The 144,179-nt window shown below is 35.7% G+C and overlaps 1 pseudogene across 1 annotated transcript; it reads right to left on the bottom strand.

Annotated features, from left to right (window-relative positions):
- Window positions 1-42,040: 42,040 nt before the first annotated feature.
- On the bottom strand, window positions 42,041-44,958 carry LOC149851185 (homeobox-leucine zipper protein HAT22 pseudogene; annotated as a pseudogene). The gene is made up of 3 exons (XR_016432225.1): window positions 44,680-44,958; window positions 44,477-44,556; window positions 42,041-42,447 (listed from the first exon to the last, which is right to left on the bottom strand). The product of XR_016432225.1 is annotated as a homeobox-leucine zipper protein HAT22 pseudogene (transcript).
- Window positions 44,959-144,179: the final 99,221 nt, after the last annotated feature.

Genomic DNA, 144,179 nt, shown 5'->3' on the forward strand with positions numbered 1-144,179 from the left:
CTCAAGAATCAAAATCGATTTTCAGATATTTCAACGACGATATTCTCAGGATTTCAATTTCCTAAGTTTTGATTTCCCTTCCCCAAAGAGCTTTCCAATGAATTTCAATCGTTTTCCAAAGAAAATTTTTTAAAGTTAGAATTTTCCTGACAAATGCTTTCCTTTTCAAATGTTCATCTTTTCTCAAGAACTCTTTCCATTTTCTCAGGATTTTCATCCATTCATGAATTTTCTCAAACCTTTATAAATTTTCTTGAGATTTCAAATCCTTTTCATCAGAGTTTCTTGAGAGACTGATTTCGATCTTTTTCCTGAGAAATATTTTCCAACTCCAAAGCATTTTTTAAGCATACATCATATTTTCCCAACTTACATTTTACAAAATTTCATAGCACATGCCTGAATTCTTTGTGCATTTAGGATAGAACACGATTTTGATGATTTAACTAAGTCAAGCACACTTCTGGTCCTTGGTTCGATTACCCCTGTTAAAGGCGGCTGGAACGGTCGAACCTCGTACCGACAGGTCGAGCCCCATCCCATGGATTTTCCCGCTATTTTTAAAACAGAGGCGAGTATTTCAAAACAATTTTCAAAACTCTAGTCAAGTTTGACTTGCGGAATCGTCTCCCCTCTCTCCCGTAGGGAAGGGAAGATAAAATTTTGCGACGATAACAACGATTCACCTCATCTAGGATCCATCTTTTTCCTTAGCAACATCCATCATCTCGCATCACCTTCTTCCCTTTCTCTCCTTTTTTTGGTTCTACATGATTGATCGAAGCAAATCAGCTTCCAGCAACAATAGCATATCAAGAAAGCATCCTACTCCCTCTCGATCAACCTACGGTAAGTAAAGCTTCCCCCTCTACTCTCTGTTATTTTTTTCTTTTCTTTTCTTTTTCTTTCTATTTCTTTCATCGTCCTCATTCAAGCACCCCCTGTGGTATCGATTTTCCCATAGCAAATCGATCCATGACAGTGCAAAATTAATGGAGTCCCTGGCTCCCACATCTGATTTCTTGTTCTTTTGTTATTTACTTATCTTTTTTATGTTTCAATCCCGTTTTAAACGACATCAAAAGGGGACTTCATTCATTCTGGAGTTGTTGCATCTGTTCGTTTCTTTTATTTTATCACTTTCTTGTAATTGTCTTTCCCATAAATCCCATCTGGTTATGTCACGCTGTTGAGGCAGATGGGTATTGAATACCCATTTGCCGATGAATCGTGTGATGCAATCCGGAGAATTTATCAGAGAGCCTCACTTCGTTCTCCTTATGAAAATATGGATTGGTGCATTTGCCTTACAGATTCCAGTCCTTCGTATTTGCATTCTGTTTTACTTTTTCTTTTTCTTCATCTTTGTTTTCCTTTTCATCTGTTATGACATATTGCATCATTTACTTTTATCTTCTTTTGTTTTTATCGGCATTACCCCTTTGAAGTTTCTATTGTAAATTGTCTCTGCCATCAAGTGACTTTCACGATCATCGTTTGAGTTGCCTCTGTGTATGACTGGTGTGACCAACATCTTCATTGGTAAGCTGTTATAAAATTAACATCGATTTTCACCTACAGTAGTAGATCCAATCCCTTATAAAGTTCTGTTTGCTATAGAAAAAAAAAGGGGTTCTTTCTAATTTGCATATTACAGAGTATCTGCATATTGCTCCATTACATGACTGTCCTTCTTATACTTACATTTGAGCCAACAAGGCATCAGATCCCCCATTGAGCGATGACATTTCAAGCCTTAATGAAAGCTTGCCAGAAACTCAGGAAATTGGGGCTTTACCTGTGGCATGGATGCCGATCATAGGAGTTTCGACCTTCCAAAATCGAAATGTGGGTTATTGAATTCTAATTCTCATCCTGATAAAAAAAGAATAGCTATCATGTGGAAATATTTCCTAGTAAGTGTGTTTCTTGCATTCATTGGTTGTTCTGGTAATATCCCATTTTGGAGATGATATTAGTCATTGTCGTAAGATTTTTAGGAAACAAGCCATTCTTTTTGCAGTAATTCAATATAGCATTCAAGTTAGGAATGGCATGATGAAATGGGCACCTATTCCTTATCAGCATTAGTGGATATACCACTAAAACCTGGACCAACTTCCTCCTTGGATCAGAATTTTCTGGGTTCGATAGAACTACTTATTCTTGTGCACTTTATCATGGTTCCCATCGTTTAACAGATAGCTTATAGTTTACAGCTGCCTTATAGCTATAACTTTGATTTTCTTAAAATAGAAAATTTATCAGTCTTGCCCTTTGAAAGTTCTGGCCCTGGAAAAACCCAACTATCTATATGGGATTTTAGCATCATCGTCTAACTTTGAAATTTTTTTTTATTTGGAAGTCTCAAATTTGTGTGGCTATCCCAAAGTTTTCTTTTTTTTAAGGTGGAACAATAAAGGCTTGGTGGTAGACCTGCGTAAGGTTCAGCTCGCAGGTAAGGGTTCGTGCTTGATTCTTTTTTTTTTCTCTTTTTTTAGTCGGTTTTAGCATTTCATATATATTGTTTGTTTGCTATAGTTCGGGTAGTTGAAAATTATGTAACACATAGATGTTTAAAATTCATTCCGTGGCATTTGTAATCATTACTATTTATCTCTATATATCTTGTACCCCACTACATTTCTACTGGGTATTTTCCATACTCTCCATACAAAACCCCCAGCCGCCACCAGGATTTTCCTCATAAGCAATGCTCCAATCGCGCCATCACCTGAGGCCATCCAATGGAGTATTAATAACTGTCATAAGTTTTGCAGCAAAATCATTAGGTATATGACAAACATGTTGTGGATAAATGTTGTATAAGTTTCTTGCTATCCACGATTTTGATAATCTCATGGTTTTAAGGATTCATTCTGTTAATAGCCTACTCTTTTATTTATGCTTTAGATTTAACATTATAATAAAATCATGATGATATTGTTCATAATATTATCTGTTATGTGTTAGCAACCTCACTAATCACCACCCTGCACTGATCATCCATTACATTTTTAATACACCTATACATTCAACACTTGTATTTAGCAGTATGTGCGCACTCTATATCTTTGAACATTTTATCGCACACAACATTCCACTTACACTCACCATTGCATTCACACTTGTGGCCTTCATTCACTGCACCCTAATATTACATTCATCTCCCACAGTATGCAACAATATAAATTTCTGTCCATCAGTCATCCACTGTGCTTGTCTGCTGCAATGACTTGCACCTTTGCATATACCGTTGCAAGGCTTTCTTCATTTCCTTGATTGTTAAAGCTAGCTTTTGTTTCAGTTACAATGTTGATTTCTGATTTACTAATGGAGCTGAAGTTATTTTAACATTCATAGTGATGTAAAGTATGTATTATATGCTGAAAAGGTTTGATCCTACTTGCAGAATTTTGTAAGGAATGCTAAAGCTCCAGATTTAGGAAATTTAGATGCCTAGCTACAAGGTTTCTGGGCACTTTGCCATGGGCGCCCATGGCAGCCTGTGGTTTCTATCCCTCATGGTACTTTGCCATAGGTATTCATAGCAATCTGAGGCTGCTGTGATCTCATGCATTCATACCATTTCAGTCCCCCCACAAGTTGTAACCTCTGTATATCCTTATTAACCCAATGTATCTCATACACATTACCATATGCATGCAAATGGATATATTTTCAAATGCATTTCCAATAGGCACACGTGTGGCCCTAGGCAAATACATATAGATCTTCATTTAGCCTAAGGCATTGCATATGCCTTCTCACATACAGACTTTCATTTGCCTGAGGTATTTACCTATATATATATATATATACATTTTCTCATTTCTCATTAGGCATGAGTATAGCATCTTGCATCAAAATAGATATAATCATATGCATTTGTGCCTTCAATATGTTATTCTTTTCCATATGCTACATCTTGCCTTGTGCTAACCCTGTTTTGCAGGGAATATATGGAAAATGTCATTTCCTCTCTTAACTTAGGATTTGTAATTTCAATTTCAATTCCAATGTTGTAATAGCTATATATAATGAGAACTTTTTGCATTTCCAGCTTTTAGCTTAGAATGTATGAGCATATAAATATCATAAATTGCTTGTTTCAAATCATTTTGCCTTTATTTTTCGAAAATCCACAAATGGGAACACGAATGACACGTGCACCATTCTAATAGAAGGTGATTAAATCCTAAGTTAACGATTTGCATCAATGGCCATAGGAGGATGTAAACAAAACTTAGGATTTTCATCTTTTATGGAATAACATTGGATCCACACTGGATCCTTTTCAAAAATCATCATATTTTTTAAAAATATTTTCTTCTTTTATCAAAGTTTAACTTAAAATTAAATCAAAATATATATCAATGACCGTAGTTAGGATATATTGAGAGTTTATTTTATTTTAAACTCTATAAAAGCACCAAAATATGTTTTATTCTTCACCTGAATTCAAATATGATTATTATATAATACATTCAATGACCATAGTCAGGAATCTATTATATCTTCAATCTTATTTCAATTCATTTAAAGAATAAAATATGCTTTTTCAAAAACCCAATTTCAAATTCTTTAATTCATTCATCATTTAGGATAAAATTACATCATATTTTAAAAAAAAAATCTTTTTCAAAATCCAAGTGATTTTGAGATAATTCTTCAAATACCTTCTTTATTTCTTAAATCAATTCTTATTTATTCAAATTCATCTTCTCAATTCTATCTCATTTCAAAATTCAAAATTCAATTTCAAAGTCCAATTTGACTTTGACATTTCAAATTCATTTCTATATTTCAGATTTAAATTCCAAATTCAAAGTTCAATTTAATTTTTTAAAAATTCAGATTCATTTCCATTTTCAGGATTCGATTTTAAATTCAATTCAATATTCAAAATTTCAAAGTTCAATTCAACTTTGAAAATTTCAGATTCATCTCCTGATTTCAAAATTCAAGTTTTGAAAATCAAGTTTTATTCTCTATCCTTCTTCCCAAATTTTGAAGATTGATCTAGGATTTCTCAAAATCCAATTTCAAAGTTCTATCTGAGTTCCCAAAATCCAAATCCCATCTATATTTCCAAAGCCCAGACTGATTTTCGGATCTCATCTGGATTTCCAAAATCCAGATCCATCTTCTAATTCCATTCCAGACTTCGGATCCAACTCCATTTAGGATTCTAGATTCTGGATTCAACTCTATCTTGGATTCCAGACTTCGGATCCAAATTCCATTTAGGATTCCAGATTCTGGATTCAAACTCCATCTTGGATTCTAGACTTCAGATCCAATTTCATTTAGGATTCAGATTTTGGATCCAACTTCATCTTGGATTCCAGACTTCAAATCCAATTCCATTTAGGATTCCAGTTTTTGAATCCAACTTCATTTAGAATTCCAAACTTCGGATCCAATTCCATTTAGGATTCCAGATTTCGGATTCAACTCCATTTTGGATTCCATACTTTAAATCCAATTTCATTTAGGATTCCAGATTCCGGATTCAATCCCACTCCCAATTCTAGATTTCAAAAACCAATTCCATTTTCAGATCCCATCTAGACTTCTTAAATCCAATTCTATTTTTCAAATTCCATTTTGGATTTCTTAAATCCAAATTTCATTTTGATTTTAAACTTCAAAACTGGAATTCAATTCCATTTCAAAATCCAGATTCAAAATTCAAATTCAAAGTCCAATTTTGACTTTGAAACTTCATTTTTTTCTATCTCAGTTTCAAAATCCCCCTTTTCTCGTCATTCTTTTCAAATCAATATTTATTTTCCCAACTCTGATTATTTCAAAATTTAAAACTTCAAATATCTTTTCAGATCGATCTCAAGCTCTAAGTTAAGATTCAACTGTTCAAAAATCATTTCTTCACTCCATTATCACATTCATTTATTTCAGAATCACTTGAAAAATCCCAAATTTCCAAAAATATTTTCTTAAAAGCATACATTTCTGTATTTTGCATTGCATAAGCATAACTCTTTGTGCATTTTTTTTAGACTTAGGATAAATTTTTAGATGATATTTTAGTAAAACAAAAAGGCATAAATTCAATCCTTGGTTTGATTACCCTTGGTAAAGGCGTCAGGAACGGTCAAACCTCGTACCGACGAGCGAGCCCCGTCTCCCAATTTTTCCCGCAAATATTTAAAAAATGGAGGCGAGTAATCTTTTAAAATCTTTTCAAATTTAAGGTCAAGTGAGACCTTCGCAAAAGAGTTCCTCTCTTCTTCTCTTTGTTTTTCTCTTCTCTTTTCTTTTCTGTCTTTTATTCTTTTCCCTTTCAAAAGGGGGAAATAGAGGTTAGAAAGGAAAAGAGAAGGAATAAAGAGAAATACAAGAGGAAAAATTTTGTGATGATCACACAAACATAGGAGCATATCCTCTTTTTACAGTTTTGGCATTGGACCTACGGTTGCAAAGGACACACTAGGTTATCAAACCCCTAAATCTATCAAAGTTGTAAAAAGGAAATCAGCAGGTGAACTTTTAAAATCTAGAAAAAATAAAAATCTAAATCCTAAAATCCTGAAATTCTGGAAAATGACAGAGGATATCATGAGAAACTATTCCTCTTTTAACAGACAGAGTATCTGACTTATAGGTCAGAAAGCCACAGTCAATCTAGGTCAATCTAGACCCTGACAAACCTGTAACAGGTGTAATAGAATGGTCCATGAAAACCGATTTTTGAAAGCACATAATTTTTATCATAAAACTCTAGTAAACTCCAGTAAAATACTAGATTTCCCTGTGAATCCACTGTTTTTTGCAGATTGTGAATCGGATCTCCCATGAGGGAGATCTCGATTTAACAAATCTGCATCTGGGGTATCTAGTATTTTCATAGTGTTAAAAAACCGATTCGGTATTGGATTTTTAAAATGAGGATGTAGACATCAAAGGGATCTGTATTTTTTGCAGAGATTCAGTAACAAATAAACGCATACATGATAAAAATTTCAAGATTTAACATAAAGAATTCCTACATAAAATAAAGGATATACAGTGTGCCTAGATGGAATCCTATAGAATACTAACCTAATTCAATAAAATCAAAACAATACTTAAGCAAAACATAAATCTAACTAGCATGATGCCTAGGGTATGCAACTAATCATGGAAAACAATGAAAATAAAAAAAATAATCAAGGGGTATGAGCCATATTGCTTTTATATTACTGTGAAAGGAGGGATTTGATCTATCAATCGAATGGATCCCTCTACTTACAACATTCATATGGGATATACATATAAAGAAAAATAGCAATATAGGTGAGTTTATATAGGAAACATAATGAAAAAATTTTAGAAAAGAAAATAGGAAGATCTTACCTTAGGAGATGTTCTGCTGGGGTCGGCTAAAAGGGAATGGAAATGGATGCACCAATGGAGAAGGCTTGCAACCAAGGAAGGGCCTTGGGGGTTTGCTGCAATAGTTGGAGATGGCGCTGGAATAGCGGGATCAACTACTTGTGTGTGTGTGTGTGGGGGGGGGGGGGAGGATGCCAAGTGGAGACTGGAGGTAGCGCTGGAACCGTGGCTGGAGAGGTCGGCTACTTGGAGGAGGCTAGCACTTTGCTGTTGTAGTTGCAATGGAAGGCTGCTGGAGATGGCAGCTGCTACCAACACTTTGGAGATGGTTGTAGTTGTGTGTGTGAATGAGAGAGAGTATGGCCAAAGGAGAGAGAGAGAGAGATAGGGAAAGGGAGAGATACTAGAGTTGAGAGGGCTGCTCCAGGCATGAATGAGAATGAGAGAGAATAAGAAAAGAGAATGAGAGTTAGTAGGGAAAGAGAGATTAGGGTTAACCAAGAGAGGGGAGCGCTTCAGCCGTATGATGTGTTCTTAGGAATTGGAAAGGAGAGAGGGAGCTATAAGGTGGGCTGGACCAAGGAAGGAAAGGAAGAAAGGAGGGAAAGAAAGAGGGAAAGAAGAAAAGGAAAGAAGGAAAGGGGGCTGGCAACAAGGAGGGAGAGGGAAAGGGAGAAGGAAAGAAAGGGAAGAAAGAAGAAGAAGAAGGAAAGAAAAAAAGGAAAGAAGAAAGGGAAGAAGGAAAGAAAGGAGAAAGAGAAAATGAAGGGAAAAAGAGAGGGAAAAGGGAAGAAAGGAAAGAAAGAGAAGAGGGGGAAGAAAGGAAAGAAAAGTGGAGAGAGAGAGAGGGGGTTGACACCCTTGTGGGGTCCATTCCCTTCTCTAGGTGGAAATAAAATAATAAAAAAAAAAGAATAAAAGAAAAAGAGAATTTCTTTTTAGAAGAAAATTTTTGAATTTTTTTGAGTGGGGCACCACCTTGAAGGTGGGCCCACATATTATTTTGAAAATCAAAGGGGTAGAATGATTTCTCAATTTTTTTTGGATTAAATGAAATATTTTTGGCAATTTTGAAATAAAACTCAAAAATTGAAATTCTATACCCCTTTGCAGAGCATATCCAGTTTGAAATTTGAAAAATCAAGTTTGAAAGGAATTCAGATTGTTTTCTCGGAAAAATATTTCTAAATTTAGAGTCTTTGGGGAAAAAATATCAATTTGAAAACCTAGGGTTTGAAATTGATTTCGAAAAGCTTTAAAATTTGAATATGAATTGAAATTTTCAAAATTGGAGTTCTGGATCTTGAAAATGAAATGTAATGAAATGATATGAAATGATGAAGAATAATAAAAAATGATGAGAAATGACATGGAATGTCATGTGAAATGCAAACCCTGGATGAAAAATTTTAGGTATTGGACTTTGATCGACAGTTACACCAGTTTAAAAAAGTGATAAATTTGATAAAAACATGCAAAATGGTTCAAGAAATGATTTTTGTCTCTATAGAGCCATGGGTGACACTAAAAACTGTGGTTTTAACTGGTTTGAACTAGAATAAACTGAGTTCTAGGGTTTCAAAACTCAAATGTACTGACGAAACACTAGCTCAACTAAACTCCTAGATTGAATGGTCGAGAAATGGTGCCATTTTCAGAAAAAACGGTGAGAAATGATCACTGGAGTGAAGTGAGTTACGAGCAAGAATTGGGTTTGATCTGGAATAAAGATCAATAAAACTAAGATGAACTAAGACTGAAGCTTAAACACGAGCTCAACTGACTGGACTTAACTCGATTTCAGCTGAAATGAGCTAAAATGAACTCCTGAACACTGGAAAATGGATTTGAACTGAAACTAAAGCACTTGAACTCCTGGTGAGCTCAAGTTAGACTCAAAGGGATAGGATTGACTAGGGGTAAAATGATAATTTTTCTGGTGAAAAAGGGGTAAAATGACATTTAAACTGAAACAAACTTGGGGTTGGACTCCTATACTGACCTACCAGGGTTGGCCTCTACAATAGGGGGAATGTCTGAGAATGGATGAGGAAAATTTGGGGTGTTTACAATTACACATATGATTCACATAAACATCCCAATCAAATCTTCTCATATGGCTAGCTCAAAAATCTTGATGCAATATGACATAAACTCACTAATAATATGCAATACATGTTAGAAATATATCAAAAGCATAAGTTTCTAACACGTTGCTAATTAAAAACAAGTATAAGTTATTGAAACAAATTTGAATCGTTGGTAATTTGATTTTATAAAATCTGTCAAGAATAGCAAATCACTCATAAAATCATGGTATTTGGTTACATGTACCTGTCAAGAATATAACCCAATAAACAGTTTAGAAAACAAATAAATATATAAATAATTAAAAATCTTTTACGAAACCCTATTCTGATAAAGTTTTGATCTAGAATTTGTAATCTATAAGATTTTAATCAGATTAAAGTATTTCTTGAATTTTTTTCAGGACATTTTTGATAAAACCCTTTTTACACAGTCTAAAATTAGGTATTAATATTCACCCAAAATTTTTATAAATATTTGAAGTCATTTTTCATAGGCGTTTATAATGTTTATTAAAGATATGGCAAAATCATCCTGTAAACAAAGCCAAAAATTGAGGCTCTCTTAAAATAGACATATCTGCATCAATACATATCTAAAATGAGTGAAACAAGATTCTAAATTCAAGATTAAGATGTGTAGATGATCATAGTAATTTTATTTAGATTTTTTAGACTGGTATTCATAGAGTTATCGATTTTTTTCTGAAACTGGGTGGGAAAATCTATCAAACATCATAGCTTTAGGTTTCTCAGAAAACGAGTTTATAAAAACCCTTTTTAAGATTATAAAACCTTTAGAATCTAATTATTTTTTTATTTGATCTAACTTGATACATGTTAATACATGAATAATACCATAAAAAATCATAATATGATTAGATCTAATATGAAATAATAACCAAGCCCTAATTTCGCATGTTTCTCAAAATTATTTTTGGGAAAAATGCAATATTTGTATTTTTTGATTCAAGAAACGATTTCTTTCACCAAGAAAACATGTAGAATAGATCAAGAACAAATTAAAAGTTGTTGAAAATCAAAATACTTCAATCATACATGCTCCAAGAGTGTAAAAACATTGGCTATATAAATCTTACCTGTCTATGATCGATTTTCACGGTTATAACAAAGAAACGGAAGATCTAACTCCTATTCCACCACCACCCAACGACTAAGTGCAGGTCTAATGGATGCACAAGGGTTCTCCAAAGCTCCTATACATTTTGCAGAAGAGAGAAAACCCAAAACAAAAGAGAAACAAGAAAAGAGAAAGAAAGAGAGAGAACTAACATTTTTAATCCTTTTCATGAGGGCCTCTATTTATAGATGGGATTAGACAAGAGTCTCATTTTTAATATAAGAAGTTAATATTTACTAATTTCTTTTATTAATAAAATAAAAAAATAAATTATGAGACCTAATTAATTAAATTTCGAAACTACTTAAGCTATAAAAGAAAAGTAGAGACTTCTTACCCTGGCTTGGGCTCTAATGACATGGTAACCTTTCGAAAGGCCTACATAACCAAAGAGTCATCAAAATTGACCATTTAGATAGTTGATTTCATAGCCCTCAAAATGTAGATCATCATGGTGGTCTTAGATTTGTATACACATGGATTGACAACAAAATTTATTCGACGTCAAAAAATGTTAATTTTTAACTTATAATTAGGCATGAACTTCTGTCAATGATAAAACGCTCAAATCAAAACCAATTTAGGCATGTAGATAGTTGATTTTGGTGCCCTCAAAATGAGGAACATCAAGGTTGAATCTGATTTAATAGGTAAGCCACTGATCAGCTAAAAATTTTGTCGAAACAATAATGACATTGTTCGGAGCATCCGACGCTATGAGTTGAATCCAATAAGATTAGATATAAATCCAAAAATCATAATCTAAAAATATATAAATCATTTTACTTTCTTGTTTAGTCTACATATTTTAGCTTTTTCAATTATTCTTTAAATAATCTTCATAACTTGAGACAAAGTTTTATAATTAATCAAAATCAAGAAAATCAAGAATTTATAATTATAGTTATGAATACACCAATAATTTGGCATTTATTCATTTTAATTATCAAGGAAAAATCTCGGGTTTTATATATGATGTATTTTATACATAATCCAAACCATGATGCACATGTGTATAAAACCACTTCAAAACTGAGTTTTAAATATACATAATCAATATTTTAAAACTAGTTTTGAAACCTGATCAAAACTGCTTTCAAATTCAGAAATCTCTCTCTCTTAAGCATTTTACCAAACATTTAGCATGTGGCACAATTCCCAAGGCATAGACTGAATTTAAAAAATGTTTAACATGCTAAATAAAAATAAAATAAGTCATTTAAATAATTCTAATTACATGCTCATTACACTAATTAATTTGAATATAACATAATCATCTAATTTGACATATCAAAACCTAATTCTCTAACATGATACTACACTACATGCTTATACTAACTTAATGCTAAAACATGCTAGGTTGCGGTTGTTATCATCGCAAAGTTTCCCCCCCCTCCCTCTGCGGGAGAGAGAGAAACGATTATGTGAGTCATATTTGACCAAAGTTTTGAAAATTACTTGCCTCTGTTTTGAAAATTTATGGGAAAATTTCATGGAATGGGATTCACCTGTCGGTACGAGGTTCAACCGTTCTTGGCGCCTTTACTAAAGGTAATCGAACCAAGGATCAAATGTGTGTTTTGACTAAGTTAAATTATCTAAATCGTGCTCTATTTTTCTAGAATACACAAAGAATCAGGTATGTGCTATGAAATTTTGAAAAGATGCAAGTTTGAGAAATATGATGTTTGCTTTGGAAAATTGAGATGTACTTGGAAAATGACTGGAAAAGTGCTTGAAAATGGAATTCCTAGAAAAATCATTGAACTTCATTGGAAATCAGAAATTTGCATTGGAAAATGGATTCTCAGGAAAACTTGGACTTTGGGAAAATCGATTTTGAGATTTGGATTGCTTTTCTAAGGAAATGGATTTGAGAATCTTGAGAAAATTAGGAAATTCATTAGAAAATGATTTTTGAAATGAAAAATGGGTTCTCGAGAAAATCAGATCTTTAAGAGAATCAATTTTGGGATTTGAACATGAAATTCAGAATGTGAAAATCTTGGGAAATCATGATTTGAACTTGGAAAATACTTGGAATCTCATTTGAAAACCCAGAATTATGAGAAAATCAAATCCTGAGAAAGACTTGGAAATTCTTGGAAAATTTGATTTTTCTGAAATAGAATTGAAACATGATTTTGAAAATGATGCAAATTGAATGAATGAATATGAATTTGGAAGATAATTCTTCGAGGAATTGGGAAATCCTTTTGAAAATTTGAGAAATACAGTGCATTTTCGAAGTCAGCCTAAGAGTGTAGGCTGAATGTTGCTAATACGAAGATCACAAATCTTGGTTTTCTTCGTATTTTAACTATGGCCATAAATACGAATCCCACCAAATTTGTGAACTCTCTAAGAGCTCGTGCACGTGCCATTCGTGTCAACCATAGTGGATTTGCAAAGAATATGCATGAATGATACATCAGATATTAAAAATTTGCAGAAATTAAACTATATGCAATGCAATCCTATTCTATGCAGGAAATGTAACTCTTATTCCAAATTATTACAACTTGATATTACATTGAATTGAATGAAATAAGCAAATAAAAATGTTCTTCTTGAATGTTCCTGCAAAACTAGAAAACATGTTAGCACATAAATGTAGGTTTATCTGGATTTATCCGAAAATATTGGAAATTATCATATATTATTCAGATACAGACCCAAATTCATACCCCCTTTGATATAAACATGAGAAATAAGTAATAAAATTTGAAAATAAACTTGGGAATTTGAAATTGGAGTAAAAATGACCAAAATACCCCTGATGACCTTGAAATCAAAGTTTTTTGAAAGAATTTTTATAAATTTTGGAAGTTTAAAAATCAAATAAAATAAAATCAAGCATAATATGATGACATGCATGAAAATTTTAAAAATTGAAGTTTGGAATTTCGAAATTTAGGTCAAAATGACCAAAATGACCCTGATAGCAAGACTATGGCCTTGAAACTATGGTTTTCTAAAATAAATTTTGTAAAAATGGGAAACTGAAATGCAAATGAGGTTGAAATTGACCCTAATATGACATGACATGCTTATTTACATGATAGAAACCCTAAAATGACAAAAATATCATAAAATATCAAATTTGACTTGATTTTCGCCTGATTTTCGCTTCTGAATTTAAAAGTAAACTTACATACACAGCAAATGAACTTGGAATTGAGCCAAATTTGGCATGGACACCTAGACTAACCCTAAAAACAGAATGAATCTCGAAAATCTATTTTTTTGTTATTTATTTACTGTAGAAAATAGCTAAAAATACTAAAAATCAAGATTTTGCCTAAAATGCTAATTCTAAATTAGATTTCGATAGTAAACTTTCATAAAAATTTCCCAAATTTTATGGGGTGACATAGGAAAGTTAGGCAAAGATTTTTTCCTTTTACAGATTTTGGTTTTGACCTATGGTCGGAGCTGGATAGCTCCGACAAGTCGGATCGGAATCCGGCGACTCTAGGATCTAGGGAAGACAGACAGGTTTCAGGAAAAATTATGGGAAAAATAGAAGACAGATGAGAAAATGATTGAAATTCTGGGAAAATGTCTCTGACAAACAGAGGAAGGTTTCCTCTTTTCACAGTATTGGAATTCGGTATATGGCTTGGAAGAGAGCAGAGAGTAATCAGAGACCTGGATCTCAGAAATTCTCAGATATTGGAATCTGATAGACAGGGAAATCAATTTCGGGAAAAATACTTAGGTTGTTCTAAAAATTTCCAAATTTTGAGAAATGACAACGGGAAGGGTTAAAAATGACTTTTATGTTGGAAGTTTTGGCATTCAGCCCATGAGTTGAACGAACACAGTGGGTTAGGGTCGGTCTAGACCCTGACAAGGAAGAAGTGATATTTTCCTAGGGGCTTGGAAAAATCGATTTTTAGCAGCAATCAAAACTACTTGGAAAAAGCTTGGAAAATAATGGAAAACAATAGACTCTAATAGGGACTCACTTTATTTTTTTGAGGGAAATTTGAATCGTCCATCTAGGAGATCTTGAAAGTTCTTGTCTGCTAAAACAAAACCTGAAATTTTGAGAGATGTGAAAACAAGCTCCGGTATTTCATTTTTTTTATGGTGTTACAAATATTAAAATAACCTAGGTTTTTGACAGGACATCACATACCAACATAAGTATTCATGAATGATTTTTTTAAAAATTTTGAACGAAAATAAGTACATGAAATATCAATTGGACTGATGCTTAAAATAAGAACTTATGAACTAATTAACAAACATTAACAAAACTATATCATATGAATCATATGATCATGAAATGACAAAATAAACCTAAATGCAAGATCCAACATTAAAATATGATAGAAAAGAAGTTAGGGGGGGATATGATTCCATTTGATATGGCTTTCAAAAATAGGAGATTCGATCCAACCGGTGGATGAATTCTATAATCCATGTAGCCTAAAAAAAATGAATATTTTGTCACATTTACTTAATTTAAGAATCAAGAAAGAAGCATTTACATGATTGCAAATCAAATATCGATTTGATCCTCTGACACTTACACAAAACTGAAACCTAAGTCTCAAGTCCATGGGGCAGCAAAAGTGAACATCATAGGGCCTTACAAAAAATAAAAATGAAAGGTATGAAATAAAGGAGTGATCGAACTCACCTTAGATCGGTGGAAAGGGAAGCCTTGCTGTGGTATATAGATACTTGAGGAGATCAAGGAGGGTTGGACCTTGCTACCACAAAGGAGAATAGGATCTTGCTGGGCCCAAAAAAAGGAGTCTTTAGAGCTTGATGGAGGTTCGGCTAGAGCTCCTTCGGAGGTGGCTAGATGGTGCTGGAAATGGAGAGGTTGGAATGGATGCCAACTAGAAGGAAGCCGCCTTGGTAGTGACACCTTGCTGCAGTTGATGGTTACAGCAATGAAGATGGTGGAAGTCGTTGTTGTTGGTGATGGTGTTGAAGACTGAGGGTGCTGCTCCAAAGAAAGCTGAAGGAGGTAAATCGGTGGTTGCTAAAGGTAAGAGTGGAGTTGGGCGTCAAAGGCACTAAGAGAGAGAGAGGGAAGAGAGAGCTATAGGGCTGAGAGAATTTGGTTTTTGAGAGGGATGAGAGAGGGAGCTTAGGGTCTGAGAGAGGATTCCAAAAGGCTGGGCGTGAGATAATTCCTTGTTAAAAAAAAAAAGTGAAAACTTAGGTTTTTTTATGAATTGGGGCTAAGGTTGAGAGGGGTTAATGAGAAGGGGCTGAGAGAAGTTCACGTGTGGGAGTCCTAGAGAATGGTAAGAAGGGAAGGAGTAATAAGGTGGTTGGGCCATAGGGAAGGGAAAGAAAGAAGGAAAGAAAGGGAGGAAGGGAAAAAGGAAAGAAAGAAGAGAAAGGAGGAAGAAGAGAAGGGAGAGGAAGAGCTGGAATGATGTACGTGAATGGGAAAGAAGGAAGGAAAGAAGAAGAAAAGAGAAGAAAGAAAGAAGAAAAGGAAAGGAAGAAAGGAAAGAAAGAAAAGAAGAAAAAGGAAGAAAGAAGGAAAAGAAGAAAGAAGAAAGGAAAGAAGAAAGGAAAGAAAAGAAAGAAGGAAAAGGAAAGGAGAGGAAGAAAGCAAGGAAATAAGAGGAAGGGAGAGGGGGCTGGTCGACCCCTCTTGTGGGTCCCACCTCTAAAAAAAAATGATAAAATAAAGCAAAATAAATGTTTATTTTTTTAAAAAAAGAAAATACAAGTAGGTAAACCATCTCAGAGTGGGCTCACTTTCCAAATTTGAAATTCATTTCGAGGATCATAGGGTAGAATAGTCTTTTCAAGAAATTTTTAGATGAAATGAGCTATTTTTGGCCATTTTTGAAACGAGATCAAAATTTGAAGTTTCATACCCCGTTGCGAAGCAAATCCAATTTAGAATTTGAAAATTTGGGTTTGAAAGAAATCCAAATTATTTTTCTCGAGAAAATATTTCTAAATTTAAAATCCTAGGGGTAAAAATGTCAATTTTGGAAACCCAAGGTTTGAAATTGATTTCTGAAAACTTTTAAAACTCAATCTGGATTGGAATTTTCAAAACTGGAGTTATGGATCTCAAAAATGAAATAAAATGTGATGAAATGTTATGAAATGATATGAAATGATGAGAAATGAATGAAATGCTATGCGAAATGCAGACCCTGGATAAAGAATTTTGGATATTGGACTTTAATTGACACTTGTACCAGTTTAAAGAGTGTTAAAATTGATAAAATTTGCAAAATTGTTCAAGAAATGGTTTTTGAGCTCTACCGAGCCAGAGTGACACTGAAAATTGGGGTTTGAGCTGGATTGAACTGAAATGAACTAGATTGAGCTGGGTTCTAGGGTTTCAGAACTCAACTAGACTGACAAGACACTGACTCGACTGAACTCCCGGACTGAATTGTCAAAAAAAGCTGTCATTTTTAGAGAAATGGTTACTGGAGTGAAGCGAATTACAGACCAGAGCTGGGTTTGAGCTAGAACAAAATTCAGTAGTACTGAGATGAACTAAAATCAAAGCTCAAACACTAGCTTAACTGACTGAACTCAACTCAATTTCAGATGAAAGAGCTGAAACAGGCTAAAATGAGCTCCTAGAAACTTGGAAATGGTTTTGAACTAAAACTGGAGCACTTGAACTCCTGGTGAGCTCAAGCTAGACTTAGGTGACTACGATTGATTGGGAATGACTGACTCAGAGACAATTGGCTTGGATTTGAGTGAGAAATGAGCTCATTTCTGAAGAAATGATCCCATTTTGGCAGGAATGGTCAGAAATGGAAATGGTTTGTTCATTGTGAGCTCGGGTGAGCTAGAAATGACTGACATTATAACTGTTCTGTACTGACCAACGAGCTCTGTTGACTCCGACTAACCAGGGGTTCGGGATGACCTAGGGGTAAAATGGTAATTTTCCTAATGAAAGTGGGTAAAATAGTAGTTTTTTGACACGAACTTGGGGTTTGACTCCTATACTGACCTACCAGGGTTGGCACTGCACGAGGGGTGTGTTTGAGAATGGATGAGAAAATTTTGGGGTGTTTACAGCGGCACAACAAGCTAGATAAGCATTCTACATATTTAGTTCAGGGTTCCCACCTTGTAGATCTGATATATATGTGTGGCAAAACCCAAAATTCCAAGGAGTTTCGCAAACTCTGTAACGAATTGCCTATTTAGCAATTCATCAAACACTTGGTGTGCATGTGCAACACCAAGGGAAAACAACAAGGTCGGTTCAGTTAAGGCACTCCTCCACTGACGAAGAGTGCTATAACACAACATAGAATCTGCGGTGGTGTAGATAAGTGGCTTTGCACGCAAAACAACCCATATAGGAGATGAGATAGGGCAATTTCCCAGAAATCAACCTAAACGACCTCAAAGAAGGCAACGAAAATGCTGAACGACTGTGGCTGAGCATCCTCCATAGTTTGCACGCATTTCTGGGTTCTACAATGGCTGCTGCACATTTCTTGAGACACAATTCTCAAAGAAGAATTAATTTCTTTGGGGAAATTGATCCATAAAAGATGAAAACAAGGTGACGGTGATAGAGATGACACTAATGGCAGTGGTAGAGCGGGAGAAATAGCATAGATCTGTTGTGCACAATTTTCAATGTTGGTAATGAGGCACAAATCTCAAGAAAAACCTCTTTTAGGAAAATCAACAAGGTGAAAAATGATAAAAAAAGAAAGAATCAATGGAGAAGATGATGATGAAGAAGAAACGCTTACCTATACACGTCAATGGGGTTGTGCCAATCCCAACAAGAAGAGGCATAAATCCCAATGCAAGCAGGTCGGCTAGGGTGAAGGAGGACGAAAATAAATTTTCTTTTTAAAAACAAAAGAGAGCATGCGAGAAAAGATGGTGTCAACCTTGGGTTTGAGAATGAGAGTAGATGAGGGGAGGTCAGGTGCCCTAGTGGGCCCCACCTCGGTCACGTTAAGCCCTCTTATGCACCCTTTCCAAACCGGGTCCAAATCAGATCTGGTTTGGATCTATTTCACTCCAAAACCCTAAATCGGGCCATATAGCAAATCCTATACTAAAATAAAAATTGTAAAATCTTATCTCCATGTATATTATTTAAAAATTAACATAGAATAAGTGCAATTTCTCTTTAACTATTAAAACCTCATAAAAATCTCAATTTGAATCAACTAATTTCGGTCTAAATCCAGATGGACTTCATGTCCATAAAAAAATCTATTTCTTTTACTATACAAATTCTTAAATTTTTCAAAAACAAAATAAACTATTCTAACTCTAAATAATCTATTGTTTTGGCACTTCCTTAATTTATTTAATTAAAATATTCACTTTAATTCTTTTTTACTAAGATACCATTTTGATAAAATTTCTTTTATAAGCTATCAAAATACATCTAGTTAGGCTCATAACACTTTGAAAACATTTTGATAAGTTAAAGACACACTTAAATATATAATTTTAATTATAAATTGTCTATTTTTAATAGTTGACCATAAAAAATAATTCTAAAAATACCAATTATATCTTTATTGGCCAAAAATGAGTAAATGAACATGTAATATATCAATAATTGAAATTTGAAAGCCAGAAACACATTTCTAACTTGAAGATAAACATGTTCACTTTATTTATTTATAATTCTCAAAATTTATAGGTTTTACATCCTACCCCCCTAAAAAAATTGCCCTTGAATTTTTTTACTCACATGTAAACAACTGGGGGTATTTTTCTCACATACCTATTTTGAGTTCCCATGTGCACTCCTCGGTACCGTGGTGCTACCAAAACACTTTGATGAAGGGTATGGTTCTGGTTCATAGAACTTCTTATTTCCTTTCCATGATTCAAATCGGCCTCTCGATAACATAGAGGTCTTTCTGAATATCCACATCCTCGTACTGAATGATGTGAGAAGAGTCATAAACATACTTTCTCAACATGGATATGGGAAACACGTCATGAATTTCTGAGTACTGAGGTGGTAAATCTACATGATAAATTGTTTTACCAATCCTTTCCAAGATCTTAAAATGAGCAACATATCTCGACTAAGTTTACCCCTCTTGCCAAAACAAAATACACTTTTAATAGGAACAATCTTGATAAACACAAAGTCATCTAACTTAAAGGTAAGTTTTCTATGACGATAATCAACATAGCTCTTCTGATGACTCTCAGCTATATGCAACCGCTCACGAATAATCCGCAATTGATCTGTATAATGCTGAACTATTATAGGTGACTCTACACTGTGGATGCCAACATCATCCTAGTAAACAAGTGATCTACATGGTCTCCCATAGAGTGCCTCATATGGTGCCATGCCAATGCTTGCATGATAACTATTGTTATACACAAACTCTAGAGAATCAGATGACTATCCCAATCGCCTTTCTAATATAAGACGCAAGCTTAAATCATATTCTCAAGGGTGTGAATGGTCCTCTCAGATTGACCATCTTTCTGAGGGTGCAAAGTTATGCTAAACTTCAACTTCGTACCGAAGGCCTGCTAAAATTGGCCCCAAAACCGCAAAGTAAAGTGACTGTCATGATCTGATATGATTGAGGCAAGTATGTGATGCAAACAAACCACTTTTTTATATAAAGATCTAGAAGACTCTTAGGGGTTTGTGTAACCTAGATAGATAAGAAGTGTGCTAACTTGGACAATTTATCCACGATTACCTAGATGGCATTGTGCTGATAACGAGTCTTGGGTAGCCCCACAATAAAATCCATAGTGATCTTCCATTTCCATTGAGGAATCTTGATAGACTATAATAGACCACTGGGTCTTTGATGCTCGATCTTGACTTGCTAGCAAGTCAAACACTTAGAAACATAAACTACAAAATCTTTCTTCATGCCATTCCATCAATACCTTTGTTGAAGGTCTTTGAACATTTTGTTACTACTAGGGTGGATGGTATATCAACATTTGTGAGCCTTGTCCAAAAGCTTTTGCCTCAACCCGAGATCATTAAATACCCAGATATGGTCCTTTATATGAATACCTTCGTCCTCTCTAAGGTGAAAAGAGGTGTTACTCACTTGAGTAAGGGCCTTCAGCTTCTCAAAATAAAGGTCCTTTTGCTACACTGCAATGATCTTGACAAAGATATCGGGTTACATGACTAGGGTAGCTAGCTTCATTGTGCCTTGTTCTATTATAAAGGGCCTCTAAGCAATGAATTCCTCTAGCAGTTTTCATCCTCCACTAAGGCAACTGGATAAAACACCACTAGATTTCTGACTAAGTGAATCGACTATAACATTAGTGTTGCCTGAATGGTAAGATAAAGCAAAATCATAATCTTTAATGAATTTCAACCATCTACGTTGTCGCATATTCAGCTCTTTCAGGGAAAACAAATACTTTGAACACTTGTGATCCGTGAACACTTCAAACTGTTCACCATACAAATAATGTCATTATATCTTCAATGTGAAGACTATAATGGACAACTCAAGATTATAGGTTGGGTAGATGCGCTCGTGAACTTTCAATCAATTACCGTGATGCGTAAGCTATAACCTTATCATGCTGCATCAAAACGCACCCCAAACTCGTGCTTGAAGTGTCTAAATAGACCACAAAACCGCTACTGCCAGATGGCCAAGACAAAACTAGAGCTGGTGTGAGCTTCTACTTAACCATCTGGAATCTCTCCTCACACTTATTTGATCACTCAAACTTGACTCCTTCTCTCATAAGCTTCGTCATAGGTAAAACAATATGAGAGAAGTTCTGAATAAATCATCGATAATACCCGGCCAAACCCAGAAAGCACCTAATATCATGAATATTCTGGGGTTGCTTCTAATTCAAAACTGCCTTAATCTTGGTGGGATCTATAGCTATGCCATCTCTGATATAACATAGCAAAAAACAGAGACTTCCTTAAGCCAAAACTCGTAAACTGGTTTCATTTTTGCTCTAGACCCTAATTTTTCCCTTAAAAAAATTATCGAAAAAAAAACCTAACTTGAAGCGAGCAAACTCGTGGCTTATCAGATTCATGGAGGTAATGGAAGACCAAGTAATTCAACTTGATGGAAGTGATGGTGGCCATGGAAGAAGTGGCATCAAGACCAGCCTAAGCTCTCTATGTGGAAGCCACCACTCATTGGCCAAGATGATCGCAAGAGAAGTTGTTAGGTTTTTTCAAAAGAGAAGGCAAGAAGAGGAAGAAGGGGCATGCATCGCTTGAGATGGCAGGAGTTTTGCAAGAAATCCAATAAGTGGATAAAATCTTCATCGGGAGGGATTTTGAAAGTGGGACAAAGGGGGGAAGAGGAGGGGTGTCCGACAGTCTAGCAAAGGGCATCCTTCATTTTGGTGATTTGGGGTTTTCAAGAGGGAATGAAAAGAAGAAGGGAGGGAGCCCTACCACCAAAAGATTTTATAAAAAAATGTAACACCCCAAATTCTTAAATCCTGAAAATTATGATTTTTTGTTTTTTGAAATACTTTTAAATACTTTGGCAAAATGGTAGTGGAAAATTTTAATGGGATAAAACTTGGAACATTACTTCTCATTTACATTCATAACCATACAAGCATTTAATTCAAAAATCAAACATTTACAAATTGAATTAAAAGTCTATACATGTCCAAATTAATAATGGAAGTTTATTTAACAAATTAAATTAAATAATCAGAGTCTTGAGCAATTAAAATTGCTCTCAGTTTAAAACACTTGAAGAATAGGAAAGGCATGGCTCAGCCCCTGTCGCAATCTCCCGACATCGCATATGAGCTCACACACTTTCTGAAAAACATTAAAATCCATAGGGTCAGACAAAACTTATCTCAGTAGGGAGAACTATAAAGAACATGTAAATTATAATAAGTAGGAATTACTTCAAATTTTTAGGCGTTTAACAAAAGTAAATACAACAAATTTAAGCATGCATTTCTTATATCTCTTACGAGCATACATTTACGAAACTAACTTTAATCCATCATTCATTCAAGCACAAATAATTAAAAATGCATGCACTTACCATTGCAGAAGCCGATCTTATGCATGAACTAATTCTTATCTTTAATTAACTTTTCTTTCTTAAATGATGCATAACATGCCTATCTAATGCACAATCATTTAAGCTACAATTTTCAGATTCCTGTAGGTACAAACATAGGCAAAAGTCCTGGGTCAGGGCCACGATGCAGGAGGTGTTTTCAATTAAGGGGTGGCTTTATCCTGGCCGAGCACAATTCACCAGTGTCAGGTGAGGGACACAAAGAATAAGATAAGTTTTCATACTACCATCCCGATCCATTGGACTTTACTCATGAAATTCTATATCTTCATGTTACAGTCTAATGTGGAGGGTTCCCCTATCTTCGTGGTTGGAGAGGAGTAAACTTTTGTGCTCAAATCGATGCCCACGAAGCCAGACTAGTGTCACTCACCTTCTCTTAGTGAGTATCAATCTTTAAATGTTACATGTTTAATTTTTAATTATTTATTTTACATACAATATTCATTTAACAGTCTCATTCCATGAATTCGACCACTTCAGAGCCTAACGATACATTTTTGAAACCTTTAATTCAAGATTATAGCATATGCTTCATTCTTTTCAAAATCATGCGTGAATGCATAAACAAGGAAACAAAATTTCTTAAAAAATTGATGCATCCATTCATTCACATTATCATTATCATGTACATGACAGTTATATGCAAGAAATTACAGCATAATCAATTCATTAAAGCTTCACATTTAGCATTGGGCTCGGTAATGTTGCATAGGCTTAATTCATGTCAAAATTTAAGCCCATATGCACCAAAAAAATATGAAGCTTCTTGTATGGATAAATGCATTCAAACAATGCAAATTTTCCAGCATGTACATGCCACTATCATATTAGAAAAAATACATATAATTTTTCTTAACATTCAAATCAATAAGCATAACAGGCAAATTTGGTCCATTTATTTGATAGAGGCCATAAGGGCATGCTTGTGCCTTAGCACATTGGTCAGTTCATGACTCACAAGTGGACACTTACAGTCCCTACAGTAAACACATTTTAAACAGTCTGACATTCATTCTGAAAGGCACTCATACATATGCACAGGATTCACAAATATTTCGGTAGTCGGGTCCTAAACCAGTTTTAAACTTGCAAATACCTAACTTTGTTCGACTGTTACAGAGGCTAAAAAAAAGTTTTTTAGTCGATGGTCAGAACTGAATTTTTCACAGATTGGAAAATTTTGTTTCTGATGCTACAAATCATTCATAAAAATTCATCCATATGAGGAAGTTACCAATGTTTTGATGTAGACCTATACTTTTCGGTTCCGACTATCACGAAGCAGTGCTCACTCTATGAACAGAGCTCAAAATTTCACAGTAACTACAAAATTTTGTTACCTTTCCAACACAATAAATTGCTCATAAAAACTCCTCTGAATGAGGAAGATATGAGTGATTTACCAGTTGGGTGTCAAGTTAGAAATACATAATTCTGGAAAATATGCATTTGGGTGGGCCAAAACAAGCCACCTGAATTCATACTTTCGAATTTTTTCTACATGAATATACTTCAAAAATTCATATAAATAACATCTACATTAATTCTAACTATTCTACTATAGACAAGTCATGTTTTCACATCTGTTAGGCAGAAAAATAGACTCGTCTTCCTGAAGCCTATTTTCTCAAAAATAGATTGGGTAAATTTTACAATTAAGCATGTAAAACACAATTTTTTCGTGGAATAAAATAAAAAAATCATGCTATAATTCTAGAGTATTCACATAAAAATTCATTACAATATCTAACTAAAATTTGTACGAAAAAAATAGATATTACATGATTTTTACAAAACTTGTAGAATTTATTTATAAGAAAACTGATAATATAAAACATATATTTTTCTATGACAAAACCCACAAAAATCATTCTAATTTTTACAGTACATTCATATGAACATGGTCTACTGTTTCTAACCAAAATTTGTAGCAGAATAACTAAGAAATATATGTATTTTAAAAATTTTATGGATTTTATTTTTAACAAAATTTAGAGCATGCATATATCTTTCCTTTTTTATTTTTAACTCAAAATTCGACTACTTTTGGGGCTAAATCGATTTCTTCTAGGAAAAATTGAAATCACCCTCTTACTCTTAAGTCCAATATAGATTTTATCAAAATTTTACCTTTTATTTCTTTTATCAAAAAATCAATTTAAGTCCTCGTACCTAATTTTGAGGAAAATCAGTTTTTAGAGGGGTTTTCTTTCGAAAACCCCTTTCTAACTTATATTTTAGCAACCCTAAGCCAAACCCACATGTGGAGGAATAGTTTAGAGTTTGTTCTTACAAAAATTTAGAGGAATTCATGCCTATGAATTTCACTTTATGTGTAGAGTATAGGACCCCCTACCTTTTTGGCGAAATTGGCTCCTATGCTTGTGAATCGATCATCTAGCATGAACCAGCCATCCAGTACATGCAACAACCACACATACATAGAAGCACTCCTTGGTGAGCCAAGAAAGGATGCAACAAGGTTTTCATATGGGGGGAGAGAGACAGAAGAAGAGGAAAATTTGGGAGCAATGGGAGAGAAGGGAGAAAAGGGGATGAAATTCTCAAAAGGAGCAAATAAGGGGGGGGGGGGGGGGGGGGGCGTGATCCCTTCCCTTGTTTTTATAGTAGTTAGGGAAGGTCAAGGGCTAGAGTAAACCCCAACTCTTGATCTTAATCTAGGGTTAGTTTCTAAATTTCAAGGTTTCTACTTTCTCTTTTTTTTTTCTATTTCTTGTTTTATATATTTTTTCTAATCTTTTTTTTTGTTAGCTTAGGTTATAAGGTTTATTTTTTACATATTAGGTAGGGTATATATTATATAACATGTATTGAATAAGCTCCATGGGCTGGTCGACCCTCATAGGGTTGGCTTCTTTCCAAAATTGAAAGGGTCAACTTGCTTGCAGGAAGCAAGTTGACTTAGTCAATTTTTTTTCTTCCTTTCTTTCCTTCCTTTTTCCATTTTCATATTTGGTCCAGCTATTCCCCTTCCTAGAATTCTCTAGGAGGTGATGCCTCTCTCTAAAGAGAGCCAAAACTTGTTAAGAGGCAAGTTTTGACTTTAGTGCCTTATGGAATTTGGTAAGTTTGTTTTTAAAACTTGATTTTAAAGTTTTCATTTTATTTTTATTATTTAAAGCTTTAAATTGGAGTGCCACATAGGATGGGAGGGCCCACCTATGGACTCCTACAAGATTATAGATTCTAATTAATTTACAAGTTCCATTCTATTAAATAAATTTCAAATTAATTCACTTGAAATTCAAATTCAATTATTTAAAAATTTTAAATATGGAATTGCATGAAATGACATTAAATGAAATTTGAACTAGGATTAAATGTAATTACATGTCCTCTATTAAAATTCAAAAATACATATATTTAAATTATTTATTTAATGTACCCTTCTGAAGGATAATTTGGATTCTTCAGAAATAATTTTTGAAAAAAGACTTCAATAGAGTCGACGAGACCCTTGAGGCATGTGGTGTGTTTCTTATACTTAAAAAGATGTTTTTTCCAAGTCTCACAAACCTTATAGTGTATTGCTTAACCTAAATCATGAATTTTGATTTATCATACAATAAGCCAAATTACGAAAGTTCACAAAAAAATCCTCAAAAAATTATGGGTATTACAAAAAAGGTTCCTATAGCCAACATATGCATAAACTCAAAATCATACATGACATGCATAGACATTTATGCCAATATTCAATAAAATACTTAAGCACTTGAGAACCTCATTTAATGCATTATTACATTGTTACTCTTTCTTTATCATGTAAGGGTACATTCCTAGGTGTTATCATCGCAAAATTTTTCCCTCCCTCTGCGAGAGAGAGAGAGAGAAACGATTCTGCGAACCAAACTCAATCAAAGTTTTGAAAATGGTTTTTGAAAATTACTCGCCTCCATTTTGAAAATTTGCGAGAAAATTCTGTGGAATGGGATCCGCCTGTCGATACGAGGTTCGACCGTTCTGGGCACCTTTATCAAAGGTAATCGAACCAAGGATCAAACGTGTGCTTTGACTAAGTTCAATTTTCTAAATTATGCGCTATTTTCCTAAAATGCACAATGAATAGGCATATGCTATAGAATTTTGAAAAGATATAAGTTTGAGAAATATGATGTTTGCTTCTGATATTTGGAAAATGCTTGGAAAAGGGATTCTTGGGAAAATCATTGAATTTCATTGGGAAATGATCTTTGAAATGAAAAATGGATTCTCAGAAAAATTGCTACTTTGAAAAATCGATTTTTGAGATTTGGATTGCTTTTGAAACGAAAATCAATTTCCAAAAAAGTTTTGAGAATTCTGAGAAAACCAATTTCAGAAATAATTCAAGGATTTTGAGAAAATCGATTTTGGGATTTGAAAGTGAAATTGAGAATGTTAAAAAAACTTGGGAAATCATGATTTGAACTTGGGAAATGTTTGAAATATCATTGAAAAACTCAGAGTTTTTGAGAAAATCAATTTCTGAGAAAGACTTAGAAAAATATGAGAAAAACAATTCTTTCTTAATTGAAATTGAGAAATGAGTTTGAAAATTATGCAAATTGAATGAAATGAATGAATATGTATCTGAAAAACTTTTTCTAAGGAATTGAGGAAATCCTTTTGTATTTTTAAGAAATGTAGTGCATTTTTTAAGTTAGTCTAAGAGTGTAGGCTGAATGTGGCTAATACGAAGATCACAAATCTGAGGTTCATTCGTATTCTGACTATGGCCATAAATATGAATGTCACCGAGTTTGTCAACTCCCTAAGAGCTTATGCATGTGCCATTCATGTCAACCACAGTGGATTTGGAAAAATGCATAAATCATACATCATATATTAAAATTATACGAAAGCAAACTATATACAATGCATCCTATTATATGCAGGAAGTGTAAATTCTTATTCCAAATATTACATCTTGATATTACATTGAGTTGAAATAAAAGCAAATAAATGAAAAATCTTTCTTCTGAATATCCCTGCAAAACTAGAAATTAAGTTAGCATAGAAATGTAGGTTTATCTGGATTATCCGAAAATATTGTAAAATTATCGGATATTATCCAAATGTAAACCCAATTAATACCTCCCTGATATAAACATGAGAAAGATATGATGAAAATGAATTTAAAATATGAAAATATGACTTGAAAATTCGAAATTGGAGTGAAAATGACCAAAATGCCCCTGATAGCAAGACTATGGTCCTGAAATCAGGGTTTTCAGAAATAATTTTTGTAAAATGAGAGTTTTGAAATCTAAATGAAAATAAATCAATAACAAGATGATATGATATGATGAAAATACAAAAATCAAAGTTTTGAAATTCGAAATTGAGGTCAAAATGACCAAAATACCCCTGATAACAAGACTATGGCCTTGAAATTAGGGTTTTCTGAAATAATTTTTGTAAAAATGCAAATTTTGAAATTTGAATGAATGCAAATGATATGAAAATCAACTATAATATGATGTGAGATGATGATAAACATAATAAAACCTTAAAAATGTAAAAATATCAAAAAATATTGAATTTTTCCTGATTTTCTTCTCAGTTTCGCTTTTGATTTTAAGAATTAACTAACACAAAAGGCAGATGGGCTTGGAATTGGTTCAAATTTGTCATGAACACCTAGATTAACCCTAAGAGCAGAATGAAATCTAAAAATTAATATTTGTTGATATTTTTTCAATATGGAAATTCAAATAAAAACCCTAAATTACATGATTTTTGCCTAAAACCCTAGATTTGATCTAATGAAAACCAAATTTGAGGTACTAACCTACCATATAAATTCTCCAAATTTTATGAGGTGATAGAGGACAGTTAGGCAAAGATTTTTTCTATTTACAGATTTAGGATTTGACCTATGGTCGGAGCTTTACAGCTACGACAAGTTCTGTCAAAAATCTGATAACTCTAGAATTGAGGGCAGACTGATAAGTTTTTACAAACAATTGTAGGAAAAATGGTAAACAGAAGCCAAAACCTCTGAAATTTTAGGGAAAGGTCCCTGACACACAGAGAAACAATTCTTCTTTTGACAGTTTCTACATTAGACCTATGGATTGGAAGGACACAGAGGATTATCAGACCTCTAATTCTGATAAAATTGAATTAATAGGGATTTCAATAGTGAACTTGTAAAATCTATAAAAATAGGAATCCGAACCCTAAAAATCCTAAAATTATAGGAAATGATAAAGGACTTCATGAGGAACAACTCGTCTTTTGATGGTTTTGGCATTGGGCCTACCGACTGGAAAGACACATCAGATTAGGGTCGGTCTAGACCCTGACAAAGATATCACCAGATTTTCACAGAGGTCTGCAAGATCCGATTTTTGATAGAGACTAAATCATTGTAGAAAAACGTAGAAAAATACTGGAAGATAATAACTTGTACTAGGGATCTATAGTATTCTTTTGGGAATGATTTAGATCTCCCATAGAGGAGATCTCGGTTCTACAAGTCTGCTAAAGGGGAGTCTAGAATTTCCAGAGGGTTCAAAACTTGATTTAAGGTTTGATTTATTTAATGGGGTTCCAAAACCCAAATGGACTCAAATTTTTGGCAGGAAACTAGTAACATATAAACCTATTTACCATAAATTTTTTATGATTTATTGATGAAAACAATTACATGAAATAATGACTGTCATATATGCTAAAATCAACATCTAGAAATCTTAATGTAAGTCTTAACAACATTAAACAAGCTACCTACAAAACCATAAAATTAACTTAATAAAATGCCTAGAATGCATATCTAACATAAAGCGAAAATAAATGCATCAATGACAGAGAAATATGAACCACATTTATAGATTTTTTTTTGGCTATGAGAACAGAGGATTCGATCCATGGATCGGACGGATCCTCATCTCTCACATAGCAAAGTGTGAAATATATATAAAGAGAAATTAAAAAAAAAAACAATCAAATAACAAAAATTTTGAAAAGATGAAGGATCTTACTTTGGAAAGGGAGACCTTGTTAGATCCGAGGCTGGTTTGCTTTGAGGTGGAAGGAGGTTGTGGTCACCAAGGGGATCCAAAGATAGTTGGAGATGGTAGTGAACGGATGCAACTATGGAGTTGTTGTGGTACTACTTCAAGGTAGAGGAGCTGCTGCTGAAGGGGGTTTTTACTATCACCAATGGAGGGATGTAGTGTTGGAAGTGGTAGTACTGGTACCAAGGCTAGAGGTGGGCACCGGTTGTAATACTTGGAAGAGGTAGAGGAGATCACTACACCAAAGGAGGGACTGTTGCTACTTGGAGTGGAGTTGAGCCTTTAAGACCTTGCTGGGCGTGAAGGAGGTGTTGTAGGGGTTGAAGCAGAGTTGAAGGTAGGCTGCACCTTATGGTTGAAGGAAGAGGTTGATGGTGTGGTTGTTGCTGGAGATGATGACCGGAGTCATGGGCATGAAGGGGCTAGAAGCAATGGTGATTGTTGAAGATGGTGTTGTGGCTGCCAAGGTGAAGATGGTGGAGGTCTTGAAGGTAAGGAGGGTGAAAGAGGTGGCTGAAGCCAATGTCCAGGGAGGACTTATTCCTTAGGCGTTGAGTGAAAGAGAATGAGAGGCTCAAGGAGAGAGAGAGAGGGCTGCTAGGGTTGAGGGTGCATCCACCGTATGGTGTTGAGAATGAGAGAGGATGAGGGAGAATGAGAGCTCCTGTTATTCCAACCTTGTGAAAATTGGATTTCAGAAAAGAGATTTCAAGCCTAGAGGCACGTTCTTAAGATCGCTATCTTTAGAACTTCAATCGCCCCACTCCGGAAATTCCGAAGATGCGAAAAAGGGTTTTGTTACGACTGAGTTCCCAAGAAACAACTAGGCTTGAACCTCAAGAGAGTCACTGCTTCGCAAGAACAGATGACCTCTCCCACACATGAACTCTGCAAGCCAAACTGAGAAGAAAGAAATGAGAAAACTGGAGAGTCAGAAATTCTGATATCCAAAAGACGAAAAATAGAATATATTTATAACCTTTTAGAGAGGCCAAAACGTTTTGCGATAAATGAGATTAAAGGCCATAAATCTAACAGTTTGAAAATAGGACGAAAGGTACCTGAACGGTCACCCACCTTTGACTGTCAATCAAAGGCCTCCAAAACCGTCCAACAGTCACAAAGCGCCTTAAACTCAATATAAATGCTATTAAAACCTTTCAAACGGCCAGATGTCTCAAAACCGAAAAATCAAAATGGATATTTGCGCCTCATATGCACCTCGCACCGCTGCGAGCGTGCGCCATCAAAACGCCACATTGCGCCTCAAGCGCCCTTGCGCACGCACGCGCGCGCGCGCGTGTGCGCGAACGGCGCGTACGTTGCTGCACGATGCGCAGCAACGTCCGCAATCCACCTAAATACTCAAGGCTTACCAAAGTAAAGAATAGATTACAAACTCTCTATTTAAACCTCTTGAAAAACTTTTCTCTCTTAGATATGGGACTAAACTTTTTCAAAACACTTTTGGTAGTAACCATTAATAATTTAAAACTTTCCTAACAATCCCCCACTAGTTTTAAAATATATTTGGCTTGCATAGAAACTTATGCATTAGTGAGAGTGTCTGCATGACTTGAACCCCCACTATTTGAAAGAAAACCTAAATTAACCAAGGTGCTAAGTGGACTTACCTTGAACTTATCTCCTTATATTGTTAACAGAGTTTTCAATCATACATAGGTTTCCAAAAGTTCGATTGTGTGGATTTCATGTTGGCACATTTAGAGCCTTGTGCTTTCCTGGATTCATGAGTGCTCTAGAGAATTGCCAATTCTCATAAGAAACGGCTCACATTTCTACACTCATATAGGTGAGTTTGTCTAGGTGTACTGTAACACACACCTTAGCCTTAAAGCCTACAAACTCATTAAGAGCTATTAGCTCAACCCTCATATTAGTTACAGCTCATGAGCACACATCAGTAATGGGCTTACATAAATATGCTCAATATCTATCATTCACCAATTCGTTTCCCATTGAACCTATGCATGTGGGATCTCCAGCGCTCTAGGTTGGGTATCCTTAGGTGATGACTTAATTGGCTTAATTCCCATTCCCCTAGATGTTTTATTGATGACATCTCTCGAAAGGCCTTTCGTAAATGGATCTGCCAAATTTTGACATGACTTCACATATTTCAATGAAATAATATTGTCATCAATCATTTGTCTTATAAAACTGTGTCTTAGACTAATATGTCTAGACTTCCCATTGTATTTCATATTACCTGCTTTACATATAGCTGATTGGCTATCACAAAACATTGAAATAGCAGGTATAGGCTTATCACCTAGTGGAATATCCACCAGCATATTCTTAAGCCATTCAGCTTCTCTACAAGCAGATGCCGAAGCAATAAACTCAGATTCCATTGTAGAATGAGTTATACAGGTCTGTTTCTTAGACCCCCATGCAACTGCTCCTCCTCCAAGGGTAAATACCCAACCACTCGTAGACTTGTAATCTTCAAAGTCAGTATTCCAACTTGCATCATTATACCCTTCAATAACAGCAGAAAACTCGGTATAGTGAATTCCATAGTCTAAAGTATGCTTTAGATATCTAAGAATCCTGTTCACTGCATTCCAGTGTTGATGACCAGGATTATTAGTGTATCTACACACTTTACTCATTGCATAGGCAATGTCAGACCTTGTGCAGTTCATTGCATACATAAGGCTACCTACAACACTGGCATATTTTAATTGTTGAACACTAGCACCATCATTAGGAGTCAATTTCATATTTGGATCATATGGGGTGCATGCTGGTGAACTATTAAGATATCCATACTTTGTAAGAATTTTCTCAATATAATGTGATTGACATAATACAATGTCATTTTTATTTCTTATTATTTTGATTCCTAAAATAACATCTGCAACCCCCAAGTCTTTCATACAAAACAAGGAAGATAAAAATCTTTTTGTTTGATTTATGCATTCACTATTGTTACCCAAAATAAGCATATCATCAACATATAAACAAATAATAATAATTGAGCTACTATCTACTTTACTGTAGACACATTTGTCCGCATCATGAATTTTAAAACCATTATGCACCAGAGAACTATCAAATTTTTCATGCCATTGCTTAGGGGCTTGCTTTAATCCATATAAGGATTTCTCAAGTTTGCAAACTTTGCGCTCTTGCCCTAGCACTACAAAATCTTCAGGTTGCTCCATATATATCTCTTCATCTAATTCTCCATTCAAAAAGGCCGTTTTCACGTCCATTTGATGGATTTGAAGCTTATATAAGGCAACCATGGCAATCAGAATTCTAATAGTAGATATTCTGGTTACAGAAGCAAAAGTATCAAAATAATCAATACCTTCTTTTTGTTTAAAGCCTTTTGCAACCAAACGAGCTTTAAATTTATCTATTGTATCATCAACTTTTAATTTCTTTTTGAAAATCCATTTGCAGCCAATAGTTTTGCAACCAACTGGTAAATCCACTAATTTCCAAACATTATTAGACATAATTGATTCTATTTCATCATTAATAGCTTCTCTCCAAAAGGCAGCATCTTGAGAAGACATAGCCTCTTGAAAAGACACAGGATCATTCTCAATTAGATATGTATAAAAGTCAGAACCAAAATTAGTTGGTTTTCTAATGCGTTTACTGAGTCTAACTTCAGTTTCTGGTTCATCAACACATTCATTAGAATATTCAATCAAGTCATTTACAGGAAGTTCATCTACTATAATCCGGCTACCATCAAGAAGAGAATCAAATGCATTTTTATGTTCTATAAAAGATGCATCTCTAGATTCTACAATAACATCATTAACAATGTCCATAAATCTATATGCTTTACTATGTTCAGCATACCCAACAAATGCACATTTAAATGCTTTAGGTCCAACCTTCTTCCTTTTATTTTCTGGAATTTTAACATATGCTAAACAACCCCAAACACGAAAATAACTCAGATTAGGTTTCTTACCAAAACACAATTCATAAGGTGATTTATCAGATTTGGAATAAGGAACTCGATTAAGAATATAACAAGCAGAAAGTATAGCTTCTCCCCATAAGTTGGAATGCAAACCCGTATTAAGAAGCATAGCATTCATCATTTCTACAAGTGTTCTGTTTTTCCTTTCTGCTACTCCATTCTGTTCAGGAGTTCTAGGAGCTGACGTTTGATGGATAATACCATTATCTTCACAGAATTTATCAAATTCTCCACCTAAGTATTCACCTCCTCTATCTGTTCTTAAATGTACAATCTTTGTTTTAAACCTATTTTGTACTTCATCTAGATAAAGAAGAAATTTGGAAAATGCTTCAGATTTATGTTTCAACAAATAAACATAACAAAATTTTGAGTAATCATCTATAAAGGTAATAAAGTACCTATTGCCACCACGACTCAAAACATTATCCATCGTACACACATCAGAATGCACTAATTCAAGCAATTTATAATTCTTTTCTACACTAGGAAACGGGAGTCTAGTTAGCTTAGTTTGAATGCATGTCTCACACTTATGTTTATGTTCTATTTTCACATGACACGGAAGAAGACCAAAGTTATTCATATTATGAATGCAACGAGAATTTATATGTCCTAATCTTGAATGCCAAAGAAAATAAGAGTCAACCATATAAACAGAAGTAGTAGCTTCATTTATGCTCATCTTGAACATACCACCAGTGGCAAACCCTTTTCCTACAAAGATTTTCCCTTTGGTCACAGTTACAATCCCAGACTCAATAACAATCTTAAAACCATTTCGTGACAGGAGATCTGCAGAGATTAAATTTTTTCGAACTTCTGGAGCATAGTGGACATTCTCAAGTGTTAGGACTTTCCCCGAGGTGAACTTAATTTCCACACTCCCTTTTCTCAGCACTTTAGTTGAGGAAGAGTTTCCCATAAAGAGATTGCATCCCTCCCCCACTACTTCATACGACTTGAACAAGTTCCTGTCGTTTGCCACATGAACAGTGCTTCCAGTATTCAGGTACCAGTCTTTATTTGCAGCAACCATAAAGGTTTCAGAGATTACAACAACAAGCCTCTCCTCTGACTCATTTGGCTTAGGACCAGTCCTCTTCCGTTCTCTGCATTCTCTAGCAAAATGGCCAAACTTGCCACAAACATAACAACTAATTTTCTTTTTATCAGTTGGCTTTTTCCCTTTCACAAAATTCTTTTTGATTTTCTGGGTTTTCATGATTTTGCCACCCTTGTTACTAACAAAGTTCACTTTAGGATAACCTTCTTTAGGACTCGAATTCTTTTTGTCACGAAGACGAGTCTCTTCCTCAATTCGGATGTCCTTAAGAAGGCCATCTAAAGTGATTTTCTCATTTTTATGTTTTAGGTGATTCCTATATTCTTTCCAGGAATCTGGCAGCTTCCCAATAATGACAACAACTTGGAAGTCATCATCAAGATACATACCTTCTCCTTTGATCTTATAGGCCAGTATTTGCATCTCATGAATTTGAGCAAGTATAGGCTTATCATCAACAATAGAAAAATTAACATACTGATCTACGATAAACCTTTTGTTACCAGCATCTTCTGCATTGTACTTGATCTCGAGAGCATTCCACAACTCTCCAGCCGACTCCAATGGTGAATACAGGTCAAAGACTGAATCGGCTAAAGTGTTCAGGATATGCCCTTTGCATCTGTAGTTGTCAGTATGCCACTTCTCTCGCTCTTTCTTCTGTTCTTCTGTCTCAACTTCTCCAGCAACGACAGTGGGACATGGCTTTTTGAGGACATAGTCGATATGCAGCTCAGACAGCAAGAACGATACCTTTGATTGCCACCGCTTGAAGTTTGACCTATCAAATCGATCGAGTTTTTCAAGGTCACGGCTAAGCAAATTGATGGAGTTGGATGTCGAACCAGAGGCCATAATGAAGTTCTAAAATTGTTATTCCAACCTTGTGAAAATTGGATTTCAGAAAAGAGATTTCAAGCCTAGAGGCACGTTCTTAAGATCGCTATCTTTAGAACTTCAATCGCCCCACTCCGGAAATTCCGAAGATGCGAAAAAGGGTTTTGTTACGACTGAGTTCCCAGGAAACAACTAGGCTTGAACCTCAAGAGAGTCACTGCTTCGCAAGAACAGATGACCTCTCCCACACATGAATTCTGCAAGCCAAACTGAGAAGAAAGAAATGAGAAAACTGGAGAGTCAGAAATTCTGATATCCAAAAGACGAAAAATAGAAGATATTTATAACCTTTTAGAGAGGCCAAAACGTTTTGCGATAAATGAGATTAAAAGCCATAAATCTAACAGTTTGAAAATAGGACGAAAGGTACCTGAACGGTCACCCACCTTTGACTGTCAATCAAAGGCCTCCAAAACCGTCCAACAGTCACAAAGCGCCTTAAACTCAATATAAATGCTATTAAAACCTTTCAAACGGCCAGATGTCTCAAAACCGAAAAATCAAAATGGATATTTGCGCCTCATATGCACCTCGCACCGCTGCGAGCGTGCGAAGTGCAAAGTGCGCCATCAAAATGCCACATTGCGCCTCAAGCGCCCTTGCGCACGCGCACGCACGCGCGCGTGTGCGCGAACGGCGCGTCCGTTGCTGCACGATGCGCAGCAACATCCGCAATCCACCTAAATACTCAAGGCTTACCAAAGTAAAGAATAGATTACAAACTCTCTATTTTAACCTCTTGAAAAACTTTTCTCTCTTAGATATGGGACTAAACTTTTTCAAAACACTTTTGGTAGTAACCATTAATAATTTAAAACTTTCCTAACAGCTCCCAATCCCCAGCCGTGAGATGCTTCTTGAGGGAATTGGAAAGGATGAGAAGTGTTATAGTGTGGGCTGGACCAAAGAGGGAAAGGAAGGAGAGAAGGAAGAAGGAAAGAAAGGGAAAAGAAGAAAGGAAAGAGGGAAGAAAAGGGAAAAGGAAAGAAAGAAGGAAGAGAGGGAAGAAGGAAGAGGAGAAGAAAAGAGGAGGAAAGTGTATTGGTCGACCAAGGGGAGGAAGAAGGAAAGAAGGAAAAAAGAAAAAGAAAGAAAGAAAGAAGAAGAAGAAAAGGAAGAAAGAAAGAAAAGAAGAAAGAAGAAGAAAAGAAGAAGAGAAAGAAAAAGAGGAGGGAAAAAGGAGAAAGGAAAGAAAATGAGAAAAAGAAAAGGAAAGAGAGGAGAGGGCTGGTCGACCCCCTTGTGGGTCCCATCACCTCTCATTAGGTGGAAATAATAAAAAAATAAAAACAAAAAATAAAAAAGAGAAAATAAAGAAAAGAAAAGAGATTTTGTTTTTCTTTTTGAAAGCTCAAAGTGTGGCACCACCTTAAAAATGGGTCCACATTCGTTTTTTAAATTCATTTTGAAAGCCAAAGGGGTAGAATGGTCTCTTAGAAAATTTTTGGACGAAATGACCTATTTTTGGTAGTTTTTGAAATGAGCTCAGAATTTGAAGTTCTATACCCCGTTGCGAAGTAAATCCAGTTTAGAATTTGAAAAACTAAGTTTGAAAAGAATCTAGATTGTTTTCTCAAGAAAATATTTTCAAATTTAGAATCCTGGGGGTAAAAATGTCAATTTTGGAAACCCAAGGTTTGAAATTGATTTTTGAAAACTTTAAAACTCAAATCTGGATTGGAATTTTTAAAACTGGAGTTCTGGATCTTGAAAATGAAATGAAATGTGATGAAATGTTATGAAATGATGGAAAATGATGAGAAATGATATGAAATGTCATACAAAATGCTAACCCTAGATGAAGAATTTTGGATATTAAACCACGACTAACAGTTGTACCAGTTCAAAAAGTGATAAAATTGATAAAATTGGGAAAAATGGTTCAAGAAATGGTTGTCGAGCTCTACCGGGCCAGAGTGACACTGAAAATTTAGGTTTGAGCTGGATTGAACTGAAATGAACTAGATTGAGTTGGGTTTTAGAGTTTCAGAACTCAACTGGACTGACAAGACACTGACTCAACTAAATTTCCAGACTGAATTGTCAAGAAAATCTATAATTTTTAGAAAAATGGTGAGAAATGGTCACTGGAGTGAAGTGAATTACAGACCATAGCTGGGTTTGAGCTGGAACAAAGATTAATAATACTGAGATGAACTAAAATTGAAGCTCAAACACTAGCTCAACTGACTCGACTCAACTCAATTTCAGTTGAATGAGCTAAAATAGGCTCCTAGACACTTGAAAATAGATTTGAACTGAAACTAGAGTACTTGAACTCTTAGTGAGCTCAGGCTAGACTCAGAGAAATATGACTAACTGGGAATGACTGACTCAGAGACAAATGGCTTGGATTTGAGTGAGAAATGAACTCATTTCTGAAAAAATGATCCTATTTTAGCAGGAATGGTTAGAAATGAACATGGTCTACTCACTATGAGTTCAGGTGAACTAGAAATGACTGACATTCTAACTGTTCTAAGCTTACAGATAAACTCAGTTGATTCTGACTGACCAGGGGTCTGGGATGACCTAGGGGTAAAATGATAATTTTCCTAATGAAAGTGGGTAAAATGATAATTTTCTAAAACAAACTCGGGATTGGACTGCTACGCTGACCTACCAAGATTTACATCTGCAAAAAAGAGAGTGTCTGAGAATGGATGAGGAAAATTTATGGTGTTTACAGATGCCCCTCTTTGCTACTAAGCCGGTTTGGGGTCGAGCTTAGTGGCAAAAACACACACACCAAATTTGGGATATAAAAATGCCCCAGTTAGAAGGATCTGATTGGATATGAAGATTAGCCATGATGAAAATGGTAAGTATAAAATGGAGAATGAAGAAGAAAGATTTACTTCAAAGAAGTGAAGCTCAGGTTTTTGCCCTTAACCTGGATGAGACAGAAAATACCTCGTGTAGAAACGAGACTTAGGCTTGACTTTTAACCTGATCGGAAAATGAAATACCTCATCAGAATGAGGCTCAGGTTTATCCCTTAACCTGATCGGCAAATGAAATACCTCATCAAAATGAGGCTCAGGTTTATCCCTTAACCTGATCGGGAAACAAAAATGATGAAATCTTCGACTGAAGAATCCATGACGGGACCTTCGGACTTCTGCACAATGAATCCGATAGAGGTATTGCAAAAGGATGAAAATGGGGATTCCTAAAGCTTGAAAAGGGGTTTGATTTTGAGCATCTCATTGCTGAGATTAAATAACTTTTGAAATTGATGACCTTTTACGAGAAAATGATTGGTGGCTTAACCTCGAGCCGAAATTGGATTGTCTATGGTGGGACAGTGGGGACACAAAGAAGTGTGTGAATCTGAGAGCCCAGATGCTCAGATTATACAAAAGAAAGGAAGAAATCTTGAAAACTCCCGTTATCAAGTCCTACTAAGGGATGACAAATTGTGTCAAGATGTGTCAAAGCGGACATCAAACTCTCACTTCACGTCAGGATAGCTAGAAAATATTGTCAAAATGTTGAAAATTGTTGTTCAAAATAATTGAAAATAATGCAGATTGGTGTGAAAATATTCCTTCTTTTCTACCTGAAGTATTACCTCCAATCGGGATCAACTCCGTATAATCAAGATTCAAATTCAAATTGCTTGCAATTGACTTTCTTTCAATGAGGCTATCAATTTTCTTGATATAAACATAAAAGAGAGTATTCTTGAAATTGTGAAAGCAATTGGTGAAAGAATATTAATAAAAGAATTTCACAAAATTTAAAGAAGATTCTTGGCAGATTTGTTAGTTTGATATCCTAGATTTTTCTCATGATGACTTTTCTGCACTCTTTTATTTTTTTGACAGAATTTGAGCTCTCTTGGGTTTTTGAGGAGTTTATTACATCATCCTTCATTTTGAAGATGCCCTGACTTTTTTCTCTTTTTTTTTTGGAAGGGTACATCACAAACTCTTTCAACTTGAAGATATTCCGATCTTTCTTTGTTTGAGAAATTATATTGATGATATTGTCTCTTGGTTGAAAATCTCTTGATAATAACAGAAATCAAATATCTTTTAGGGTTTGTCGGGAGGTTCATCACATTCGCCTTCAACTTGGCAGTGATCTGAAGTTTTTCTGGAAGAATCCGTCACAAACTCCTTCATCTTGGAGATGATCCAAATCTTCTTTGGCTCCAGGGGTTTAACTCATCCACTACTCTTCAACTTGACGATGGGATCATGTCTATGTGTTTTCTAATTGGATATAGAAGTTAATATGAGTAACTTCAACCAGTAAACCTTTTTGAGGTTAGGCAGACCGCTACCAGTTATACAACCATACCATGGGGATTCCAACTTGCAACGTCCCAACACAAGGTGACGTGCACTAACTGCTCCTGCCGCCCGTTGGTCTACCTAATGCCTTGTATTAAAAAGGTCCCTGCCTTAGTCACCGTTGGCGCAAGTTGATCCTTTTGTCAGAAGTCTTTTACCCCATGGTTAGACATTGACCATGGTTAGATATTTATAAAAAAACACTATTATACCCTCATAGATTATAATCCTCAAACTCCACCCTAGCGTCTTCTACCAGTAACCCTCTCTCACCTAACATTAATTCTTTGGTGGCTTCTCGGCAACTCTCGATCACAGAGTGAGAAAGACTAACACCACTCTTCTCTCTCTCTCTCTCTCTCTCTCGTCAAAGAGGTATCGAATCCGTAAATGGATTATTATGTTACTGCTTTTGATTTTTCAATGGGATTCGGGTTTCTGAATTAGGGGTTATTAACATCTGCAATATGATGAGTTTCCGGAATACTCTGGGTGGAAAAGAAATCCTTTATTGTGGGGTCTTCTTATTCATGGCAATGATTCCCCATCACTAGGCTACTATTTTCCTTGATTAGTAGTTATAGACAACATGATGGAACGAAATATTTCTCCCACAGTTTGCCATGTTTGTGTGGAAATTTGGTCCATTGATTGGGTGAAGATTTGAGAGCTTTAAAACTCTCTTGAGATCTTGTTTGACAATGTTCAAATGAAGCTGGTGCATATTCTGCTGTAAAAATTAATTTATCACATTACTGTTCATTTTTTGGGTAATTAATTACATATACCGACTTTTCTCTTCTAATCCTTGAAGTTACAAGGATTTAAGACCTGAGAACCTTTGGAACGGTCATTTTACTGCCTTATACAGCCATTTTCAAGCGTTTTTACAAATTAGTTCTTGCTTTGTGTTTTTTTTCGTCCAATGAGGAAATAACTGTCATTTTATCGGTCCACAACAGTTATGATCAGGAACCATATGGCTGTTGACGTTAGTGATGTTTTTGCAACGGTTAACAAAAAGTCAGGGACGTCTTTGCCAAAACGTATAGGGGATGAACTTTTTTGCCAATAAGGCAGGGACCATTTTGCAAAAAAACCCTATTTTTAGATTAGATGTTGGAGTTTTTGCATGATATAGCCATTAATTTGAAAGGAGACGCCGGTCGTAGAGAAAGGATCTTTCCAAATCTCTTTTTTGGACTCCCTTGTTTCCTCCATGGTCCAACTCTGTTCAAAGCCCACCAATTATCATATTGCAAACAGAGATACAACTTTGAGCTTTAACCCTTTTGTTATATATTTATGGGGAACGCTCATGAGGCAAATATTCCAAATGTGTTCTAATTTTGCACCATCAACCCCTTCACTGATGTAGTAATCGTGTTGCAACTTTTACATGAGTGGATAATGAGAATATACAAACAAGATCTTAATTCATATTTTACTTATCATGACATAAGGAAACCAGTAAAGATCCTCCATTGTCTTCTTCTTTTGCTGCTTGGCTGAAGAAAATGCAAAACAATTTTAATCGTATTTCTGAATCCTTAATACATCTATCTTAATTGTACTTGCCCTCTATATTCAACCATGCTGATGGTAATGTGGTAGTTAATTTCATACATAAAACTTTCAGGGACATGGACACCAAATTCTAAATTTTCAATCATACAAGTTTCTTTTTACAAAGAACTCATGGGATATGTACTTTACAAATTATCCTTGCGATATTGGTAAGCATATTATAGACTCTCTCTCTCTCTCTCTCTCTCTCTATATATATATATATATATATATATATATATATATATATATATATATATCCTAGTCAAATCAGGTTAATCCTTGCTAGATAGACTCCAACTCAGTGGTCATCCAAAGATCTTTTTAAACAGGTATTGGCAAGGTCATTTTAATTAGCCTGTCTCTGGCTTCAAGGTTTGGCCCATCAAGACCATTTTCATTGTCCATATGTGATTTGATATTGGCATATCTTGGTCTAAGCCAAGACTTGGAAGTTGTCAGATTGACCTGTTCATGTGTTGACTAGGAAAAAAAACATCTATATCTCATCAAACTAACAAGAAATCAATCATTAGAAGTTAAGACCATAATCATATTTTTTAATTGATTTGTCCTGGCATAACTATTCTCATATCTATTTCATTTGGTTTAGTCTATATGTTGAAATTTACAAAAGACAAAGAAAAAATCACTAATATCCTGTGACAACTGTTTTCCTTTCTATTTCTTTTGGTTGAGCACGTGTGTTCATATTTACAAAAAAAGTGGAATGGAAGACTACATAGGAACAGAACATCTGGGTTAACAGTTGTGAATGGTCTTCTAAGACTTGAGGATTTCCATGTCTCTGGCTCCCATTTTCTGGCAGTAGGAGCAAAGGGTGAGAGTGGCTGCAGCAGGGAAATTATTGTAGAGTTGGGTTGGATTCATGCCCATCCTCAGGCCCCTCAATTCCTGCAACTCTTTCTTCAATCTCCTGTTCTCTTCTGAAAGCCTCTCACAGCAGTTCTTTAGGAGTTGACAGTTCAACTTTATCTGCTTTAGTTTCGTCCTGCATACGCATTGAATTGTAGCTTTCTTAACTAGCTTATCTAAAAGTCATAAATGAAAATAAAATCAACATAACTCTTGTTTCACTTATTGCCTACCGTTATTTTATGAGAACTGTTTCCAGTAATCTCATGCAAACGGATATCATAATTTTTTTCCCTTCTTTTTTTGCCGTTGTTGTTGTTGTTGTTGTTATGTTCTGTCACTTATTTCGTATTCATCATTTCCAAATGCTAGAGAAGTTTATAAATGCTAAACAGTAACTAAAGCATCGCAATACTAGCAGTAATAATAATAATAACTATGATGATGATAACCATAATAAAACGTTTTTAGTCGCATTCAAGTAATGTTTTTGAGAAGTATGAGTGCAAAAACAATAAAGCACTGCTGGAATTATGAAAATTAAGCACAACTTTTAATTGGTTTTACTGGAAATGATCAATAGAACTATGGACTGAATTTAGAAAGTTCGAACTTTTTCCCAAATAACTATGACATTAAGCAGACATTAATACAATGGCTATGTCATAGGGACACACAGTTTGGATTCTCATGTCCAGGGAACAAGATGACATGTTTTTATAATATTGTTAGTATATCTAAAAAATTAGTAGTTTCGATATTTTCACTATTAAAAAAGTATTTTGCACATTATATCGATAATAATTACATTTTTCTTATATTAAAAATATTTGTCCTCATGTCCTACATTTCATAAAAGTCACATTCGTGGCTTAAGCCTGTCGTACCTGTGTTCTACCCATGTGACATGGCATGCTGGTATTAGTAGCAATAGCCCCAAAAATGCCTCCACAAACAAGGTCTTAACTATCTTGATGATGATCACCATCATCAATATCATCTTTCCTTTTTACATTCATCTATAACACTGGCAAAGGCAGTTGAATAGACCCAATGATTCTAATCCTGGACTTTCAGATTGCATATATGATTTTTTCTATGACGAGGAACCAGTCCGAAGCAAGAAAAACTCTGGTGGGGCCCATGATCACCCCGCCTTGTGGCCCACCTCTAAAAGCTACTGTCACACCCATGCGCCAGCAGGGTTTGATCCCAAGCCTGTATCTCAGCACCCTCACATCCATCCTGCTGGCCACGCAAGTGACCCCGCGGTGGTAGATAGCATGTACATGATGTAGCTCTACCATTGCAGCTTCCATGTCCAACCCCCAGTCACCATTTTAGGAATTTCAGTCATTTATGGCAAAAAAAAAAAATATCCCCCGTGGGGCATGGGGGAGTATTCTGTAGAGTCTTGCACCGGGGGCACCCAAGTGGTTGGTTAGGTGATTGACCAGAGTTCTTTACAAAGAACTTGGGCCACACAAAACAGAAAAATCTCTAACCCTTGTAGTGATTTTCTGTGTAAAACACAAATACAGAAAATTGGTACCCGTGAAGTGATTTGCTATGTAAAACATAAAATGCAGATAATCACAACATGCGCAGAGATTTTCTGTATTTTGTGTGGCCCAAGTAAATACTCGGGCCCGGTCATCGGATCTGCTTCTCAAAACAGGGTTGCAGTTAACATGGCATGTCTCGGCCCGTAACAATACGTATAAACCAAAGCGGTGGCATCTCCCAATTATCGAAAAAATAATATATAGTAAAAAGAACACCTGCGGTAACCCAACTAATAATTCCTCTAATTAAACAGTCCACCATCCATAGCTTTCAACTTCCATACTTAGAACCTCACTGTGCATCCTTTTCTACATCATCATCATCATTTCCTCCTCCTATTATTATTGTTATTATCATTATTATTATTGTTATTGTTATTATTATTTATGACCCAAAGAAGAAACCAAGTAAAAACTGTTGTTTTCGTTTCCACATCATCATATTATTATGTTACTATTGTTATCGATCCATATATTGTTTTCATCATCTATGCAGATCAAAACAAAATAAAAATGAACATAGTATTCCTTCTACTTAAGATTATATTTGTCAATAACAAATCTGTAACAACAAAAAAAATCATTTATGATTTCACATACCTTGCCCTTCTGTTTTGGAACCAGACTTCAACTTGGCGTGGAAGGAGGTTCAGTTGTTTTGCCAATACTTGCTTTTGATTCTACGAAATATTTAAAGAAAAAAAAGATGTTTCTAGAATCAATAGAGGCGTGAATTAATATACTTGACAAACTTAGGATACCAAAAAAGAAAAAGAAAAAAGAGAAAATTTTCATATACATACAGGATTAAGGGTACTCTGCTCTCTAAAACTCTGTTCTAGAAGGCCCGATTGTTCCCTCGTGAGCTTCAACTTCTTCCTTCCATTCCTGTTATCACTCTCGTCCTCCAGCTCTTCTTCCTCGTCACTCAACTCTTCGCTCTTCTTGTTCTCTCTTCTTTTCTTCTTTGGAGGAAACAACTGATGAAATCTGATTGGTTGTGTCTCCTTGTCACTGTGAAAATCAAAATTCCCACGTCCAATTCCTAGAGCAAGACTTGTGTCACTAGAATCATCGTCCATATCTCTCTCTCTCTCTCTCTCTCTCTCTCTCTCTCTCTCTATTGCGGCTTTGTGAAGGAAACAAAAAAAGGAAGGAGGGAAGTTGGAGGTTGGTGAGGTGGGAAGGAGGATTTTATGTAGAAGAAAATGTCCTGGAAATGACAAAAAAGGCATTAAAAAGGCAGTGATAAAGTAATCTTCTCTCTCCTTCATTGTTGACTAATAAAGAAGAATTTAATAACCAAGGGGTAGGCACAGCCGTAAACCATATATGCCCTTAATATCTTTCAAATATGACCAACATCATTATAAGGATGGAGCATGTCCCCAGAACTAAAAACCACTCCAAGTTTGTTTGAGATATCTTGTTGCCTGTCTCCAAAAAAAAGTAAAGTTTTTAACCCAATTCTCTATATTTAATAGCTTTGTTATTATTCTAAGCATATTGGTCCTTGAACAAAGTAGACATGTTTGTCATTGACGAGGCAATGGTTGGTCATATTTGCAAAGATGATTGATCTAGTTTTCCATCATAACTATGGAAGCAAGTACCCTTTGTATACCCAATATTATTTTATTCACATTGGATGTCAGAATAAAACGCATGCAATTAAGGCAGCATGTATATGAACCTTTTTTTGTTTTTTTCTAACAACCGATGAAAACCCACCTCATTCTCTTTCACTTGGTACACGTCCCATTGGTATAAAAACCTTAGCCCTTTTTTCCTACGAGAGCAGTGGCGTAGCTAGGATTCATGTGTGTGTGTGTGTGGTGGTGGGGGGGGTCCAAACAGGGATGTAGGAAAAAAAAACTGGTTTGGTAGTCGGGGGCAGCGCCCAAGATTTTTTGTTTTGAGATAAAATAAAAAATGGCTACAATTATTAATAAAAATCTATTTCATAAGGACAAATCCAACTATTTGCTGAAGTCAGGGCTGGGTTAGGACTGGGCTAAAAAAATGGATAAAAAGCTATTTCATATGGAATCAGGGTTGGGCTAGAACTGGGCTTTTAAAAAAAAAATTAACTCGCCCTGTGTAGGAGAGAGTGCACTCAACTTGGACCTTACGGGAAAGAGACGTGTACCATTGAATTTTGTGCTTGTGACATCCTCTCAACTCAGTGACATTCACGAGTTGTCCCTAGCAGATGAGCAAAGCCCTCCTGGGTTAAGATCCACAATTATTGACTTGCAGGGTTTGCATCATTTCTGCAAGTTAAATAGAAAATGTGCAACAAGTTGACTCTCTCTCTCTCTCTCTCTATATATATATATATATATATATATATATATATATATATATATATATATATATATATATAACTGAACATATTAGGCTTCATTTCTTATTCTGCTCTATAGGTTTTATGTTTTATGGTAGATCTGAACCATTAGATGTGTTTAGCATCATCGAATTTAGTGGGAACCGAGTCTTGAATCATGTTTTTTTGATGAAAAAACATGATTTAATGAGCCAAAAAAATTTGATGCCTTTATAACCATTAATTTTGGATCATCGGAAAAACCTATATATAGGTCAGATTCTGGCAATCCAAAAGCTGGTTCTCACTAAACAAAACCTATAGATCACATCTACCATATTAGACGCCAGAAAAATACTTAAAACTATAAATTTTGAAGGGACCTAACAAGACCTGATAAAAAGAGGAGCCTAAGGAATGCATTACTATATATATATATATATATATATATATAAACTGTTAGAATTATAAGCTTGTTACATAAAATATGTGGCCTAGGAAAATTTTATGTTGCGTTTTAGTGAAGAATTCTATGTAACAAGCTTATAATTCTAACAGTTTTTATATATATATATATATATAAACACTATTGATATGTCTGGATTTTTTTTAAGAGGATTCTGTAAGTTTTAATTAAGATGCTATGATTTTTATCTCTATTGACTACTGTGATTTGGTCTTTTTCTTGTATGACAAGTAGTCTTACTGGTGTCCTTTATCATGATGGGAGCCAATACCAGCATCATTGCCTCTAACACCATGTACTTTTCTAAGTAAACAATATATGATATTACCAGATGGTCTTTTTTTAATTGATTTATGATTTTCTCTTTCAATAGCGCAGTGACGTATAGATAACCCGGAGCGCCCAAAAGTCAAGTTTCCACCTTGTTATGCTACCAGGTTCTCAAAAAATAGGATGCATTTGGAGTTCAAAAGGATATATGGAAAACAAAAATAAGAATATGAAGGAGGTTTTGAAACTATGTCACAGGGACGCGCTGTTGAGGGTCCTTGTTTAGGGACACCAAAGAACACATGGTCATGCCATGTGACACGTCATAACATGTTTTAGTACATTTTGTATTCATTAATATTGTTGTTAAAGATATCGTTTATATTATAGTTTTTTATATTCAATATTTAAAAAGAATGCTTGTCGTTGAGGCCTACTTTTCACAAAAGCCGTGTATGCAAAAAATTACATGTCCTTGTGTCCTATTTTTCATAAAAATCTTGTACCGTTACTTGTGCATCCATATCCGTATCCACATGTAACAGTTCTGAATTTGAAATTAAGAAAAATAAAAAGGTGAAGAAAATTAGATCTTTATGTTTTCTTTGACATAATATTGACCTATATAAGCCTATCGAAATCGAAAAAAAAAATATTGACCTATATATAAGATTTAAAATTTTAAGAAAATGTGAAAATATAAAAGAATTTATTTTAATATCAAGAATTATAAACACGTAAATAACACTAACACCACAATCGAATCGGAATATTTTTGAAAACAGGCGTTGTTTTAAAATATTGCAGTTTTACTAGAGATTTTGCTGGTTTTTTTTTAAAATGGTCATGATATTTTTAAAATATGGGGTGATATTTGTGATATATGGTTATGGGGATATTTTTTTTTTTCAAAAGAGTGGAGCTGCAAAGCAATTGACAATAGGGAGAGGGACAGTTAGAAGAGGTGGCTGCCAATGGTCAATCTTGCAGCCTCGATCATGACCAAGCCCACAAAGGGTTGTTTTCACGGCGACCATCCCTTGGTCACCGCATAGGTCACCCCACCTTTGACTTAGTGCCTGGTCTGGGTCACCCTTTAGAAACTCAATTTGCACGTTACGTCCCCATGTCAGCATTACACGTGTCTCTATCTGATTGGTGATTTATTTCTTCATGCATTAATCTTTTGACACGTGGATTAATGGATCTCTCTCTCTCTCTCTGTGGCTCTATGTGGGTGGATATCGGGTCGGGTGTATCCATGTACCCAAACCGCCAAGGGGGTGGACATTGGTTCAGCTACTCGATGGTTAGTCAGGTACCCGACCCAGGTTGGACGCCCAAGTTTGGGCTGCAACACTAGCTTAATGCCCGAAAGATCTCAGATCTGACTGGACCGTCTATGCTTATTCCAAAACTGAACTAACCCAGATTTTGATGATATTATGGGTTAGATCTGGTTCAAAATCAGGACTTGAATCCGCTACTTAAATCTGCAATCCAGGTCTGGTGATTTTCCCAACTTGGCATGGCTATAGCGTGACATCCCTTTGGACATGGTTTCCGATGTAAGTATTTCTGACCAAGCTCCAGATTTGCTGGGTTGGATCAACCAGGACCCTCGTTCACAAATTTGGGGAAACACAAGGGAATGCATGACTGGATTCTATGGCTGCCCACACTGGATCCAAATAGGAATCCAGATAATGGTCCAAATCTAACATACCAGTTTTTCAAAGGAAGTAGGGTTTAAGATTGAGGTACTTTATGGCTAATACTTTCTCCGGCCAATCGAGGGAACCAGAATTTGACTTGACCAACTCTTGATTGGCTGCCTTTTTTTACCAAGAGTACTGTTATCTTGAAAACTAGCCTGTGTAAGGAGGAAGCAGATCAGGTCATGCTGAACAAGAGCTTTTTGCTCATGCCAACATCGTGGCCGTCCGTTTGCATTTTGGATGAATGCCACGTAGCATATAACTGTTCTGTTGACTTTTTTAACTTTTCAAAATACAAAACGGACGGCCACTATGTTGGCATGAGCAAAAAAGCTCATGTTCAGCATGAATTGATCTGCTTCCGAGGCTTTTCAGATGAGCATAAGGAAAACGACAAGTATGGGATAAAATAGACTTTTTCTTTAAGGGCACATTTGAGAAGTAATAAAGTGACTGATTTTCATACTAAAATCAATACTTTCTCATATAAGAATAAGTTCCAATCAAACATGGAATCTATTTATCTAAAGTCAATGAGAAAATAGATTCCGATCAAACAGATCTTCATTGGATTTGAAGTAACACCTCTCCCAGTGTGATTTCAATTCCTATGAAAGTGTTTTTCGCCGAGAATTTGCGGCCATATTTTTACTCTCTCTCTCTCTCTCAAATCAACCTAATGGAGTCTATATCGAGTGATTCATTTTCATACGAAAATGAATACTTTCTCATATAACAATAAGTTCAAACAAACATAGGATCTATTTTTCTAAAAATGAGAAAATAGATTCTGATCAAACAGATCATTGGATTTCAAGTTTCACCCCTCCCAATGTGACTTCAATTCCTATGAAAGTGTTTTTCGCCCATAACCCTCTCTCTCTCTCTCTCGATCAATATCAATGGAACCATGTCTGGATCTGATTTTGGATTAAATACTTAGTTAAATTTCTTTCTTGGCTATCCCAATTCAACTCGTTATCATCTTCATGTCTCATCGTAGCTTCCACATTTCTATCATTATTTTCATTTTCCATGTGCATGGGGAGTGCGAAGGAAGTACTAATGCTTTTCGGCAAGATTTGATGGCTTGGTAGTGCCAATGAAAAACTTGATTTTCTTGCTGCTAAAATTTTCAGTGTTTATAAAAACCTTTTTGCAGTGTGTCTAAATGCTTAATTATAGTGTCTTCTTAGCATGCCTCTATGCCCCCTACCTTAGATTGTGATCATTGTTTAAAATGATTATTATTTGGCTCAAAATTATATTTTTGTGAAACAAGGTCTTTGGCAAAATAACCCTCTCTTTGCCTAGCTTTTTCAGAATGCATTTTGGAGAAAAAAGCCTACTTTATGAAAAGTGTTTAGTCTTACATTCAACATTTAAAAAAAAACACATTGAGTTTAAAATGTCTGGACTTGGCTTAAAGGGCAAGGCCTTGGATATGAATTTGGATTCAGATTTAGATTCAAATTCAACCCAACCCTATTCGGTTCGGTTTGTCTTGGTCTTGGTTTGAGTTTGAACAATCTTTTTACCACTTATTTTAAATAATTTTGTACATAATAAAATTATCTTAAAAAAGCTTTTATTTTCAAAATGTTTTGATGGTTGACCAAGGTAGTCAAAGGCCATTAGTGATCTAACTTGAGAACGACACCTAGCCTTAACAACTAGCCTCAATGTATCCAAGAATGATAGATCGTTAGTGGGCGCAGGCATTTCGTTGTGGGTGACTGTTTGGGCCTTAATAGGTGCATGATACCCATTTAGACTTTAATGAGTGCATGCTACCCATTTGGACCTTAATAAGCCTTTATGGACCCATGTAAACGGTCCTCTAGATTGTTTTGTTGTGGTCTATATAAATCCCAGCTACCATAGGTCAATTCGTATGTGAGTTTCTTCTTCCCATGCTTTCTCTTTCACTTTCTCTGCCTCTTTGTTTTCATGTGAAGTTGTTCCAGGTAGGTGTATTGTGGTGACTAGTCTACTCAGTGTTAGTGCTAGAAGTGGCTAATATTGCACGTGAGGTGCAAGCTTGGTTGTATCCTAGAAGCAATGTTGTATTCAACCCTTTTGCACTTGGGTTCAACCCCAGTCGGGCAACTATAGTTTTTAAAAAAGTGTCATTATTGCACATTTCTAACTTTCAGTCGAACCGATCACTGCAAAAAAGTTTTAAAATTTCAACAATTTAAAAGTGACAACCTAGCTCCATGGCATCAACTATGAAGGTCAAGGAACAGGAGATTCTTAACTTCAACTAGTTTGATGAGACCGATTTTAAGTACTAGCAAAATAAAGTGATCATCTTCATTAGCATGGCCAAGGTGGTGTATGTGTTGATTCAACAATATCCTCAAGAACAAGAAGAAGAAACCATTATTGATGATAGAAAGTGCTGCAAGTGGAAGGAAGATGACTAAGTATATTGATGGCATATTCTGAATGCCTTGTTTGACACACTGTTTGATCGCTACTCAGAAGTAAAATTTGCGCAAAAGCTTTGAGAAGCTATTCAGAATAAATATAACACAGAGGACACAAAAAATTATAGGTTCCTTGTTAGCAAATATATGAATTTCAATTTTTTTTTATGACAAACCACTTCTACCTAAAGTTGATAAGATGCAATTGTTGCCTTACCAACTTAAGGTAGAAGGCATGAAACTTGATGAGTCCTTCTAAGTGGCTGTAATGATTGAAAAATTACCTAATTCGTAGAAAGACTATGATAATATGTTAAAACATAAAAATAAAGATTTCACTTTGGAGCAACTTTTTTCTCTTCTTCGAATTGAAGAAAAAGTTCGTCACATAGATAAAAAGAGAAAGTTAAAGAAATTGGCACCAAAGTGAATATGATGGATTGTAAGCCAAGGTTCAATCCTTATTTGAAGTCTAAAAATAAAAAAACACCAATATTTTAAGAAATCTGAATGAGAGATTATTTTCTACTATATATATGGCAAACTAAGACACTATGCAAGAGAGTGTTGTCACCTCAAAAGACAAGGCATCAAAGGTAGAAGCTCTTAAAGAGAACCTGGTTGCTATAGTAAGCTAATTTTTATAGTTCAAACGGACAAAGGGTGGTATATGGATTCAGGGTCTATAATTCATACTTGTAATGATCAAAGTATGTTTAAAACATACGATGGCATGGGAGAAAGACAATCAAGTCTACATAAGAGACTCTCATCTTGCAAAGATTGAAGAAAAATGGAGTGTGGAACTCCAATTCATATTAAAAAAATGTCTTACTCTCATGAATGTAAGACCTACAAATTTTTTGAAATTTTAATCAAAATAAAGAGAAATTTTTATGCGAAAATTTTAAGTTGTGACACTACAAGAAAATTGCCAATTAGCGACGGATATTTGCGACAAATTTTTGCCGTCGCCAAGTTGCGGCGGATTAACGAGAGAAATTAATCCGTCGCTAAGATTTGTAATATTTACGAAACTAGCGACAAACTTTTTCCCGTCGCTACGTAGCGACAAAAATATTTCGTCACTAACTGGTCATCTAAATTTACGATGGCGTTGCAATGGAATTTGGCCATTGCCAAATCCATCGCTAATTTTTGCGCAAATCCCTAATTAGATCCCTTTTTTCTCTTTCCTATTTTGTCTCTCCCGCCCGCCCGACGCACTCTCCAGCCTGCCGCCCGTCGCTCCCCGGTCCACCGCCCGGCCCGTCGCCCCCCGGTCTGTCGCCCCCGCTCGATGTCTCCCCGGTAAATCCCTTTTTAGTTTTTTTCTGATAAAAGGGGCGCCTGTTCCTTTTATTTTTTTCGGTAGGGAGTCGGCCCCCCTGCCTCGTTGTTTTATTTGGGCAGAGGTCCCCCCCTGCTTTTCCGCAGGGGGTCGCCCCCCGCCCCCCCCCCCTGCCGCGTTTTATGTTTTCAGGCAGGGGGCGACCCCCTGCCTCATTGTTTGATTCGAGCAGGGGGTTGCCCCCCTGCCTCATTGTTTGATTCGAGCAGAGGGTCGCCCCCCTGCTTTTTCGGTAGGGGGTCGCCCCCTGCCTCATTTATTTTTTTTTGGCAGGGAGGGCGAACCCCTGCCGCGTTTTGTGTTTTCCGGTAGGGGGCGACCCTCTGTCTCGTTGTTTTATTCAGGCAGAGGGTACCCCCCCTGTCGCATTTTGTGTTTTTCGGCAAGGGGGAGACCCCCCTGCCTCGTTGTTTGATTCGGGCAGGGGGTCGCCCCCCTGCTTTTCCGACAGACACTCGCCCCCCTGCTTTTCTGACAGGCGGTCGCCCTCCTGCCACTTTTTGTTTTTGGCAGGGCAAGGCGACCCCCTACCTTATTTTTTTTTCGGCAGGGGGGGCGACCCCTGCCTCGTTTGTTTTTTCCGGTAGGGGGTCGCCCCTGCCTCATTTTTTTATTCGAGCAGGGGGTCGGCCCTCTGCTTTTCCGGCAGGGGGGAGGGGGGCGACCCTATCTCATTTTTTTTCGACAGGGGGTCATCCCTCCTGCCTCATTTTTTTTTTCCCGGCAACACTACAACAAAGCAGTAGATTAGCGACGACCACATTCCGTCGCTAATCCATCGCTAACCATGTTAGCGACGGATTAGCGACAACGCGGCGACAGTATGCTTACGTCGCGAATATTTCGACACTAACTGGCGACGGAATAATTCCGTCGCCAGGTCCGTCGCTAATTGCGACGGAATAACGAGCGCTATATTCCGTCGCCAATCCGCCGGTACTAAACGACGACCACGGCTTGGCGACGGATTTAATTCTGTCGCTATGCCGTCGCTAGATTAATATGAATAGCGACGGATGGTTCCGTCGCTAAGCCGTCGCTAGATTAATATGAATAGCGACGGAATCATCCGTCGCAAAAATGAAAAAAAATCAAAAAAAATTTATTTAAAAATTAATTACCGAGAACTGTACAATTTCTATTTCCTGTACAATTTATATTTCCTGTAAATAAAAAACAAACCACACAAAAAAATTCATATAACAAGTATCTATAATAATTAATCGTTCCACCTTAAAATTAAGAAGTTTAATTATTTACAATTCAACAATTACAATTAGGAAAAATAAAAAAAATAGAACTTCTTCAACACAGTCCTCTAATCATCGCCAAGATTTTGTGCGTCTTCTTGTTCATTGTCTTTATCTGTCCCTTCAGCTCCACTACCCTGATTATCGCTAGCAGCCTACACAAGAAAAGAACAGTCAATATTGATAAACAAAATATAATGAAATAAATTACACACTATATGTGATTCTATCATGTGCTCATGTGTGATCTAAGGCAATAAAAAAACTCTATATGTGATTCTATCATGCTCATATGTGTGCTAAGGCAGTCAAAAAATTGAATATGTGATTATAGCATGTTCATATGTGTTCTAAGGCATATAAAAAAACTTTATATGTGATTCTACCATGCTCAGATGTGCTTTAAGGCAAGCAAAAAACTATATATGTGATTCGATCATGCTCGTATGTGTGCTAAGGCAGTAAAAAAATTGAATATGTGAATATAGCATGCTCATATGTGCTCTAAGGCAGGCAAAGCCAAAAATTTTATATGTGATTCTATCATAAATGATATATAACATGTTCATATGTGTTCTAAGGCAGTTAAAAAACTCTATATGTTATTATAGCATGCTCATATGTGTGCTAAGGCAGTCAAAAAACAGAATATGTGATTATAATATGCTCATATGTGTTCTTAGGCAGTCAAAAAACTGAATATGTGATTATAGCATGCTCATATGTGTTCTAATGCAATCAAAAAAACTTTATATGTGATTCTATCATGCTCATATGTGCTCTAAGACAGACAGAAAGTTAAATATATATATATATATATATATATATATATATATATATATATATATATATGTGATTCTATCATGCTCATATGTGTGCTAAGGCAGTCAAAAAATTGAATATGTGATTATAGCATGTTCATATGTGTTCTAAGGCATATAAAAAAACTCTATATGTGATTCTACCATGCTCAGATGTGCTTTAAGGCAGGCAAAAAACTATATATGTGATTCGATCATGCTCGTATGTGTGCTAAGGCAGTAAAAAAATTGAATATGTGAATATAGCATGCTCATATGTGCTCTAAGGCAGGCAAAGCAACTTTATATGTGATTCTATCATGCTCATATGTGTGCTAAGGCAGTAAAAAAATTGAATATGTGATTATAGCATGTTCATATGTGTTCTAAGGCATCTAGAAAAACTCTATATGTGATTCTACCATGCTCAGATGTGCTTTAAGACAGTCAAAAAAACTATATATGTGATTATACCTGAGAGGGACCTGGAATCGAAGATCCCCTATCCTGAACAGCGGCCTTGATCTCATTTCGGAGAAAGGGGGCGACGGTGTATTGGAAGTAGTTATTCAGTGATTCATTAATGATCTCGCGTACATCATCACCGGAAAGAATAGTCGGCTGCTTGGAGCTTATGTCGGTGCAAGAAGTCGGTGAGCCGTAACTGGAAGAACCAATAACTGGTGAAGTGTTCATATTACTCCCAAACCCGAACACGCGACCTTTTTTGGGTTCACCTGCTGTAGTCACCCATGCTGTAGGATCAAATGATGGATGCTGAGTAGCGTCTTCGCCATATCGCTCTACCATCTGTTGCTCATATGCCTCCTACAAAATAATGTTTAAAGTATTCATTAATAATTAATGATAACATTATGATAACTTGCATATATATTGCAATGATTATTAATAGAATTAATACATACCGTTGTCGTTCTCGCCTTCTCTGATACGAAGACTCCCGTGGTCTTCCGTTTATGTGTTTCTACAAACACATCCTTATATGGTACACTGCCTCCTTTTTTTGCTTCCTGCGAAGTTAAATGACAAAAGATTTAGTACACAAGTTTGCAACAATACTTATAAAATTAATATTATATATTGATGAGTTACCATTTTCTTTAGGTGGCTCCCAAATGTCTTAGATCCACCTGTGTGTAGATGGGCTTCGGGCATCTTCGATCGATTTTGTGAAGCCTTCGCAGAGCGATTTTTAAATGCATCTCCCGCCCACTTATCGCACATTTCATCCCAGTAATCTCTCCTGATAGTAATAGGACCATGGCCCTTCCACAGTAATGGATCATCTACTACGCCAGATGCTTTTTTTGCTGCAGTCTTCATAGTGTGCAGCATGTCTGCAAATCGATTGGCAGCCACCTTCTGCCACACCTTCCTTGCATCATTTTCTTCCACCGTAGTTGCAAAGCGATTCGAAGCCTACAAATATTTTCAGAAAGTTAGTAGACATTGCTTAAATAAATTAAATATGAAACACATTAACTATGAGGAACAACTGTATACCATGAATGAGGACCACAATCTGTCTAACACCTCCTTTGGGTACTCTTTCCATTGAGCAACTGGTCCTAGTAGATGTTGAAGAAGTGAATTTCTAATCTCCCGTACTACTTCTTGTGGCTCAAACCTCGTGCTGCACATGAATTGTTACACAGTAAATATCAATATAAAATATTTAAAAGATATGCAATAATTGAAAACAAAATACTTACGGTCGATTATTGATATACACTATTCGAATGAGTCTTCTTGTGCCAGCCTGAGAAGACACTGTTTTCTGTGTTGGCTGTTGACTTGTGCGATCAACTGGTGTAGGTGGGTTGTGTACAGGCGCAACATCATCTGTAAAAAAATACATTAGAAATTCTCAGAATGTGCATTTGAACTAATCAAGCATCTAATTAGTTATATGATATACCTATCACAGGAGCCCATGAAGATGAAGGTTGAGCCTGGCTACTACTGGATGAGCGACCACTATAACCTCCATGAACCATATTCTAACAAATAACATATGTCATACAATACATTCAAATAATTCACATCAAGTATTACAATGCATTCAAGTCATTCACATCAAGCATTGCAATGCATTCAAAAAATTCAAATCATTGACATCAAGTATTGCACTAATTCAAATCATTCGTTAATTGCATAAATTATAATACATTCAGATAATTGAAATCATTCACATCAAGTATTACAATGCATTCGAATCATTCGTATCAAGTATTACAATACATTCAAATAAAATTTTTAATCATTCACACCAAGTATTGCAATACAACTCACATCAAGTATTACAATGCATTTAAATAGAGGTTTGTAGTATAAGATTTTGCTCACTAGCTTGAGAATTCTTCCTCGTCACTAGTTTGACTTTCTTCTTCTTCTTCTTCTTCTTTTTCTTCATTGTTTGCCCATCCACTTGGTACATCATTTGGATCACATTCCTCTACGAATGTTTCATCAGCCAATGGAGATATGACATGCATATCATGCGCAACATCGTGACCATAAGTGAAGTCACAGACATCATCTGATTGATAGTAATCACTGTCTTCAGCTAACTCATCTTCCTGTAACTGATCATACTCGGGGTATAGTTTGGATTTCACCTTGCAAACTGCCCACCATTCATTTCTATCTGACTTTTTTATACTCGGATATGAAGTATAATAAACTTGTTGAGCTTGTGAGGCTAATATGAATGGTTCATATGTTCCAAACCTGGATTTATGATTCACCTCCACAATGCCTGAAGCTTTGTCGAGTCTTGTTGCAGTTGGATCAAACCAATGACACTTGAATACCGTAACCCTGTTATTCATGCCTAAGTAAGTCAACTCCATTATTTCCTCTATAACACCGTAGTAATCATGTTCATTTTCACCGTAGCTGCTACCCTTGACACACACGCCACTATTTATCGTTGATTTGTTTATACCGTAGTCTTTTGTATGGAATCGATAACCATTTACGATATACCCATTGTAGCATTGCACAACTTTGGTCGGACCATTTTCTAAATCACATATTCCTTGATCTTTAACATCACCATTGCGAACCTACGCACAAACATAAACAATGATTGTGATCACGATCAATTAAGTAACTTAGTGTTGTTTATAAGTACAAAATTTATGTTAGCTTCTTTACCAACTGTTTCAACCACTCCACAAACTTAGTTTCACGTTCTTTTTGTACTTCTGCATCAGTGAGATGTGAAACTTCGTTTCGCAACTCTAGATCAAATCGTCTGCAAACCACAAATACTTATATTACCGAGTCATGTATACACATATAGAACATAAAAGGATTTATAATTGAGTTGCATATACATATACTTACTCGATGTATGGGTCGATCGCTGAGCAATTAAAAAGAATATAGATGTGTGCTGCATCTTGCTCTCGATCTGTCAATAGCCTTGATCGGCAACTACCAAATGCATGCCCAAGTGGTTGAAATATCGACAGCTTGTCAGCTACAGTTACTTGTTCTCCATCATCGTTACGGGGCGGGCATGTGTAACGTGTTGGAATATGAGGTTCAAAGTACATAGATGAGAAATTTGAAATCTCTTCTAAAGTGTACGCCTCACAAATAGAGCCTTCTACTCTTGCTTTATTACAAACCTTTTTTTTTAGGTCGAACATGCATCTGACAAGAATATACATTTCAAATTTTAAATATCTGTCATTAAAGAGACAAATATAAAAAAACATATACCTTTCAAATGGGTACATCCATCGATATTGCACAGGGCCACCAACCCTTAGTTCATATGGCAGATGTATGATCAAATGTTCCATAACATCGAAAAATGCTGGCGGAAATATCTTTTCTAACAGACAAACAGTGGTGATGACAGAGTCCTCGAGATTCTTTACATCTGATACAATGACCTCCGATGCGCACAATGTTCTGAAAAATCCGCTCAACTCAGACAATACCCCCATATAGGTTTGTCTAACATATCATGGAATGCTAGGGGTATCAATCGTTGCATAAAGATATGACAATCATGGCTCTTCAACCCATATAACTGTCCATCGTCAATCTTCACAGCCCGAGCAATGTTAGAGACATATCCATCTGGAAATCTCAGTTGTCTCAACCATTGACATACATGTTTTATTTGATCAGGTCCGAGCACGTACTTCGCCTTTGGTTTCAGTACTTTGCCATTATACTCTTTGAGTTCCAATTCTGGTCTTTTACATATTAATTTTAAATCCATACGGGCCTTCGGATTATCCTTCGTTTTTCCTTTAATATTCATTACTGTATTGAATACATTATCAAACACATTTTTCTCTACATGCATCACATCCAAATTATGTCGTATAAATAGGGTCGGCCAATATGGTAGTTCCCAAAAAATAGATTTTTTCGTCCAATTGTGTTCTTTCCCAAATCCACGAAAGGGTGTAGGACTGCGGGCATCTGTTAATACATCTGGAAAGTATCGCAATCTTCTTAAAATCTCTATGCCAGACAATCTTGAGGATGGACCTTCCGTTTCAGTTGTGCCTGCTGTAAATGCATTCTTTTGACGTCGGAACGGATGATCGCTGGGTAGAAATCGATGATGGCAATCAAACCAGCAAGGCTTCCTTCCATGCCTCAATCTAAAAGCTTTGGAATCCTCCATGCAGTACGGACAAGCCAACCTCCCATGTGTGCTCCAACCAGATAACATACCATATGCAGGGAAGTCACTGATTGTCCATAGAACAGCGACCTTCATATTGAAATTTTGTTTTTTGTGGGCATCATACGTGGTAACACCGTCATCCCACAGTACTTTTAATTCATCAATCAATGGCCTTAGATATACATCAAGATTTTGGCCAGGTGAGGTCGGACCAGGGATCAACAGAGACAAGAAAAGATTTGGACGTTTCATACACAAGCTTGGTGGAAGGTTGTATGGAGTTACAAATACTGGCCAGCATGAGTATGGAGTTGATCTACCCCCAAATGGATTAAATCCATCTGTACATAGACCGAGTCTAACATTTCGCACTTCCATTGCGAAGTTCTGATGAATACGATCAAAGTGCTTCCAAGCTTCAGCGTCAACAGGATGCGTGATCTTGTTTTCATCGTGTCAAACTTTATTTGCATGCCATCTCATGTGTTTAGCTGTCTTTGAAGACATATACAATCGCTGCAATCTAGGAGTGATAGGAAAGTAGCGGAGCGACTTGTATGAAACTTCCTTTGATCTCGTGCTACCATTGCCTCTTGTCTTTGGCTTGAACCGAGGATGCCCACATGACGGGCATGATATGTCGTTTTCCTACTCCTTGAAATACAACATGCAGTGATTTGGACAAGCATCAATTTTTTTGTAACCCATACCTAGAGCGTTGACCATAACTTTCGCACGATAGAAATTTTGTGGCAATTTCTCATCTTTAGGCAACATACTCTTCACAATCATGCACAAACGGTCAAAACATGATTGACTCAAATTATACTCGGACTTCAAATTCATTAGTTGAAGAACTGCAGACAAGATAGTGTGACTCTCACAACCGTTCCAAAGTGGCTCATCAGCATCTTTAAGTAAATCATAAAATCTACTAGCTGCATCGTTTGGTGATTCTTCATCTACGGCAGTTCTTACATCACTAGAACTCATAGCAGAACCCAGTTCTGTTCCTGCAGCATCAAATATCAAATTCGTATATGGATTATCGTGCACCACATTCACCCGTGCATCAAAATCGTTTCTAAATTCTTCTCCATGAAACGTCCAGTTCTGATAATCACTCACAAAACCCTTCCTGTATAGGTGATGTCTAACGCCATGAGGTTCTACAAATCGATTATTCTTATAAATCTTGCAGGGACACCTAATCCGACCTGTGGGATCTACCGTACTGACACTCGCCGTTGCAAATTCAATAAAACTATCGACATCATCCATATATTCATGCGATAACTTATTGTCCACTATCCTACGGTACATCCATTCACGGTTTGCAGTCATTCTGTCGTATGATGTTACAAATAGTATCCTAACGAATTAAGAAAAAAACAATCAGAATGCTACGATGAAGAAAATATCAAATTTATCATGCAATATACTATGTCAAACAATAACAAGAATTTTGATGCATGCATTGATAACTTAATATTTTCATGTGCAAACTATTAATGACACGATACAATCATTTGAAGCATGCTTTTATTATAAAATTTCACATGGAAGTCAAAATCAAATTGAAAGCAACTACATGCAAGCATGGATACAATTACATCAAACATTGCAATACATCATAATCATTCATATCAAATAAATGGCAAACATGTACCTGCAACAAACACACTTCAATATCTCACTAACTACTACCATGCTTAGCATGGACTCCGTACTCCAAAAATAAGAACACTTTCATATTTCTACATTAAAATCATGCTCAGCATGATCTCCGAACTCCAACAAAGCAGTCCTAGATATCAACAACTAAGTGAGTGTGTGAACAATAAAGTGCTGCATTCAATAAATTAAATAACATGTGATACGTTTGCATCACTTACTCACCACGGGTATTTACCCGATTTGCATTGTTTTTGTCATTTACTTACCACAGGTGGCCGAGCACGAGTTGGTTCCGTTGAAAAATCTGCACAAAAACAAAACAAATTAAGTAACAAACTAACTAATCATGAAACAAGATGAAACACTAACTAAAAAAATTAAAACAAATTAAAACAACTCTAACTAATTGAAAGAAGAGAAAAGAAAAATAGTATATATGTTAAGCCAAATCTAACTAGAAGATGCTAATTTAACAAACCAGCTATAACATGTTGAACCAGTCGACTAACATAAAGTCATAGACAATTTCTAATCTGAACTACTTAGCAAAGGAATAGTAAATCAATCAATTAGTTTACTAGAAAAGATGTGAACTCCGTTTAACCACCACTATCATAAAGAATTCAAATAGCCCTAATCTAACTAACTGATTGTGAGAACATTAAATACCAATCTATCTAAGAAAAATATAATTATAAAAGACTAATAGATTGAAATACTCTAACTAACCAGATTTCAAGAAAACAAATTGAAGTAAAACTAACTACCAGTAGACATTAACAAACTAACAAATTGAACAACATGGACAACTTGTATATATACATTACAAAAAAAATTTCAACTTAAAATCCATATGCACAACATATATGCAAACTACACTTAAAACCATATGGACATCTTATATACACATATTACAACTTTTTTTTCAAGCTAATCACATGGACAATATAGGGATCACATAATAACTTTTTTTTTTTAAAAAAAGAGATCACATGGGCAGCATAGGTATCCATAACAAAAATTCTTTTCAAAACAGATCACATAGGCAACGTAGGTATCTCATAACAATTTTTTTTTCTTCAAACAAACACATAGGCAACATAGTATTCCTACTAAAGATTTTTTTTTTCAAACTGATTTACATAGGCAGCATATGCATTAAAAAACAGATTTTTTTGAAACCAATTCACATAGACAGCATAATATATCTCATAACAGATTATTTTTTTCAAAAGCAATACACATCGGCAGCATGTTATTCCTACTACAGATTTTATTTTTCAAACGATTCATATAGGCAGCATAGGCATTCAAAAACAGAAAACTTTTTTTTTTTGACAAGTCACTTAGGCAGCATAACTTCATTACAGATTTTTTTTTGACAAGTCACATAGGCAGCATAGCTTCATTGCATATATTTTTTTTGACAAGTCACATAGGCAGCATAGCTTCATTACAGTTTTTTTTTTGACAAGTCACATAGGCCGCATAGCCTGAATTACAGAAAACTTTTTTTTTTTGACAAGCCACATAGGCAGCTAAACGCAGGGGGTCGACCCCCCCTGCCGGAAACGTAGGGGGTCGACCCCCCCTGCCGGAAAGCACGGCAGGGGGTTAAACCCCCTGCCTTTCCGGCAGGGAAGGGGGTTAAACCCCCTGCCGGAAAGGCAGTTTCGGCATGGGGGGTTGACCCCCTGCCGTGCCTTTACGGCAGGGGGGGTCGACCCCCTGCGTTTTCGGCAGGGGGTCGACCCCCCATGCCTTTCCGGCAGGGGGTCGACCCCCCATGCCTTTCCGGCAGCGGGTCGACCCCCCCTGCCGGAAATGCAGGGGGTCGACCCCCCCTGCCGGAAAGCACGGCAGGGGGTTAAACCCCCTACGTTTTTGGCAGGGAAGGGGCGTACCCCCTGCGTTTAGAAGAAGAAGAGGAAGAAGAAGAAGAAGAAGAAGAAGAAGAAGAAGAAGAAGAAGAAGAAGAAGATTACCTGCGCGTCGCCGGACGGTGGCGGGAGGTTGACTGGGAGCGGTGGACGGGGAGCGGCGGCTGGCGAGCCGTGGACGGGGAGCGGCGGGAGGGAGCAATACAGCGAAACAGGGAAAAGAGAAAGAGGGATGGGATTAGGGATTTACGCGACATTTAGCGACGGCTTAGCGACGGAAACATTCTGTCGCTAAGCCGTCGCTAAACCAAAATACCAAAAAAGCGACAGAATATATTTTGTCGCTACGCCGTCGCTAATTAGCGACGACAGAGTTCCCTCTCTAAATCCGTCGCTAAAATGGTGTTCTTGTAATAAAAAGTAGCGACAAAAACATGCAGTCGCTAATCCGTCGCTAAGTAGCGACAGATTAGCGATAAAAGTCGTTTCCTCGCTAATCCGTCGCGAATTAGCGACATATTCTATCTCTAGCTAATCTGTCGCTAAGTAGCAACGGAAAAAATCTGTCGCTAATTTCCGTCGCTAATTAACAATTTTCTTGTAGTGCAAGGGGGCGATGTGCCGGGTGGCGCCCGGTTCTTGAACCACAGCATCAGCCCGTGCCTGCCGCGTCGGGGGACGATCACTGCCTCCGGAGACCTCGTGCTGCTATCATACATCGTTGGCCTACTGATCGGCCGGCCGAACTCGAGGACGGTCGGGTCGAACGGAGAGGTGGTCAACGCCCAGAAGGCATTCCACCTCACTGGAATCCCATCCGACTTTGATATTTATTCTAATTTTTTTCCTTTCGTCAGAGGGTGACTTCATTTTAACACATTATCTTTTGTAGATTTCTCAACGGATCCCGCTTGTGCCCCGCCACTCGTGGTAAGTATGTGACAAAAATAATGCAAATCGAGTAAATACCCGTGGTGAGCAAGTGATGCAAACACATCACATGTTATTTAATTTATTGGATGCAACACTTTACTATTCACACACTCACTTAGTTGTTGATATCTAGGACTGCTTTGTTGGAGTTTGGGGATCATGCTAAGCATGATTTTAATTTATGAGAATAGAAGTGTTCTTATTTTTGGAGTACGGATTCCATGCTAGACATGGTAGTAGTTAGCGAGATATTGGAGTGTGTTTGCTGCAGGTACATGTTTGACATTTTTTTGATATGAATGTTTTCGATGTATTGCAATGTTTGATGTGATTGTATCCATGCTTGCATGTAGTTACTTTCAATTTAATTATAACTTACATGTGAAATTGTATAATGAAAGCATGCTTCAAATGAATGTATTGTGTTATGAATAGTTTGCACATGAAAATATTAAGTTATCAATACATGCATCATAATTCTTGTGATTGTATGACATCATATATTGCCTGATAAATTTGATATTTTCTTCATCATACTGATGATTCTCTTTTAACGGGTTAGGATACTATTTATAACATCATACGACAAAATGACTGCAAACCGTGAATGAATGTACTGTAGGATAGTTGACAATGAGTTATCGGATGAATATATGGATGGTGTTGAAAGTTTTATTGAATTTGCAATGGCAAGTATCAGTACAGTTGATCCTACAGGTCGGATTAAGTGTCCCTGCAAGATTTGTAAGAACAATCGATTTGTAGAACCTCATGGCGTTAGACATCACCTATACAGGAAGGGTTTTGTGAGCAATTATCAGAATTGAATATTTCATGGTGAAGAATTTAGAAACAATTTTGATGCACGGGTGAATGTGGTGCACAATAATCCATATATGGATTTGATATTCGATGCCACAGGAACAAAACTGGGTTCTGTTATGGGTCCTAATGATGTAACAACTGCAGTAGATAAAGAATCACCAAACGATGCAGCTAGTAGATTTTATGATTTACTTAGAGATGCTTATGAGCCACTTTGTAACGGTTGCGAGAGTCACACTATCTTGTCTGCAGTTATTCAACTAATGAATTTGAAGTCCGAGTATAATTTGAGTCAATCATGTTTTGACTGTTTGTGCATGATTGTGAAGAGTATGTTGCCCAAAGATGAGATGCTTATCCAAATCACTGCATGTTGTATTTTAAGGATCAGAAAAACAACATATCATGCTCGTCATATGGGCATCCTCGGTTCAAGCTAAAGACAAGAGGAAATGGTAGCACGAGATCAAAAAAAGTTTTATACAAGTCGCTCCACTACTTTCCTATCACTCCTAGATTGCAACGATTGTATATGTCTTCAAGGACAGCTAAACACATGAGATGACATGCAAATAAAGTTCGACATGATGAAGACAAAATCATGCATCTTGTTGATGCGAAAGCTTGGAAGCAATTTGATCGTACTTATCAGAACTTCGCAATAGAAGTGAGAAATGTTAGACTCGGTTTATATACAGATGAATTTAATTTATTTGAGGGTAGATCAACTCTATACTCATGCTGGCCAGTATTTGTAACTCCATACAACCTTCCACCAAGCTTGTGTATGAAGCGTACAAATCTTTTCTTGTCTCTATTGATCCCTGGTCCGACCTCACTTGGCCAAAATCTTGATGTATATTTAAGGCCATTGATTGATGAACTAAAAGTACTGTGGGATGGCGGTGTTACTATGTATGATGCAAAAAAAAAAAAAAAAAATTCAATATGAAGGTCGTTGTTCTATGGACAATCAGTGACTTCCCTGCATATGGTATGTTATCTGGTTGGAGCACATATGGGAGGTTGGCATGTTCGTATTGCATGGAGGATACAAAAACTTTTAGATTGACGCATGGAAGAAAGCCTTGCTGGTTTGAGTGTCATCGTCAAATTTCTACCCAGCGACCATCTGTTTTGACGACAAAGGAATGTGTTTCGAGCAGGCACAACTGAAATGAAAGGTCAACCCACAAGATTGTCTGGCATAGAGATTTTAAGAAGATTGCAATACTTTCCAGATGTATTAACAAATATTCATAGTCCGATGCCCTTCCTTGGATTGAGAAGGATCACAATTGGACAAAGAAATATATTTTTTGGGAACTACCATATTGGCCGACCCTATTGATACGACATAATTTGGATGTGATGCATGTGGAGAAAAATGTGTTTGATAATGTGTTCAATACAATAATGAATGTTAAAGGGAAAACAAAGGACAATCCAAAGGCCCGTATGGATTTAAAAGTAATATGTAAAAGACCGAAATTGGAACTCAAAGAGTATAATGGCAAAGTACTGAAACCAAAAGCAAGGTATGTGCTTGGACCTGATCAAATAAAACAGATATGTCAATGGTTGAGACAGTTGAGATTTCCAGATAGATATGTCTCTAACATTGCTCGAGCTGTGAAGATTGACGATGGACAGTTATATGGGTTGAAGAGTCATGATTGTCATATCTTTATGCAACGATTGATACCCCTAGCATTCCATGATATGTTAGACAAACCTATATGAGGGGTATTGTCTGAGTTGAGTGGATTTTTTAGAACATTGTGCGCATCGAAAGTCGTAGTATCTGATGTAAAGAATCTCGAGCACTCTGTCATCACTACTGTTTGTCTGCTAGAAAAGATTTTTCCGCCAACATTTTTCGATGTTATGAAACATTTGATCATATATTTGCCATATGAACTAAGAGTTGGTGGTCCTGTGCAATATCGATGGATGTACCCATTTGAAAGATATATGTTTTCTTATATTTGTCTCTTCATTGATAAATATTTCAAATTTAAAATGTATATTTTTGACAGATGCATGTTTGACCTAAAAAAAAAGGTTTGTAATAAAGCAAGAGTAGAAGGCTCTATTTGTGAGGCGTACACTTTAGAAAATATTTTAAATTTCTCATCTATGTACTTTGAACCTCACATTTCAACACGTTACACATGCCCGCCTCGTAACGATGATGGAGAACAAGTAACTGTAGCTGACAAGCTGTCGATATTTCAACCACTTGGACATGCATTTGGTAGTTGTCGATCAAGACTCTTGACAGATCGAGAGCAAGATGCAACACACATTTATATTCTTTTTAATTGCTTAGCGATCGACCCATACATCGAGTAAGTATATGTAGACGCAACACAATTCTAAATCCTTTTATGTTCTATACGTGCATACATTGTTCGGTAATATAAGTATTTGTGGTTTGTAGACGATTTGATCTGGATTTGCGAAGAGAAGTTTCACATCTCACTGATGCAGAAGTACAAAAAGAACGTGAAACTAAGTTTGTAGAGTGGTTAAAACAGTTGGTAAAGACGCTCACATAAATTGTGTACTTATAAACAACACTAAGTTACTTAATTGGTCGTGATCACAATCATTGTTTTTTGTTTGTGTGTAGGTCCGCCATGGTGATGTTAAAGATCAAGGAATATGTGATTTACAAAATGGTCTGACCAAAGTTGTGCAATGTTACAACGAGTACATCGCAAATGGTTATCGATTCCATATAAAAGATTACGGTATAAACAAATCAACGATGAATAGTGGTGTGTGTGTCAAGGGTAGCAGCTATGGTGAAAATGAACATGATTACTATGGCATTATAGAGGAAATAATGGAGTTGACTTACTTAGGCATAAATAATAGGGTAACTTTATTCAAGTGTCATTGGTTTGATCCAACTGCAACAAGAGTTGACAAAGCCTCAGGCATTATGGAGGTGAATCATAAATCAAGGTTTGGAATATATGAACCATTTATATTAGCCTCGCAAGCTCAACAAGTTTATTATACTTCATATCCGAGTATAAAAAAGTCAGATAGAAATGAATGGTAGGCAGTTTGCAAGGTGAAGTCCAAACTATACCCTGAGTATGATCAGTTACAGGAAGACAAGTTAACTGAAGAGAGTGATTACTATCAATCAGATGATATCTATAACTTCTCTTATGGTCACGATGTTGCGCATGATATGCATATCATATCTCCATTGGTCGATGAAACATTTATAGAAGAATGTGATCCAAATGATATACCAAGTGGATGGGCAAACAATGAAGAAGATGATAAAGAAGAAGAATATGAAGAAGAAAAAGAAGAATATGAAAGTCAAACAAGTGATGAGAAAGAATTCTCAAGCTAGTAAGCAAAATCTTGTAATACAAACATCTATTTGAATGTATTGCAATATTTGATATGAATGATTTGAATTATTTGAATGCATTGTAATACTTGATGTGAATGATTTGAATGTATTACAATACTTGATGTGAACGATTTGAATATATTGCAATGATATGAATGATTTGCAGGCATTTCAATGATTTGAATAATTTAAATGTATTGCAATACTTGATGTGAATGATTTGAATGTATTGTAATACTTGATGTGAATGATTTGAATGTATTGTAATGATGTGAATGATTTGCAGGTATTCCAATGATTTGAATGATTTGAATGTATTACAATACTTGATGTGAATGATTTAAATGTATTGCAATGATGTAAATGATTTGCAGGTATTTCAATGATTTGAATGTATTGCAATACTTGATGTGAATGATTTAAATGTATTGCAATACTTGATGTGAATGATTTGAATGTATTGCAATAATGTGAATGATTTGCAGGTATTCCAATGATTTGAATGATTTGAATGTATTACAATACTTGATTTGAATTATTTGAATGTATTGAAATGTATTGCATTGATGTGAATGATTTGAAACAATTTAAATGTATTGCATGACATTTTTTATTTGTTAGAATATGGTTTGTGGAGCTTACAGTGGTCGTTCATCCAGTAGTAGCCAGGCTCAACCTTCATCTTCACGGGCTCCTTTGATAGGTATATCATTTAACTAATTGGATGCTTGATTAGTTGAAATGCGCATTCTGAGAATTTCTAAAGTATTTTTTTACAGATAATGTTTCTCCTGTACATGACCCACCTACACCAGTTGATTATACAAGTCAAGAGCCAACACAAGATGCAGAGTCTTCTCAGTCTGGTACAAGAAGACTCATTCGAATAGTGTATATCGATAATCGACCGTAAGTATTTCGTTTTCATTTATTGCATATTATAAATATTGTATATTGATATTTATTGTGTACCAATTCATGTGCAGCACGAGGTTTGAGTCACAAGAAGTAATACGCAATATTAGGAATTCACTTCTTTAACATCTACCAGGACCGGTCGCTCAATGGAAAGAGTATCCAAAAGAGGTGATAGACAAATTGTGGTCCTCATTTACGATATACAGTCATCCATCATAGTTAATGTGTTTCATATTTAATTTTTTGTTATAGTCATGTCTACTAACTTTCTGAAAATATATATAGGCTTCAAATCACTTCGCGACTACGATGGAGGAACATGATGCAAGAAAGGTGTGGCAGAAGGTGGTTGTCAATCGATTTGCAAACATGTTGCACAATATGAAGACTGCAACAAAAAAAACATCTGGTGGAATAGATGATCCATTACAGTGGAAGGGCCATGGCCCTTCCACTGTCAGGAGAGATTATTGGGAGGGAATATGCGGCAAGTGGGCGGGGGATGCATTTCAAAATCGTTCAGCGAAGGCTGCACAAAATTGAGCGAAAATGCCTAAAGCCCATCTACACACAGGTCAATCTAGGACTTTTGAGAGCCACCTGAAGAAAATGGTAACTCATCAATATATATATTGTCAATTTTATAAGTATTATTGCAAACCTGTTAACTAAATCTTTTATCATTTCACTTCGCAGGAAGCAAAAACAGGAGACATTATACCATACAAGGATGTGTTTGTTGAAACACATAAACGTAAGACCACGGGAGAGTTCATATCAGAGAAGGCGAGAACGACAACGGTATGTATTTATTGTATTAATAATCATTGTAATATACAAGTTATCATAAACATTTTAATTCTTAATTCTTAATGCATACTGTAAACATTATTTTGTAGGAGGCATATGAGCAACAGATGGTAGAGCGATATGGCGATAACTCTACTCAACATCCATCATTTGATCCTGCATCATGGGTGACTGCAGCAGGTGAACCCAAAAAAAGTTGTGTGTTCGAGTTTGGGAGTAATATGAACACCTCACCAGTCGTTGCTTCCTCCAGTCATGGCTCACAGACTTCTTCCGTCGACATCAGCTCCAAGCATCCTATTTTTTCCGGTGATGATGTGCGCCAGATCGTTAGGGACACAATACGTGACTACTTCTATGAAACAATTGCCGACGTTCTTCGAGATGAGTTCAACAATTTTTTGCAGAACAGGGAAACTTCGATTGTAGGTGCCTCTCAGGTATGCAAGTTTCACGTGATATATTTTATGTCGTTAGATTTCATATAACTTTGATTGCCTTAACTTAAGTGCATTGGATATAACTTATTTCAGTATATTTTGTTTATCAATACTGACCTTTTATATAATATTTCAGTATAATATTTTTACTGCCTTTGAATACATATGAGCATGATAAAATCACATATACAGCTTTTTTACTGCCTTAGAACACACATGAGCATGATAGAGTCACATATACACGTTTTTTACTGCCTTTGAACACATATGAGCATGATAGAATCACAAAAACAAATTTTTTACTGCCTTTAGAATACATATGAGCATGTTTGAATCACATATAAAGTTTTTTAACTGCCTTAGAACACATATGAGCATGGTAGAATCACATATACATTTTTTTGCCTGCCTTAGAACACATATGAGCATGATAGAATCACATATATATTTTTTTTACTACCTTAGAGCACATATGAGCATGATAGAATCACATATACAGTTTTTTTGACTGCCTTAAAACACATATGAACATGATATAATTACATATATAGTTTTTTGCCTGCCTTAGAACACATATGAGCATGATAGAATCACATATAAAAAATTTTGACTGCCTTAGAATACATATGAGCATGATAGAATCACATATAGAGTTTTTTTGACTGTTTTAGAGCACATATGAGCATGATTGAATCACATATAAGTTTGTTTTACTGCCTTAAGAACACATATGAGCATGATAGAATCACAAAAACAAATTTTTTACTGCCTTTAGAATACATATGAGCATGGTTGAATCACATATAAAGTTTTTTAACTGCCTTAGAACACATATGGGCATGGCAGAATCACATATACATTTTTTGACTGCCTTAGAGCACATATGAGCATGATTGAATCACATATAAGTTTTTTTTACTGCCTTAAGAGCACATATGAGCATGATAGAATCACATATACAATTTTTTACTGCCTTAGAACACATATGAGCATGATAGAATCACATATACAGTTTTTTTGTTGCCTTAAAACACATGAGGATGATAGAATCATATATAGAGTATATTTTATTTTAATATATTTTGTTTATCAATACTAATCTTTCTTTTCTTGTGTAGGTTGTTGGCAATAATCAGCGTAGTGGAGCTAAATGGACAGATCAAAACAATGAACAAGATGACACACAAAATCTTGACGATGATTAGATTCATGTGTTGAATTTGTTCTACCTTTTTGTTTCAAAAATGTAAATGTTGAATTATAAATAATTAGAACTTACAAATTTTAAAGTGCATCCATTAATTGTTTTAGTTTCCTTTTATATGTATTTTGATGTGTACTTTGTTTTTTATTCACAGAAAATATAAATTGTATAGAAAACATAAATTGTATCACGAGAAATTTTTTCTCGATATTTAATTTTCAAATAATTTTTTGAAATTTTTTTCTTTATTTGCGATGGATTAGCGACAAATATATTAATATTACCGTTGAATGTAGCGACGAATTAGCAACGACTATAAATATGTCGCCAAACCAAAGTCGACGTATAGTAACGACGGCCTTGCGACGGATGTTGGCATTCGTTATTTTGTCGCAACTTAGCGACGAAACTGATGACAGATACAGTCTGTCGCTACTTAGCAATGGAATGGTTGACGGATATATTCTGTCGCTATTTAGCATCTAAAAATTCATGATGGAAGATATTCATCACTAATGCATCGCTAATCCATCGCTAAGCTGTTTAGCGATGGATTAGCAGCGGATTAGCGATGGATTTAGGTCATCGCTAATCCACAAGTTTCTTGTAGTGTAAAAATATTGATTTAATATTTATCCCGGCTAATTAAGATTTATTTGTATTTTTAGAACTATGAATTAAGGCATTAATTAGTCAGAGTAATTAAATTAGTGTTTATTTGTTAATTAATCATAGTTAATGATAAACTGTGTCTAATTAACCCTAGTGAATAATTACATTTAAAATATTCATTAAACTATGAATTTAAATTAAGGAGAAAAAATTATTAAAGTGTTATTGTAGAGTTTGGATCTAATTTAGATTCAGACTGTATCCAATTGGGATCAGATCCAAAGTAGAAATTTTATGATTTAGAATTTCTAAAAATAAAATATGGAGCAAAATAGAAATTTCATAATTTGAGGTTCCTAAAAGTAATATCAAGAAAAGTGAAACTAGCAAATAATAAAATATATCAAAAGGCAACTAAGTAATTAAAACTAGTTGGAATGAAACCAACTATAAGCTAACCAAGTGGGGGGCAATTTTGGCCAAGTCTCTACCTTGATAATTGCAGACAATGGGATTCCATATGGATCCCATGGTAGAATCTCTACAAATCCTAGGAAAAACAAAAATAAAAAAGGCTAAAAATAATGGAATTCTTGTAGGTTACTAAATTGGTGAAAGAATTCACATGACTAGAGGACGTCAAGGGTCAAACTTGAGAAGAGGGTTAGACCAATCTCAACCCTCCATATTCTTACATGTAATCTAAATCACACATCTCATCTACTCATGGATTTTTGCCTATAAATACCTCTCAAAAAGTAGAAGAGAGGCATTCAAGAGCATTTTCTCTCTCTTCTCTCCCTCTCCCATGATTTTGAAGTTCTCTCTCTTTTCTCACTTGAGTGTAGTGTAGGGTGACCTAGAGGAATTCTATTCTACACTATTTTGTAGTTGAAGAACAAGGTTGAAATCAAATTCAAGCTTCTTTGCAAAAGAAAAAAAAATATAAGTTGATCTTTATTTTAGCATTTTGATTTTTTTTGTTCAAGCTCTTTTCTTCTCCCTCCCACCCCAACCATACAAACATGTATTTTCATAGTGCACGTGGGTATGGAGAAGAAATCCTCATGGATTGAACCATGATTTTTTACATATATGCTTACTTTCTTGATCCACATACAATTTTGACAAAACCCATGGTCGAAAGTGATGTTCACCAATCCTAATGGTATTTCATAATTTTGAACCATGCCTCACATTAAGAATAGTGATTTGCATTTTTTTTAGTTGCTTAATCATTCTTGATATGAGCATGTTTATGTTTTAATGAATAAAAAAATTTATGTATAACCAAGTTCATTATTAAATAAATGTATGTATAAGTATGCTTATTTTCTGATGAATGAATGAATGATTATAAGAGTTGGTTCATATTGAATGCAAAAACTGAATGTATGAGCAGGTTTATTTTAGAATGAATAAAATAAATGACCAGGTTCATTTTGAATGAATGAAATGAGTGAATGTATTAACTAGTTTATTTTCAAATGAATGAATGAATGAATGTACATATGATTATATTCATTTTTGAAGTGAACGATTGAATGTATGTTTAAGCATGTTCATTTTTTAATAAATGAATGAATGTATGGATGAACATGTTCATTATTGAATGAATGTATGTATAAGCATGTTCATTTGATGATAAATGAATAAATGATTCTAAGAGTTGGTTCATATTGAATGCAAAAAATAAATGTATATATGAGCACATTCATTTTAAAATGAATAAAATGAATGAGCATGTTCAATGAAGATAGTTGTGTGTGTATATGTGAATGTTGGAGTTATAGATGGTTAAAGTAATGTATGTCTATATGTGAATGTTAAAAATATGGAGGGTTGGAGTTATGGAGTGTTGAATGAAGATAGTTATGTATTTATATATGTATATATGTTCTATTTTTTACAGGGTTTCATATGTGAACGTTGGAGTTATATAGTGTTGAATGACGATAGTTGTGTGTTTATGTATGTGTATATATTGTGTTTCTTGTAGGGTTTTATATGTGACAATTAAAGTTATAGATGGTTAGAGTTATAGAGTGTTGAATGAAGATAGTTGTGTATTTATGTATGTGTATATGTTGTAATTCTTATAGAGTTCATAAATGAATGTTGGAGTTATAAAGAGTTGGATTTATAAAATATTGAATGAAGATAATTGTGTATTTATCTATGTGTATATGTTATGTTTCTTGTGAATGTTGGAGTTATGAAGTGTTTGGTGATAAATGAATGAGTGATTATAAAAGTTGGTTCATATTGAATAAAAAATATCAATGTATGTAAGAGCTGGTTCATTTTTAAATGAATGAATGAATAAATGAATATATGTATAAACTTATTCATTTTTTTTAATAAATGAATGAATGTATTAGTAGGTTCATTATTGAATAAATGAATAAATGTATGTATCAGCAGGTTCATTGTTGAATGAATATATGTATAAGAATATTCATTTGGTGATATAAATGATTGTAAGAGTTGGTTCATATTGAATTTAAAAAATGAATTTGTATATGAGAAAGTTTATTTTAGAGTGAATGAGCATATTCATTTCAAATAAATAAAATGAATAAATGCATGAACTGGTTCATTTTTAAATGAATGAATGTTCATGATCATCTATAGTTCATATGAATGGATGAATGTATTAGTAGGTTCATTATTAAATTAATATATGAGCAAGTTATACGTGAGAAAAATTTTAAGTTAGTGACAAAAATAATCACTGGTGCTAAAAAAAGCACCAGAAAAGGCATTTTTCTAGTGCTTTTTTAACGCCAAAAAATGCATTATTTCTATTGCTAATTTAGTATCAACAAAGACATTTTTGGTGATATTTTAGCACCAAAAAAGGCTTTTTTTGGCACTATTTTAACGCCAGTAAAAACCCATTCACTAACGCTATGCATTAAAGCCAGTAAATGTATTATCGGTGACACTTTTACTAAAAAAATTACTGACACTACGTTAGCACCAGTAAAGGTCAACTTTCTTGTACTATGCAGGCTTGATCCAATGTGAAGAGGGCTATGAATTAAGGCTTTGAACCTCTCACTCCATCATCCTATGTTCCACAAGATGTTGTTGATGTGCTCTAAATAAGTTCAGGGCTTGAGGCAAGCTTGGCTCAGGTAAGGTGAATGCAGGTATAGGGTCTATATAGGACTGCTTTGGATTGGGGTTGGTTTGGGTTTGGGTCAAGGTTGGGCTTGGGTTATATTTTTTGCTTGGGTTTGGGTCTTGATAATACTGAGCTTAATGAAAATCTAGTTGGGTCGTAACCAGATTAGTTATCACATTAGTCGTCAGACCCGAATAACGATAGGTTGGACCCTCTATTGGGTCTTGGGGTATATGGATCTAGTTTAGACCCAATCCATAACCATAATATGCATGGCTCTGGTCTTGACCCAGCCCAAAACATGACTGGAGCTAGGTCTGGGTCCAATAGGGTTTAGTTTGGGTTGGATTTAATGCACTAGGTCAAAAACAATCAGATTGGGGTGGATCCTGAATGAAAACCGGATTAGACCCAACAAAGTGAGGTAGGTTGGTGAACTGATTTCCTTTAGTGCATCCTAATGGGGGTGCCCTAGGGCACCGAACATCAGGTGGGGAGGAACCCCACTTGCACTACCCCATGCACCACTGACGGAAGGCCACCTACAGGGGCGGGTAACCCTTACGACCAGCCTCCACCGATAGGGCCTCATCGATGGGCGGGTGCTCGTCCCCACCCCATGGTCCCAAGTAGATGGCACCCAACGTCACGTGGGTAGGAACCCCACCCACGTTGGCCCGAGTGCCAGTGATGGGAGGCCACCTTTAGGGGATGGGTAACCACCTGGTAGAGCCTCGTCGATGAGAGGGTGCTTGATCCCACCCATTGTTCCAAGATATGTTGTTCCCAATATCAGTGGAGAGGATCCCCACCTGTGCCAACCTATGTGCTCTCATCAGGGGATCACCAGCAGGGAGCAAGAAGATTCTTCCGATCAGCTCCCATCAGTAAGGTATCACCAGAGCGGCGGGTGGTTGAGCCCACCCCCTGATCCATGTAGGAGGCAGGTTTCATACCTAACATTGAATCTATCCTTAGTCGTGCTTTGCTAAGAGTCCAGCCACACAGGGGAGGAAATTAGTGGTCGTTTGGGTCCATCGATGGAAGATCACTGACAGTCCGATGGTCGGGATCACCTGCACCCGCTGCTCCAGTTATGTCATTGTGGAAGTGTAAACACCCCAAATTTTCACTGTCATTCACAAACACCTGCCTCCTGCCATTGGAACCCACTCTCTAAAGTCTTCAGAAGACCAGTTGGTTGTCAGCTGAACCAGGGCTATTCAGAGCCCAAAATTTGCATCAAATTCTAATATTTCATCTTGCAATCAAGATTCAATCTCTATTTTGGCTCAAATTCAATCATCAATTTTTGCCTTCAAACAGAAATATTCAAATCTTTATCTCTGTCAGAGGTCTGAGACTTCAAACCCCTTATCCAGGGTTTCCCTTTTGCAATCATTTCATAACATTCCATATCATTTCATATCATTTTATGTCATTTCATTGCATTGCATGGTATTTTCGAGATCTAACACTCTAACTTTTTCAAAATCTTTCAATCCAAATTCGAGTTTTAAAACATTATTTTGAAGTCAATTTAAAAAAAACTGGGTTTTTAGATCAATATTTGTCATTTATCAACCTCTAGGATCTTATATTTCAAAATATCTTTCTTAGAAAGCAATCTGAATTTATTTTTAAACTCAATTTTAACTGATCTCAATTCTCAGATGAGACCCATCTAGGTGGTGTCGCTTCTGGATCTTTTCTTTCATCCAAATTTCTTAAAATTTAGAGTCCTAGTTGGATCATGACTCTGTCTTTTTACATTTTTGGACATTTTCAAAATTCTATTTTGATTTTAAACCAGAAGAATTCTTATCCCTAGTCCATTTCCTTTATTTTGGATAAAATCTTAGAGTTTCAATTGGATTAGAACTCTATCGTAGAATTTCAGTTGGATTAGGACTCTTTCCTAATTTCATCCTTTATTCCTATTTTTTATTTGTTTTCAAAAACTCTCTCATCTGACTTTTAAAAAGACAAAAATCATAGAGTTTCAATCGAACTAGGACTCTGTCTTCCATCTCCATTTTTACTTATTTTCAACAAAATCTATCAAAATCGTTCATTATTAGTCCAATATCTAGAGTTTCAGTCAGACTAGGACTCTATTTCAGAGTTTGAGTCAGATCAGGACTCTATCTTTTACCTTTATTTTTATCTATTTTCATGAAAATCTTTCAAAAAAGTCAAAAATTTAGAGTTTTAGTCGGATCAGAACTCTGTTTCAGAGTTTCAGTTGGATTAGAACTCTAACCCTGACTTCATTTTTTTAGAAAATCTTTCAAAAACTTCTTTATCTAACTTTCAAACAATCAAATTTCAAATTTTAGAACTTCATTGTAGAGTTTCAAAATTTTAGGACTCTACCCTAGAGTTTCACTCGGTCCAGAACTCTACTCTGATTTCCTCTTTCTGCTTTTATTTCACTTGTTTTTCGAAAACACATTCAGTTCCAAGAGTTTTAAAATTCTGGGATTCTATCCTACAGTCCCAGTTGATTAGGACTCTGACCTTAGTCTCATATTTTGCTCATTTTCCTTAATCTCTGAGAAGATATTTCAAAATCTCTTTGTTTGTCTTTCAAAAACTTAAATTTAAGAGTTTCAAAATTTTAAGACTCTAATCCAGAGTTTCAGTTAGTTTAGGACTCTGTTTTTAAAACTTCTTATTATCATTTGGTGATTTCAACTCCGTTTTAAAACCCTTTTCAGTCTTTATTTCAACTTTTTCAAAACCCTGGTATGGGGCCCACACAGTTGGCGCCACATCTGGAAGAGTTTCAATCCATTTAGGACTCTTTGATTTAGAACTTCGATTTTATTTTCAAACTTTCTTTCAAAAACTTTCCTTCTTAAAACCATTTATTTTAAAAACTTGATTCTCAAATTAGTTTTCAACTTTCTTCAAGTGGGACTTACCCTATAGGGGTGCAAAACCCTAATTTTCAATTTTATTTCATTTTATTTTACATATTTCATATTTCAAAAAATAAAATAAAATATTAGTTAGTTTAGATGTCCTTTTAAAGTTTCTAAAAAAAATCGTTTTTAACCCCTTTATTTTCAAAGTTCCAAAATCATTTTCTGAAAAACCAAGTGAGGCCCACACTAGGTGGCGCCACATTTGAAAATATTTTAGTTAACATAGGATTAGTCAATGTTCTAGTTAGGTTAGAAGTTTGAAAGAGTCAAAATTGATTTTAAAAATCCATTTTCACTTTAGTGTTTTTAACTTTGTTTTTCAGGGTTTTCAAAACCAAATATGGGCCCACCTAGGTGGTTCCACATTTGAGATATTTTTAAAAGATTAATTAGAACTCAATTAGGTTAATTAGAGTCTAATTAGGAAGGTTGAAAAGTCAAACCCAACTAGAAAAATTGTCCCCCTGAATTGATTTAATTAGAAAGAGTTTTAAAAAATAAAAACTCCTTAATTAACCCTAATTAACGAGGTTTTGAAAAACTATAAATAGGAGACTCTAGGGGGGTGTCAAAGATGGGCTTTTCTCACTCTCTCCCAAATTTTGTGGTTCTCTCCTTCCTCTTTCCTCCATTGTTGCAGCTTCCCCAAGGTGAGTTTTTCTTCTTGTTTAAATTTTCTTTCTTTTTTATGATTTTTCACCGTAGTCGCCCCTCTATGCATGCATTTTTCTATTTTTTTCATTCTAATAGCCATGTAAACGATTCAAGAAAGAATCTACAAATCACTCATGATCATCTACATATTTTTTATCCATTAAAATCATTGTTGATGGATTTATTATGCTAAACACCCGAAAAAGATCGAGATTCGATCGTTGGATGGTCGAATCCCTCTTTCAATGGATATATCAAATTCCAACCATGTTTTTTCTTAATTTTTTTATTATTGTATCATGCTTATGTTTGTTTTGTTCATTCAAGAATCATATCTAAATTCGTTATATTATTTGTAACTTTTTCTTTATTATTTTCTATGTTTAGATTAGGTTTATTCATGCTTTATCGATAATTTGTAAATCTCGATCCCGGGCATGCGGGAATGGCATTATTTCATGTTTGTTTTTCTGTCATTAAATTGTGCATGTGTCAGTGATTTTTCATAAAAAATTTGGATTATTTTGAGTTCTGTAACCCTGCTAAAAAAATAAAAACCAAACTCTGATTCTGGTACCGTGAGAGAGTTATATAGAATTAAGTACGAATTGTCAAAGCGATATCTCTCTCATCGGCAATCCGATAAATGATCCATAGGTTGAAGTGGGTTTATCATCATGTCTAGTATGTCCTGTAAAATTGTTAGATTTTTTTATGGTTGATTTCTATTTTTCCTTTGTCAAAAAGCAGAATCTGTTTTACAGAGCCCGTATGTGTTGTTTAAACCATAGATCAACTTGTGAAGATCATATCTCCCTAACCGGAGGTTTGATCTATAATCCATAAAAAGGAGTATCTTCATCTGTGTGTTTACTATCATTTGAATTTTTTTTTATAATTTTTGAACACTGTTTGCTATATTTTCCTACACCCAAAACTGAATCTATTGATTTTAACTCATTACGTATAAGTCAGAATCAAGCGTATATTGTCGAAATGATATCTCCCTAACCAGAGATGATTTTTTAAATCTGTAAAAAAGTAATTTTTTGTTTATTTGTTTAGTATCTATCTGTAAATTTATTAAATTTCTTTGGTAGTTTGATACTCGATTCGGGTCTGAAACTGTGACAGGTATGTGCCTATGGGCAAAATTGCATATTTTTATGTTTTTATTTAATTTTCATATCAAAATAACACCAAAAATATATTTTTGTGATTACACTTTAATTTTAGGGTTATTATAAGTATTCATGTCAATTTTTAAATTTATTTGATACATTGTTTAGTTAAATCACGAAAACAGGATGCCCGCAGAGTCCTGATTAAACTAAAACACGGACAAAAAATTGATATTTCAATTTTTTGAGAAACATTTTATATTTTTAGGATTTGATCATGTTTATAATCATTCTAGGGTGCTCCACACCCGATTTGGTGTTGATTTGAATTCGTCTGATCCCTAAATAAAAAGTTTTACAAAAATCTTTTCTGAAAACCTAGATTTCAAGGCCATAGTCTTGTTTTCAGGGGCATTTTGGTTATTTTCCCAAAATTCCAAATTTTAAAATTATCTATTTTTATTATTTATTCAATTTTGCACCATTTTTATTATGTTTATCTCAGATAAATATGGAAAAAGGCTTATATCTGGATAAATCCAATAATTTTCAGATATTGCTAGATAAATCCCGAAAAGCTGACATTTGTTCATTAACAAGTTTGCTAGTTTTGTAGGGACACTCAAGACTATATTTTGCTTTATTTTTATTTCCTTTATTTTAATTTATTATTAATGTAAAATGTAATTAAACATTGGAATAAGAATTTAATTTCTTGCTTAGAATAGCGCTGCATTGCATATAGTTTATTTTTTAATAATGTTAATGTGTGATGGATGATGATTCATACATATTCAAATTCACCATGGTCTATACGAATGGAACATGCACTAGCTTCTAAGGAGTTGATAAACTCGGTGGGTTTCATATTTGTGGCTATAGTCAGAATACGAACAAAATCCAGATTTATCATCTTCTTCTAAGTCACAAATGACCTACACTCTTAGGCATTTTCAGAAATCATAGCATATTTTCTAAACTTTTCTAAGTATTTACCCATTTTAGAATCAAATGAGATATATTCAATATTTATTCGTGGCTATAGTCAGGGACATGTAAAGAATTTATTTCATCTAAATTCTATAAGGCACAAAAATCTTTTTTTCAAAGATTTTCCTCAAATTTCTCAGAAAATATTTTTGCAAATTGCATTCATTCATTCATCTAAGTTAGACTGTATAATAAAAAGACTTTCATAGGGCCACACGCCCATACCTTTGTATGTTTTTCAATTCAATCTCAATAAAAATCGTTTTTCTCTAAGTCTTTCTCCAGAATTTGATTTTCTTAAAAAGCTTTTTTTCTTCAAAAATCGATTTTTCTTTTCTTCAGAAATGTTTTCTCAATGCAATTCATGATTTTTAAGGTGTTCTCTTTTCCAAGTATTTCAAGTATTCCAAGCAAACATCATGTTTTCAATTTGCATTTTCTGAAATTCATAGCACATGCCTGATTCTTTGTGCATTTAGAAAATAAAACATCGATTTAGACAAGTTGAGCAAAGCAAAGCACATGATTGATCCTTGGTTTGATTACCCTTGGTTATGGTGCCAGGAATGGTTAAACCTCGTACCGACAGGCGAGTCCCATTCTTTAGAATTATCCTACATTTTATAACAGAGGCGAGTTATTTTTAAAACTTTTTCAAAGGTCAGTTTGACTTGCAAAAGTAAAATTTTGCAATGATAATAGGTTTGGCGACCGAGATGGGACCTATCTTCGCCTGATCAATCTTGTGCTTTGCTCTATTCAATTTGTCAAAATCGCGTTCTACAAATGACAACTTTATGTCTTGTGAACCTAGGAGCCTAGAATCAAACCCAGCTGACATGGATTTCATGTAGACTTAGGCATAGTTTGGTAGGACCGATTGAGGAGGCATTATTTATGCTCACTTAGACCTAGGTCTAATACAATCCTCCTCAATCGAGGATTTGATTGAAAATAATGTTTGCTTCTTACAAATTTTTTAAAATTCTACATTTTTAGGTTATTAGAGCCTTCTGTTTTCTTGCATGTTGATCATATTTAAAAAATAACCCCACCTATTTTTACCTGGTCACCACGTTGTTGAGCTTTCTTCCAGAACCATAGTTCGGGATAAAGTCTCACAACTAGGCCACCTATTTGGGTTGATCCCCCCTGCCACGTACTAAGGGCCATAGTCTAAAGTATATCGGCAGGCACTCAAGGATGTTGGAAAACATGAGCCTAGAACCGAAGAAATTCTTTTATGCCACATACATCGAGTCTCGACTCAAGTATATCGGCATAGCATGATTGGACATAGATGATCTGAGCTTTAGAGTTAGGGTTAAGGTCCTACAACTATTTTAAAATTTATGCATCTAGAGTCAGCTTTTAGGGATTGTTATATGCGCATACTTGACTGTGCAGGATGTGATTGAATGCATTTTTAGTTATTTTCCTTTATTCCTTTTGTTTCCTTATATTTTTTCATAATTTCTCTCTAAATACTGGATAATTTTTACAATCCCCTATTTTCCATTTATTTTCATGTATTACCAAAAATTCCCTTTTAATTTTTCATTTTCTTAAATCTTCTATTTTCTTCAAAACTCCAGGCAATTTTCTATCCTTTTGTTCCTCTAGATCTCGAATTTTCAGCTTTGTTTTTATCTTGCCTGCAACTTTTTCAAAAATCGTGTATACTCTTCAAATCTTGTCCTTACTTCTTCTTTATTTTCCAATCTATCCTGATGGCATCCAGTCAGCTTGATTTAGTTTTCCCTGAAGGCCATATCTTTTACGAGGTGCAACAAGGTCTCCCTGATCATCGAACTCTAAACACCAGATCTTTCATTCTCCGGTGGTACTATTCTTGGCTCAAAAACTTCTCCCGTATGTTCCTGAACCATCTGAGCGACTACGGATTGAAACTGGCATCATCAGTGGGAGAGCAGATCATCAATAGCAATTTGATTCAAGCATTAGCATAGCGATGAAATCCGCACACCTATACCTTTTGGTTCCCATGGGGAGAGATGACTCTATTACTGGACAAATTTTCAGAGATCATGGGTTTACCTGAGCTATATCGTCAGCCTAAAGACTCGTTAGAGCAGCAATTTTTGATCAATGTCAAGGGACTCGACCATCGAGATGCTCTAGCTCAGATGACTGGACGCAGATCCTGGCCACTGGTAGAGATCTATGTGACTCAGTGTGTCGACTTATTTGAGCTATACCAACAATATGAAATATTTAAAGAAGTTGACTCCTTATCCCGCGCAGCACGAGAGAGAATTTAGCATGCAATGGTCTTATGCACAGTAGAACTAGCCTTCTTTCAGGATGACCAAAACTACGTTGACATCAGAATAGTACAACTTTTATGAAGATGGAGAAGTTGGCAGACCAACCATCTCTCAATTTCCATGGCCACACTTACCTTCTTATACCGTAGATTAACCCGCTTCACGCTCAAAGATTCGATCTTAGTAGAAGGGTGCATCTACGCATTACAATCTTGGTTCTTCTGGCACGTGCCAACTCAAGCCAACTCATTCAGATATAACAGCAAGAAGCCACTACCTACTTCTCGGTATAGATTTTGATCGAGAACCTCCATGAAGAAGAAATCGTGTGGGACTACTTTAACCGTCAGGAATCATCCCCTCAATATACTTATGCATATGGCAAGCGATTTAAGTTACTCGAACAATTCTTCTCCTCCTATTATCAGCCAGAGCGATGTGTCAGGCAGTTCTCGCAGAGGCAGAAATGCATTGAGGCTCGACTATTGTCCGACGTTGTGCCAAAGTTTGATCTAAAGTTTGCCCAGTAGTCCAAAACATACTATTTTGCCAAACATAGTTGGGATTCTTTTATTACCCTCACTGTTTTTTCTGGTCCTCGAATGTCTTCTGACTACCATGAGTGATGGCAGATTGTCTATCCACCCCTTCTTTGTGAAGTTTATTATTAATAAAATCATCTTCCTTCAATAATTCTCATTTTATCATGGTTTGACGACCTCGCTTAGGTAACAAGGCATATTTTAGTTATTTATCAACGCAATTATCGCCTTTCTCGCGACGACCCCATCCCTAGTAATGGGATATTCTTCAGATTGTCAACCTAATCCTCAACAAATGTTTCCCTCTATTTGTCTTTATCTCAAATTATTTTTCAGAACCTAATAATCCATCTTATCTTGCAGAGAGCGTTTGCAATTCGATATGGTTTAGACAAGGTCTGACAAGAAAACTGCACCCGTCCAGCATATCAGTTACTCGTTCGCATCTAAACAAGAAATGTCGTCTTCACGATCTGCCAAAAACCAAAGTCAACAAGCCAACGATGACATTGATCCTCAGATGTACTCGTTATTCCGAAAGATGATGAACAAGATGTTGACCGAGTAGGCAGAGGCTAGTTCAGGCAAGATCCTCAGCAAGAAGAAGGCTAAAGGTCGCATAGTGAAGAGGCATCTAAAAATCTTGAAAAAGCGGGTTCAGCACGAAGACACCTCTAATGAAGCCAAGTCAATGGGAAACATTGATGAAGAGTATGAGGCTCAACAAGCATTTCAGAAGTCGACTCAGGGGCAAGGATCGGCCAACAAATCCAAGAATCAGTCTATTGATGACCCTGCTCAGCCACAACACAAAGACATGGTTAAAATGGTCAAGGATTTGCAGACCCGCGATAGGGGCAAGAAGGTCTTCATAAGTGAAGACTTTTATGACGGTTTAGATGGGGATGATAGTCTTGACAATCTTCCCAGAAAGTTCATCAAATTTGATGGCTCTGGCGACCCCAAAGCCCATCTTGCCATGTTTTTCGCTGAGTATTCCAAGTTCAAAATAGACAATCAAGCACTATTCCTTTGTTTTCCACCTAACTTGGAGGGCGTCGCTGCCAAGTAGTACTCAAAGCATATCAATCCTATCGAATTGAAGGAATTTGACAAGGTGGTTAATTTATTTATTGCGCGATTTTTGTTCAATACTGAAGCTTTGCCCACATTGAACCATCTCTGCAACCTGAGACCAAAAAGGCGAAAAGGCTAGAGATTTTATTCACAGATGGAGATCCACTTGCAATCGAATGAAGGATCCAATATTAGAAGGGCATGCATTGTCAGTGATCCTAAGTAATTTCTCCCAACCTCTAAGGGGCCTCATTTCTACCTCCCCATCATATTCTTTCATTGAATTAACAGAACAAGTAGAATGACTCAAAATCGGGATGAAGAATAGTGTTTATAAGAGCCTCATGCTTTCAAAAATCAGTCAAGATGCCAAGAAGAAAACTCACTTCACTCTTTCTACCAATTCCTCCAACAATAACAAAGGCAACACAAATAATCATGGTAATAATTCAGAGGGATTCAAAGGCCAAAAAGGAAAGTTTTTCAACAACGATAAGCCTCTTCAATCCAGTCCCCAACATAAAGATTAAATTCAGAAAAAATCAAAGCGCAAGGACTGAAGTATTAATCGCAAGTTCACCCCTCTGGACCAGACACTTAGAGTGTTCTGGAGTATATGCTCATGAGAGATATGATCAGTTTGCCTAAAGTCGTTGATCCCTCAGCAATTATGGGCAGATTTAAAGAACGATTTTGCAAGTTTCACCGAACAGTAGGGCATGACACAGAGAACTGCTCTATCTTTAAGAATATCGTTCAAGACTGCATTGACAAAAATCTCCTTATCAAAGATAAAGAAGACACCAGTCAACCCTTCTGATCGAGCTTCTCCTTGAAACTGACAATGCCAATGTTTTTTCCTTCCTTTCATTTTGCTTTTGAAGAAACAACTTAGTCTCATTTCTTTCCTCAATTTATCATTCTTTCTTCAAATACATCAATAAAAGTATTAATTTTCCTCACTTTTTTCTTCTTTGCAAAATGTCTTCCTGCTAGGGGTGACCTCTTTTAGAGTGTCTCCCGAATCAATCAAGAAGTTTGTTGCCCTGTTACCTTCAGAGAGCGCTATTCAAATTTCAATTATTTATCCTTTTGTCAAATATCTTACCCCTTAGTTACATTGGAGCATCTTTTGAAAATTTATTTTTTCTTCAAAACGTCTTGTATGCAAGCAGGATCAAACAAAATCTCTCACCATCTATTTGCATTCATTCACATTTGTCTACATTCATTTGCATTTATCTACATTTTGCATTTATTTGCATCAAATTCAGTACCCATTTTGGAAAATGGATAATCCTGAGACCCCGGTAAGTTGTCCAAGTCATCGTGAGGGCGAGGATTGAAAATCTCTCATCACAATTATCAAGCGCTTTCAAAATGCCAGTCTTTTTCATATTTGACCTTCGGGTCGAGTATTTTATCAAAACCATTTTCGCCAATCTTGATAAAATCAACCTTCGAGTTGAGCCTTTTTCTAAACCCAATCCTTACTGGTCGAACTCTCCAAATCCGGGTTTTACTGGTCAAACTTCATAAATTCAGTCTTCACACTGATCGAGCTTTCAAGCCAATTTTCAAAATCAAATTCAAGAATTGCTCTAGAAGATCCGAGTTCTGACTCGAATTTTCTTCCAAATCCAATTCATTTAGTTTTCCTTTAAAGATTTGAGTCGCTACTCGAACCTTCTTTCAAACTCAAGAATTGGTCTAGAAGATCCAGGTTCCGACTCAAATTTTCTTTCAAATCTAATTCGTTTAGTTTTCCTTTGACAATTTGAGTTCCGTTTCGAATTTCCTTCCTTCCAAAATCCAACTTTGCGTTGGTTCTTTTACCAAATTCAGCCTATGCGTCGAATCCTTTGCAAAACCAGTCTTTCTCAAATCCAATATGTGGATCAAGCTCATTTTATTGAGAACTATTTTCATTAATCCTGTCTTAAAAATCTAGTCCTAGTAGTGGGCTATTTTAAAAAATTGTCGATCTTAGATCGAACTCATTTTTAAAACCCAATCCTCGTACTGATTCCTTTTCTCAAAATTGTTGTTCCTAGTGAACCTATGTTGTTCTTAATCGAACTGATGTTGTTCCAAGCGAACCTATGTTGTTCTTAATTGAACCAATGTTGTTCTTAAGTGAACCAATGTTGTTCAAAGCAAACCTATGTTGTTCTTAATTGAACTGATGTTGTTCTTAAGTGAACCGGTGTTGTTCCAAGCGAACCTATGTTGTTCTTAATTAAACCGATGTTGTTCTTAAGTGAACCGATGTTGTTCTTAGTTGAACTGATGTTGTTTTTAAGTGAATCAATGTTGTTCTTAGTTGAACCAATGTTGTTCTTAAGTGAACCAATGTTGTTCTTAGTTGAACTGATGTTGTTCTTAGTTGAACCAATGTTGTTCTTAAGTGAACCAATGTTGTTTTTAGTCGAACCGACGTTGTTCTTAAGTGAACCAATGTTGTTCCTATGGAACCAATGTGAATCTTCTTTTGAACCATCTCTTATGATCCAATCTTTCATTAAGATCCTATCCCAAACAATCAATCGACCTTCGGGTCACCAATTTTTATCAAGCAAACCTTCGGGTTATCAATTCTATCAAAGTCATTATTTTCCAACCTTAGGGTTGCAGCCGCCAATCATGGTCATCCAAGATTCGACCTTTGTGTCAAACTCGTTTCAAATTGGCCCAAAATCAATTATCAATCATTTCTCTTGCGAAGGACCCTTTCTTATAGGGAGAGTTCGAGGGAGCTCGTTCTTTTTTCATGCATTTTTTGTTGGTTTGCTGAACCGCTTTTTAGGGAGAGTTTGAAGGAACTCGTGTTTCGTGAACAATTTGCAAAGTAATTTTTTATTATTATCACGCTAGGAACCCTGTTTTCAGAGAGAGTTTCGACGAAAGCTCATTCTCCTTGTGACCCCTCAATATTTTTTGTTAGGTCATCCCGTCATTGAGGACCCTTTTTCCAGGAAGAGCATGATGAACTTGCTCCTCTATGACAATTCATCAACCTTATCCAATCGGCCACCTTTCCATAAGAGAAGCCTAGAGTTAGAGAGTTTTGACGAAAATTTAATTTCTCTTTGAAAGTTTATTTTGCAAACACCTCTTCTTCAGGGAAGAGAGGAACATTTTTTTATTACCCCGTTCAAGTAAGGGTCAAGCCTGAGTCTCTCATTTGGGGAAATGAGAGAAGAATTTAGCCACGGATGTGTCAATTAGACCTCAAGCGATTTCTTTCACCAAGGATTTCAAGAGTATTTTGCCAATTTGTCATTAAAAATAATTGTTGATCTCAAAACTTTACCTCATATTACCTTCAGTATTCTTTCCAAAATGACAAGACTTTTACGAAGAAAGAAGAAAATTCAAGCTTTGTCTGTTGGTTAACCAAAAGGATGAAGAAAAATCCTGAATATGATCGGTAAAAGAAAAATTCAATGATGTTGAAAAGCCATAAGTGAATTGATATTGATCATAGCTATGGCACATTTTTAAATATCATTCTTCTAGTAATAAGGCAGTGGAAATATCCTGAGCTTAAAAGGAATTCATTCAATTTCAAAGTCTCTTCAATCAATTAAGCTACAATCAACTATTTACAAAGGGAATCTCTCAATCATCATCAAGATGAAGATTGATGGATGAGTTAGACCCCTGGGTCCAAAGGAGACTCAGATCATCTCCAATTTGAAGGAGTATGTGATGTGTCCTTCAAGGGAAAGTTTAAATCATCGTCAAGTTGAAGGCTGATGCGATGAACCTTTCGACAATCCCTAAAAGATATTTGATCATTGTTATCATAAAGAGATTTTCAATCCAATGAGACAATTCTATCAATATAATTCTTGAGACTAAAGAAGACGTGAATCATCTCAAAGTTGAAGGAGTGTGTGACATGCCCTTCTAGGGAAAATCAAAACATCGCCAAGATGAAGGCTGATGTGATGAAATTCTTGCCAAATCTCAAGAGAACTTACTTTTCATGTCTCAAAAGAGTTTAAAAGACTATCAAGAGATTTCAATCAAAGAGACAATATCATTAATATAATTCCTGGGACTAAAGAAGACCTGAATCATCTCCAAATTGAAGGAGTATGTGACGTATCCTTCTAGGAAAAATCCAAACATCAACAAGTTGAAGGTTGACTTGATAAAATTCTTGCCAAATCTCAAGAAAGCTCAACCTATGTCTTAAAAGAGTGCAAAAAGATCATCATGGGTAAACCCCATATATCAAACTGCCAAGAATCATCTTTATTTATGTGAAATTCTTTTATCATTATCTTTTCATAAATCACTTTTATGATACTGAGAATAAATTTCTCTCTTTTCATATCAAGGAAATGAATATTTTCCTTGAAGAAACTCAACAACAATAAATTTGATTTTGATTCTGGATTCTACGGAGTTAGCCCAGTTGGAGGTAATACTCTAGGTAAAAGAGGGAATATCTTTCAAACAAATGTGCTTACATTTCATTTATCTTGAATCAACTACAATTTTTATGCTATTGACAATACTTATAAGTTATCGCTATTGACAATACTTGTAAGTTATCCTGACATGAAGTGAGAGCTTGATGTCCATTTTGATATATCCTGGCGTTGTTATTATCCCTCTTTAGGACTTGATAACGAGAGTTTTCAAGATCCTTCCCTTCTTATTTTAATCTGAGTGCCTGGGCTCTCAGATTCACACACTTTCCTGTGTTCCTCACTGTCCCACCATAGATAGTTCTCATTTAGGGTAAGGGTTAAACCTAAATTGTTTTCACGAAAGGTTATTGTTTGAAAAACCATTCAGTCTCAGCAATGAGATGCCCAAGATCAACCCCTTTTCAAACTTTAGGGAACCCCATTTTCATCCTTTTGTAAACCCCCCTCGGATTTATTGTGCAAAATTTGAAGGTTCCATCATGGTTTCTTTTTTCAAAGATTTCACTATTTTCCTCGTTCAGGTTAAGGACTAAGCCTAAGCCTCATTCTGATGAGGTGAATTTTCTTCTCTATTCTATTTTCCCCGTTCAGGTCAAGGGTCATGCCTCAACCTCGTTCTTCCATGAGGTATTTTTCGTCCCATCCAGGTTAAGGGCAAAGCTTGAGCCTCATTCCGATGAGGTGAATTTTCTTCTTTTTCCCCCGTTCAGGTCAAGGGCTAAGCCTAAGCCTCATTCTGATAAGGTAAATTTTCTTATCCATTCTATTTTCCCCGTTCAGGTTAAGGGTCAAGTCTGAACATCGTTCTTTCACGAGGTATTTTTTGTCCCATCCAGGTTAAGGGCTAAGCCTGAGCCCCATTCCGATGAGGTGAATTTTCTTCTTCATTCTCCATTTCATATCTACCATTATCACCAAAGCTAATTCTTTCATACCCAGTCAGATTCTTCTAACTGAGACATTTTATAGCCCAAATTTGGTATGTTTTTCTTTGCCACTAAGCTTGACTTTCAACTAGCTTAGTAGCAAAGAGGAGCATCTGTAAACACCCCAATTTTTCACTGTCATTCATAAACACCTGCCTTCTGCCATTGTGACCCACTCTCTGAAGTCTTCAGAAGACCAATTGGTTGTCAGCTGAACCAGGGCTATTCGGAGCCGAAATTTTGCATCAAATTCCAATATTTCATCTTGCAATCAAGATTCAATCTCTATTTTGGCTCATATTCAATTATCAATTTTTGCTTTCGAACAAAAATGTTCAAATCTTTATCTCTACAGGGGTTCGAGACTTCAAATCCCTTATCTAGGGTTTGCCTTTTGCAATCATTTCATAACATTCCATATCATTTCATATCATTTTATATCATTTCATTGCATTTCATAGTATTTTTGAGATCCAACACTCTGGCTTTTTCAAAGTCTTTCAATCCAGATTCGAATTTTAAAACCCTATTTTGAAATCAATTTCAAAAAAACTGGGTTTTTAGATCAATATTTTCCATTTATCAACCCACAGGATGTTATATTTCAAAATATTTTTCTCAGAAAGCGATCTGGATTCATTTTTAAACTCACTTTTAGCAGATCTCAATTCTCAAATGAGACCCATCTAGGTGGTGTCGCTTCTGGATCTCTTCTTTCATCCAAATTTCTTAAAATTTAGAGTCCTAGTTGGATCAGGACTCTATCTTTTTACATTTTTGGACCTTTTCAAAATTCGATTTTAATTTTAAACCAGAAGAAGTCTTATCCTTAGTCTATTTCCTTCATTTTGGCCAAAATCTTAGAGTTTCAATCAGACTAGGACTCTATCGCAGAGTTTCAGTCAAATTAGGACTCTATCCCGATTTTATCTTTTATTCCTATTTTCACTTGTTTTCAAAAACCTTCTCAACTGACTTTCAAAAAGATAAAAATCTTAGAGTTTCAGTTGAACTAGGACTCTATCACAGAGTTTCAGTCAGACTAAGACTCTGTCTTCTATCTCTATTTTTATTTTTTTTCAACAAAATCTGTCAAAATCTTCCATTATTGGTCAAAATTCTAGAGTTTTAGTCAGACTAGGACTCTATCTCAGAGTTTCAGTCAGATCAGGACTCTATCTTTTACCTCTATTTTTACCTGTTATCATAAAAATCTTTTAAAATCTTTCAAAAGAAGTCTAAATTTAAGAGTTTTAGTCGGATCAGGACTTTGTTTCAAAGTTTCACTTGGATTAGGACTCTAACCCTGACTTCATTTTTTTAAAAAATCTTTCAAAAACTTCTTTATTTATCTTTCAAATAATCAAATTTCAAATTTTAGGACTTCATTGTAGAGTCTCAAATTTTAAGGACTCTACCCCAGCGTTTCAGTCAGTTCAGAACTCTACTATGATTTCCTCTTTCTACTTTTATTTCACTTGTTTTTCGAAAATGGATTCAGTTTTAAGAGTTTTAAAATTCTGGGACTCTATCCTAGAGTCCCAGTTGATTAGGACTCTAACCCTAGTCTCGTATTTTGCTTATTTTCAATAATATCTGAGAAGATCTTTCAAAATCTTTTTGTTTGTCTTTCAAAAACCCAAATTTAAGAGTTTCAAAATTTTAGGACTCTGTTCCAGAGTTTCAGTTAGTTTAGGACTCTGTTTTTAAAACTTCTGATTATCATCTGGTGATTTCAACTTTGTTTCAAAACCTTTTTTAGTCTTTATTTCAACTTTTTCAAAACCCTGGTGTGAGGCCCACACAGTTGGCGCCACATCTAGAAGAGTTTCAACCCATTTAAGACTTTAGTTGATTTAGAACTTCGATTTTATTTTCAAACTTTCTTTCAAAAACTTTTCTTCTTAAAACCCTTTATTTCAAAAACTTGATTCTTAAATCAGTTTTCAACTTTCTTCAAGCGGGACCCACCCTGTAGGGGTGCAAAACCCTAATTTTCAAATTCATTTCATTTTACATCTTTCATATTTCAAAAATATAAAAAAATATTAGTTAGTTTAGATGCCCGTTTGAAGTTTCTAAAAAAAATTGTTTTTAACCCCTTTATTTTCAAAGTTCCAAAATCGTTTTCTGAAAAACCAAGTGGGGCCCCCAATAGGTGGTGCCACATTTGAAAATATTTTGGTTAACATAGGATTAGACAATGTTCTAGTTAGGTTAGAAGTTTAAAAGAGTCAAAATTGATTTTAAAAATCCATTTTCACTTTAGTGTTTTTAACTTTGTTTTTCAGGGTTTGCAAAACCAAATGTGGGCTCACCTAGGTGGTGCCATATTTGAGATATTTTTAAAAGATTAATTAGAACTCAATTAGGTTAATTAGAGTCTAATTAGGAAGGTTGAAAAAGTGAAACCCACCTAGAAAAATTTTCCCCCTTAATTGATTAAATTAGAAAGAGTTTTAAAAAATAAAAGCTCCTTAATTAACCTTAATTAAGGAGGTTTTGAAAAACTATAAATAGAGGATTCTAGGAGGGGGGGGGTCAAAGATGTGTTTTCTCACTCTTTCTCTCTCCCAAATTTTGTGGTTCTCTCCTCTCCTTCATCCTTTCTCCATTTTTGCAGCTTCCCCAAGGTGAGTTCTTCTTTTTCTTCTTTTATTTTTCTTTCTTTTTTATGCTTTTTCACCATAGTCGCCCCTCTATGCATGCATTTTCTTTTTTTTTTTGTTCTAATAGCCATGTAAACGATTTAAGAAAGTGATCTACAGATCACCCATGATCATCAATATATTTTAATCCATTGAAATTATTGTTGATGGATTTATTATGTTAAATGCCCGAAAAAGATCAAGATTCGACCGTTCGATGGTCAAATTCCTCTTTTAATGGCTATATCAAATTTCAACCATGTTTTTCCCTGATTTTTTTAATTATTCTATCATACTTATGTTTGTTTTGTTCATTCAAGCATTATATCTAAATTCGATTCTTAAATAAAAAATTTCCTTCTTAAAACCCTTTATTTCAAAAACCTGATTCTTAAATCAGTTTTCAACTTTCTTCAAGCAAGACCCACCCTGTAGGGGTGCAAAACCCTAATTTTCAATTTCATTTCATTTTACATCTTTCGTATTTCAAAAATACAAAAAAAATATTAGTTAGTTTAGATGACCGTTTGAAGTTTCTAAAAAAATTATTTTTAACCCCTTTATTTTCAAAGTTCCAAAATCGTTTTCTGAAAAACCAAGTAGGCCCCCAATAGGTGGTGCCACATTTTAAAATATTTTGGTTAACATAGGATTAGACAATGTTCTAGTTAGGTTAGAAGTTTAAAAGAGTCAAAATTGATTTTAAAAATCCATTTTCACTTTAGTGTTTTTAACTTTGTTTTTCAGGGTTTGCAAAACCAAATGTGGGCTCACCTAGGTGGTGCCATATTTGAGATATTTTTAAAAGATTAATTAGAACTCAATTAGGTTAATTAGAGTCTAATTAGGAAGGTTGAAAAAGTGAAACCCAGCTAGAAAAATTTTCCCCCTTAATTGATTAAATTAGAAAGAGTTTTAAAAAATAAAAGCTCCTTAATTAACCTTAATTAAGGAGGTTTTGAAAAACTATAAATAGAGGATTCTAGGGGGGGGGGGTCAAAGATGTGTTTTCTCACTCTTTCTCTCTCCCAAATTTTGTGGTTCTCTCCTCTCCTTCATCCTTTTCTCCATTTTTGCAGCTTCCCCAAGGTGAGTTCTTCTTTTTCTTCTTTCATTTTTCTTTCTTTTTTATGCTTTTTCACCATAGTCGCCCCTCTATGCATGCATTTTTCTATTTTTTTTGTTCTAATAGCCATGTAAACGATTTAAGAAAGTGATCTACAGATCACCCATGATCATCAATATATTTTAATCCATTGAAATTATTGTTGATGGATTTATTATGTTAAATGCCCGAAAAAGATCAAGATTCGACCGTTCGATGGTCAAATTCCTCTTTTAATGGCTATATCAAATTTCAACCATGTTTTTCCCTGATTTTTTTAATTATTCTATCATACTTATGTTTGTTTTGTTCATTCAAGCATTATATCTAAATTCGATTCTTAAATAAAAAATTTCCTTCTTAAAACCCTTTATTTCAAAAACCTGATTCTTAAATCAGTTTTCAACTTTCTTCAAGCAAGACCCACCCTGTAGGGGTGCAAAACCCTAATTTTCAATTTCATTTTATTTTACATCTTTCGTATTTCAAAAATACAAAAAAAATATTAGTTAGTTTAGATGACCGTTTGAAGTTTCTAAAAAAATTATTTTTAACCCCTTTATTTTCAAAGTTCCAAAATCGTTTTCTGAAAAACCAAGTAGGCCCCCAATAGGTGGTGCCACATTTGAAAATATTTTGGTTAACATAGGATTAGACAATGTTCTAGTTAGGTTAGAAGTTTAAAAGAGTCAAAATTGATTTTAAAAATCCATTTTCACTTTAGTGTTTTTAACTTTGTTTTTCAGGGTTTGCAAAACCAAATGTGGGCTCACCTAGGTGGTGCCATATTTGAGATATTTTTAAAAGATTAATTAGAACTCAATTAGGTTAATTAGAGTCTAATTAGGAAGGTTGAAAAAGTGAAACCCACCTAGAAAAATTTTCCCCCTTAATTGATTAAATTAGAAAGAGTTTTAAAAAATAAAAGCTCCTTAATTAACCTTAATTAAGGAGGTTTTGAAAATCTATAAATAGAGGATTCTAGGAGGGGGGGGGTCAAAGATGTGTTTTCTCACTCTTTCTCTCTCCCAAATTTTGTGGTTCTCTCCTCTCCTTCATCCTTTCTCCATTTTTGCAGCTTCCCCAAGGTGAGTTCTTCTTTTTCTTCTTTTATTTTTCTTTCTTTTTTATGCTTTTTCACCATAGTCGCCCCTCTATGCATGCATTTTCTTTTTTTTTTTGTTCTAATAGCCATGTAAACGATTTAAGAAAGTGATCTACAGATCACCCATGATCATCAATATATTTTAATCCATTGAAATTATTGTTGATGGATTTATTATGTTAAATGCCCGAAAAAGATCAAGATTCGACCGTTCGATGGTCAAATTCCTCTTTTAATGGCTATATCAAATTTCAACCATGTTTTTCCCTGATTTTTTTAATTATTCTATCATACTTATGTTTGTTTTGTTCATTCAAGCATTATATCTAAATTCGATTCTTAAATAAAAAATTTCCTTCTTAAAACCCTTTATTTCAAAAACCTGATTCTTAAATCAGTTTTCAACTTTCTTCAAGCAAGACCCACCCTGTAGGGGTGCAAAACCCTAATTTTCAATTTCATTTCATTTTACGTCTTTCGTATTTCAAAAATACAAAAAAAATATTAGTTAGTTTAGATGACCGTTTGAAGTTTCTAAAAAAATTATTTTTAACCCCTTTATTTTCAAAGTTCCAAAATCGTTTTCTGAAAAACCAAGTAGGCCCCCAATAGGTGGTGCCACATTTGAAAATATTTTGGTTAACATAGGATTAGACAATGTTCTAGTTAGGTTAGAAGTTTAAAAGAGTCAAAATTGATTTTAAAAATCCATTTTCACTTTAGTGTTTTTAACTTTGTTTTTCAGGGTTTGCAAAACCAAATGTGGGCTCACCTAGGTGGTGCCATATTTGAGATATTTTTAAAAGATTAATTAGAACTCAATTAGGTTAATTAGAGTCTAACTAGGAAGGTTGAAAAAGTGAAACCCAGCTAGAAAAATTTCCCCCCTTAATTGATTAAATTAGAAAGAGTTTTAAAAAATAAAAGCTCCTTAATTAACCTTAATTAACCTTAATTAAGGAGGTTTTGAAAAACTATAAATAGAGGATTCTAGGGGGGGGGGGGGTCAAAGATGTGTTTTCTCACTCTTTCTCTCTCCCGAATTTTGTGGTTCTCTCCTCTCCTTCATCCTTTCTCCATTTTTGCAGCTTCCCCAAGGTGAGTTCTTCTTTTTCTTCTTTCATTTTTCTTTCTTTTTTATGCTTTTTCACCATAGTCGCCCCTCTATGCATGCATTTTTCTATTTTTTTTGTTCTAATAGACATGTAAACGATTTAAGAAAGTGATCTACAGATCACCCATGATCATCAATATATTTTAATCCATTGAAATTATTGTTGATGGATTTATTATGTTAAATGCCCGAAAAAGATCAAGATTCGACCGTTCGATGGTCAAATTCCTCTTTTAATGGCTATATCAAATTTCAACCATGTTTTTCCCTGATTTTTTTAATTATTCTATCATACTTATGTTTGTTTTGTTCATTCAAGCATTATATCTAAATTCGATTCTTAAATAAAAAATTTCCTTCTTAAAACCCTTTATTTCAAAAACCTGATTCTTAAATCAGTTTTCAACTTTCTTCAAGCAAGACCCACCCTGTAGGGGTGCAAAACCCTAATTTTCAATTTCATTTCATTTTACATCTTTCGTATTTCAAAAATACAAAAAAAATATTAGTTAGTTTAGATGCCCGTTTGAAGTTTCTAAAAAAATTATTTTTAACCCCTTTATTTTTAAAGTTCCAAAATCGTTTTCTGAAAAACCAAGTAGGCCCCCAATAGGTGGTGCCACATTTGAAAATATTTTGGTTAACATAGGATTAGACAATGTTCTAGTTAGGTTAGAAGTTTAAAAGAGTCAAAATTGATTTTAAAAATCCATTTTCACTTTAGTGTTTTTAACTTTGTTTTTCAGGGTTTGCAAAACCAAATGTGGGCTCACCTAGGTGGTGCCATATTTGAGATATTTTTAAAAGATTAATTAGAACTCAATTAGGTTAATTAGAGTCTAATTAGGAAGGTTGAAAAAGTGAAACCCAGCTAGAAAAATTTCCCCCCTTAATTGATTAAATTAGAAAGAGTTTTAAAAAATAAAAGCTCCTTAATTAACCTTAATTAAGGAGGTTTTGAAAAACTATAAATAGAGGATTCTAGGGGGGGGGGGTCAAAGATGTGTTTTCTCACTCTTTCTCTCTCCCAAATTTTGTGGTTCTCTCCTCTCCTTCATCCTTTCTCCATTTTTGCAGCTTCCCCAAGGTGAGTTCTTCTTTTTCTTCTTTCATTTTTCTTTCTTTTTTATGCTTTTTCACCATAGTCGCCCCTCTATGCATGCATTTTTCTATTTTTTTTGTTCTAATAGACATGTAAACGATTTAAGAAAGTGATCTACAGATCACCCATGATCATCAATATATTTTAATCCATTGAAATTATTGTTGATGGATTTATTATGTTAAATGCCCGAAAAAGATCAAGATTCGACCGTTCGATGGTCAAATTCCTCTTTTAATGGCTATATCAAATTTCAACCATGTTTTTCCCTGATTTTTTTAATTATTCTATCATACTTATGTTTGTTTTGTTCATTCAAGCATTATATCTAAATTCGATTCTTAAATAAAAAATTTCCTTCTTAAAACCCTTTATTTCAAAAACCTGATTCTTAAATCAGTTTTCAACTTTCTTCAAGCAAGACCCACCCTGTAGGGGTGCAAAACCCTAATTTTCAATTTCATTTCATTTTACATCTTTCGTATTTCAAAAATACAAAAAAAATATTAGTTAGTTTAGATGCCCGTTTGAAGTTTCTAAAAAAATTATTTTTAACCCCTTTATTTTTAAAGTTCCAAAATCGTTTTCTGAAAAACCAAGTAGGCCCCCAATAGGTGGTGCCACATTTGAAAATATTTTGGTTAACATAGGATTAGACAATGTTCTAGTTAGGTTAGAAGTTTAAAAGAGTCAAAATTGATTTTAAAAATCCATTTTCACTTTAGTGTTTTTAACTTTGTTTTTCAGGGTTTGCAAAACCAAATGTGGGCTCACCTAGGTGGTGCCATATTTGAGATATTTTTAAAAGATTAATTAGAACTCAATTAGGTTAATTAGAGTCTAATTAGGAAGGTTGAAAAAGTGAAACCCAGCTAGAAAAATTTACCCCCTTAATTGATTAAATTAGAAAGAGTTTTAAAAAATAAAAGCTCCTTAATTAACCTTAATTAAGGAGGTTTTGAAAAACTATAAATAGAGGATTCTAGGGGGGGGGGGGGGTCAAAGATGTGTTTTCTCACTCTTTCTCTCTCCCAAATTTTGTGGTTCTCTCCTCTCCTTCATCCTTTCTCCATTTTTGCAGCTTCCCCAAGGTGAGTTCTTCTTTTTCTTCTTTCATTTTTCTTTCTTTTTTATGCTTTTTCACCATAGTCGCCCCTCTATGCATGCATTTTTCTATTTTTTTTGTTCTAATAGCCATGTAAACGATTTAAGAAAGTGATCTACAGATCACCCATGATCATCAATATATTTTAATCCATTGAAATTATTGTTGATGGATTTATTATGTTAAATGCGCGAAAAAGATCAAGATTCGACCGTTCGATGGTCAAATTCCTCTTTTAATGGCTATATCAAATTTCAACCATGTTTTTCCCTGATTTTTTTAATTATTCTATCATACTTATGTTTGTTTTGTTCATTCAAGCATTATATCTAAATTCGATTCTTAAATAAAAAATTTCCTTCTTAAAACCCTTTATTTCAAAAACCTGATTCTTAAATCAGTTTTCAACTTTCTTCAAGCAAGACCCACCCTGTAGGGGTGCAAAACCCTAATTTTCAATTTCATTTCATTTTACATCTTTCGTATTTCAAAAATACAAAAAAAATATTAGTTAGTTTAGATGCCCGTTTGAAGTTTCTAAAAAAATTATTTTTAACCCCTTTATTTTCAAAGTTCCAAAATCGTTTTCTGAAAAACCAAGTAGGCCCCCAATAGGTGGTGCCACATTTGAAAATATTTTGGTTAACATAGGATTAGACAATGTTCTAGTTAGGTTAGAAGTTTAAAAGAGTCAAAATTGATTTTAAAAATCCATTTTCACTTTAGTGTTTTTAACTTTGTTTTTCAGGGTTTGCAAAATCAAATGTGGGCTCACCTAGGTGGTGCCATATTTGAGATATTTTTAAAAGATTAATTAGAACTCAATTAGGTTAATTAGAGTCTAATTAGGAAGGTTGAAAAAGTGAAACCCAGCTAGAAAAATTTACCCCCTTAATTGATTAAATTAGAAAGAGTTTTAAAAAATAAAAGCTCCTTAATTAACCTTAATTAAGGAGGTTTTGAAAAACTATAAATAGAGGATTCTAGGGGGGGGGGGGGGGGTCAAAGATGTGTTTTCTCACTCTTTCTCTCTCCCAAATTTTGTGGTTCTCTCCTCTCCTATATCCTTTCTCCATTTTTGCAGCTTCCCCAAGGTGAGTTCTTCTTTTTCTTCTTTCATTTTTCTTTCTTTTTTATGCTTTTTCACCATAGTCGCCCCTCTATGCATGCATTTTTCTATTTTTTTTGTTCTAATAGCCATGTAAACGATTTAAGAAAGTGATCTACAGATCACCCATGATCATCAATATATTTTAATCCATTGAAATTATTGTTGATGGATTTATTATGTTAAATGCCCGAAAAAGATCAAGATTCGACCGTTCGATGGTCAAATTCCTCTTTTAATGGCTATATCAAATTTCAACCATGTTTTTCCCTGATTTTTTTAATTATTCTATCATACTTATGTTTGTTTTGTTCATTCAAGCATTATATCTAAATTCGATTCTTAAATAAAAAATTTCCTTCTTAAAACCCTTTATTTCAAAAACCTGATTCTTAAATCAGTTTTCAACTTTCTTCAAGCAAGACCCACCCTGTAGGGGTGCAAAACCCTAATTTTCAATTTCATTTCATTTTACATCTTTCGTATTTCAAAAATACAAAAAAAATATTAGTTAGTTTAGATGCCCGTTTGAAGTTTCTAAAAAAATTATTTTTAACCCCTTTATTTGCAAAGTTCCAAAATCGTTTTCTGAAAAACCAAGTAGGCCCCCAATAGGTGGCGCCACATTTGAAAATATTTTGGTTAACATAGGATTAGACAATGTTCTAGTTAGGTTAGAAGTTTAAAAGAGTCAAAATTGATTTTAAAAATCCATTTTCACTTTAGTGTTTTTAACTTTGTTTTTCAGGGTTTGCAAAACCAAATGTGGGCTCACCTAGGTGGTGCCATATTTGAGATATTTTTAAAAGATTAATTAGAACTCAATTAGGTTAATTAGAGTCTAATTAGGAAGGTTTAAAAAGTGAAACCCAGCTAGAAAAATTTCCCCCCTTAATTGATTAAATTAGAAAGAGTTTTAAAAAATAAAAGCTCCTTAATTAACCTTAATTAAGGAGGTTTTGAAAAACTATAAATAGAGGATTCTAGGGGGGGGGGGTCAAAGATGTGTTTTCTCACTCTTTCTCTCTCCCAAATTTTGTGGTTCTCTCCTCTCCTTCATCCTTTCTCCATTTTTGCAGCTTCCCCAAGGTGAGTTCTTCTTTTTCTTCTTTCTTTTTTATGCTTTTTCACCATAGTCGCCCCTCTATGCATGCATTTTTTTATTTTTTTTGTTCTAATAGCCATGTAAACGATTTAAGAAAGTGATCTACAGATCACCCATGATCATCAATATATTTTAATCCATTGAAATTATTGTTGATGGATTTATTATGTTAAATGCCCGAAAAAGATCAAGATTCGACCGTTCGATGGTCAAATTCCTCTTTTAATGGCTATATCAAATTTCAACCATGTTTTTCCCTGATTTTTTTAATTATTCTATCATACTTATGTTTGTTTTGTTCATTCAAGCATTATATCTAAATTCGATTCTTAAATAAAAAATTTCCTTCTTAAAACCCTTTATTTCAAAAACCTGATTCTTAAATCAGTTTTCAACTTTCTTCAAGCAAGACCCACCCTGTAGGGGTGCAAAACCCTAATTTTCAATTTCATTTCATTTTACATCTTTCGTATTTCAAAAATACAAAAAAAATATTAGTTAGTTTAGATGACCGTTTGAAGTTTCTAAAAAAATTATTTTTAACCCCTTTATTTTCAAAGTTCCAAAATCGTTTTCTGAAAAACCAAGTAGGCCCCCAATAGGTGGTGCCACATTTGAAAATATTTTGGTTAACATAGGATTAGACAATGTTCTAGTTAGGTTAGAAGTTTAAAAGAGTCAAAATTGATTTTAAAAATCCATTTTCACTTTAGTGTTTTTAACTTTGTTTTTCAGGGTTTGCAAAACCAAATGTGGGCTCACCTAGGTGGTGCCATATTTGAGATATTTTTAAAAGATTAATTAGAACTCAATTAGGTTAATTAGAGTCTAACTAGGAAGGTTGAAAAAGTGAAACCCAGCTAGAAAAATTTCCCCCCTTAATTGATTAAATTAGAAAGAGTTTTAAAAAATAAAAGCTCCTTAATTAACCTTAATTAAGGAGGTTTTGAAAAACTATAAATAGAGGATTCTAGGGGGGGGGGGGTCAAAGATGTGTTTTCTCACTCTTTCTCTCTCCCAAATTTTGTGGTTCTCTCCTCTCCTTCATCCTTTCTCCATTTTTGCAGCTTCCCCAAGGTGAGTTCTTCTTTTTCTTCTTTCATTTTTCTTTCTTTTTTATGCTTTTTCACCATAGTCGCCCCTCTATGCATGCGTTTTTCTATTTTTTTTGTTCTAATAGCAATGTAAACGATTTAAGAAAGTGATCTACAGATCACCCATGATCATCAATATATTTTAATCCATTGAAATTATTGTTGATGGATTTATTATGTTAAATGCCCGAAAAAGATCAAGATTCGACCGTTCGATGGTCAAATTCCTCTTTTAATGGCTATATCAAATTTCAACCATGTTTTTCCCTGATTTTTTTAATTATTCTATCATACTTATGTTTGTTTTGTTCATTCAAGCATTATATCTAAATTCGATTCTTAAATAAAAAATTTCCTTCTTAAAACCCTTTATTTCAAAAACCTGATTCTTAAATCAGTTTTCAACTTTCTTCAAGCAAGACCCACCCTGTAGGGGTGCAAAACCCTAATTTTCAATTTCATTTCATTTTACATCTTTCGTATTTCAAAAAAAAAAAAAAATATTAGTTAGTTTAGATGCCCGTTTGAAGTTTCTAAAAAAATTATTTTTAACCCCTTTATTTTCAAAGTTCCAAAATCGTTTTCTGAAAAACCAAGTAGGCCCCCAATAGGTGGTGCCACATTTGAAAATATTTTGGTTAACATAGGATTAGACAATGTTCTAGTTAGGTTAGAAGTTTAAAAGAGTCAAAATTGATTTTAAAAATCCATTTTCACTTTAGTGTTTTTAACTTTGTTTTTCAGGGTTTGCAAAACCAAATGTGGGCTCACCTAGGTGGTGCCATATTTGAGATATTTTTAAAAGATTAATTAGAACTCAATTAGGTTAATTAGAGTCTAACTAGGAAGGTTGAAAAAGTGAAACCCAGCTAGAAAAATTTCCCCCCTTAATTGATTAAATTAGAAAGAGTTTTAAAAAATAAAAGCTCCTTAATTAACCTTAATTAAGGAGGTTTTGAAAAACTATAAATAGAGGATTCTAGGGGGGGGGGGGGGGGGGGTCAAAGATGTGTTTTCTCACTCTTTCTCTCTCCCAAATTTTGTGGTTCTCTCCTCTCCTTCATCCTTTCTCCATTTTTGCAGCTTCCCCAAGGTGAGTTCTTCTTTTTCTTCTTTCATTTTTCTTTCTTTTTTATGCTTTTTCACCATAGTCGCCCCTCTATGCATGCGTTTTTCTATTTTTTTTGTTCTAATAGCAATGTAAACGATTTAAGAAAGTGATCTACAGATCACCCATGATCATCAATATATTTTAATCCATTGAAATTATTGTTGATGGATTTATTATGTTAAATGCCCGAAAAAGATCAAGATTCGACCGTTCGATGGTCAAATTCCTCTTTTAATGGCTATATCAAATTTCAACCATGTTTTTCCCTGATTTTTTTAATTATTCTATCATACTTATGTTTGTTTTGTTCATTCAAGCATTATATCTAAATTCGATTCTTAAATAAAAAATTTCCTTCTTAAAACCCTTTATTTCAAAAACCTGATTCTTAAATCAGTTTTCAACTTTCTTCAAGCAAGACCCACCCTGTAGGGGTGCAAAACCCTAATTTTCAATTTCATTTCATTTTACATCTTTCGTATTTCAAAAATACAAAAAAAATATTAGTTAGTTTAGATGCCCGTTTGAAGTTTCTAAAAAAATTATTTTTAACCCCTTTATTTTCAAAGTTCCAAAATCGTTTTCTGAAAAACCAAGTAGGCCCCCAATAGGTGGTGCCACATTTGAAAATATTTTGGTTAACATAGGATTAGACAATGTTCTAGTTAGGTTAGAAGTTTAAAAGAGTCAAAATTGATTTTAAAAATCCATTTTCACTTTTGTGTTTTTAACTTTGTTTTTCAGGGTTTGCAAAACCAAATGTGGGCTCACCTAGGAGGTGCCATATTTGAGATATTTTTAAAAGATTAATTAGAACTCAATTAGGTTAATTAGAGTCTAATTAGGAAGGTTGAAAAAGTGAAACCCAGCTAGAAAAATTTCCCCCCTTAATTGATTAAATTAGAAAGAGTTTTAAAAAATAAAAGCTCCTTAATTAACCTTAATTAAGGAGGTTTTGAAAAACTATAAATAGAGGATTCTAGGGGGGGGGGGTCAAAGATGTGTTTTCTCACTCTTTCTCTCTCCCAAATTTTGTGGTTCTCTCCTCTCCTTCATCCTTTCTCCATTTTTGCAGCTTCCCCAAGGTGAGTTCTTCTTTTTCTTCTTTCATTTTTCTTTCTTTTTTATGCTTTTTCACCATAGTCGCCCCTCTATGCATGCATTTTTCTATTTTTTTTGTTCTAATAGCCATGTAAACGATTTAAGAAAGTGATCTACAGATCACCCATGATCATCAATATATTTTAATCCATTGAAATTATTGTTGATGGATTTATTATGTTAAATGCCCGAAAAAGATCAAGATTCGACCGTTCGATGGTCAAATTCCTCTTTTAATGGCTATATCAAATTTCAACCATGTTTTTCCCTGATTTTTTTAATTATTCTATCATACTTATGTTTGTTTTGTTCATTCAAGCATTATATCTAAATTCGATTCTTAAATAAAAAATTTCCTTCTTAAAACCCTTTATTTCAAAAACCTGATTCTTAAATCAGTTTTCAACTTTCTTCAAGCAAGACCCACCCTGTAGGGGTGCAAAACCCTAATTTTCAATTTCATTTCATTTTACATCTTTCGTATTTCAAAAATACAAAAAAAATATTAGTTAGTTTAGATGACCGTTTGAAGTTTCTAAAAAAATTATTTTTAACCCCTTTATTTTCAAAGTTCCAAAATCGTTTTCTGAAAAACCAAGTAGGCCCCCAATAGGTGGTGCCACATTTGAAAATATTTTGGTTAACATAGGATTAGACAATGTTCTAGTTAGGTTAGAAGTTTAAAAGAGTCAAAATTGATTTTAAAAATCCATTTTCACTTTTGTGTTTTTAACTTTGTTTTTCAGGGTTTGCAAAACCAAATGTGGGCTCACCTAGGAGGTGCCATATTTGAGATATTTTTAAAAGATTAATTAGAACTCAATTAGGTTAATTAGAGTCTAATTAGGAAGGTTGAAAAAGTGAAACCCAGCTAGAAAAATTTCCCCCCTTAATTGATTAAATTAGAAAGAGTTTTAAAAAATAAAAGCTCCTTAATTAACCTTAATTAAGGAGGTTTTGAAAAACTATAAATAGAGGATTCTAGGGGGGGGGGGGTCAAAGATGTGTTTTCTCACTCTTTCTCTCTCCCAAATTTTGTGGTTCTCTCCTCTCCTTCATCCTTTCTCCATTTTTGCAGCTTCCCCAAGGTGAGTTCTTCTTTTTCTTCTTTCATTTTTCTTTCTTTTTTATGCTTTTTCACCATAGTCGCCCCTCTATGCATGCATTTTTCTATTTTTTTTGTTCTAATAGCCATGTAAACGATTTAAGAAAGTGATCTACAGATCACCCATGATCATCAATATATTTTAATCCATTGAAATTATTGTTGATGGATTTATTATGTTAAATGCCCGAAAAAGATCAAGATTCGACCGTTCGATGGTCAAATTCCTCTTTTAATGGCTATATCAAATTTCAACCATGTTTTTCCCTGATTTTTTTAATTATTCTATCATACTTATGTTTGTTTTGTTCATTCAAGCATTATATCTAAATTCGATTCTTAAATAAAAAATTTCCTTCTTAAAACCCTTTATTTCAAAAACTTGATTCTTAAATCAGTTTTCAACTTTCTTCAAGCAAGACCCACCCTGTAGGGGTGCAAAACCCTAATTTTCAATTTCATTTCATTTTACATCTTTCATATTTCAAAAATACAAAAAAAAATATTAGTTAGTTTAGATGCCCGTTTGAAGTTTCTAAAAAAATTATTTTTAACCCCTTTATTTTCAAAGTTCCAAAATCGTTTTCTGAAAAACCAAGTAGGCCCCCAATAGGTGGTGCCACATTTGAAAATATTTTGGTTAACATAGGATTAGACAATGTTCTAGTTAGGTTAGAAGTTTAAAAGAGTCAAAATTGATTTTAAAAATCCATTTTCACTTTAGTGTTTTTAACTTTGTTTTTCAGGGTTTGCAAAACCAAATGTGGGCTCACCTAGGTGGTGCCATATTTGAGATATTTTTAAAAGATTAATTAGAACTCAATTAGGTTAATTAGAGTCTAATTAGGAAGGTTGAAAAAGTGAAACCCAGCTAGAAAAATTTTCCCCCTTAATTGATTAAATTAGAAAGAGTTTTAAAAAATAAAAGCTCCTTAATTAACCTTAATTAAGGAGGTTTTGAAAAACTATAAATAGAGGATTCTAGGGGGGGGGGGTCAAAGATGTGTTTTCTCACTCTTTCTCTCTCCCAAATTTTGTGGTTCTCTCCTCTCCTTCATCCTTTCTCCATTTTTGCAGCTTCCCCAAGGTGAGTTCTTCTTTTTCTTCTTTCTTTTTTATGCTTTTTCACCATAGTCGCCCCTCTATGCATGCATTTTTCTATTTTTTTTGTTCTAATAGCCATGTAAACGATTTAAGAAAGTGATCTACAGATCACCCATGATCATTAATATATTTTAATCCATTGAAATTATTGTTGATGGATTTATTATGTTAAATGCCCTAAAAAGATCAAGATTCGACCGTTCGATGGTCAAATTCCTCTTTTAATGGCTATATCAAATTTCAACCATGTTTTTCCCTGATTTTTTTAATTATTCTATCATACTTATGTTTGTTTTGTTCATTCAAGCATTATATCTAAATTCGATTCTTAAATAAAAAATTTCCTTCTTAAAACCCTTTATTTCAAAAACTTGATTCTTAAATCAGTTTTCAACTTTCTTCAAGCAAGACCCACCCTGTAGGGGTGCAAAACCCTAATTTTCAATTTCATTTCATTTTACATCTTTCATATTTCAAAAATACAAAAAAAAATATTAGTTAGTTTAGATGCCCGTTTGAAGTTTCTAAAAAAATTATTTTTAACCCCTTTATTTTCAAAGTTCCAAAATCGTTTTCTGAAAAACCAAGTAGGCCCCCAATAGGTGGTGCCACATTTGAAAATATTTTGGTTAACATAGGATTAGACAATGTTCTAGTTAGGTTAGAAGTTTAAAAGAGTCAAAATTGATTTTAAAAATCCATTTTCACTTTAGTGTTTTTAACTTTGTTTTTCAGGGTTTGCAAAACCAAATGTGGGCTCACCTAGGTGGTGCCATATTTGAGATATTTTTAAAAGATTAATTAGAACTCAATTAGGTTAATTAGAGTCTAATTAGGAAGGTTGAAAAAGTGAAACCCAGCTAGAAAAATTTCCCCCCTTAATTGATTAAATTAGAAAGAGTTTTAAAAAATAAAAACTCCTTAATTAACCTTAATTAAGGAGGTTTTGAAAAACTATAAATAGAGGATTCTAGGGGGGGGGGGTTCAAAGATGTATTTTCTCACTCTTTCTCTCTCCCAAATTTTGTGGTTCTCTCCTCTCTTTCATCCTTCGCACCTCTATGCATGCATTTTTCTATTTTTTTTTTTGTTTTAATAGCCATGTAAATGATTTAAGAAAGCGATCTACAGATCACCCATGCTCGTCCATACATTTTTAATCCATTGAAATCATTGTTGATGGATTTATTATGCTAAATGCCCGAAAACGATCAAGATTCGACCGTTCGATGGTCGAATTCCTCTTTTAATGGCTATATCAAATTTCAACCATGTTTTTTCATGATTTTTTTAATTATTCAATCATGCTTATGTTTGTTTTGTTCATTCAAGCATTATATCTAAATTCGTTATATTATTTATAGCTTTTTATTTATTATTTTTCATGTTTAGATTAGGTTTATTCATGCTTTATCGATAATCTATAAATCTCAATCTCGGGCATACGGAAATGATGTTATTTTATGTTTATTTTTCTATCATTAAATTTTAATTTTTTTAGGGTTAAACCGTGCATGTGTCAGTGATTTTCCATAAAAAATTTGGATTATTTTGAGTTCTATAACCTTGCTAAAAAAATAAAAAATCAAACTTTGATTCTAGTACCATGAGGGCGTTGTAAAGAATCAGGTATGGTTTGTCGAAGCAATATCTCCCTCATCGGAGATCTGATTGATGATCCATAAGTTGCAGTGGATTTATCATCATGTCTAGTATATTTTGTAAAAGTTTCAGAGTTTTTTATTGTTGATTTCTATTTTTCCTCTATCATAAAGCAAAATCTATTTTACAGAGCCCATCATGTATTGTTTATACCCTAGATCAAATTGTGCATATCGTATCTCCCTAACCAAAGATCCGATTGATGATCCGTAAAAAGGAGTATCTTCATCTATGTGTTCACTATCATATAAATTTTTTTTTATAATTTTTGAACACATTTTACTATATTTACATGTTCCCAAAACCAGATATATTTATTTCAACTTGTTACGTATAAGCTAGAATCAAGCGTATATTGTCGGAACGATATCTCCCTAACCAGAGATGATTTTTCTGATTTGTAAAAAAGGAAATTTTTGTTTATTTATATAATATTTTTATGTAAAGTTTTATAAATTTATATGGTGGTTTAATACCTTATTCGGGTTTGAAACTGTGACAAATACGTGTCCGCGGGTAAAATTGCATATTTTTATGTTTTTATTTATTTTTCATATCAAAATATGACCAAAAATATAGTTTTTTTATTTCACTTTATTTTAGGGTTATTATAAGTATTCATGTTGATTTTTATCAATTTTGGAATTCATTTGATAAATTGTTTAGTTAAATCATGAAAACATGATGCCCGCGAAGTCCCGATTCAACTGAAACACGGACAAAAATTGATATTTTTATGATATTTCAACTTTTTTGGAAAAGTTTTATATTTTTAGGGTTTGATCATGTCTATAATCGTGCTAGGGTGCTCCACACCCAATTTGGTGTTGATTTGAATCCGTTTGATTCTTGAATTAAAAATTTTACAAAAAACTTTTCTGAAAACCCTGATTTCATGGCCATCATCTTGTTTTTAGGGGTATTTTGGTCATTTTTCCCAAAATTCTGAATTTCAAGGTTGTCTTTTTTTATTAATAATTCAATTTTGCATCATATTTTATTATGTTTATCTAGAGAAACATGGAAAAAGGCTAATATCCGGATAAATTCAGTAATTTCTAGATATTGCTGAATAAATCCCAAAATGCCAACATATGTCCACTAACAAGTTTGCTAGTTTTGCATTGACACTCAAGACTATATTTTGCTTTATTTTTATTTCCTTTACTTTAATTTATTATTGATGTAAAATGTAATTAAACATTAGAATAAGAATTTAATTTCTTGCTTAGAATAGCGCTGCATTGCATATAGTTTATTTTTCAATAATGTTAATGTGCGATGGATGATGACTCATACATATTCAAATTCACCATGGTCTACACAAATGACACATGCACTAGCTTCTAAGCAGTTGATAAACTCGGTGGGTTTCATATTTGTGGCTATAGTCAGAATACGAACAAAACTCAGATTTATCATCTTCTTCTAAGCCACAAATGGCCTACACTCTTAGGCATTTTCAGAAATCATAGCATATTTTCTTAACTTTTCTAAGTATTTACCCATTTTCGAATCAAATGAGATATATTCAATACGTATTTGTGGCTATAGTCAAGGACATGTAAAGAATTTATTTCATCTAAATTCTATAAGGCACAAAAATCTTTTTTTCAAAGATTTTCCTCAAATTTCTCAGAAAATATTTTTGCAAATTGCATTCATTCATTCATCTAAGTTAGACTACTTCATGAAAAGACTTTCACAGGGCCACACGCCCATACCTTTGTATGTTTTCCAATTCAATCTCAACAAAAATCGATTTTCTTTAAGTCTTTCTCCAGAATTCGATTTTCTCAAAAAGATTTCTTTCTTCAAAAATTGATTTCCCTTTTCTTCAGAAATGTTTTTCCAATGCAATTCATGATTTTCAAGGTATTCTCTTTTCCAAGTATTTCAAGTATTCCAAGTAAAAATCATGTTTTCAATCTACATTTTCTGAAATTCATAGCACATGCCTGATTCTTCGTGCATTTAGGAAATAGAACATCGATTTAGACAAGTTGAGCAAAGCAAAGCACGTGATTGATGCTTGATTCGATTACACTTGGTTATGGTGCGAGGAATGGTTGAACCTCGTATCGACAAGCGAGTCTCATTCTTCAGAATTATCCTGCATTTTAAAACGGAGGCAAGTTATTTTTTAAAACTTTTTCAAAGGTCAGTTTGACTTGCAAAAGTAAAATTTTGCAATGATAACAGGAAGACAAAGGTTGGTTCTCTGGTGGTGCATAGTTGGAAAAAAATAGCAGTAAGGGTTGACTGCTCTGCCGCTACCATGAGTTCTTTTTGGCTTCTTTTGGTAGCTATGAGACAATGATCATCTTCAATTGATCTTTTCTCTGATTCCATCAACATTTCTTATTGGGGATCACCCACCAGCAACCCTTTCGTCAGGGCACTCCCCTGGCCGAGAACCTTGCTTCATGGAATCCACATCTTTTGATGGGCCTTCACACATATCATATCTAACTTGTGGACACATGCGATGCTCTTCTTCCAGTAGTTCTCCAAACCAATCGACAAAAATGACATTTGAAAATGGCGAAAAAGAAAAAATAAACAAATCGACATGATGTTTAGACTTAGTAAAAAACAAATCAAGTTAACTTCACCGATATAGACATCATTGTGTATATCGCTCTGGGATAATATCTAGTATAATGATTCAGATACAATACATATACAACGATTTGTCTTATCGCGAATTACACAATGACTGATAAAAAATGATAAGTAGAAAGAAAAAATTATTGAAGATTATAGTCTTACTAATATATTGATTTTGTAGGCTTGGGCGTGGGAGTATATTGTCGCGTTGCGGCCTTAGTGTGGCCCTGCGATTTATGGTTTTCCAATTATTGGCCGGTGGACTAAAATTAATGTAAAGCAAAATAATGTTAGGTTCATTTTAGATGGTCTGCAATTAAATGAGGTAAATGGTTTAAAATCGTTTACAATCATTTCAGCATTTATCATTCAGTAGTATAAATCATTGAAATGTTTAGCATTCTTAAGTAATCATCGTTGCAGGATTTTGTATTCGTTAGTATAAATTGTTATCACTTTAGCATTTAACTTTCAGTACTGTAAATCGTTGTAATCGTTTGCATTCTTAAGTAATGATCGTTGCAGAATTTTATATTCCTTAGTACAAATCGTTATCGCTTAAGCATTTAACTTTCAGTACTATAAATCGTTGTAATCGTTTGCATTCTTAAGTAATCATCGCTGCAGAATTTTGTCTTCCTTAGTACAAATCATTATTGCTTTAGCATTTAACTTTCATCACTGTAAATCGTTGTAATCGTTTGCATTCTTAATTAATGATCGTTGCAGAATTTTGTATTCTTTAGTACAAATCGTTATGGCTTAAGCATTTAACTTTCAGTACTGTAAATCATTGTAATCATTTGCATTCTTAAGTAATGATCATTGCAGGATTTTGTATTCCTTAGTACAAATCGTTATCGCTTTAGCATTTAACTTTCAGTACTGTAGACCGTTGTAATCGTTTGCATTCATAATGATCATTGCAGAATTTTGTATTTCTTAGTACAAATCGTTATCACTTTAGCATTTAACTTTCATTAGTGTAAGTCGTTGTAATCATTATCATTTTTAGTAACAGTCGTAAGATATTTAGCACTCGTTATTATAAATAATTTTAATGATACATTACAACCACATTCATTTACATGAGTATTTAGTTACAATACATCATGACCAATGGTTTGGCTTAGATACAATACATGACCATCATCATCATCATCATCAAAGAAAACAGACATCATCATCAACATCAACCCACATCCAAATAGTGATGTGCTTCAAAACAAACATCATCATCAACATCAGCATAAACACCTTCAGTTTACTGAGTGCCTTCACTAGTCACTGAGAATGATTGAAGGCAAATCTATCTACCATTGGAGGTCCTTATTTGTTTGCAAGTTTTTTTTCATAATGTATATTGGCAACAGATAAAGGTATGGATCTCAACAGGCAGAGAAGATGTAGCCTACACGACTAGTATATTTGTCATGAAGTATATCAAAGATTAGGCAGCTATTTTTACAACTGAAAAGTATGGTTTGTGAACGATTGAGAGTCTGACAGTAGGAATAGATCAAATAGATGGTCATCAGCACCCACCTGTCTATCATGCAGAATATCTATGCTTTCTCCGGTATGGCGGCAAAGATTGAGGGTGATTATGGTCGTTATATTCTGCGTAAGCTTCAATATACTTCACGACAAATACACCATAGTCGTATGTGTCATGAATATATCGATGTATCCACAGAAGATAACCACTATAATCATCATCAAAGATTATATAGATCTTTATGCATGTCATGAAACAACTACGGTATCAGCATCAAACCCAATCCATCAAGCACAGGTAGAAGGAATAAAGAAGAACAAAGAACAAAGAAAAATACAAGGAAGAAGAAGAAGAAAAAGAAGAAGAAGATAAAGGTGCAGGAGAAAAAAGAAGAAGAAGAAGAAGTTGTTCTGCCGCTGAAAAGAAAGAGGAAGAGAGGTTAAATAGATTAGGGTTTTAGACCTGGATAATGGGTCGGGTCACTCCTCCACCTAAACCCATCACACAAATCAAGACATTGGTTCATACTAGATAAACTATAAATCAAGGTAACTTTGTAAATACAAATCGATTTATAAATCGCCATGATGTTTATCAATAAACTACAAATCTAGGTAACTTAATAAATATAAATTGACTTACAATAACAATACTTTAAGTTTCATAATTTAACAATATTTATCCTAATGCAATTTGTTGTTACGAGCTTTGTCAATGTAAATGATATGTCATATCACAATTTATACAATGAGTGATTCATAAATGACAAAAAAAATAAATAAACAAATCGAGATGATGTTCAGACAAGATAAAGTAAAATCGAGGTAACTTTATAAATACAAATCATTTTACAAGTTGATACCGATTTAAGAGTTGTGAATCGATTTATGCCATCACGATTGGCATTGAAAAGCTTTGTCTATGTGAACAATTTATCTTATCACGATTTATGCAATTACAAATTTATAAAATTCATGAAAGAAAAACATCGTCTAAACAAATCGACATGATGTTTAGACTTAGTAAACTACAAATGAAGACTTAGTTGCAAATCGATTTCACTGTAATGATAAGTGCTATCAAGATTTTCTTGATCTGTCCTATCGTGTTGACTAGTTTTGTAAAAGGCAAATGAAACAACATTTTTTCATTTAATTAATACGCAATGTAATTAATTTGTGCACATTTTTTGAAAACTGGCGGTAGGTGAAACAACGTTTCCTTTATATATGAATGACACATCTCACAAGTTCAGGAGGGTGTCACTTTACTTTGCTTTGTGATTAAAGAACAGACGAACCAATGTTTCTTTTATAAATGACGTGTTCGTGAAACAAATATATAACCTGCTTTGTCATAAAGGGGGTATCGATGTCGAGGAAGTAGATGACGACAGCTACATGGCCAGTGATATTGACAAAGAAGACAATAACAGCTATACAGTCAGCGATGTCGACAAAGAAGACAATGATAGCTACACGACAACAATGGTGACGAAGGAGACAACCACAACTACATGACCAACGATGGCGATTTAGGCGTATATTGTCTAAACCTCATGACTAGTTTCTTTAACATTTGCCTCTTTTATGGTGTATATTCAATTTATGTTATGTATTGTACAAAGCAATTTCAATATCGTTTACTGAATATTCTGCTCAAGTCAGGAACATCCACAAAAAAAGGTGGGTGAAAATGCTACAAAGAGCTCCAAGAGAACATCAATCGACTACAAGATGAATTTGCAGAAGGGAACACTATTAGTACTTTTGTACGTATGAAACCACTAGCAGTTATATATTTACGTATGCCATGGGTATGCATGTTAACAAGTTCATATTTGTTGCAAACATACTATATCCGATTTTGTCATGTATATTAAAAGCAACGCAACAAACAATACTATATGCATTGTCACCCCTTATTTCATGGTATATCGGTTCTCTTATTTGTTTATTTTTTTTATTTACTCTTATTGCTTCGTGTTTTAACCTTATTATTATCATTATTTCATTTAACAAACTTACGTCCACCAAAAGCCATACACCATTGGATTTTAAGATGCACTACCATGCTAAGGTAACGATGATCACTACGAAGACTTTTGGTCAAGTGAAAAGGTAAGTGAACAAACATCTTGTCCAAGGTTTAGGCCTAACATTCCTAACACGATTTGTCTATCGATTTGTAAGATATTGTATTGATTCACAGATATTGATTCATACACTCTAGAAAACTACTGAGCATTAGGTCTTATACGTGATGGATTTATGGGAAAAACAACTATGGTGCTACAACTCATTGGACTTTCACACTGGTGTATAATGTGACATTATGCATTTGATAAGTTTTTGTCTATAAGTGTATCATATATTTTACGGTGGCCCAGATTTTACTTTATTCTCTATTAACCAAAGAAGGGATTCCTAAAAGACGTTTTGGGTGTCGACATTGGGGAGTGGAGCTTGCTCTGTGCAGACCATGCTCCTTTACAAAATAATGGCATCGATTGTAGCATATTTATAATGAAGTATATTGAAGCAATATACAATAGACAAGAACCTGATTTCAATATTGTATGCTCTTTATTGTCCTCTGTTATTGGGGACTCAATTTATATATTGGTGTCACATTACATTTTTGTTCCAGAATGATATATCTGGATTCTGCACAGAACTATGCCAAAAATTCATTGAGTTTCTAATTGCGGAAGAGAAAAAAACTCAACCAAAAAGAGTACTTACAAGGCAACGAATGACGTGACCCTCCCCCCCCGAAGATTAATATGATGTACAACGATTTCTAATAGATTTTGTAGACTGTGTATACCAAATTTTCTATACAAATTTTGTAAGACTATATACAAATTACGTAAATCTCTCTGCGTTGAAATAAAATTTTAATTTTACTAAACATGCGAATAAGTTGGTTTCTTATTTGTCACCTCTATAGACAACTACTCTCTCTACATGTATCTCTACTTATAATTTGAGAAATCTGAAGTCTTTCAGGCCATTAGTGTGGTTTCTAAAAGAAGAAGGCATTATGCCTCAGTATACCATGCGTAGGTTGGCTCCGACATAGACGTCATTTTGTAAATAGTATTTGTCCTATCACGATTTGCTTTTTGTAAAGCTTGTCTATGTGAACAAGTCGTTGTAATGTTCTCCTTTTGTAAATGAACATCGCAAAAGGGATTAGCGATGTGTATGGTAAACAAATCGGTGAAATGTTCACCATTCGTTAATGAAAATCATAAAAATGATTAGCGTTGTATACTGTTAAGAACTCCTTGTAATGCTCACCCTCTGTAAATGAAAATCGTAAAGCAATTATTGTTTTGTACAGTGAACAAAGCCTTATAATGTTTTCCCTTCGTAAATGAAAATCGTATAAGTGATTAGCGGTGTGTACAGTGGAAACGAGTTATTTTCTGTAACGTGACATTCTATAAGTGTAGCACACAAATGTCACTGAACAAATCATTGTAATGATCGACCTTTGTAAATTTAAATCGAACAAGCCTTTATATAAGTCTGAAAAGATTTGGTACAAACATTCATAAATGGCTGAAACGATTTGCACAAACATTGACCATGCACTTTTACAACATTTTGTATTCATGCAAAAACTTTCATAAGCGGTTTATGGTTTAGGGTTTAGGGTTTAGGTAGTAGGGTTTATGGTTTAGTGTAACGCCCCAACTTTTTATAGTGAAAATTTTGGAGTAAAATTTTTTTTTCTTTGAAATACCGGAAGTGCGAAAAACACAAGTCGGGTGCATTACAGGGTAAAACAGAGAAGTACTAAACATACCATTCATTCATTGAAACATTAATGTCATTAATTACATCCCATTACAAAAATGTAAATCTACTAATCAGAGTTCAACAGAAAACACTGAAAAACTGAGATCTCTTGACTACTTCCAAATGCGATGCCACGATGCTCCATTTATGCGTTGCCTGAAAAACATTTAAAGCAGAAGGGTCAGACTCCCCTGTCTGCGTAAGAAGCATTATATTTATATGTGGTGCTCAGTGACCTGTGTACAAATATGTGCAAGTACTGCAGATATAACTAGCATGAAAGTTTATATAATTCTAAGAAGATAATTATGATTTCTAATTCATGATACAGTGCAAAAGATGACTGAACTGAAGGTATATTTATCTACATTAGTACAAGCTATAGATTTCACAAGTTTCACTAAAGCCAAATCAACAGTATATAAATCTTCAGAGCTAAGTTTCCGGTCAACTTAAATTATCTAATGCTTAACTTACTCTTACCCTGTGGGTATGCACAGGCATAGACCTTGTAGCGAACCAAGACCATACGGTGAGACGCCTATCTCTAACGAAAACACGAACGTCCACGAAGTTCGTACCACCTACCCTCTCCAAGGTAGACCATGGGTCCAGTAACATACACCATCTTTCAGGTGTACCCAGAGCCTGAAGAATCCGGTAACATATACCGTCTTTCAGGTATACCCAGAGTCTCGAAGGTTTTATATTTCATTTTACATTTTCTTTATAACCAAGTGCGAGCTATCGCACTACAAGGGGTCCGGTAACATACACCATCTTTCAGGTGAACCCAGAGCCCTGGGAAACCAGTAACATATACCGTTTTTAGGTATACCCAGTATCCCGAGAAACCAGTAACATATACCATCTTTCAGGTATACCCAGAATCCCATAATTATTATATATGTACATAATTTTCATTTTTGTTTTGTTTGGATCCAGTAACATACATCGTCTTTCAGATGTACCCAGAACCCTGGGAAACCAGTAACATATACCATCTTTCAGGTATACCCAGAATCTCATATTTAGGTTATGTATGCATATTTTTAATTTTATTTATTCTTATGTGCAAGTCATTGCACCACAAGGTTTTTCCAAAATCCCAACCCACATTCGGGGTGATCTTAGTGTGTGCACATTACCCACTAGAAGCCCAATAGGCGGCAACCATAATTTCTCAGAATTCTGGTTTAACTTTGTGTCGAGTACATATACATTCGACATTTTAAGATTTGTTTATGAGCTCGAGTGTATGTTTCATATCCCCACTGGTTACGCCGCAACATGGCATTATCTAACTTTATCATTTCTTAAGTGCTTGTTTGGCACTCCCAACATTTAGCGAAACCACATGTTCATTTTTGAACTCTTATATTGTCCTGAACAAGAATTGATCTTCATTGTGCAAATATATGTATCATGTGTGTTCCATGTATTGGACATAATCCTAAAGTCCATATGTGAATCACATATTTAGTTTACCATCAAAACTATTTTCTTCATAGATATTTCAATTGCATTTCACCTAAAAAGTCTTTAGGAGAACTTTTCTAAAAGAACCCTTCATGAAAATCATTTTAGAAAACTCTTTACTTAATTTTTCATGTTTATTAGTCGACCAAAAGACTCACCGGTCGACCAACCTTTTTGCTTCAAATCTTCTAAGCAGAAACATTACTTTTTTTTTTTAAAATTAGTCGACCAAAAGTTTTATCAGTCGACCAGACAGAATGTCTATTTTCTGGAAAATTTAGCAGCAGTCGACTGAAGGGTTTATCAGTCGACTGATCATAAAATTAGTCGACCGAAAGTTTTATCAGTCGACCGGACAAAATGTCCATTTTCTGGAAAAATTTAGCAGCAGTCGACTGAAGGGTTTATCAGTCGACTGATCATAAAATTAGTCGACCAAAAGTTTTATCAGTCAACCGGACAGAATGTCTGTTTTCTGGAAAATTTAGCAGCAGTCGACTGATCAGAATGTCTGTTTTCTGGAAAAAAATTTAGCATCAGTCGACTGAAGGTTTCATCAGTCGACTGATCAGAAAGTCTGTTTTCTGGAAAAATTTTAGCATCAGTCGACTGAAGGTTTTATCAGTCGACTGAACAGAATGTCTGTTTCCTGGAAATTTTTGCAGCAGTCGACTGAAGGTTTTATCAATCGACAGAACATATTATCAGTCGACTAATTTTGCCATTTTTCTGTAACTTTTAAAAGGCTGTATCTTTTTATTTTTCAAACATTTTGATCATTCTAAATGGACTGTTTTGCCATCCCTTTCATCCTCAATGTATGGAATCTTTCAACTATAAATATGAGTGCATTCCACACTAAAAAATATCGAATCCAATCGAATTACCTAATAAGAATGATATATCTTTATTTTACCATGATGTAAAATAGCAATCACGTATACATAACTTCAGACTTGATTAAATTCATTCAAACTACAAGGTATGAAAGGTGTATTGAACAAGAAAATACAACCAAACAATAATTTCATGAATATTAATCCGAGATACTTAAGATTCCACGCCATTTGCCTACTTTATTTTTGTTTCGATCTTGAATCTGTCATGGCTAACACCCACACCAAACATATATGCATTTTTCCTTCATAGATTTGAACTATAGGTTTTGATATGAGTACTACATATCACCAGGCATACACATAGGAACAAAATGCCCTTACAAAGAACACCACATTGCCCCAACGTTGGCCAAGGGTGAGAACCATTGGCTGAACCACTACATATTAACCTATTGGCGAGTAGGTGTTTCCGCTCATGCCACCTTGGTCTCGAGGCCCTAAACATTCCTATATACAGGTGGTGCTTGTCGCGTAAACTCCATGATATTGCAACATAGATGTGCAACAATACATACAAATAGCAATGCTCCTTACCTCTTTGGAGTCTCACGACGGCAAGGCTGCAACCCCTTCTCTTCGTTAGAGCGGCACCCCATGTCGATAATGAATGTTCACGCGTTCAGCAAGGGAGGTCCACACAGTCCAACAATGGAGGTCGACCACCACCGTGAGAGAGAGAGAGAGAGAGAATCGTGTTTCCCGATTTCTAAAAAAAAACTTCTTGATTTGTCTCCTTTTTCTTAGGTGGAGTTTCAAAACTCAACCCTCAAAAATCTCCTCCAAAGCCCATGATTTTTGTTGGGATAGCATCTCTTCCGATTTTGCCATTTACTCCATGTGTCATTTTTTTCAACTTCCACTCTCTTTTTTCCTTATTGTGGTACCCCTCATCCCATGATGCATGGGATTCTCCTCTATCTTTGGTAAGGTGAGAGGAGTTGCTCACGTTTTTGGTGGAGAGAGACCAAAAAGGTAGGGTTTAATTTGAGCCCACGTTTTTACCCTTTTCACCAAGGTAGAAATCATCACTTTCTTGAAAAAAAATAATTTGTGCACAGAGGGTTTTGAACTTGGGTGGTGGTATCACACACCGTGTGTCCTACCACAACACCACACCATCACTTGGTGTTTACTTTTGCAGAAAATTCTCTTTATGTCACATTGGGACGTTTTTCCTTGTTGATGGATTTCTTCCATTTTCAAGTGGATTTTTCACCCGTTGGTTTTAAACTTGCACTCACTTACTTTAAATGTGCTTCGGATCTCACGCTATCATTCTGAAACCATCGGGTTTCCTTACTTGGCCTCATGAACCGGGTCGGATCATCGGATCTCGTCAAGGTCCGGATCCAAGTACCCTTTCCAGTATTCGTTATTGGGTTTGCTCGACTGACCCGCAAGCCTCAAAATCACATTGAATATCTCATAAACCATATTATCTCACATAAACACACATTTTTATTTCATTGAAAATTCTTTAAAATTCATGGGTTTTACATCCTACCCTCCTTAAAAAGGATTTCGTCCGCGAAATTTCAAACATCACTCGACAAAAAGGTTATGGTATTTCTTACTTATTGGCACGTCTTTTCTTTCAATAGAGTTGAATCAGCTTAAACTAAATTTTCAGTAGACTTCTTCGGGCAAAACTTAGCAATATGTCCTGGTTGCTCACATTTGAAACACTTGCCCTTATAGAGAGGGCAAACTCCGAGGAGATGATCCTCATCGCACCGTCGACAAATTTGTTGAACCTTTGGTTGTTGTGATTTCCTTTGCTGTTGGCGGTTCGGGTAGCCTTCCTGCCGCATTCTCTTTTTTATAGGTGGTGTGAACTCCTTTTCACTAAGATTTTTCTCATTAGTACTCACATAAACCTTGATCTGTTGCTCGGGTTTATTCCATTGGTTCTTTTGCTCTTTGACCCAGTCTTCTTCCAATAGGGTCGCTACTTCGATGGCCTCATCGAGTGATTTTGGCCCTCGTGTGAACACCTTGGTTCTCAAAGCTGGCTTCAAACCACGAGCAAACTTCATTGCTCGGTTGTGAACACCCCAAATTTTTCAAAAGTTTTAAAAAATGACCCTTTTTGCTCCTAACCTCGTTTTCTGAGAAAATCAAGTCATTTCTTCAGATTCTCTGAATTAAAAAATTCATATTGATATATTCAAAATCAACTCCAGATCCAAATTTCATCTTGGATTCCAAATTTTGAATCCAATTCCATTCAAAATTTCAGATCCAAATCTCATCTTGGATTCCTAATTTTGAATCCAATTCCATTCAAAATTCCAAATCCAAATCTCACTTTAATTCTAATTCTTAAAGCCAATTCCTCTTCATTCCAGATTTCAAATCAAGTTCCTATTTCGGATCCTAAATCCAAAATTCAACTTTGGACTCTATTTAGAATCCAGACTTAGGATTCAGATTCCATCTTGAATTCCAACTTTCAAATCAAATTCTATTTCTCAAATTCTATTTTAAATTTCCCACATTTTATTCTGATTTCAAACTTCAAAGATAGAATTCAATTCCATTCCAAATATTCATCCAAGTTCAAATTTCTAAATTCAAAGTCCATTTATGACTTTAAAATTTCCTTTCTTCTCTTTTCTCTCATCTCAGTTTCAAGATCATTTTCCAAACCCAGATTTATTTTCCCAAAGCTCTTGATTATTCTAAAAACTTAGAACTTTAAATCTTAAGTTCTAAGTTAGAAATCATTTCTTCACTTTATCAGATTCATCTCAGAAACACTTGAGAATTCTTCAAAACATTTTCAAAAAAAGCATACATCTTTTCATTACACAAGCATGATTCTTTGTGCATTTAGACTTAGAATGAATACTTAGATAATTTCTTAGCAAAGCAAAATGCATTAATTCGACCGTTAGTTCGATTACCCCTGGTAAAGGCGCCAGGAACGGTCGAACCTCGTACCGACGAGCGGATCCCGTCTCCCAGTTTTCCCGCAAATATTTAAAAAACGGAGGTGAGTTATTTCAAAATTCTTCAAAATAAGGTCAAGTGAGACCCGCAAAAGAGTTCCTCTTCTCTTCTCTTCTTTCTTTCTGTCTTTTATCTTTCTCCCTTCAAAAAGGAGGAAAATAAGAGGTTGGAAAGGAAAAGAGAAGGAAGAGAGATATTATTATGAGAGGAAAAATTTTGCGATGATCACAGTTTTGGCGACCATGATGGGACTCGTCTTCGTCCGGTCGAATTTAATGCCTTTTTACTTTGCTTTGATATTATCTAAGTCTTTATTCTTTTCAAATGTCAGCTACATTTTCATGCAAAACCTTAGGAGCCTAGACTCTGTCCTAAAGCTGACATCATTGCATATAGGATTTAAGTATGGTTTGGTAGGACCATATTGAGGAGATTATTCCATGTTCACATTAGACTTAGGTCTGAAATACAACTCTCCTCAATTCTAGGGATTGAATGCAAACAATGTATGCAAGTGTATGCTTCTCTTCATTTTAATCTATCTCTTTAGGACTTGCATTAGAGCCTTCTGATTTTATTGCATGTTGATCATATTTTGAAAACCTCCTTACCTATATTGTCCCGGTCTTCACGTTGCTGGCCTGTCTCACTGAACCATAGTTCGGGAGAGAGCCTCACAACTGGACCACTTATTTGGGTTCGCGCCCCCCTACCACGTACCTAAGGGCCATAGTCCGAGGTATATCGGTAGGTGCTCAAGGATGTTGGGAAGCCATTACCTTAGAACCGGAGGAATATTTTTATGCCACGTACTTCGAGCTTCGGCTTGAGTATATCGGCATACCTTGATTGGAATCAGATGATATAAACCCTAGAGTTAGGATTAAGGTCCTACAAGCCATTTCAACTATTGCATTTAGAGTCAGCCTTTAGGGAGTGCTTTATGCACATCCTTGTTTGTGCAGCTTTGGTTGTGTGATATTTCTCTTATTCTCTCATATATATGTATCAGACCCTTTTCAAAAACCCTGGGTGTATTATTCAAAACTTACCCTTATTTTCAAAAACCCCAGGTGTATATTTCTATCTACCTACATTTCTTTTTCTCTTTTAGATCAAATTTTCTTCAAAACCCTGGAAAATTCCTTTAAAATTTCATCAACCTTTTCAAAATTTCCAGGTTTGATTCTTTAAAGAGTCTATCCATAAGTCCTGCATTCTATCTAATTCCCCTTATTTTTCTTTGCCCAGTATCACTTCAATGGCGTCAAATTCCCTCGATACTGTCTTTCTCCGAGATCATGTCTTCTATCAGATTCAGGATGGACCCCCAGATCTACGGGTCATTCAGTCTCGACCTTTCTTCCCTCGGTGGTATTATTCTTGGTTCGCTACCTTCTCACGTATGTTCCCAGACCACTTGGATGACTGTGGGTTGGAGATGGCATCAGCGGTAGGCAAGCGAACCATCAATGGAGCTTTGATTCAGGCCATGGCAGAACGGTGGAATCCACGTACCTGCACATTCTGGTTTCCTTGGGGAGAGATGACTCTATTGATGGATGAGTTTAACGATATTATGGGATTGCCTGAACCAGCTGGTCAGCCAGATGATCCTGTCGAGCAACAGTTTTTGATCAACATCAAAGGGGTGGATGTTCGAGAAGCCTTAGCAAGAGCAATGGGGAGCAGATCCTGGCCCCTTATTGAGATTAGTGGGAATCAGTTCATCGACCTGTTTGAACTATATCAAAAGTACGGAGCCTACAAAGAGGTTGGCACTCTATCTCGAGCAGCGAGAGACATAATTCAGCATGCCATGATCCTGTGCACAGTGGGGTTAGCTTTCTTCCAAGATGGTCAAAATTTCATAGATATCAGAGTTGCCCAGCTCTTTCGAAGATGGGGAAGCAAGCAGACCCATCAGCTTTCAGTTTCTATGGCCGCATTAGCCTTCCTTTACAGAGGCTTGGCTCGATTTGCCCTCAGAGAGACCATTTTGGTAGAAGGGTGCACCTACGCCCTGCAGTCGTGGTTCCTGCGACACGTTCCCTCGAAGGCCAGTTCTTTCAGGTTCAACAGTAAGCAGCCAAAGACAATCATCTAATGCCGAGCTCTGATCGAGAAGCTGCATCAGGAGGAGATTACCTGGGTCTTCTTTGACAGAAGAGAGACTGTTCCTCGATACACTTATGCACGTGACAAGCGCTACAAGTTGATGGGCCCTTTCTTTTATGTTGATTATCAGCCGGAACGATGTCTGAGGCAGTTTTCACAACGGCAGGTTCGTGCCAACACCCGTTTCCCGACATGCAACGTGCCAGAATTCAACCTGCAGTCGGATCAGTGGTCTGGGGCATATCATGTCGCCAAATATACCTGGGATTCCTTTATTTCTCTGTCTATATTTCCTGGACCAAATCTATCATCTGAATATCAAGGGTGGTGGCAAACTGTCTGCCCACCCTCTCTTTGTCTTTGAATGTTAATATCAATAAAAATTACTTTTTGGCCAAAATTTTATTTCCTGTATTTTGTTTATAGCACAAATAGTCACAAATTTTGGGTGACGACCTCATCCCGGGTAAATGGGACATTCCTTCCACATTTTCTTCAAATATATTTTCTCATGGTTGACGACCTCGCCTAGGTAACAAGGCACATTTCTCTGTTATCATCAAATGGTAACACAATTATCACAAATCGTGTGATGACCCAATCCCGGGTAATGGGATAATCTCTTGAAATTGTCTACCAAATCCCTTCATTTCTTGCTTTTTCTCAAAGAAATTGTGATTTTCAAAAAAAGCTTCTCCATACTCTAACCATTCCCATATTCTGCAGAAAAGCTTTGGCATCTGAAAATGGTTCAGACAAGGGCTGATAAGAAGGCCGCTCAACAACACAGTGACAGCGAGCCAGAGGAGATGAATTCTCCCCGATTATCCAAAAGGCATGACTCCGCAGATGAGAGTGATGTTGATCCGGCCATGTACCGGGTTTTTCAGAAAATGATGACTAAAATGATGGCCGAGAAGGCTAAGGCGGCTCCAAAGAAGGTAGCTTCTAAGGCCAAGGCTAAGAAGAAGCCCATAAAAAAGCCAGTCAAGATCAACAAGCAGAAAGTACAGCGTGACAGTACTTCTGAAGGCTCAGAAGAGATCTCCGAGGAGGAAGAGCAGCTGATCTACATCCCGAAACATCTGCGGCAATTCAAGAGGCTAGTGGAAGAGCCAGTGTCAGTGAACAAACCCAAATATGGGGCCCCTGCAGAGGACTCGATCCAGGCACTGACAAAAATGGTCAAAGACCTGCAAGTCCGGGATAAAGGAAAAAGGTCATACACCAGACAGGATTTCTACCTCGGCTTGGAAGGGGACATCAATCTAGAGAACCTCCCCAGAAAGTTCATTAAATTCGATGGATCCGGGGATCCTAAGGCTCACCTTGCCATGTTCTTTGCGGAATGTGCCCGGTTCAGCGAAGACAACCGTGCTCTATTTCTCTGTTTTCCTCGCAGTCTGGAGGGGATAGCTGCCAAATGGTATGCTGAGCATGTCAATCCCATCGAACTAAGGGATTTTGACAAAGTCGTCAACATGTTTGTTGAGCTCTTCCTGTTCAACACGGAAGCTCTGCCCACCCTAAACCACCTGTGCAATCTGAAACAAGAACCCAATGAGAAGGCCAGGGACTTCATTCACAAATGGAGGAGCCTGTGCAACAAAATGAGAAATCCTATTTCTGAGGAACATGCCCTCCAAGTCATTCTCAACAATTTCTCTCAGCCCCTGAAAAGCCTCCTCTTCCCATATCCCTCCAAATCCTTTATCGAACTGACAGAGCGAGCAGAATGGCTCGAGATGGGAGTAGAAAATGGGATGTACGAGGGTGTTGCTTTGGCCAAAAATATCCCAGACCCAAAGAAGAAAGCACACTTCACCTATTCCGCCGAAGTTCCCGGGGATGATCAGGGCAATAGCAGCAAGCAGGGCAGTGGCAGTGGTACGAAGCCTGAGCAGAATAGAGGCAGAAAGGGCAAATTCTTCAAGAACAATGACAAGCCTCTCCCGACAGGTCCTCAATAAAAGGGGGACCTTCAAGAAAAGCCCAAACATATAAACTGGAGCAGGGATCGGAAGTTCACTCCCCTCGACCAGCCACTGGAGAAAATTCTAGAATACTTGCTGTCTCACGGGATGGTGAAACTTCCCAAGGTTGCAGATCCGCCAGTGCTCATTGGTAGATTTAAGGAACAGTATTGCAAGTTCCACAGGGCAATGGGCCATGACACTGAATATTGCTTCGTCCTGAAGCATCTGATCCAGGATTGCATCGATAAAAGCATCCTCATCGAGGATGAAGAAGAGGGAAAAATGGACATCTTGTCCGCCCCATTTCCGAAGCACTCGGCATCAACCATTTCAGAAGATTCTTTTCTCCCACAGAGTCACATACATCCTTGTTCCAGCAAGGAAATAAGTTTGCAGCATCAGGTAATGGTTCTACGTCAGGATCAGCCTGCATCTCAGAGAGGGAATATCCTCTCATTTTTTAACATCAGAAACACGTCAGTAGAGAGTGGGGAAACCCAAGTTTTTCCAAAAAAATTTCTGAGAAAGGAGACCTGCGCGGAGGAAGCAGAAACCTTAGAAGCAGCAGAAGAGCGGGCCAAAAGCCTTCAAAAGCCGATTATAGCGCTCTCCAACATCTCCATTTTTGAGTTGACTCACGACTCTCCCCAGCACAAGGAAAAACTAGATGATCTATTGAGGAAGATCAAGGTGAAACCGGGCACCACGCCCGAAGTCATGGCGCAAATTGTAAATCAAGCAATGACCAATGCGCCTATTACTTTCTCTGATGGGGACTTACCTAAGCCTCATTCATTCCACAACAATGCACTGTATATCGTGGTAAGAACCAGGGGCATGACTGTCCCACATGTTCTTGTTGATGGAGGCAGCAGTCTAAATATTTGCCCAGAAATGACAGCGAAAGCCTTGGGATTGAAAGAAGAAGAATATGTGCCTGATCCCATCACCATCTACGGCTTTGATAATCACGGGCAGACTGCCAAGGGCAAAATCTTCCTGGAAATCTTTATCAACTACTCAGTGCACACTGTTTTATTCCATGTCGTCAACGTGCCACCAACTTACAATCTTTTGTTGGGACGAACATGGATCCATAACGCCAATGCCGTTCCATCAACTCTCCACCAGTGCATCAAGTGGTCCAAGGGTGAAATGATTACTACCGTTTTGGGCGAAGACCCTGAAGAAAGGCTGCCACAACCTATGATTCCCCGTCCGACCTTCACAGCAGATATACCTTACATCCGGGAGGCAGAGGAAATCAATCTTAGTGACAGTCTAGAGATGTTAAAACTGAAAGATGTCATGGAAGAAGAGAACGTTGCAGTCACAGTCAAATGGCAGGGACCTTGTTTCTTTAAATTAGGAGGTCGCATTAATTACACCTCCTTTAAAGATCATCCCTTATTCCCTTAGTTTTCCAAAGCAAGAAAGGGATTCGATCTGTTGATCAAACATGAATATCAGCCATTCCGAGGCATGGGGAAAGATGAAGACGGCATGATAGAGCCCATCATTCCAGTTCGGCATGCAGACAGTTCAGGGTTGGGGTTCACCGTCCAGGATTCCAGCAAGAAGACCATTTTTGTCAGAGGGATCCAATGAAGAGATGATGCCTTAGTTTTTCCTGCTTTTCTGTTCTCATTTCTTTGTTTAAATCTTGTAGGGACAATACAGTCTCATCTTTTTCAGAGTCTTGTAAATACTTTACTTCAATCAATGAAAGATCAAATTTTCTATTCGAGCATCTATCATTTCCTTCTTATACTTTGTCTATGTCATTGTTCTCTGCTTTATACAAAATTTGATTTGGCTCGTACTTTCTCTTAAACAACCTCTCTTACATTTTCAGGACTATTAACTCCTGAATCAATGACAAGATTTGTTATCAATCCCAAGTATCTGAAATTGGCAAGGTTTCCTGAGATGAAAGACAGAGCAGAAGTCAGTCAGACAGCAGAACAGACTGAAGAGCCAGCTGAATTTGATTCCACCATTCAGGAATTGCTAGAATTTGCTCACATTCAGAAGCAGGATGAACCATCATCTTTAGTTCAAGATCCAACTGAGGATATCAACATTGGGTCGGAAGATGATCCGAAAATTCTCAAAATCTGGTCAAGTCTAAGCGAAATTGAGAAAGCTAGACTCATCCAATTCCTCGAAAAGTATCAGAAAGTATTTGCCTGGACTTATGAAGATATGCCAGGATTGGATATCAAGCTGGTTGAGCATCGACTCAAATTGAAGCCAGAAGCTAGACCAATCAAGTAGAAATTGAGGAAGTTAGACCCTCGAATTGAGCAGCAAGTCAAGGAAGGACTTGAAGATTTGCTAAAAGCAGGCTTTATCCGAGCTATTGATTACCCAGATTGGTTAGCAAATATCGTGGCAGTCCCTAAAAAGAACGGAAAAGTTCGGATTTGCATTGATTTCAGGGATCTGAATAAGGCCACCCCAAAAGATGATTATCCGCTTCCCAACATTGACCTGTTGATCGATAGCACAGCAGGTCATGCCATGTTTTCCTTCATGGATGGATATTCAGGTTATAATTAGATTAAGTTGGCCGTTCGTGATCAGTCCAAGACTTCATTTACTACCCCATGGGAAACCTTCTGCTATACGGTGATGCCATTTGGACTCAAAAATGCCGGGGCAACCTATCAAAAGGCAATGGCCGTCATTTTCCACGATCAAATGCACAAAAATATGGATGCATATGTGGACGACATTCTGGTTAAGTCTAAAGAAGAAGAGGATCACCTCGATGCTCTTAGTCAAGTTTTCGAAAGACTTATTCTTTACAAATTAAGACTTAACCCTCAGAAATGTGTTTTTGGAGTGGAGTCCGGCAAATTACTCGGCTTCATTATCAGCAAGAAAGGGATCGAGGTGGATCCGGCCAAAGCGAAAGCCATTATTGACATGCCGCCTCCAACTAATCTCAGAGAATTGCGAAGCCTTCAAGGGCGTATTTAGCCTATTCGCAGATTCATCTCTAATCTGGCCATGAGATGCGAGCCTTTCAATCATTTGCTAAGGAAAGGAGTTAAATTTGAATAGGGATCGGAATGTCAGCTCTCGTTTGAGTGCATCAAGCAATATCTCCTTAATCCGCCCGTGTTGAAGCCGCCAAAGTTGGGAAAACCTCTTCTACTGTACATTTCTGTCAATCAGAATGCCTGTGGTGGATTCCTCGCTCAGTATGAAGAAGGCAGCCTGATAGAGCACGCCATCTACTACGTGAGCAAAACTTTCATTGATTATAAAAAAAAGTATTCTCAGATGGAGAAAACTTGTCTAGCTCTGGTTTGGATGTGCCAAAAATTAAGACATTACTTATTGGCTTCTGAAATCAAATTCCTATCGAAGCTTAATCCTCTCAGATATATTTTGGAGCAACCGTTTCTCACTGGACGGATTGCGAAGTGGCAGGTCCTCCTAATGCAATATGACTTAGAGTATGTTTCTCAAAAGTCGATTAAAGGCCAAGCGATCGCAGATCAGTTGGCAGATTTCTCCCTGACTGAAGAAATTAAAGCAGAGGATGATTTTCCCGATGAGCACATCTGTAATATCCAACAGCTCCCAGTTTGGAACTTGTTCTTCGATGGCTCTAAAAACATGTCTGGCATAGGGATCGGAGTCCTGTTAATCACTCCAGAAAAAGAAATGATCCCTTATTCTCTCAAGCTTGGTTTCCAATGCACTCATAACATGGCCGAGTATGAAGCTTTAATACAAGGCCTCAAAATCCTGCAAAATTTCAATGTCAAGAGAGTGCATGCCTTTGGCGATTCACTACTTGTTGTCAGTCAAGTTAACACTGAATGGCAAGTGAAAGATTCCAAATTGATTCCGTATCAGAAGATCGTCCTCGCTCTTGTGGACAGCTTCGAAGAATTTCAGCTCAATCACATAAGAAGAGAGCATAATCAAATAGTTGATGGTTTAGCCAGTCTGGGCTCCATTTTATCCTTCAAGGGCAGTGAATCATGTCGTTCTTTTAAAGTCGGTAGACTTGAGCAACCCGCTTTCAATTCAATTATGCAAGTAAACCAGATCGATCAGAAGGAGAAGCCTTGGTATCAAAATATCAAGAATTTCATTGAGACTGGTGAATTTCCACCAGAGATGCCAAAAAGAGAGCAACGTGCGATTCAACGTATGTCTACCCGCTATTTCATTCTCGTCAATGTCCTTTACCGTCGTGGGTTCAGTTCTGAGTATTCAAGGTGCTTAGACAAAGAAGAGGCTATGGAAGTTATCCAAGAGGCACATGAAGGGATTTGTGGTGGCCACGTCGGCTATCAAACTCTCGTCAAGCAGATCGTTCGAGCAGGGTACTATTGGAATACCATGCAGCAGAACTGTCATCGATTTGTGAAGAAGTGCATCAAGTGCCAAATGCACGCGCCTTATATTCATGCTCCGGCCGCATATCTACAATCAGTTGTTTCTCCTTGGCCATTTTCTATGTGGGCATTCGACGTCGTCGGCCCGATTACCCCTTCTGCTTCTAACGACCACAAGTATTTCCTGGCTGCGACAAAGTATTTCACGAAATGGGTTGAAGCTGTTACTCTACACACAGTAGAAGGCCGCCATGTAGTTTCTTTCATTCACAAGAACATTCTTTGCCGCTTTGGCATACCACATGACATTGTTTCAGACAATGGAACCCATTTCAAAAATGAGAGGATGAAAACCTTCTGTTCTAAATTTAGAATTTGTCATCATTTCTCAGCTCCCTATTATCCTCAAGAAAATGGCCAAGCAGAGGCTACTAATAAGATCTTGATTCGTATTTTGGAAAGGACTGTGAAGACAGGTCGAGACTGACATGAGAAAATCCATGACGCACTTTGGGCATACCGGACCACCATTCGGACTCCGACTAATGCCACTCCTTCAGAACTTGTTTACGGAACTGAAGTGGTGTTACCTCTCCATATCTAGAAGCCCGCTCTCAAATTTGCTTCTCTTATAGAATTACCACTTGATCAGTATCAGCAGCAGAGATTGGTGCAGTTAGATTTACTGGATGAAAAGAGGCTCAAGGCAGCAAAGCATGCTCAAGCGTATCGACAAAGGATAGCTCGACACTATGCCAAGTCCGTCATTGAGAGAAAATTTTGAGTTAACGATTTGGTGCTCAGATCGACAGCTCATCTCAAGCATCGACCACGGGGCAAGTGGTCACCCAATTGGGAAGTCCCTTATGTGGTTAAGGAAGCACTGCCTCGCAATTCATATCGTTTAATCAACGCAGACGGAGTGGAGATGCCAGATCCCATCAATGCTCTGCATTTGAAAAAATTTTATACTTAGAATTTTCATTCTAAAACTTTTGTACTATTCAAAGAGCCATTTCAATAAAAACAATGATCTTCTGTCAATTTTTACATTCTTCTCCATGGTACTGGGGCATTTAATTTTAATCCATAATCATCTTCTCCCATCATATGCAGGCAGGATTAGACAAAATCTCTTTTCCTCAAATTTTGTTAATTCTTAATTAGTCTTGTGGTCTTTATTTTTCATTTCATTTGATTCATTTTGGTTTAATCAAATTTACATCAAGCTAATGCTCGTTTATGTCAAGTTTTAACAAATTTTCCAATCTTATTAAAATTTCCTCTACCTTTATCTTTAAAATATACCCCTTTCAGGATAAGGGATAAACCTGATGCCTCCTTTTAATGAGGTATTCTCTTTATTATTTCTCCCATTCAGGATAAGGGGATAAATGCTGAATTATCTTCTAAAAACTCATTTTGAAAATCTAGCTCATCTTCAAAACTCAGTTCTCGCACTGGTTATTTCTCAAACTTTTCAATCAAATATTGAGCTCATTTGGAAAATCCGGTTCTCACACCGGTAACCTTCTAAGGTCACTCTTCTGACCAAAGACCTTTCTCCTTCTAAATTCAAGTTCTGACTTAAATCTCCCAAACTTCATGTATTTTCAAAAGATCCAGCATCTTGCTGGTCACGTATTTCCAAAAGATCCAACACTCGTTGGTCATTTCTTTCCAAAAGATCCAGCTTTTTCCGGTCATGTATTTCCAAAGGACCCAACACTCGTTGGTCATGTATTTCCAAAGGATCCAGCATCTCACTGGTCATGTATTTTCGAAAGATCCAGCATCTCGCTGGTCATGTATTTCCAAAGGATCTAGCATCTCTTTGATCCCGTATTCCAAAAAGATCCAGCTCCCGCTGGTCATGTATTCCAAGAGATCAAACCCTTAGGGTGCGACTCCTCAATTCTATCATTTCCAATCTTTTAAATTCCATTTTTCCAACCTTTGGTTGCAATATCTCCATCCTTTTCTCAACCCTCAGGTTATAACCTCCCAAATTCAATCACTTTCAATCCATCAGATTAAATCCTTTATTTTCAAATCCAGTTTTATAACTGGTCAGGATTTTCAAATCCAGTTTTTTATAACTGGTCGAGATTTTCAAATCCAGTTTTTTATAACTGGTTGGGATTTTCAAATCTAGTTTTTATAACTGGTCGGGATCTTCAAATCCAGTTTTTATAACTGGTCGAGATTTTCAAATCCAGTTTTTATAACTGGTCGAGATCTTCAAATCCAGTTTTTATAACTGGTCGGGATTTGAAATCCAGTTTTTATAACTGGTCGGGATTTGAAATCCAGCTTTCATAACTGATCGGGATTTGAAATCCAGTTTTTATAACTGGTCGGGATTTGCAATCCAGTTTTCATAACTAGACGGGATTTGAAATCCAGTTTTCATAATTGGTCGGGATTTGAAATCTAGTTTTTATAACTGGTCGGGATTTGAAATCCAATTTTCATAACTGGTCGGGATTTGAAATCCAGTTTTCATGACTGGACGGGATTTGAAATCCAGTTTTTATAACTGGTCAGGATTTGAAATCCAGTTTTTATAACTGGTCGGGATTTGAAATCTAGTTTTCATAACTGGTCGGGATTTGAAATCCAGTTTTTATAACTGGTCGGGATTTGAAATCCAATTTTCATAACTAGTCGGGATTTGAAATCCAGTTTTCATAACTGGACGAGATTTGAAATCCAGTTTTCATAACTGGACGGGATTTGAAATCCAGTTTTTATAACTGGTCGGGATTTGAAATCCAGTTTTTATAACTGGTCGGGATTTGAAATCCAGTTTTTATAACTGGTCGGGATTTGAAATCCAGTTTTTATAACTGGTTGGGATTTGAAATCCAGTATTTCTCACTGGTCGGGATTTGAAATCCAGTATTTTTCACTGGTGGGGATTTGAAATCCAATGTTTTCACTGGTCGGGATTATCAAAAATCCAGTTTCTCATAGACTGGTCGGGATTTCCAAAACCTAATATATTTCATCAGTCCAGTTTTCTAAAGTCTGATTTCTTACACCATTTCTTTAAATTTCAACTAAGGTCTCATCAAAATCTATATTGAGTGATTATTTCACAAAGAATTCATGAAAACTTTGCCAATTTGCTAAAAGCATTTGTTGATTCTAAATATTCTTACTGCACAAAAAGAATTATCTTAGATTACCTCCTGTATTTCCTTCTAAAAGGTGAAACTTTTTGCGAAAAAGAGGTAAAATTCAAATCTTTTCCTGTTGATCAACCAAAAGGATGTAAGAAATGTCCTCGATATGATCAATGAAAGAAATATTCAATGATGTTGAAAAGCCAGAAGCAAATTGATATTGATCTCGGCTATGGCGCATGTTTTAAAAATGACTTTCTGGCAATCAGGCTGTAGAAATATCTTGAGCTACAAAAAGAATCCACTTAATCCATATCTTCTCATTTTCTAAGCTGCAATCAAATATCCACAAAAGAGATCTCTCAATTGTCGTCAAGATGAAGGCGAATTAAGCGAGTAGACCCCCGGGGCCAAAGAAGATTTGAAACATCTCCAAGATGACGGAGTTTGTGACGGATCCTTCCAGGGAAAGTTCATATCACCGTCGAGATGAAGGCGAGTGTGATGAACCTACCGACAAACCCTAAAAGATATTTGATTTCTGCTATCATCTAAAGAACTTTTGAGCCAGTGAGATCAATAGAATCCCTGAGATAAAAGAAGGATCGGAGCATCTCCAAGATGAAGGAGTTTGTGACGTGTCCTTCCCTGAAAAAAAAGAGAAAAAAGTCAGGACATTCAAATGAAGGATGATGAGAAAAACCCGAGAAAGCCCAATGACTCAAAAAAAAAGTGCAAAAAGATCATCGTGGGAAAACACCCAGATATCAAACTGCCAAAGTTGCCAGAAGTCATCTTTTCTCATACAAAATTCTTTTATCAATATCTCTTCACTTCCTGCTTTTATGAAATTAAGAATATTTCTTTTATTCTCATATTAGGGAAATAGATAGCTTCCTTGAAGAAAATCATCAGTGCTAAATTTTTGAATTTGACTCTTAAAACCGAGGAGCTAACCTCATTAGAGGAAATACTCTAGGTAAAAGAGGGAATATCTTTGCACATACATGCACATTTAGAAGCATCTGAATCTGCTATGATTTTATCTTATTGGCAAAATTTTCTAGCTATTCCAAGAATTAAATAAACATTAAATATTCATTTTGATGCAACCTAGCGTTGTTTGTATTTCCCAAAAAGAGTTGCCTCAAAAGAAGTATCTCTTCCTGTCCCATCACAGTTTTCTCATTAACGAATTCCGTATGGGTGACCCACTCAGGATAAGGGTTAAACCTGAACCATTTGCGAAAGATTCTTTGATTTCAAAAGCTATTTCAGTCTCAGCAATGAGACGCCCAATTTCTTCCCCTTTTCAAAGCTTTAGGGACTCTATATTTTCTCCTTTCACGAAAACCCCTCTCAAATTTGTTCATCCAAATTCCAAAGGTCCCATCGTGCTTTCTCCATTTTTTTGAGAAACCTGTATGGTAGATTTCCCCCACTCAGGACAAGGGTTAAACCTGAACCATTTGCGAAAGATCATTAATTTCAAAAGCTATTTCAGTCTCAGCAATGAGACGCCTTATTTCTTCCCCTTTTCAAAGCTTTAGGGACTCTATATTTCCTCCTTTCGCAAAAAACCCTCTCGGATTTGTTCGTCCTAATTCCGAAGGTCCCATCGTGCTTTCTCCAATTTTTGAGAAACCCATATGGTAGATTTCCTATCCAGATTAAGAGTTAACCCGGAACCTCGCTTCGAGAGGTATCTTCCTTGCAGGTTTGGGTTAAACCTGAGTTACATTCCAATGAGATTCCTCATTTTTGACAAGATGTTTTCTTCCAGTCCCACCATGGTTCTTCCCATCAAGGGACCCATGCTTCATATATTCCTCCAAGAAAGGATCATACTCGAGCTTCATTTCACAAGGCCTTTTCCAAAATGTCCCATCAAGGTACTCATGTATTTCTTTCCTCATTTCCAAATTCATTTTTGATATATCTTCGCCCCATCCAGGTTAAGGGCCAAACCTGAATCATTCTAAAAAGAGTATCTTGTCTCACCCATCAGACCTGATCAAAATTTTCATTTCCCACCATTTCAGAATCTCCATCTAAAGTCCCATCACGATTTCCTCATTTTCTACTCAATCATATCATCTTCGAGGATTTTGTCTCCCCAAAACCATTCAGGATAAGGTTTCAAAGCCTGAAAAACCATATTTTCAAAATAATTCTTCCACACCCAGTTCAGACCTGCTGACTGGGGCATTTTCAAAATTTGGAGTGTTGTCTTTGCCACTAAGCTCGGCTCTCAACCGGCTTAGTAGCAAAGAGGGGCATCTGTGAACACCCCAAATTTTTCAAAAGTTTTGAAAAATGACCCTTTTTGCCCCTAACCTCGTTTTCTGAGAAAATCAAGCCATTTCTTCAGATTCTCTGAATTAAAAAATTCATATTGATATATTAAAAATCAACTCCAGATCCAAATTTCATCTTGGATTCCAAATTTTGAATCCAATTCCATTCAAAATTTCAGATCCAAATCTCATCTTGGATTCCTAATTTTGAATCCAATTCCATTCAAAATTCCAAATCCAAATCTCACTTTAATTCTAATTCTTAAAGCCAATTCCTCTTCATTCCAGATTTCAAATCAAGTTCCTATTTCGGATCATAAATCCAAAATTCAACTTTGGACTCTATTTAGAATCCAGACTTAGGATTCAGATTCCATCTTGAATTCCAACTTTCAAATCAAATTCTATTTCTCAAATTCTATTTCTCAAATTCTATTTTAAATTTCCCACATTTTATTCTGATTTCAAACTTCAAAGATAGAATTCAATTCCATTCCAAATATTCATCCAAGTTCAAATTTCTAAATTCAAAGTCCATTTATGACTTTGAAATTTCCTTTCTTCTCTTTTCTCTCATCTCAGTTTCAAGATCATTTTCCAAACCCAGATTTATTTTCCCAAAGCTCTTGATTATTCTAAAAACTTAGAACTTTAAATCTTAAGTTCTAAGTTAGAAATCATTTCTTCACTTTATCAGATTCATTTCAGAAACACTTGGGAATTCTTTAAAACATTTTCAAAAAGAGCATACATCTTTGCATTACACAAGCAAGATTCTTTGTGCATTTAGACTTAGAATGAATACTTAGATAATATCTTAGCAAAGCAAAAGGCATTAATTCGACTCTTGTTTCGATTACCCCTGGTAAAGGCGCCAGGAACGGTCGAACCTCGTACCAACCAACGGATCTCGTCTCCCAGTTTTCTCGCAAATATTTCAAAAACGGAGGCGAGTTATTTCAAAATTCTTCAAAATTAAGGTCAAGTGAGACCCGCAAAAGAGTTCCTCTTCTCTTCTCTCTTTCTTTCTACCCTCCTTAAAAAGGTTTTACATCCTACCCTCCTTAAAAAGGATTTCGTCCACGAAATCACAAACATCACTCGACAAAAAGGTTATGGTATTTCTTACTTATTGGCACGTCTTTTCTTTCAATAGAGTTGAATCAGCTTAAAATAAATTTTCAGTAGACTTCTTCGGGCAAAACTTAGCAATATGTCCTGGTTGCTCACATTTGAAACACTTGCCCTTATAGAGAGGGCAAACTCCGAGGAGATGATCCTCATCGCACCGTCGACAAATTTGTTGAACCTTTGGTTGTTGTGATTTCCTTTGCTGTTGGCGGTTCGGGTAGCCTTCCTGCCGCATTCTCTTTTTTATAGGTGGTGTGAACTCCTTTTCACTAGGATTTTTCTCATTAGTACTCACATAAACCTTGATCTGTTGCTCGGGTTTATTCCATTGGTTCTTTTGCTCTTTGACCCAGTCTTCTTCAAATAGGGTCGCTACTTCGATGGCCTCATCGAGTGGTTTTGGCCCTCGTGTGAACACCTTGGTTCTCAAAGCTGGCTTCAATCCACGAGCAAACTTCATTGCTCGATCTTCTTCCACGGTGTATACATTTGGGCAATATCGTTCCAGACAACGAAACTTAGTGATATAATCCGCCAGTGTTGTTGCCCCTTGTTGTAGGTCTAAAAATTCTTGCATCTTCTTACTACGTTCATGCTTAGGGAAATATACAGAGTTAAAAACCTCAATAAACTCGTCCCAAGTAACCTTTTCATTCTGGAACTTGACCGCATAGATTGTATCCCACCACTTCTCAGCGTGGTCCTTCAAACGATAAGTACCGAAGTTCACCTTTTGTTCTTTTGGAACATTCAAAACATGAAAAATACGTTCAATCTCACATATCCACGTCTCAGCCGCTTCAGGATCCGTCTTGCCCTTAAAAACAAGAGGATCCATTTCCATAAAGCGCTTGTAAGTGACTGCACCTATATTCTTCCTATCTTGGGCCACCTGTTGAAGGTTTGCACCCACTTGTTGCATTGCAACCACCTGCTCTTGTACAACCTCGGCAAGGTTGTTGACAATGTCCATGATATCGTTGCACCTGGCCTCCCATGCCATCTATCAGGACAAAAGCATAATAATAGTTAATCGTTAGGTTACATAATTATGCTTGCTAAGTAATATCCTTAGCAATCTTTCATAGTTCTCAAATGTATGATACACAATTCAAACAATGCCACAATGAAATTTATTGGTGCAATAACTCATTTTATACATATATTCTTCGAACGACCTCAAGCGACAATGCATAAGGCCGCTATCGTCAGAAAATCACCATTCTAGATGACTCACGTTAGAGAACTTTCACTCTAACACACTATCCGGAGAGTTACCACTCCAATATCATAAAGAAAGAGTCATCACTCGAATGACATCGTTAGAAGATCATCATTCTAACGGCATTGTTGAAGAATCACCACTTCATTAGAGAATCATCATTCTAATGACATTGTTAGAGAATCAGCACTCTAACGATATTGTTGAAGAATCACCAATTCAACAACCTCATTAGGGAATCGCCATCCTAATGACATCGTTAGAGAATCACCACCCTAACGGCATCGTTAGAGAATCACCACTCTAACGGCCTTGCCGGAGAATCACCAATCCAACAACCTTCATTAGAGAATCACCACTCTAATGGCATCGTTAGGGAATCACCACCCTAACGGCATCGTTAGAGAATCACCACTCTAACGGCATTGCTGGAGAATCACCACTCCAACAACCTTCATTAGAGAATCACCACTCTAATGGCATCGTTAGGGAATCAGCACTCTAACGACATTGCTGGAGAATCACCACTCCAACAACCTTCATTAGAGAATCACCACTCTAATGGCATTGTTAGGGAATCACCACCCTAACGACATCGTTAGAGAATCACCACTCTAACGACATTGCTGAAGAGTCACCACTCCAACAACCTTCATTAGAGAATCACCACTCTAATGGCATCGTTAGGGAATCACCACCCTAGCGGCATCGTTAGAGAATCACTACTCTAACAGCATCACTGAAGAATCACCACTCCAGCAACCTTCATTAGAGAATCACCACTCTAATGACATCATTAGAGCATCACCACCCTAATGACAACGTTGGCTTTTCCCGGAATCACCACAATCCCTTCCAACTGTGGTTGAGAAACAAGAATTCCCACAACACTCTTTCAAAAACCATAACACCCAGAAGTCTGGTGTTATGTAGTCCCCAACTATGACCCTCTCAGGAGTCGATTGCCATCATCGGCAACCCAGAAGCCATTTGCTAAGCATATAACATCATTTACGTTCTCATCACCAAGAACAACTGGGGATCTATAACATCCTCCAACGAGGAACTCAAAGGTTTAACGGGCACAGACAAGGCTTTCACCTTCTGGCCGAAAGATTATTCGGGAAGGTACCCCTCATCAATGATAGAGAAAGTAACATCTCCAACGAAGTTGGAAAAGGAAAAACATTAACTTAGAGCCTCATCCGATGACTCTTATCAACAAAATCATTGTTTCCAATATGATTGGGATAAAAATTTTGATATTTGTTACAATTCACCAAATCAGTTTCGAGAAGGTAGAATACGCGAGCAGTCCCTGGGTTTCTCTCCAGAACATCAACTCTTGCAGGAGTTGACACGAGACTAACTTGGGAAGCTATGCCCTCAAGTGCATCCACGTTTTCGACCTAGAAAAATATATACCATACTTTAGGAGGCACTCATCTTCTATGTATCCTCTAATGGGTCACAAGATGTAAATTGTCACCCACCAGCTGCATTGCAGCATCTTGTCGGCCTACCACTTCGGCCAGGTTATGTAGCATCATCATAAATCATTGCAACGGTTTACCCAAGCCATTCGTTTGGGAAGTAAAAGGTCATTCTAACCTTAGTTATAACTCCATGAAAATATAATATGCAATTATATGTTTTTATCTCTACATTAAGAAAACCACATTTCTACATACTTACAGAGCTATCGCGGTCGCTCGAAGAGCCAAGATCTCAGATTTTTCAGTCCTGCTCTAATACCAAAGCTGTAACGCCCCAACTTTTTATAGTGAAAATTTTGGAGTAAATTTTTTTTTTCTTTGAAATAGCGGAAGTGCGGAAAACACAAGTCGGGTGCATTACAGGGTAAAACAGAGAAGTACTAAACATACCATTCATTCATTGAAACATTAATGTCATTAATTATATCCCATAACAAAAATGTAAATCTACTAATCAGAGTTCAACAGAAAACACTGAAAAACTGAGATCTCTTGACTACTTCCAAATGTGATGCCACGATGCTCCATTTATGCATTGCCTGAAAAAAATTTAAAGCAGAAGGGTCAGACTCCCCTGTCTGCGTACGAAGCATTATATTTATATGTGGTGCTCAGTGACCTGTGTACAAATATGTGCAAGTACTGCAGATATAACTAGCATGAAAGTTTATATAATTCTAAAAAGATAATTATGATTTCTAATTCATGATACAGTGCAAAAGATGACTGAACTGAAGGTATATTTATCTACATTAGTACAAGCTATAGATTCCACAAGTTTCACTAAAGCCAAATCAACAATATATAAATCTTCAGAGCTAAGTTTCCAGTGAACTTAAATTATCTAATGCTTAACTTACTCTTACCCTGTGGGTATGCACAGGCATAGACCTCGTAGCGAACCAAGACCATACGGTGAGACGCCTAGCTCTCACGAAAATACGAACGTCCACGAAGTTCGTACCACCTACCCTCTCCAAGGTAGACCATGGGTCCAGTAACATACACCATCTTTCAGGTGTACCCAGAGCCCGAAGAATCCGGTAACATATACCGTCTTTCAGGTATACCCAGAGTCTCGAAGGTTTTATATTTCATTTTACATTTTCTTTATAACCAAGTGCGAGCTATCGCACTACAAGGGGTCCGGTAACATACACCATCTTTCAGGTGAACCCAGAGCCCTGGGAAACCAGTAACATATACCGTTTTTAGGTATACCCAGTATCCCGGGAAACCAGTAACATATACCATCTTTCAGGTATACCCAGAATCTCATAATTATTATATATGTACATAATTTTCATTCTTGTTTTGTTTGGATCCAGTAACATACATCGTCTTTCAGATGTACCCAGAACCCTGGGAAACCAGTAACATATACCATCTTTCAGGTATACCCAGAATCCGATATTTAGGTTATGTATGTATATTTTTAATTTTATTTATTCTTATGTGCAAGTCATTGCACCACAAGGTTTTTCCAAAATCCCAACCCACATTCGGGGTGATCTTAGTGTGTGCACAATACCCACTAGAAGCCCAATAGGCGGCAACCATAATTTCTCAGAATTCTGGTTCAACTTTGTGTCGAGTACATATACATTCGACATTTTAAGATTTGTTTATGAGCTCGAGTGTACGTTTCATATCCCCACTGGTTACACCGCAACATGACATTATCTAACTTTATCATTTCTTAAGTGCTTGTTTGGCACTCCCAACATTTAGCGAAACCACATATTCATTTTTGAACTCTTATATTGTCCTGAACATGAATTGATCTTCATTGCGCAAATATATGTATCATGTGTGTTCCATGTATTGGACATAATCGTAAAGTCCATATGTGAATCACATATTTAGTTTACCATCAAAACTATTTTCTTCATAGATATTTCAATTGCATTTTACCTAAAAAGTCTTAAGGAGAACTTTTCTAAAAGAACCCTTCATGAAAATTATTTTAGAAAACTTTTTACTTAATTTTTCATGTTTATTAGTCGACCAAAAGACTCACCGGTCGACCAACCTTTTTGCTTCAAATCTTCTAAGCAAAAACATTACTTTTTTTTTTAAATTAGTCGACCAAAAGTTTTATCAGTCGACCAGACAGAATGTCTGTTTTCTGGAAAATTTAGCAGCAGTCGACTGAAGGGTTTATCAATCGACTGATCATAAAATTAGTCGACCGAAAGTTTTATCAGTCGACCGGACAGAATGTCCGTTTTCTGGAAAAATTTAGCAGCAATCGACTGAAGGGTTTATCAGTCGACTGATCATAAAATTAGTCGACCGAAAGTTTTATCAGTCGACCGAACAGAATGTCTGTTTTCTGGAAAATTTAGCAGCAGTCGACTGAAGGTTTTATTAGTCGACTGATCAGAATGTCTGTTTTCTGGAAAAAAATTTAGCATCAGTCGACTGAAGGTTTCATCAGTCGACTGATCAGAAAGTCTGTTTTCTGAAAAAAATTTAGCATCAGTCGACTGAAGGTTTTATGAGTCGACTGATCAGAATGCCCGTTTTCTAGAAAAATTTTAGCATCAGTCGACTGAAGGTTTTATCAGTCGACTGATAGGAAAATCTGTTTTCTGGAAAAATTTTAGCATCAGTCGACTGAAGGTTTCATCAGTCGACTGATCAAAAAGTCTGTTTTCTGGAAAAATTTTAGCATCAGTCGACTGAAGGTTTCATCAGTCGACTGATCAGAAAGTCTGTTTTCTGGAAAATTTTTAGCATTAGTCGACTGAAGGTTTTAACAGTCGACTGAAAAGAATGTCTGTTTCTTGGAAATTTTTGCAGCAGTCGACTGAAGGTTTTATCAGTCGACAAAACATATTATCAGTCGACTAATTTTGTTGTTTTTCTGTAACTTTTAAAAGGGTGTATCTTTTTATTTTTCAAACATTTTAATCATTCTAAATGGACTGTTTTGCCACCCCTTTCATCCTCAATGTATGGAATCTTTCAACTATAAATATGAGTGCATTCCACACTCAAAAACATCGAATCCAATCGAATTACCCAATAGAAATGATATATCTTTATTTTACCATGATGTGAAATAGCAATCACATATACGTAACTTCAGACTTGATTAAAATCATTCAAACTACAAGGTATGAAAGGTGTATTGAACAAGAAAATACAACCAAACAATAATTTCATGAATAATAATTCGAGATACTTAAGATTCCACGCCATTTGCCTACTTTATTTTTGTTTCGATCTTGAATCTGTCATGGCTAACACCCACACCAAACATATATGCATTTTTCCTTCATAGATTTGAACTATAGGTTTTGATATGAGTACTACATATCACCAGGCATACACATAGGAACAAAATTCCCTTACAAAGAACACCACATTGCCCCAACGTTGGCCAAGGGTGAGAACCATTGGCTGAACCACTACATATTAACCTATTGGCGAGTAGGTGTTTCCGCTCATGCCACCTCGGTCTCGAGGCCCTAAACATTCCTATATACAGGTGGTGCTTGTCGCGTAAACTCCATGATATTGCAACATAGATGTGCAACAAGGCATCAACCACTAACATCCAAATAGCAATGCTCCTTACCTCTTTGGAGTCTCACGACGGCAAGGCTGTAACCCCTTCTCTTCGTTAGAGCGGCACCCCACGTCGATAATGGATGTTCACGCATTCAGCAAGGGAGGTCCACACAGTCCAACAATGGAGGTCGACCACTACCGTGAGAGAGAGAGAGAGAGAGAGAGAGAGAGAGAGAGAGAGAGAGAGAGAGAGAGATACAGAAAATCGTGTTTCCCGATTTCTAAAAAAAAACTTCTTGATTTGTCTCCTCTTTCTTAGATGGAGTTTCAAAACTCAACCCTCAAAAATCTCCTCCAAATCCCACGATTTTTGTTGGGATGGCATCTCTTCCAATTTTTCCCTTTACTCCATATGTCATTTTTTTCAACTTCCACTCTCTTTTTTCCTTATTGTGGTACCCCTCATCCCATGATGCATGGGATTCTCCTCTATCTTTGGTAAGGTGAGAGGAGTTGCTCACGTTTTTGGTGGAGAGAGACCAAAAAGGTAGGGTTTAATTTGAGCCCACGTTTTTACCCTTTTCACCAAGGTAGAAATCATCACTTTCTTGAAAAAAAATAATTTGTGCACAGGGGGTTTTGAACTTGGGTGGTGGTATCACACACCGTGTGTCCTACCACAACACCACACCATCACTTGGTATTTACTTTTGCAGAAAATTCTCTTTATGTCACATTGGGACGTTTTTCCTTGTTGATGGATTTCTTCCAGTTTCAAGTGGATTTTTCACCTGTTGGTTTTAAACTTGCACTCACTTACTTTAAATGTGCTTCGGATCTCACGCTATCATTCTGAAACCATCTGGTTTCCTTACTTGGCCTCGTGAACTGGGTCGGATCATCGGATCTTGTCAAGGTCCGGATCCAAGTACCCTTTTTCAGTATTCGTTATTGGGTTTGCTCGACTGGCCCGCAAGCCTTAAAATCACATTGAATATCTCATAAACCATATTATCTCACATAAACACACATTTTTATTTCATTGAAAATTCTTTAAAATTCATGGGTTTTACATCCTACCCTCCTTAAAAAGGATTTTGTCCGCGAAATCACAAACACCACTCGACAAAAAGGTTATGGTATTTCTTACTTATTGGCACGTCTTTTCTTTCAATAGAGTTGAATCAACTTAAACTAAATTTTCAGTAGACTTTTTCGGGCAAAACTTAGCAATATGTCCTGGTTGCTAACATTTGAAACACTTGCCCTTATAGAGAGGGCAAACTCCGAGGAGATGATCCTCATCGCACCGTCGACAAATTTGTTGAACCTTTGGTTGTTGTGATTTCCTTTGCTGTTGGCGGTTCGGGTAGCCTTCCTGCCGCATTCTCTTTTTTATAGGTGGTGTGAACTCCTTTTCACTAGGATTTTTCTCATTAGTACTCACATAAACCTTGATCTGTTGCTCGGGTTTATTCCATTGGTTCTTTTGCTCTTTGACCCAGTCTTCTTCAAATAGGGTCGCTACTTCGATGGCCTCATCGAGTGGTTTTGGCCCTCGTGTGAACACCTTGGTTCTCAAAGCTGGCTTCAATCCACGAGCAAACTTCATTGCTCGATCCTCTTCCACGGTGTATACATTTGGGCAATATCGTTCCAGACAACGAAACTTAGTGATATAATCCGCCAGTGTTGTTGTCCCTTGTTGTAGGTCTAAAAATTCTTGCATCTTCTTACTACGTTCATGCTTAGGGAAATATGCAGAGTTAAAAACCTCAATAAACTCGTCCCAAGTAACCTTTTCATTCTGGAACTTGACCGCATAGATTGTATCCCACCACTTCTCAGCGTGGTCCTTCAAACGATAAGTACCGAAGTTCACCTTTTGTTCTTCTGGAACATTCAAAACATGAAAAATACGTTCAATCTCACATATCCACGTCTCAGCCGCTTCAGGATCCGTCTTGCCCTTAAAAACAAGAGGATCCATTTCCATAAAGCGCTTGTAAGTGACTGCACCTATATTCTTCCTATCTTGGGCCACCTGTTGAAGGTTTGCACCCACTTGTTGCATTGCAACCACCTGCTCTTGTACAACCTCGGCAAGGTTGTTGACAGTGTCCATGATATCGTTGCACCTGGCCTCCCATGCCATCTATCA

The sequence above is a fragment of the Nuphar pumila genome, chromosome 1 (genome assembly GCF_984573655.1).
Source record: "Nuphar pumila chromosome 1, dmNupPumi1.hap1.1, whole genome shotgun sequence".
NCBI classification, from domain to species: domain Eukaryota; kingdom Viridiplantae; phylum Streptophyta; class Magnoliopsida; order Nymphaeales; family Nymphaeaceae; genus Nuphar; species Nuphar pumila.